The sequence below is a fragment of the Microtus pennsylvanicus genome, chromosome 3 (assembly GCF_037038515.1).
Source record: "Microtus pennsylvanicus isolate mMicPen1 chromosome 3, mMicPen1.hap1, whole genome shotgun sequence".
Taxonomy (NCBI): domain Eukaryota; kingdom Metazoa; phylum Chordata; class Mammalia; order Rodentia; family Cricetidae; genus Microtus; species Microtus pennsylvanicus.
This window is the reverse complement of record NC_134581.1, coordinates 124082491-124226669: the sequence shown is the minus strand read 5'-3', so window position 1 is coordinate 124226669 and position 144179 is coordinate 124082491. Positions and strand designations below refer to the sequence as shown.

Genomic DNA, 144179 nt, shown 5'->3' with positions numbered 1-144179 from the left:
TAAGAGCAGAAAGAAAAGCAGGAGGCCATGTTGGGCTCCGCATTGCTGGGCACTGGTGGTTTGGAAAGCTCAATAAGGTAGAAAACTGATTGAAGAAAAACTGAGACTTCTTTTCACACACGCTGTAACAACATACGAAGGATATAGCACCAAGCACTAGAGAGTGAGAAATAAGAAAACAATATGGATGGCAGCATAGCCATTCTGTTTAAAACAGATAAAATAGATTCTGAAAAGATCAGTAGATAAGTCTGTCTGAGGGGGAAATGCAAAAACTGAGCAGTGTGTAATATTTCAAGATAGAATCGGTATTTAACCACCTTCACACAGAGGAAATGCCAAACCCAGTTCATTTATGGGCTACGTTCGTTTTAATTCTGCAGAGACGTGGGCAACAGGAACACCAAGGAGCTTTCATGTTTTAATACTAAAATTACATTTGTGGCAAAAAAATATGCAAGAACAGCAGATAAAAGATAAACTCTAAGCCAGCTGACTCACGTACATAGACTCAAAACTACGTCGCTAAGTGAATCCAAGCAGATTGCACACGGTAATGCCAAGAATATCCAGTGGGAAGGAAACTCCACTACAGTGGTTCCTTCCATTGCTACTGTCTTTCAACAATCGTTGCTACAGCCGAAGATGTGTCTTTGAAGTAAATATGACTTAACAAGAGGCTTCGCAATTCAATAAGGAAAACTATCCATGGCAACAGGTTATACAGCTAACTTCAAGTGGACTGCCTTTTTGCACTAAATTGTAAACCTTGAAACTCATCTTAAAAATGAAGATTTCTATTGGTATTCAAGGTTGATCTAACATAATAAAATCATTGAAACCGTTCAGTCTGTTAATAGATTAAGAGGGTAAACATGAATGATATTCTCAAGAGATTCAGAGAAGCTATTATAATAAACTCAAATCCTATTTATAGCAAAAGAGATAAAAGAAAGCAATGTTAATCCTAACAAACCAGAAATAAAAGAGAATCTATCTGGAACCACAGTTCATAATGAAATTATAATTATCAGAGCAAGGTAATGATATCCAATATCACAGCCCTGCACGGATCAGTGGGCAACAGAGCCCCATGGCTTGAACGGCAGCCAGCTGCCCTCATGCACCTGTCTCTGATGGGATGCAAACCACAGCCTTCTGGACATGCTCAGGTCATGGGTATTTACCACAGAGTGGCTGTCGGGGAATATCTGTAGACTCATAGTGATGCAGTGACTTACAGAATCAAGGGCACTGCAACACCCCAGGATGCCCTGGTGAGAGTTGCCGAGGTGCCTGGCGCTCAGCACAGCTCACCAGGATCAGGAGCCATGCTGGAGGAGATCCGTTATCCGCCATGCATGCCAGCATCACGCTCATCAGCAGCCTTCACAGCCTCTCCACATGATCGCAGCCTGCTGTTACTCCATGATGAACTAGAACAAAGTCCTGCAAATGAGTGGCTCAGAACAACAGGAATGTGTTTTCTCTCTTGCAATTACGGAGCGCGGAAAGCTGACATCTGCTTCGCTGGGCCAGCATCCAGGTGTCGGGGGATGTGGTTCCTCTATAGAGTCTTGTCTTTCCCAGCTTTGGTGACTGCTGGTATTCCCTGGCTTATAGGCACATAAGTCTCTGCCACCATGGTCACATTGCCGACTCCTCCTGTCTGTGTTCCACCTCACTCTGTTTTTTTGATGCAGTTGGAGACCACTAGAATAAACCAGGTTAACTTCCTTGGTCAAAATCTGTCCCTTGGTCCCCTTTACTTATAATTACATTTACAGACTCCAGATAAAGAGACTGGATATCTGTCGTCATAGTTTTCTGTTGCCATGATAGACACTGTGGCCAAAAGCGACTTTGGACAAAATGGCTTATTTTAACTATCAGTGTTGTTCTTTTGCGGAACTACAGTTCCCAGCGTTCTCCTGGATACGGACATATTCCCAGAAGCCTTTGTATTCCTCGTTAAAAAGCGAGGGTCCTACGACCCCTCTCTCGCTTCTCTCTTTTCTTCTCTTCCCCTGCCTTTCCTACTGTGTTGGCACGCCCTTACCTATCTGTTACCCCTCCCCCATTAAAGTGCACCCACGTGGGACCGCTGCGTGTCTGTGTCTTTTCCTTGTGTAACGTCTTTACCCTCTAACCTGCAGCCAGCCAGCAGTTAAGAACAACAATCAGATCATAGTCTGCCATTCAGGGAAGTCAGGGCAGAAGCTCAGGGCAGGAACCTGGATGTAGGAGCTGAAACACGGGCCACAGAGGACTCCTACTTACTGGTTTGCTCCCCATGGCTTGCTCAACCTGTTTTGTTACACAATCCAAGGCTACCTAGGGATGACACTGCCCATAGTGGCTTGGGACTCTCACATCAGGCATTGAACAAGAAAATGCCCCATAAACTTGTTCATAAGCCAATCTGATGGAGATACTTTTTCAACTGAGGATCCTTCTTCCCAGATGACTTCAATGTGGGTCCAGTTGATAAAAATGAACTAACATAATATCTTGGTCATTTGTCGTGTGGCAATCTCCTCCAAATTGAACATTCCATCATAAGAGGAGATCTTGTAAGGTTCGAGAAGTAAACACAAGTCTCAGGAAGCTCCTGGAACTTTCCAGATTCCCAGGAACCCATCTTAAGGTCAACTACTGGGGAGAGGAGACACTCCAATCTCTTGAGCTGCCTGCAGGTTGTCAGGGAGCTCCGGGGAAATAGCATACATGAGCTGTCACCGGACTGGGGTGGGCTTTCTGGTGATGCCGGTACCTCTGTGGACATCTATCCTTCTACAAGTAACCTCTCACCAAAATTCCAGTAAGTAACTCCAGTAACTTTGTTGTTCTCTACCCACATTAGACTTCAATAGAATACTTTTTTTTTGGCTTGTTGCCAGTGCCTTTTGGGGATGAAAAGATTCTTATCAGTGCCTCTCCAAAACACTCCCATGACACCATTACTTAGCCTATCACACATGGTGACCAGGCATAGTCTGAGCTGCTGCCATGGTTCCACTAGCTTTTACCTTAGAAATGCCTCGTTCCATTTTCTGTTGCTCTAACAACATACTTGATGCTAGGTAAAACTCCTGAGGTTGTGCAGGAGTCTGCTTGGGCCGAGGAAAAGCTTTGGGGTCGATGGTGTCACAGCGTGAGAGAGTATAGGAAGAAGAGATCACACTGTGAGATGGAGCCTGGCTCACCAGTGAGCTGGGGAGCTCCTGCTCTCCCAAGAGCTTGAGAGTAACAGTGAGCTGCAAGAAAGACTTGCTCCTTCTTAAAGAACAAATCACTCTGGGGCCTTTTAAAGTTTCCAGCAACATTTCACATGCCACACTAGGGAACAAGCACATGAAGCTCTGGAGGCACACTGCAATCAGTCCCAAACCAACGCAAATATCTTCCCTTAAATGGAGAGCAAACCACACAATCTGCCTCTGTACATCAGCAAGCAATGGTGCCTGCGGCTGCCATTATAACCACACAATGCCACATCCATGCAGCTGCTGCCGGAAGACACTAAAGATGCTCGTGCTAATACAAGAACACATCAGCACGCTCAAAACTTTGATGCAAGCTGATGGCGTATGATGTGCATTGGTGGATAAAAGCAGGGGGAGTCAGTTTCTCGGTGTAAATACTGTGAGCCACACACTGGGGTTCACAGTAGATTGAGCTGGAGATGGTTTACCTTGCTGACTTTGCTAAAGTAAAAGCCGGAGCGTGCTCACATGAGGCTTGGTGTTCTATCAGGTTTTGTAGTTTACAATGAAGAAAAGAGTCAAGCTGAAGGTCATTGTAGGAACAACATTGCCACCGCCTTACAGCAGTCAGACCAATGTCAGTGCATTGGCTTCTGATTTTTCCCTTATGAATTTTTTTTGTCAGCTTGGCACAAGCCAGCATCATCTGGGAGGAGAGAACCGCAATTCAGAAAATGCCTCCATCAGATTGGCTTGTAGGCACTTCTGTGGGGTCATTTTCTTGATTGATGACTGATGTGGGAAGGCCAGCCCACAATGGGTAGTGTCACCACTGGGCAAGTAAGTGGTTTTGGGTTAAAGAGAAAGCAGGCTGAGCAAGCCATAGAAGCAAGCCAGAAAGCAATATTCCCACATAGTCACCACTTCAGCTTCTGCCCCCTGGGAAATCTAACAAGTCCTTTCCTCTCTAAGAGGCTTTTGGTCGTGGAATTTTCTCACAGCAATAGAAAGGAAACTATATCTATCTACACTTGAGTCTTTGTAGTTTGTGCTAACTTCAACCAGGCTGGCTGCCCAACTTGATTGTCTCTGCAGAATTTGTGGCCATTTTCTTCAATGTGCCTCACTTAAAATGACACAAACTCTGGTTGCTCCTTCTTCTTTCATACGCTGGAAGCACAGATGGATTCAGGGAGCAGTTGACCTGGGAGCACTTTCTCTCCACGGAGAGGGAAAGGGTGATATTAAATCATGGTAACCAAGCAGCAACCATAAAAACACGGATGAAGTCTAAGAGACTGGGTGAGCTGAGGAGAGCAAAGGACAAGCCTCGTATGTGAGTGCACAGGTTACAGGCACTGGCCCAATATCAGTTGCTAGCTTCTGTTTAATATCTGGATGATCAAAATTCAAATAGCTCCTCACAAATCTCATAAACCCAGCATACACGTAAAGGTTAAATATCATAAAAAAAAGCAAAAATACCATCTGGTTGGTATATTATAGGCATTTACGGAGGAACAGATTTTTAAATATAATTATGCTCAAAATATAATGTTATATTCACAGTATATGATGGCTCTCTCCCTTCATCTCTACTCCTCCTAAATAAGAAGTCTGCCTTCGGTGTTGTGTTCAGTCCCTCCACCCGCCACTCCACCTCCCTGGCTGAAAGGACACCTGGCTCTATGGGACTTGAATCCCAAAGAAAGACTCATTCATTTTTCTCAGTATGTCTAAACTGCTGTAGTCTAAAAATGAGACTGGATGTCTTACTTCCGAATTTCTGAGAAGACTCTCTTTAAACACTGAAGAAATCAGAAATAAAAATAACCATAAACTTGAAAATTGCAAACCAAACCAGTCCTAACTTGGTGTCCCGGTTAACAGCTGATAAATGTGCCATCCTTTTCAAGGAAAGATGTCCTGGAAAAGGGCACAGGTTGTCAGCATTACCCTAGTCCAACTATAAACTGATAGGGATATGAGAGAATGAGTTGGATGGTCTTTGATCGTGAAGAACTTCCCCTCAGCAATTAAAACCAGTACGGAGCAAATCACTGCCCAATAGTGCCCTTACAGACATGGGCTCTTCTCCACAGCTCAGAAGCAGTTTCTGCTTCACCAGCTGATGTCATGCTTGGCTGTGAACTGTTTGGATGTGGAAGCGTTCCCTAGGCAGCAAAGAAAGAAAAGCAGAAGTCTTGGTACAAGGAAAATTATATGTCTAGCGGTGTGGAACATAATGGCAGGAAGTTTTCGGATCCGTGGTGAGGGAAGGGGAAGGAATGAGATAAAAGGCACAGGCAGAACCTGGTGATGAGGAGCAAAAGGATCTGGGATCACTGTGGAGTTACTGGATGATGCCACAGTTTTAAAACAGAGAGGGGAGAGTCTTTAGATTTGCTGAGGATGAGAGAGTCATAGAAATGGGGGCAGTTAGCTATTGGAATATTCCTGGGCTCAGGGGGACTTGTCAGCATACAAGGGAACCTGCAATATCTGAACATTAGCTTGCTTTCTCATTGTTATCATGAAATAGCTAACAGGATTTCTTCCAATTCATGGGCTCAGATGGTTCAGTAGATCACAGTGGAGAAGGCATGAGAGCAGCAAAAGTCAGCTGGAACATGTGGAGAAAAGCTCACAGGCTTGGGTGCTGGGGAAATGGAGACTATAGACTATAGCAGGGGTGATTACAACCTTCAAAGGTAGCTGAAACAACAGCTAAGCTTCACTTTGGCAAACAGCGAGAGGCTTTGGTGGGCCCATAAGGTAGTTAAGCAACTCAGGTGACCCTTCCCAGGATGGGTGAATCATTCTCTGATTGGAGAGTAAAGCAAGCTTAGGAAGTGTGGATTCCTTGCCGTATCAGCCAATGATCCACTACAAAGTGGCAAGTTCAAATGCTCCCTCGACCTCCTCTTATTCATACTATAAGACCTGAAAGAGCCCATTGAACTGAAGGGCATGGCAATATTTCTCCCTGGGATCTTTTTCCTTTTTTCTCATTTCCCTAATGACTGTATGTTCTCCCTGCATACCCCTTGTCTGTGTTTACCTCTTATCCTCGGACCCGAGACAATGACTTCGGAAGGCACTGGCTGGGGGTGACCCTAGAGTGTTGCACTAAAAGTTGTTGGAACCTTTAAGAGGCTCCAGGGCACTTTGTTCTTTAAGAAGGAGTAAGTCTTTCTTGAAGCTCATTCTTGCTCTCAAGGTCTTTGGAGAACATGAGAATGACAGCTCACTGGTGTGCCATGCTCCCTCTCATACCAAGTGATCTCTCTCACACTGTGACGCCATCTGCCCCAAGGCTTTCCTAGGGCCAAGCAGATGCCATCATAACCTCAGGAATCTCCAAAACTGAAATTGTAATAAAAGCAACTCAACTATACATTTTCAATGGACAAGTTATATAATATAGTATGATAGATTTTTCATCTCTTAGCAAAAGTAAAATCACCTCCAAGTAGACTGAAGACTAAAATAGAAGACTCAAACTCTGACACCAATAGCAAAAGCATATAGGGAACACTTTGAATCACTGATATGAAAAAAAATTGTCTTTAAAAAGACCCCAAAAGCAACAAGAAAAGCCCTATCACAATGGTCATGATCCGTAGTTAAAGTGACAAGAATATCAAAATGCCGATTGAACCATGAATATCATAAACATGTATCACACATGAACAAGTAAAACTCTTTGACAACTCCAGTATTAAAAATCACAAGCCAAAGTGATTTCATGAATCAAGGAAAGACCAACACGAGAAAGAAGAGAACCCTGAGGGAGAGGTGGCTACCCTTGGGCTGTCCTTCTTCCCTCTCTTTCCCCCATTTCCATTTGGAAACCTTTGCTCTTCTCTAACCCCGGTTCTGTTTCTAATATTGAGTTTCCTGTTTTCTAATTCCCATCAGGAAGACCCATAACTCACTTCTATTGGAGCCCAACTTACGGTGACAGATTCTGTGAGGATTCGCCTGTGCTCCAGTTTCTCCTAAAGGGAGCTTGTGGGTGGACAGAAACAGCAATTCTTTTCTCGCTGAGCACACACAGAGTGTCAGGGAAGTTGAATGCCCTGAACCAAGGTTTATTTTGGTTTTGCTTAACTTTTAAAGTTAACAACCCTAGCGGGATATTTCAAAAGGGAGTCTTTTAATTTGATACACCAGAAACCAAAACCATACAGAAATATTAAGATAATTACAGATAAAAGTTTTTATATTACATAAATTTGTAATCCTAAGTGTTTTCATACCAATTGCAGAGTATTAATTCAAAATCGTGTCAGCATCTAATGCTCACAGGAGAAGTACTGAGAGCAGCATGTTTCTGCTTTCCTATAAGTAACAAATTGATACTCATACACACACTCACACACACATGTATGTATGTATGTATGTATGCATATATGTATCTTTTTCTTCCTCATTCTTCTTTTCTCTACCTCCATACAAAAGCACCTCACACAGGCAGCTCTCATCCCAGAAGAGGTTTCTCAGCAGAAACTGATCTGGCTCACTCTTTGATCTTAGTCCTCCAAGATCTTCACTGCCAGAAATAGGTATCTGGTATTTGTGACACTCAACCTATGATGATTTTGTCTTGGTAGCCCTAAGTGAAGCAGACTTGAGAGACTGCTCAGCCATTAAGAGCACTTCCTGCTCTTCCAAAGGTCCTGAGTTCAATTCTCAGTAACCACATGGTGGCTCACAACCATCTGTAGTGAGATCTGGTGCCCTTTTGAGGAAGAGACCTGGTCAGTTGTCCTCATCAACTTAGACCATGAAACCCAATATGAACAAGTTCAACAGAACCACCATATGTGGGCTGCCCATGCACGCTTCAGAATTGCCAGGGCATAAATTTCAACTCAATTGCAAGTGAGGCAGAGCAGAGAGGAAACTATTAACTGAGAGACGCTGATGAGATGTAGGTGAGGCTGTGCTAAGGTCAATGCCCCTGAAAATCCCTAGCTGCCCTACCTCACCTTCCATTTCCCGTGTGAGTCATCTTTCTGTATGACTCAATTGCTTACTGTTATTGCAGAGGACATTTTCTAAGTTTTAGCAAACACATTCAAGGAGTCCATAATAGATCTGGTCAAATGCTTGAAAGCATGGAAAACAACAAGACAAGACTGAAAGGAAGTTCCATTCAGATGTCACTGCTGACATTGTTCCCTGACACTATCAGGATTTTCTCCTCGTCATTTTATCCAGTACTACTTCCCATAGAGTTTGCTTTGATTAAATAAATAAGCAAATAAATACTTGAAAACTTTTAGTGTTTGTAATCTTTGAAAAAATAAAACTCCTCAGAAGTCACCATGGCACGCACACGCACACACACACAGACACACAAATAATTTTTTAATAGGACTTTTCATTTCACAGTCTAAAGAGTATCTGGTTAGCTTGGAAGTATTTGTGTAATCTCAAGAATGTGGAGTGGCTAAAACTCAAGAGAATTAAACGCAGTGGAAAAAGGAGTCAGCGTTATTGGAAATGTGTGTTATCATAAAGCACTTAAGATTTATGGCTGAGTCGTAAAGATTAGCAGTACGGTTTTCTCACTTTTCCGTGTAAATAAATCATATTAACAATAGTTTTGTAAACATCAGCAGGTATAGTATAATTTTAATCCACATAATAATAAATGGTGAGTAGAAGAAACATTGTAAGCCAATTAAGATTTATATTGAAATTTCCCTATTAAATTTCCCTATAATTATTCTAGGGTCTATGATGAAACTTTCCATCTTGTTGACCTGCATCTAATTACTGAATTTAATTTATTCACATTTTTAAATAAAAATGATTTACATAGGTCATTAATCATATGCCATATTCTCATTTGATTCAAGACATATGGAATGACATTATCAAAGAGTAAATGCTCGCTGCATGTCCTTTCATGAGATGAATTCAACAGGGAATAAACAATTTTTGTTTAGAAATCTATTCTTCCAGGGCAGGTTCTCTGAGCATAACTATGGAAAATTCATAGGGTTATAAACACCAAGCTAGCATCTGGTGACAGGGTCATTAATTAAATGTTTATTATAGAAAGTGGATCATGTGAAAAAATAATAAAAAGAACTCTATAGATATCTATCATAACTATTTTGACTATGAATTTCATATGACTTCCTTTTTCATGGTTGAGATGCTAGTGCAAGGTCAGCACCTCAGTACCCATGGCTGAGGTGTGAGAAGGTGGGTAATATGTGGGTGTCTCCATAGAGTGTTGTGTCCAGCCAAGTGCTGGAAACACATTCTGTGGGTTCTTTTTGCCTCTGAGTACATTACTCCATTTGGAGAAAACGACACAAGAGGTACAGAAATGCAATGAAAATATTAGATAATGTTCTGAATTCCCAGTCCAGGCAAGGATATACTGCAGTGGACAGAAACAGCTTATGAAGCTGGAACAAAGACCATGCTAACACCCCAGCTACAAATAATCTAGAAGGAGACTGTCCCTTACTTTTTTTTCCAATTTGATTTTCTTTTCATTATTTTTTTTGAAAATAAAAATGTTTTATACAGTATATCTTGATCATGGTTTCCCCTCCAACTCCTCCCAGATCTCCCACGATTCCTGTATTCATACTCTAGACTTTTGAATATCTTATACCTCCTCAGTTAGCATCTGTCATGAGCCGACAAGGAAGGAGAAACCACATGGGAAAACCCTTCAATTTTATGTAGCCAACAGTCCATGAAAGTTTTCACCTGGTGACTCCTTGAGAAAGCACTGAATAGTTCTCCCCTCTTGACCGTCTGTCTCAGGGAGCAGGGGTCAGCTTCATAGATGTGACAGACTGGGGCTCCGTTCTCTCTCTCTCTCTCTCTCTCTCTCTCTCTCTCTCTCTCTCTCTCTCTCCTTCTCTCTCTGTCTTTATAAGACACTGCTTCCTTACTGGCTAGCCTTCATAGTGGAGAAATGTCCTTCATGAGCTGCCGAAGCAGAGAAGTCAAGCTGTGAGAGCGACCTGGCTGTGTAGGGGAAACCAACTGTCCTGTGGTGGGGATTCGGCTCACTCTACAAGAGGGAAGTCAAGCCTTGTTCTGTAAACGTGATCGAGAGCCCATGGCTAGAAAAGTCAAAGACTGAACTTACTGCTATTGCTTCACAAAATAGTTACATTGTCAAACTGTCTTCTAAATATTCAAACACCCATAGATTGGTGCTGTGCCCAGGCTTCAATGTGGAAGCTTCCCAGGCAGGGCTGACTGCAGAAGCCTGTGACTGGCTAACATGTGACTGGCTAACATGTCAAGAATAAGTGATGGTGGAGTACTTGGCCCTAAATAGGAACCTGCATCTTCTCTGCAAGGCTCTGGGAACCTTGAGGAGCCAGAAGGAATCTAAGAGCTGCAGGATGAGAGAAGAGCGGGAAAACATGTCTTCTGGACATTACAGACGCACTGAACTCAAGATCTGGCAGCAGCTGTGTTTATCTGCACAAGAGTGTGCCCCTCAACATTTGCATCACAGAAAACAGAAGAGCCAAAATGTCCATAGGGCAATTAGTTGGCATTAGAGGAGCAGGTATCATTTGCAGAGGTGTGGCCACAGATACATCACCCTTGCTCTCAGAAATAACCCCTTACTCATGCTTAGGCAAGAAACTGCAGTAAACACAGTGGGCCACACACACACACAAAAGAAGACACAGCAGTCGGAGGGGTCTTATTGAGAAGGAGAGTTTCAGCAAGAGAGGGAGGAGGTTGAAGGAAGGGAATAGGAGGAATGAAAATGACTAAAATTCATTATATAAGTTAAGAATCTCTCGTACAAATATAATTAAAAAGGGAAAACTTAATAAAAGTAAAATAAATCTGTCCATATTTGTGGAATTAGAACAATTTTTGTTATAGTGAGAAGGAGCACAAATTTGTTTTTTAGTGGTAAACATATTGATTATTAGGAAAGGTATCAGCATATTGTATGCTCATTGTAAAATATTTTTAAAAATAATGGCCATTAAGTTCTGTGATACTGTGACTATACATGGTACAATGAAGGACTATGCTTTTCCACATGCTGAGGTCAAACCACACAACAGACAAACACTAGAGTAATTCCAGCTACAAAAATTCCTACATATTTCCAGTCTCTGCTCCGTTAGATTCATGTGAATCTCTGTCCTCTGTGGAGATAAAGAACGCTTTAAGAGTCTTAACAGAGAATTTAAAAATATTTTGGATTAGAGAAATCCCAGTAAATTTATGAAACCACTTGGAGGGTCACAATAGCAGGAAATACCTTTGATGTTTTATGAAATGAGGAGGAAAGGTTGCCATTAAGTGCATGTGTGCTACTGATGGGAGATTAAAGAATGTAAATCATTTATTTTCTAGAGAGAAAGTTTGAACTATTGTATAGAGATTGAATTAACAAAGATGAGACCTTCTAGTCATGCACTTGATATTCTTTAAAAATAAATTATATGTAATATTTTTGCGATAGTAAGTCAGAATTTGGAGGACAGACTACCAAATAAATAGGCTTGTCACAAGAGAGTTTATACATCATTCATTAATTCCCTTACTCACCCTCCTGGCATTTACAGCAGAGCTTCTTAATCTAGGCGCTGCTAAAAGCTCTAGGCCAGCAGTTCTCAACCTGTGGGTCACAACCCCTTTACGGTTAGATGACCCTTTTACAGGGGTTGCCTAAGACCATCTGCATATCAGATATTTATATTATGATTCATAACAATAGCAAAATTACAGTTATAAAGTAGCAACAAAAATAATATTATGGTTGGTGGTTACCACAACAAGAGGAACAGTATTAAAGGGTCACAACATTAGGAAGATTAAGAACCACCACTCTAGGCCACAGTAGTTTTGCTCATAAAAATTCCTGATGTGGGATGCCCTTCTGTATATGTGTTGCATTTATTGGTTGATGAATAAACCTACTTTCTCCAATGACTTAGCAGAGTAAAGTCAGATGGGAAGCCAAAACAGAGATAGATAGAAAAAGTAGGCAAAATCAAGGAGACACTATGTAGCTGCTGAAGGAAAGAGGTGCCAAGAACTTACCAGTAGGCCACAGCCTCATGCTGATACATCAATTAATAAAAATAGGTTAATTAAGATGTAAGAATTACTTAATAAGACGCCTGAGTGTGTTATAATTAATATAGTTTTGTGTGATTATTTCGGTCAGGGTGGCCAGGAAACAAATGAATAGTCTCCATTTACAACTTCCAGCTCTCATTCTGGGAGAATTAAATCCCACAACTCAGGAGGCAGAAGCAAGCAGATCTCTGTGAGTTCAAGTCCAGCTTGGTCTACTTAGTGAATTCTAGGACAGACAGGACTACATAGTGAGACCCTGGCTCAAAGCAACAACAGCAACAAAAACCAAAACAGGTAAAACTCTCCTCGTATAATATATAAATATAACTTTAAATTATTGCAAGTTAGTTTTAAATAATATGGTATTATAGAAAAGTGATTCTGATGCATGGGATTTAGTTAGGGTATGTAGTTGGGAAGTATTTTACTAGTGAGAGGCAATTTGAACTGAGGCCTCAGGAAGTGGAAGGAACTAGACAAATAAAGATGAGAACCAAGTACATACCAGGTAGAGAGAATAGTTGTCATAGAAGCCCTTTGGTAGGGCTGACTGGGTATGCAGAGGAAAAGGTCAATACACTAGACTTAGAGTCAAGGCAATCATCAACTGAGGCCGGGGAAAGAAGGCCACATAGAGAGTTTGTGTTTTATTCTATATGTAAGGATTTCCCTCCACATGTGTAGTCTGCTTTATATTTCTGTAATGTAGCCTTCCTGATGCAACAAACAATTAGGTTAGGACTACATGAGAATGGTGGCTGGGAAACCAACCAGTTTGGAAGATACATACAAAGTGTGTAGGAAATCCTACAAGCAGTAGCCCACTTGGACGTGGCCTCTTATACTATAAATGCCTATGTAAAGCACGTGTTCCCTCTCTCTTCCAGTTGCTGGATTCAGTTCCTGTTCTCCATTCATGCAGAGGACTATGATCTGTGCATCTACCCCTAAATAAATAACCCTTTATTATGCTCAATTCTGAGCTAGTGTGGGATTTCTTTTTAGTGTCCATCTTCAAAAGTGGTACAGAGAAGCAGATAAAGGCAGCTTGTAATAAACTGACAGTAACAAAAATGAATATTTAATGAATTTTTGTTGTTTTAGTTTTAATATCTCTCTCTGTGTCTCTGTCTCTGTCTTTCTCTGTGTATCTTTGTATGTGGTAGTGGAGTTGTATGTAACTCTGCATATTGGCACCAAGGGTCTTCTATGTTTTTCTACTTTTTCTTTTTTTTTTTTCTACTTTTTCTTTTGAGACAGGGTCTTTCACTGAAACTGGAGCTGAGCAAGTACCTAGACTGGCTTATCAAGATGCCCCAGGTATCCTTGAGTCTCTACTTCCAAGAACTGAGATCACAGGTTTAAGCGGAGACTGCTCTTTGTTCCCAGCCTCCCAGATATGAATAATCACACAGAAACTATACTAATTACAACACTGTTTGGCCAATAGCCTAGGTGTATTCCTACCTAGCCCTTATAGCTCAAATTAACCCATTTCTGTTAGTCTGTGTATCACCATGTATGACTTACTGGAAAGGTTTTCGTGGCATTATTTGTCTCCATTGGCAGCTACACAGCATCTCCTTGACTCCATCTTCTCTCTCTCTCTCTCTCTCTGTTTGATTTCCCACCTGACTTTGATTTATTAAGCCATTGACCTAAACAGCTTTATTTATTATTCAATAAAAGCAACACATATACAGAAAGACTTCCCACATCACACAGGAATAAGCCTCCATGTTTAGGTTCTTGTTTAGGTTCTGTGAATCTGAACTCTGGTCCTCATGCTTATACAGCAAGTATTGCCCCCATTGAGTACTTCTCCAGCTACAGGTTGCACTTCTAGGGTAGAGCTAATCAAACTGAAAATCGAACTGCATATTAGATATGGAAGAATGTACAGTGAGGGAAAACATTAGCCCCTAATAATAAATATACTAGCAATAGAAATTTCAAAATAAATGCAGCCTGAGCAGGTGCTGGCAAGAAACTCTTCTCTGTAATATTGGGCATATGGTAGAGGATGTCAAGCAGAATCCCATCCATGTAGAGGGCTGCACCACTAACTAACAGATCTGGCAGCTTCTGAAATCACTCTTCTATGAGGAGAGCACCTTTGCAAAGTACATTTTAGTGATGGTCAGCCTCATCTAGATGACCTTGAGCTGAATCAATGTCACATTGAAATGCATACTCAAAATAAATATTTATTTCTGTCTGACAAAGAGCTTTTCTGTTTCTCTTTTGTTGGTATTTACGAGTAGGTAAAGGTAACAAACTTGAAATAAGTGGAAATGGATCGCAGAAGCACTGAGAAGAGAGAAAATGTTTCAAGTTCTTAAAGGTTTGGAGCTGGAGCAAGCAGAACACTGACACAGTTATTCTCTATTTCCATGAAGGTTTGGGCATCAAGTGACATCAATTAGAAATCAAAAGCATTCTATTTTGCCCACAAGGAATAACATGGTAAATTTCTGAAGTAAAATACTTCAGTATTCCTGTGGGTCTTGTAGCCCTCTAAGACGTCAGAAAAACAATTAGTTCTGGGTAATTACGGCCATCTATCAAGCGCAAAGGACCACAGGATTCCCCAGAGCTAGAGCAGGCTTGTGTGCCCACTGAATGAATGTAAAGCTCTCCCAGCCGCCAGATGTGATTGAGTGTAGGCCAAAGGACACCAGAAATGCTGTTCACTCCATTTAGAGTCTAACAAGAATTTCATCTCGTTAACGGAAAGAGACAGATGCTATTACACAAATGTGACAGAGAGCTGGGGATGTCGCTGAGGTGTCTGCCGCCTACAAAGCTCCTGGTTCACACCCTGGCATCACACGAACTGGATGTGGTAGTACACGCCTGTGATCTATATAGGAAGGAAAAGAAAAAGACATCTCCAACCCTAGTGCCTAAAGGAAAAATACAAAGATGTACACACACTTCGTTAATGTGTGCAAAAGCTAAGCAACACCATTTTCCGTGAGCTAGCAATTTCATTTCTTTGGTATATATTCTAGAGAAATAGGCCTGCACGTGAACCAAGGGACATAGGCACACTATTTACAGGAGCCAAATGCTGACAACAAACTGATATCTCCTAACAGTAGGGTGGCAAAAGCAAGTGCGGAATATTCATTTATGCAATACTAAAGAGAGTGAAAATAAATTAGTAAACGATGCATTCAACCTCATAAACCTATCATTAAAGGAAGCCAGATTTAAAAGAATACGAACTATATGATCCCACTTACATAATGTGTCATAATAAGGAAAACTCCTCTATGGCTGAAAAAGTCAGGCTATGAGTTGTGTTTGAAGAATGCAGTGGTATTGGTGAATAGGAGGTCATGCAAAGTGGGCCTAAGAGGTGCTAGCAATGAGCAGTGATTACAGGGAGCTCACTGTATGGTCAGTCAGCAAGCATACACTTGAAAGTTGTATGTTAAGTGAGACCTAAACTGAATACGTGGTGCAATCATGAAAATCTATAAATTATGCATTAATTGGGCAGATACAAATGTAAGGTAAATGTATATGTTATCTTTTAGTTAGCATTTTACTTATATAAAGGGGAGTTAAATCACTTGAAAATTTCTAATTGTGAGCTCAGTATTACTCAGGTAATACTCACGTATTACAGGTCAAGAAATACAAAATTGTATAGAATTAACCTCAACACAAAATAAATACTAAGGAAATTTTTTGATGGGTTTTGAAAATAGACCAAATCTTCAGGGTAAAATTTCACAAGTAAAGAGACAAAACCATCCTGGAGAAATGATGAAAAAAGTAGCAATAAGGAGACAAAGTGTCTACAAAGCAGATGAAAATTGTGAGCAGGGAGGTTGACGTGGTCAACACAAGAACTCTCGGTGACCTCATTAACCTTTATCTAGACCAGCTATGAACATGCTGAAAATAGAACGAGAAGCCAAGCGCCAATCAGCTTGCTTCCAAAGTAAGACAACCCTTAGAGATGATGCTCCAGGAAGTATTTGAAAACCAGTTGGCTTGAATTAGAAGCATAGTTGCTTATCCTGCAGCTTTTTGATCAGATGAATGGAACAAAGCTAAGAGCAAAAATAAAAGCTAGGATGCAATAATTTCCCCTTCCCGTGCTGCCAACCAAAGCAGAAAGGCACAGGCTGCACATCCAGAAAACGCACAATGGCCTGCCTATTTGTTCTCTTTCTAGCTCTGAGTAAAAGCCTAGAGGCTGTGTCTAATTTCCTGAAGAGAGGGAAGGGTTGAGTGGGGAACACACAGTACACACTCCATGTCAAGGCCGTCCAGTTGTGGCCAGGCTGGCATCCCTGAATGCCATCAAAGGGACCTACCCAGGAGATAGATGAAGGCAAACTTAAGTCCATGAAATAAAACTCTGGACTTTGACAAATGCAAGGAGAGCAATGACATTAAGATATGGAAATATATAGATAGCTAAGATGAGAGAACTGTGTAGGGTGGAGTGTTCAAGACAGCTACAAGTACACACAGTCATCCTTACGTACGAAGGCTCCAGCGGCACAATGGAGCTGGGTTAGAACAGACTAGACGCTCCTGGAAGGACAAAAGTTAGTTTAACTGCTCCAAGTTTATTCTTTCCCACACCGAGCTCTATTAACAGCGACTGATGAGTTAGTGCTGTTTCCCTTTAATTCTAAATCTCCTATTTCATGTGTTTCTTGCATGCTGGATTCACACCCAGGGAAATCGGGAATTGGAACAATTTGACTACTTTTAGCCAGGCTTGAGCACAAAGCTGTGCCTCTCATTCCTGCAGAGCAGGAACCTGTTTTGCCAGAAGTCTTAATTTCCGAAGGAGTAGGATTTCCACTGAGTCTCCAACAACGAGTTCTTGAACTGGACACACAGACTGTCACATGGCCACTCTGGGGTCTTAGCAGTAAATCAGTGGGCAAAGGACACTTACTGTCTTGATTGCATGGAGGAGCTGGACCCTTAGGGGGCAGTTAAGTGACTACTGCACCTCGGGGATAAGAAGCAATATGTCTGGAATGCAGGAAGCCTCTCAGGGGCTTTTCAGGGAGTTCTGAACGTCCTGAAATAAAACTCAAAGGAAGCTGCATAAAATTGAATTCAAGCAGGAGTTATAATGTCCACACTTGAAAATTTAAAGTTTGGATGACCCAAGAGATAAGACAGCCTCACCAGCTAAAGGGCCTTCTGATGGCAAAGAGAATACAAAATACACAGTGAGATGAACCGATTATCATTAAAACTACGACTGTTTTGAGAATTTATTTCTCATTTTTAGAGACAAGTTTGTATTTATATGTTAAATAAGATTGTATTTTGTTCTCTTTCTCAATCTCCCCTATTAATATAAGATGTATTACTAAGGAAGTGTGTGCCTGTGTTTTTGTTAAAGGATATCAAATGAGGAGCAAGAATCAATAGGAGGAAGAGAAGACACTTAGACAAAAAAACATGTCTTCCTATCTACTTTGGCTAAAGTGTAGCATTTTGCTGTTTGTTTCACACTATGTGGAAACATGATTTTATTATCTTCACTTGGAAGCAAGACATGGTTTAGAGGGATGTGCAGTAATCATAAGCTGACAAGGAATGGACTGATGGGTTTTAGAACCTGAAAATTTGATCAGAATGAATTGTTTATCTCCTTGGAGCGGTCAATGTCTACATGCACATAAACATGGCCCATAGGAGATGCTCTCATGCAGAAGGAAAGATCCAGCATCTTAGTATGCACGGTTGAGAGGCTAGATAGAAGCCGTCTGCAGATTCCTCCTGTTGCTCTTAAATTGGCTTGCCTCATTGGCTCATGCAGCACCTGGCTCTGCCTATACTTCCTGCCTAGCTACCTACCAGTCAGTTCTTCATTAACCAATGAGAATAATACATATTCACAGTGTACAATGGATTATTCCACAACACTCGACCCCTCTTTTTAGTTTTTATTTTGAGACAGGTTATCCCTGAATTACTTAGGCTGGCCTTAAACTTGCTTATATACGTACTTTGACTAAGTGCTTTAGCTGCCGAGGTATCTAGGACTGCAAGCCTGCACCACCATGCACAGCTGTGTTCAATTTCAAATCCCTTGTAATTTATTAACCATGTTATGTACATACATTATAGTGCAATGTCAGGTGATAAGAAGTTGCTATAAAAAAGTCATTTTTTGAGTGTATGTTTAAATCAGTTACAAATGGCTCACCGCTGCTATTTGAGTAGACTCTTCTAGGAGAAAGCTCAGGGCATGCATTGCTCTGAAGGAAATTGGATATTAAAATTCCTAAGTCCCAAGTCAGTGGTACATTTTGCCCAAATACCCATGGATTCTGCATTCTGGGATTAAACCATCCATGAACCACAAATATCCAGAAAACAGTGTATTTGCACACATTCTCCTTTCCATCTTTCCTTAAACAATGTATCATAACAGCTATTAACAAAGGGATACAAATGACACCAAGAAGAGTACTTAAACCATAGAGGACAAGCACTAGATATTACGAATAGCTCAGAGATGAGTTCCCGTTTACAAGAGGCTATGCATTGATGATATGTAAGTACTACAGTATATGATGTATAACAAACTTGATCACCTAATGGACTTCCTGTCTATGGAGGTCATGGATCCAGTGGACACCAAGACCCAGCTGTGTTTTGAGACATGAAATTAGAAAGAAAAATCCATAGGGAGAGCATATGAAAACATGAAATCAGACTTGGGCAAAAGGCTAAAGAGGACCATGGTTTTCCCAGTGTCGGGCAGGTATTTTCAAGAAGATGCAGTGTGGAGATGCCAGAGGGAGGATCTGTAAGCACAGGGCCTCATGGTGTGCTGCGTGTGCCCCTGGAGAGTCACTTCTCACCCTTTGTGCCTTCCCATGTCCTCAGTACAGCATGCTATGCTCAAGAAGGCGGGCACAGAAAAGGATTGCACCCTTAGGACCAAATCCTATAACACCTAGCATATGTGAGCTAGAAAAGCGTACTAGGAAATTGAACCACGGGGAACCCGGCCTTACCTGATGACACAGACAAATGTCTGAAGGGCCGTCCTGTTCAGCAAAACGTTGACAATGGAAATGCTTTTTACTTAATTTGGGCCAGTCAGCGGGGCAGCCATCAGCCACATGTGGTTACTGAACACTTGAAAAAAATAGCTACTGTGGCTAAGAAAAAGTTCAAATCATCGACATTTAAAATCAAAACTCTAATTGAGTGAATCAAAATTAAACTCAAGGGATTTAGATGTGTTGAAACTTAACTCATGTATGTGCCAGTGGTCTCTTGTGGTTAGACTGCCTCGCTGGAGAGATGATTTGTGGGATCCATGAGCAAGTTTGGTTTAGAGTAAAAGATATATGGGACTATGGGTCACATGGGTCAGCCCATAAATCTTCTAAATAACTCTAACCTTAGATATGTCACTCACCATTCCTTGGCCTGAATGTCTTCACAAAATGGACATCATAATATTTATGTTTAGTGGCCTGTGTCAACTAAAAACAAAGCGTGTGACTTGCCTAACAGACTAAGTACTTAGGAGACAGCAGCTATTAGAGCTAAGCTTGGTCCTGGATGCTGTCTGCACACACCCATCTCCATCCTGAGCATCTGCAGGAGTGCAAAGTAAACTGTGAGGCTGAAGCAATGGATAAACCCGGGGCCGAGACCAACGCTGAACTGACCACCGACACAGTCTTCCCATCTCTGCTTGCTGGCCGCTGGCCTTTATCTCTTGATGTATGGCTTCTAACCCATCCCCCTACTCCTGAAATGCATTCCTCTCCTCCTGTTTGTTCTGTAACTTCAAAATAACTGTTGAAGAGAAAAGACAAATGGGGTTCGTGCAACCGATAGCTTTAATTTTACATACAATCCAAAGTTAGGGGTCTGGTCTGAGGGCCGAGGCTTTTCCATAGAAGGGAGAGCACAAGTTAACCCCAAACAACAATCACACACTCTTGAGAGAAGTCAAAAATAAGCTTTTGCATCATGCTTGTCTTCTCCTGGTTCAGGTAATTTCGAAACCAGACAGAAACCATTCTGCGATACTGTGCTCCTAGGGGAAGTTCTGGACAAACAGAGCTTGCCTGAGCCCATCCTACGTAGAACTTACTGGGCCCTGTCAATGGTGTTGGAGAACTCTACTTGTTTGGTTGAGGTTCTCCTTGGAGAATCATAAACACTCGCCCAGATACTCCTGGACTGGGCTTGCACACCCTGGCTCCTTTTGGTTGCCTGTAAGCTGCTGAGTCATGATTTCTTCCATGCCTCTCCTGCGCGAGGCACATCTGTTTACAGTACATTGGTTTTCAGCTCACGGGCCTTTATGTTTTTAAAATTTCACTAGTGATTGAAAGACCACGTTCTCACTGACGCAGGGAAACAACGAGGGCCCTGATCTCTCTTTTAGATGTCGTATTATTCTCCCACACGAAATAAATCCAGCAATCAGGCTGCGGCTGCTGCTGAGAACTGCCTCTGAAAATGCTTGTCTGAGTACTTTCAGAGACAAAAACCTTTGTGAGGCAAATGAATCCCACACAGAGGCCCATGGCCCACTTCCCTGGGACCATACTTGGGCACAGGAACATTCCTCGCTCAAACATTAGCCTTGTCAGTCCCCAGAAGAACAGAGTAGCCCCGCAGATTTGGTCTGGAAAAGACAAATCCTGGATGAGTAGACAGTGAGAACTAGTAAACGTACATCTTATTGTGCTAACTGCAAAGACAGGAAACTTACTAGGAGGTTCTGGTTATGGCATTTTTGCTTGCCTCTTGTTCTCTGGCCACACGTCTTTTTGGGTTCGCATTACGGTAAGAACAATATGGGTGCATTAATTCTACACTGAAAGTAAGATGACCATCAATGAGAACCTTAATCCTATTTAAACCCGGGAGTGTGTTTAAGTGACTTTTAGGCCTATACTTTATTAGCAAGAAATACTTTGATTTGGGCAACACCAAAGCTAGAAGTCACTAGTTATGTTTCTGATTTCCAAAGCACAGGATAATCTATTTTGTTGTTGTTGTTGTTTTGTTTGTTTGGTTTTGGTTTTTTTGAGACAGGATTTTGCTGTAGCTATCAAGCCTGTCCTGGAACTAGCTCTTGTACACCAGGTTGGCCTCGAACTCACAGGGATCCTCCTGCCTCTGCCTCCCGGATTAAAGGCGTGGGCCACCACCGCTAATCTTTTAAGATTTTGTAAGTCAACATTTTGACAAGGAGCCTATGGCAACACTTCCTGAGCAAGAAAGGCAATTCACGGTGCACATCCTTAGACACCTGTCCAGATGTCTATACCTTCAGATAGGGCTTTGCGAATTTGGTTGATATGTGGATTTCTCTGGCTTTCTTGCTTAAGGTTTTCTTCTGACTTGGCTTTGTTCTTTGGTGGGATACACTCAGCTGCTGCAGGCTTACCTGACACAGTTAGGAGAAAGAGCCATGATTCTTCCTGAGTAGATGATGTCCTCCGGCCTCCCATCTCCATGTCCGGGGGACAGGATACACACTTTCCTTGGCTATCCTGGGCACCTGAAATGGAGGTTTATGTCTCATACACAATGGGTTGAGGCAAGGAGCAAATAAAGGCCAGGAAAGAATAAGCAAAATTGTGTGTGTGTGTGTGTGTGTGTGTGTGTGTGTGTGTGTGTTGGGGGTGGCTGGGAGGGTCTGCTCTGGCCAGAAACTGCCTGCCTGCATTTGCTATGGTAATGATGAAAAAAAGCTGTCACTGGGGTTGGGGCAGGAATGGAGGCTACAGTGTAATTTGCTGACAAGGAACTCATTTTCATGCCAAAGTTCCACTCAAAGCCTAGCGTTATGTCACTTATTAACACAATACTCTTGTAAATAGGCAGAAATTTATTATGGAAATCTGACTTTTAGTTTATAATTTCTGAACTAGAAGGAATTAAGAGCTGAATAATTTAAACACATATAAATGATCTTTCTGGGAAAAACCATACAAATGTCATCACACTTCAAAGTACTAAGGGTTAAAAACTGAGACATTTTGCTTATTTTTTTTTATTTTTTTATTTTTTTTTTTGGATTTTCGAGACAGGGTTTCTCTGAAGTTTTTGGTGCCTGACCTGGAACTAGCTCTTGTAGACCAGGCTGGCCTCGAACTTACAGAGATCCGCCTGCCTCTGCCTCCTGAGTGCTTAATATTTTTGAGAGAAATATATTTTGACCCCGCAAACTCCTTTAAATTCGGTCATTTGGATAAGCATGGATTTTAACTTTTAGATTTCCTATTAGCTAAGCTCAGACTGTGCTTACTCTTACTGAATACTTCCTGCCCATGGAGAACACCCTGCTACCAACCACGTGGAGTCAGATGGGCGCCAAGATCTTCAAGAAGGCGCTATCAGGTGGGCTCATCGCATCTGCATACAGGTTCTGGGTACCAAGCACAGACTAGTCTGTACTGTCCTGTCGTGGGAGAGTCACATCCCTGGTAGCTTCTCAGGGGTGGCAGCAGTGGGGCACAGGGTGGGCGTGGGACTGATGGGAGCAGGGCGGGGTACATGTGGGCGGGGTACATGTAGGGGGGCGGGGAGGAGAGCAGGCTGCGGAGGGGGTGGGGCGGGAAGGTGGGCTGGGGGCGGGGCGCTCCTGGGGGCGTGCCGGCTGCGTGGGGACAGGAGCTCTGGGCCGCTGCGACGGGCTCCAAGTTCCCTCCCCAGCTCTCCGGTGGAGCCTGCCTGAGCCCGCCCCTCTGTGCGGAGGTGCAAACGCGGCGGCGGTCAGTCCAGCCCTCCGTTGCCGCGCGGTCTAGGCCCGTTCGGCCCCTGGGGTCCACTCGGATCCGGCGGTGAGGACCCGGCGGTCCCTTCACGTCGGCCTGCAGTGCCCCGCGGGGCCCAAGCTCCTCCTCGCGGTCTCCGGAGCCTGGTGCCGGGCCTGGCCGCCTTGCAGGGGCGGGAGCGCGGCGAAGGTAAGTTGGGGCGCTGGCGGCTGGAGAGTTCGGCTCAGGGTCCTGCTCCGACCGGGCCAGGGCGTCTGGAATCCCGGCCCCGTTGTCCGCCTTGCGCCCGGCTGCGAGCCCCGGGCTGGCGGCGAGGCCGAGGCTGGGAAGGAACGCTAGCTGCTGAGAAGAGGGTGGGTGAGGAGGCGGCGGCCCCTGCCCCTCTCCATGCTGCATCCCCACGCTGGGCATCCCGTGGGCGCGCCAGTGGGCTTCTAGTTCCTGCGGGAATGCAGATCCCAGGGCTTTGAAAGTTTGTTTGCACCCTCCCCCACCTCCCCAAGCACACCACACACACCCTCCAGTCCTCCCACAGCTCGGTTGCCTCTTCTTTCTTTGAAAGCATGCAGGTTGGGAATAGATAAAATTGGTCCTGGCTCACTCGTGCCCCTGTCACCTAGCGCCACTCAGTACTTGGCGACAATGCCAGGCTGTGGGCAGCTGGGTGTCTGCGCTGCCCTCCTTTTGTTAGAGCCTGACGGTGTAAGCGGCAGTGGCCAGTCTCTGCATCCTGGCTAGTGGAGAAGGAAGAGGAGATAACTTTGCTTTATTACTTCCCAAAGTGGGAATAAAACCACCTGACGCCAGCCTTTTTTTTTTTAACCCTTTCAAGCTGCTATTCGGATTTATTGAACGCCACCCTCTCTCCAAGAAAGACCAGGCGTTCTTTCCTGCCTAAGATTCAGACAAACTCCGGGTTTCCCCACAGCCAAGTTATGTCCTGTGCAAATCTGGCGCACATCTGTGACAACAGTGCCTGGCTGGCTTGTGAGGACCGCCGAGTCTATTTTTACAGAGAAGAGTATGATAGCCGAATCAGCATTTTTTCAGTATGAATAATACGACTTCCATTTTCATTTCCTCTGTTGGTGCTAAAGAGTTATTTAGCACCCACTATGCTAAGTCATGTGACCGTACTGGGTAGTTGCTGTTGTTATTGTTTGTGTTCATTTTATGCTATTGAGACCTGCTCATTCAAATGAGGTATTTATTACGCATCGCTATTTAAAGATAAGGGTAGGCTGATGGTAACACGCCATTGATCTGCCCCATTACATTTAATCTGTAACAGTTCTTGGATCGTTCACCTTAAAATCATGAATTAAACACAGGGATGGCATTGCTTCTTGAGCCCGAAAATCTGCAAAGGCCTTAATATAGGCCGTGGAAGCAGAGCTAGGAAAATACCAGCTATATTTATTTTTGTTTTTATTTTCAGTTCATGTTCTTGGTGCTCAGAAAAAAAAAATGTTTCTTTTGTTTGTTTCCACCCCAGATCTTTTACAGCATGCTCTATTTTGAGTCTGTGATTTAATTTTAGATCAGAATTGAGATTGGGTTGTTTGTAGCAGACTGACAAGCTCCTGGCTGTGTCTCCTCAGTGTCTGGGAAGAGAGGATTTGTTACTGGTTGGGTCTCTGAGACTGAATCCAGTCACGGCCTAGTGGGTTTCATGATGAGAACTGGTTGTCTCTAAGGAGCCTCGTAGTCTGTGAAGGGCTTACATGGAAGGGAAAACCTCTGTTTTGAACCTCATCCCCAGATCACCCCTTCTCAAGGTATAGCATGGTGATTTCAATTTCTAGTTAAAATACCCACGTTGTCATAGTGTTAGTTAACCCTCTTCATTCCTATCATTAATGAAAGATGAATGTATTTGCTGTGTGACCACCTTCTCGGAGAATGTCTTGACTCTAGCTTTAAGACCTTAGGATCAAGATCTAAAGCCTAAACAGTTGAGAAAAAGAAAACTACCCACTTGCCGTTCGCAGTAACCAGAAGATGGTGCTTACAACTTGGATAGCTGATGTGTTCGTCAGCTAGCTATCAGTCCACCCTCTGGCTCCATCATTGACTTTGAAGTGGCAGTCTTTTTCATTTTTCAATGTTTTCAAGTCTTGCGGTCCTCCCAGAAGTGGCGCTGCTGTAGGTACAGCCCAGGACCAGTAGGTGGTGCTGTGGGGAGCTCTGGGAGCCCAGTCACAGCACAGGTATGCTTCAAGAAAACCAGGGATTGATTAATCTGCACCAGTGTTTGTCTCTCTGTGAGAAACCTACAATGCAGACACCGGCCTGCACCCGTCTCCTCTTCTGTTTTCAAATCTTTTGGGCATTTTCCCGGAGAATGTTTTCTCTTTGAGAGCCCTGTAATGTTCTGGATGTAAACATTGCTTATGAAAATCATTTCTGTACTCTGCCCTTTTGTCTCTCCACCTTAAACTTAGGTGGAATCACCTAAGCCAAGAGCCTCTCCAGCTCCCCTCGACTTTTTGTTTTTCTGATATGCACCTTCAACAGAGAAAAATAAATGGCGAGGTGCCTATTAACAGTTTGAATTAATCCAGGGAAGCCTGTCTTAGGGTCTGTGCCCCCCCCCCCGCACGCTCTTTTTTTCTTTTTATTGTTATTGCTTATCTTTTTTTTTTTTTGGATCCTGGCATGTTGTAATGAGAGTTGATGTCAAGGTGATGACTGAATTTATTCTGTCCTGCTGGGTTCCAGGCTGTGTGAGCACCCAGGCTAGGAAGTAGTAAGTGCTCACAGGAGAGGGTTCTCTGGCCCCTCATTGGTTATCTCTGAAGGCCAGTTCCACGAGCAGCTTATCTCTCGACTTTCTCCTACTCCTCTAACAGCCAATAGCTTTCCTGTCATCTGCTTTCTGTGAGCGAATCGCATGCCTCATCCGACTCATAGCTAATAAACAGCGAGATGTATTTAAGTACCAGAGCCCAGGGAGCTAAAGCCTTTGCTCCCCTTTGGCGGCTGGAGCTGCCTGCTCCTTTCTCCCCGGCTTTGGTATCAAGAAATCTCATCACTCAGTGATGGGGTCTGGGTTTTCTGGTTAGTGCTTGGTCATCAAACAGTCCAAAACTAGGAGAAATTCAGCTTTTTTTTTCTCTTTAGCCCCAGAGGAATGTCATAATGCATGACAAAGGTGACCTGCTTTAGGAGGTGAGGATGCAGCTGAGTGTCTTTGAATTAGATAAAAGGCTAATAAAGATGGCTGAGCCATTGGGTCTGTTTGGGGTGTCTGCTCATGATAGCCCCCGCTCTCCATTTAGCCTTATGACGTCCCCTCCCTCCGTGAGCTTGTTTATGAGGATCGCTTTCATCTGCTAGATAGGACGGTGAAGGTCGAAGCAAATCTCTGCTCTGTTTTACAGTCCCTGCATATTTTGTTCGACAGTTGAGGCAGACTAACTTAATGGTTTTTTTTGTTTGTTTGTTTTTGTTTTTGATGGTTGGTGTTTCTGAGTCGACCACCCTACAGGAACACAAATAGTAATATAAACAAGCAGTACTCAGGGACTCTTGAAAAGAGCGGGTGACCCAGTGTTGGCCTGCTGTCCCCAAAACTTGAATGCAGCTGTGACTCTGGGCCATGAAAGGTCTCACATGGGATGATGGACATGGAGAAACTGAACGATAGCTGTGGGAATGTATCTTCTCATCGTCCATACCGATACGAGCCAACCTTTTCTCCTCTGCCAACGTCCTTTCTCATCTTGTTTGTAGACGACTTGGGCAGGTTTCTTAATGAAGCTCTTGCGATATGAAATTAATAAATATACACAACCCATCTGCCTCTTTTGACATCTTTGGCTTCTTCCTGTGCATGAGAAGGGACTATGGAGGACCTTAATCTTTTTCACGTGATGCAGTTTCTCTCATGAGTAGACATATCTCCTGTGTATAAGACATATCTCTTTTGAGCTTTGACCTCCCTCCCCTCGTCTCGTGAGGGGGCTACATAAGGACTTATACTTATGAGCCTTGATTACCCCGCCCCCTCCTTTTAAAGCTTAGTAGCCAAACAAATTGCTTCCTTTTTTCTCCCTCCCAGCATTGTCGGGGGTGGGGGGGGCACAATAACACAATTTTCAGTTGCTGCTAGAGTGAGAATTTTAAAATTGTAAACGTTTTGGATACAGACTCAAAGAACACCTCAGCTGCAGGAAACTGTCATTTAGCAGACTGGTTTCTGGAAGAGTCGTAAGAATTCTATGGTGGGGTTTGTGCACCAGGCCAAGATCAGTGTGGTTTGAAATTGTCCAGTTCCAGATAAGGACTTTGAAAACACAATCCTAAGCCATCGGGATTTTCGGGTGTTTGTGTTGTAACGAAAAGAAGGTTTGTTTTTTTTTTCCCTCCTCCTGACATTACATGGTTTTTTCATCTTTTTAGATGTCTTCTTAAAGAAGAATCATGGGTAGTACTTCAAAATAACCCTTCTTGCCAATGGTGCTTTGGTTCCATAAACTTAGTAATAAAAAAGAAATAATTATACAAAAGAATATAGTTAATATTTTCTCTTATTATGGTTACTATATTAAAAATTATTTACAGAGATTTATTGTGTGCCAGGAATTTTTTTTTATAAACACTAGCCAGGAAAGACGTAGTTAGTCCCTGCCTGTTCCTGGCTTGTATTATGAATTGCTTTTCCTTTAACTCTGAGTCCTGTAGCTATGATTCAGTATCTGACAAAGGCAATTTAGAGGAGAAAGATTTATTTGGCTCAGAATTCCAGGGAAGTCGGAGAGGCACAGCCTGAGGCAGCCGGTCACATTGCAACTACAGCTGGGAAGCAGGAGGTGGGAGCTTCTGCTTCTCTGGCTTTCTCCATCAAAGCAGTCAGGAATGGGAAGCCCGGGGAATGGTGCTGCCCTCATGTGCGGTTGGTCTCCCCGCCTCATCTGACTGTAGATCAAGTGCCTACTTCACAGTCACGCTCAGAAGCCAACCTATCCTCAACAAGCCCTGTTGGTGTGATTGAAGCGCTTTGCCTTGGCTATTCCAGACCCTGTCAATCAAAACTAACCTCCGGAGGCTTTAGAAGGCAAACTGAGGAGACAGACAATAAATTAAATCAGTGGCGTTTCAAAGCTGTGACCCTGCAATGCTATTCCTCAGGTTGTGGTGACCCCCAATCCTAAAACTATTTTCATTGCTGCTTCATAATTGTAATGTTGCTACTTCTACGAATTGTACTGTAAGTGTCTGATATGTAGGATATCTGCTATGTGACCCTGAAAGAGGTCTCGGTCTGTGGGTTGAGAACCACTGAGTTAAGTGAATATACAAAAACCCAACTTAAAGGAATAACAAGTATGGCTGGGAATGGTGAGGGCTTATCACCTGGGCTGTGTGGCTTTCGAGAGTCTCATTGAGAACTCTAGTGAGTGTGATCATTAAAAGTAAATCAACAAGGCAACATTTGAAGGATGCTTGATCATAGGGATGGCTTATGCAAAGGCCCTGTGATAGCCAGAACTCCTTCTACCCTTGTAATAAGAAACAAAGGAATCAGGTCACCTGGTGGCCTTGTAGACCACAGTCTCTCTCTGTCTCTCTGTCTGTGTGTGTGTGTGTGTGTGTGTGCTCACATGTGTGCGTTCCATTTACTCTGTATGTAAGGAACTGGTGGATTGATCCTGAGGGGACCTGGCTTTAATGTCCCCATTTGGAAACTCAGTTGTGGGGAAGGGGACACACAGTGGTGGAAGCATCAAGCCATTACTAAGGAATTGGGGTGGGGTGCCTGGTGTCGTGGACTTCTCCTCCTCACCTGACATACCTCTGACTTTGAGACAGAATGTCCCTTTCCATGGCTGCCGCTGGGATAGAACTATTGTGTCACATGGACTGGAACACGACACGAGTTGTGATGAGGGTCCTGATTTCAGGTCACGAGACAGGAAAGCATGTATGCATTGCAATCAGAGACATGCAGCCTGTTCTGCAGATTGAACTGTGGGGACTTGCTGGCCTGTACTTACAGTGTGTCGCTGACTGAAGTGAACGAAGCCCTGTGTTTGGGAGGTCAACGAGCAAGGTCAGGCCTTGAGGAAGCACCTGCCTGCCACTCAGAAACTGCCGCAAAAAACGACACTGGGCTTGAAGACTGCAGTGCGCTTCCCATACACATGAGAGATGCGCATGGCATTTAAGTCGAGATGGTTGCTATCACGGAGACCAGGAATCTGGCAATGCCAGATTTGCCGTGTTTCAGGGAGTTTCTCACTCTCTGTGTGTCTGGGTTCTAGGCAGTGCCTGTGACTGGCCCTGAGTAGAGACAGACCCGGAAGATTCACACTGTTGCTGTTAAGTCACCGGGCAGGCTGAGGCCCTGGCAATCCCAGGTCAGAAGTGTAAAGTGTACTTGTAGCCAGCAAACAGCAAGTAGGTTCCTTGAGAAGAGGGAGAGTCTCCCAGTCCAGTCAGTGTTAGGTACAGCTGGCTCTGGGAAGTCCAGCTAGTCCCCCGAGCCTGCAAGACCTCTGTTCCTTGTCTTTACCATGGGGATGACTGCCCTACCTACTTCCAAAACCATTGTGGAAGTTAGATGAGAAGCTTACCGAGTTCAGAACTCCTGTCTTTCTCTCTTATGGATTCCGTGCCTTAGTCCTTCCCAGTCATATGATCTCATCATATGGGCCACAGGACAGAACTTACAGTATTCTGTTGGCCATGATTGCCATAGTTGGGGTAGCAGCCCCATCTCAGCTGCTTTGGTGGATTTCACAGATTCCTCTTCTCCCTAACCCAGACTTCACATGCATTTTGTTGGTGTGTTGAGTGAGCCTTGGCCAGAGCTGCTCACCTTTGAGCTGCAGGTTGTGAAGGGCCTGGTACTGTGGTTGGCCAAATAGTGCCTGCTGCACTGCCCTGCTGCTGGCAAGGAGGCCCTCATCCTCTGGGATCCTGGTAACACAGCCCAAAAGCTCAATGTCAAGTGGTGATCTCTGTCACAGCTGCGAAGTGACTGACTTCTCAGATGAGGTATGCATACATGTTCTTCACAGTCTGGGAACAGAGAGGCTGGAGGGAAGAAGAGGTTGTGCTTAGGAGCAAGGGCCTTTTGGGGGGCAGCAAATTTGACATGGCTTATAAGAAACTAAGGATTGTTTGTTCTCTGAGCTGAATGTTGCCACAGGTCACCTGAGGCCGGTGTTTCTGCTTACAGATACCCAATTGTTAGATAATAAAATCCCAGGAGGGGGATGGTGAAGATCTCTTCCAGAGGATCTAAGCTGGGCTCCGAGCACACATGTCAGGGGACCTGTAACTCCAACTCCAGGAAATGTGACGGCCTCTTCTGGCCTCCAGGGGCACGCATACACATATACAACTACCCATAAATAACAGTAATAAAAAGGTTGAAAAGCAGCAGGAGTCAAGGTGGGGGGAAGTGTCACCTGTGTGAAAGTGGCCTGCCCAAGGCAGTGGAGCATTCCTGTCAGCTGCTACTCCGGACTGGGGTTTTCTTCCCCAGTTCCTGCTTTCTAGTTTCCTATCACTTTTAGGGACTGTCTCTCATTGCTGTTACCAGCTGGTGCTTTGTTTGAAATGCTCTCATAGCTTTGAAAAGGAAATATTTCTTTTAGAAATAACGACGTTTGTGTCATCTTTAACCCTTTAGTCTTTCGAAGGGTTTACCGGTTGCTTGTTGCATACTTTCTTCTAATGGGAAGTTTGGTGAGTAAAACACAAAGTTCAGACCCCCGTGCAGACACCCCATAATCACGGATGTGCATACATGTACACACTGAGTCACCACACACATGCAGCCACATTCATCACCTTTCTCTCCGTGCCTTACCAAGGGCCACCATTCCCATTCTTGTTAGAAACAGCTTGAGTTGGAGACACATGCTTAGTCTGCAGAGGCCCCTGGTGCTTCCCGCACACAGCACTGCAAAACAATGAATAATAAACTTCGGAAGCCGGGCACATGGTAAGTGGGGACTAGTGGCAGATGATGAGTGTGTATGTGTATGTGTGTGTGTGTGTGTGTGTGTGTATTTTCATTGGTAAAGAAACACTGTTGAACTGGGAGGCTCTTTGTAGATTTGCTTGTGCTTTTGTGCATTTAAAAACCCTTTTAACCTCTCACTACCCTGTGTTCTTTCAAATGATCAATAATTGAAACGCTGTGTTTCTGTTGGGTTTTTTGTTTATTTGTTTTTTGTTTTTGTTTTTTTGAGACAGGGTTTCTCTGTCGCTTTGGAGCCTGTCCTGGAACTGGCTCTTGTTGACCAGGCTGGCCTCGAACTCACAGAGATCCAACCTACCTTTGACTCCCAGTGCTGGGATTAATGGCCTGTGTCATCACCTCCTGGTGGGACTTTGTTCTTGTGTGGTGGCCATGGGTGACTGGCTGTTGATGCCCTGCAGTGCCTGGGGCTCCACTATGGCTGCATGCCTGGCTGTGGGACCCAGCCGAACCATTATGTGTGGCTGTTGTTCCTTTTGCAAATTACAGCACCCGATCTCGTCTGATCTCAGAAGCTAAGCAGGGTCGAGCCTGGTTAGTACTTGGATGGGAGACCGCCTGGGAATACCGGGTGCTGTAATTTGCAAAAGGAACAACAGTGGCCAAGGTGGCTTTCAGGTTTCAGGGAACCGGCTGACTGTACAGAAACTTAGTTCTTTGATTTATTAAAGATTTTATTAATTTATTTTTATAGCTCGTAGTAGGGGAGAATATTATCACTATAAAATATATATTTTGCAGGTACTTGAAATATTCTTAAATAGTACCAAGAAAGATTTGTGGGCTATTGGAATTGCTTGAATTTAAAAAAAACAACAAAACTAAATAAACAAATAAAAACACCCATTTCTTTAGAGGTGGTGAGAGTCCACTCCTGCCAGATTGGGGGCGAGGGAGGAAAGAAGAGAGAGGTATGTGTGTTGGGGGGAGAGATTGCTCTGTGTTCAATGTGAGCATCCATGCTTCATTTTTTCTCTTTTTCTTTTCTTTTTTTCCCCCCAGCAGAACTGGCTCTGCCTTCCCATCAGTGTGATGTGTTTCAGCTCACGTGACTTTTCCTGCCTTGCTTATCTGCTTTCTCCTGCAGTTGCTCTCCTTTCAACATTCTCTAGCACTGGACTGGGCTGTTTTCCTTGCTAATCCCCAACCGCTCTTTCCCCTGAGGGTTTTCTGGAGCCATTTCTCCACATGAAGCCTTCTGATTCTTAGGTACTGAGAGTCGGCGATAAAGAAACCACATCACAGGAACTTTTAATTAACGCACCACACAGGAACAAATCGTTGTGGGTTGTGTGTCTGAAATACTTAGGTATCTTCGCCTTACTTCCAGTTTCGCATTTTAACTACCTGACAGCCTTAATGCCCGGCTTTACAGGACAGCAGAGCCAGTGGCGAATACAATATGAGGAAGAAGCTCCTGAGACTAGGGAGGCTGACATGTCCCACAGGCTGCTGTCTACACACCGGGGAAACAAGGGCCACCAGAAGTGTGGGTACCAGACCAAGGTCAGGCTAACAGATGGCTCAGCTCCAGCAGCCAGGCAGAGAGTGAACTGGGGAAGAATGTGAGTGAGTTCAATCTTCTTGCACCCTATTGTTCTGTGTGGTCGGCCAACTGCTGTACCTAAGTCCCCCAGTTCAGTGATACCCTCTTCTGAAAACACTAATGCAGAGCTGAAGTTTCTGGGTACCCTGAGGGTCATTCCGATCGCCTTCTAACCATTGCTCTCGAGTACCTCCGGTGTGATCAGTGTGCCTCACTAATTAGGTGAATGTTTTAAAATCATCCTGGGAAGATGTAGTTTTCCCAGTCTGTTAAAATGGGCCAACTAGGTCCCCTAAGTCTCGGTCCTCTGGAGACCTTCTGGGCTGTCGTGCTGCAGCTCTTCCTTTCCTCCAGCACATCTGCTGTGAACTCAGCTGATGGCTGCATCTTAGAGCTGCTCTCTGCTGATGGCTGCATCTTAGAGCTGCTCTCATCCGATGGCTGCATCTTAGAGCTGCTCTCTGCTGATGGCTGCATCTTAGAGCTGCTCTCTGCTGATGGCTGCATCTTAGAGCTGCTCTCATCTGATGGCTGCATCTTAGAGCTGCTCTCCGCTGATGGCTGCATCTTAGAGCTGCTCTCTGCTGATGGCTGCATCTTAGAGCTGCTCTCCGCTGATGGCTGCATCTTAGAGCTGCTCTCTGCTGATGGCTGCATCTTAGAGCTGCTCTCTGCTGATGGCTGCATCTTAGAGCTGCTCTCCGCTGATGGCTGCATCTTAGAGCTGCTCTCCGCTGAGGGCTGCATCTTAGAGCTGCTCTCTGCTGATGGCTGCATCTTAGAGCTGCTCTCTGCTGATGGCTGCATCTTAGAGCTGCTCTCTGCTGATGGCTGCATCTTAGAGCTGCTCTCTGCTGATGGCTGCATCTTAGAGCTGCTCTCCGCTGAGGGCTGCATCTTAGAGCTGCTCTCCGCTGATGGCTGCATCTTAGAGCTGCTCTCATCTGATGGCTGCATCTTAGAGCTGCTCTCCGCTGATGGCTGCATCTTAGAGCTGCTCTCCGCTGATGGCTGCATCTTAGAGCTGCTCTCCGCTGATGGCTGCATCTTAGAGCTGCTCTCTGCTGATGGCTGCATCTTAGAGCTGCTCTCCGCTGATGGCTGCATCTTAGAGCTGCTCTCCGCTGATGGCTGCATCTTAGAGCTGCTCTCTGCTGATGGCTGCATCTTAGAGCTGCTCTCCGCTGATGGCTGCATCTTAGAGCTGCTCTCCGCTGATGGCTGCATCTTAGAGCTGCTCTCCGCTGATGGCTGCATCTTAGAGCTGCTCTCCGCTGATGGCTGCATCTTAGAGCTGCTCTCTGCTGATGGCTGCATCTTAGAGCTGCTCTCATCTGATGGCAGCATCTTAGAGCTGCTCTCATCCGATGGCTGCATCTTAGAGCTGCTCTCATCCAATGGCTGCATCTTAGAGCTGCTCTCATCTGATGGCAGCATCTTAGAGCTGCTCTCCGCTGAGGGCTGCATCTTAGAGCTGCTCTCTGCTGATGGCTGCATCTTAGAGCTGCTCTCCGCTGATGGCTGCATCTTAGAGCTGCTCTCTGCTGATGGCTGCATCTTAGAGCTGCTCTCATCCGATGGCTGCATCTTAGAGCTGCTCTCATTTGATGGCTGCATCTTAGAGCTGCTCTCTGCTGATGGCTGCATCTTAGAGCTGCTCTCATTTGATGGCTGCATCTTAGAGCTGCTCTCATCCAATGGCTGCATCTTAGAGCTGCTCTCCGCTGATGGCTGCATCTTAGAGCTGCTCTCCGCTGATGGCTGCATCTTAGAGCTGCTCTCTGCTGATGGCTGCATCTTAGAGCTGCTCTCTGCTGATGGCTGCATCTTAGAGCTGCTCTCATCCGATGGCTGCATCTTAGAGCTGCTCTCTGCTGATGGCTGCATCTTAGAGCTGCTCTCCGCTGATGGCTGCATCTTAGAGCTGCTCTCATCCGATGGCTGCATCTTAGAGCTGCTCTCTGCTGATGGCTGCATCTTAGAGCTGCTCTCTGCTGATGGCTGCATCTTAGAGCTGCTCTCTGCTGATGGCTGCATCTTAGAGCTGCTCTCTGCTGATGGCTGCATCTTAGAGCTGCTCTCATCTGATGGCTGCATCTTAGAGCTGCTCTCTGCTGATGGCTGCATCTTAGAGCTGCTCTCTGCTGATGGCTGCATCTTAGAGCTGCTCTCTGCTGATGGCTGCATCTTAGAGCTGCTCTCTGCTGATGGCTGCATCTTACAGAGTTTCTCTGGTTTTGTGTATCTCTTCTGTGAAACAGAAGTTTATCAAGGTGCACATGTTTTTGTCTGGTATAGATTGTCTGGCAAAGGAAAATGATCATGTGTTAATCATAATGATGTATTGATGATCATGAACCAGGTGTCCGTCCAGTTCATGGTTAATGTCTGGTATCCTGGTATTGCTACCAGCAAGTTTCAGGTATAAAAACAGTTTTTCATAATTATTCTTTATGTATCATTTTCATTCTTCTTTGTTTTTGAAATTTAAAACAGGGAGGGAAGTGTTTTAAAGCTTGTACATATATACTACCTGGTTTCAACATCAATTAGGTTTGATCTAATAGCGGGAAACATTTTTACTCTAACCTGGGAGGTTCCACAAAGGAAGAAGGTGCTTCAGTTTTTTTTTTTCAGTAACTAAATTAAAAGCATTCGATTGTTTATGGCTGATTTATTCTTCCTTAAGTCCATCTAAAAAAAGTCTTAAAATATACAAAAATGAGGCAGACCTTTAAAATTGTGTTATGTTCCTGGCTCTGTTTTTAACACAGTGCATCATGTTATAGGTGATGCACTTGATATATTTTTGCTTTTAATCCCCAAGTGCTAGGATTGGGGTGCTCTGGGGTGTGATTAGGTTAGGAGGGAAAAGGACTCCACAGATGGCATTAGCGACATCGTAAAAGAGCCAGAGAGCTATCCCATATCTTCCTGATCTTGAGGACACAGTGATAAGCTACAATATGTGACCCAGGAAGTGGACACTTACCACAGCAAATCTGTGGGCCCCTTGGCCTTGTGCTTCTTATCTACAGACCGTGAGAAGTTTCTGTGTGGAAGCCACTATGTCTAGGGTATTTTATGAAATGCCACCTGCTATAGTAGCAGCAGAGGTGGTTTAAGGTCCCCCCCCAAAAAAAAGTACGCCACATGGAATATTGTGTCAGAATGCATGTTTCCCCTGCGTTTGGACCTGTGAAACAGCAGAAAGCTCATGAGAGACTTCGTTCTGCATACAAGAGCGATGTTCCTGCAGCCTCCTGCAGCCTCCAGCAGCTAACACGTCACAGTGCTTTGTGCTCAGAGGTTTCAGTGGCTCAGCTGATTCTCCGTGGAAACCTGGGAAACCTCATGTCTGGCTTTTGTCGACCTGAAACAACCCTCGATAACACCTGGGAAGAAGAGATCTCATTTGAGGAATTGCCTCCATTAGGTTGGCCTATGAAGATGTCTGTGGGACATGATCTTGACTACTGAGTAATACAGGAGGCCACACCCCACTATAGGTGGTGCGCCACCCCTGGGCAGGTGGTCCTGGGCTGTGCTGGAAACCTGCCTGAGCAAGCCTGGAGCACTGCTCCCCATCAGTCCCTGTTTCAGGTCTTGCTTTAGCTTCACTTGAGGGTGAATTGTAACTTGTAAGCCTTTTGTTCCCCAGGTTGCTTTTGATGATAGTGTTTATCGCAGCAACAAAAAAAACCCAAGACGCTTTCCCTAGAAAGGGTGAGTTCTTTCCCATGACTGAGTCAGCTTCCCAACGGGCATGCCTCTGTGAGCCGGGGCCTGCACTGTGCAGGCTGAGGACTGGTCAGACTCAGGTGGTTCTCGTCATGCTTGGCAGCTTACTGGAAACTGAGAACCCTTTGGATCCTTCAGCCATGCCCCCTCTCAATGCCCCAACCCCGACATTTCTGCCCTGCCCAGGTCTTGCTGCATTCTTGGGGTACCTCTATCTTAGTTTCTACCTTGGAAATCTTTCCTTTTCTCATCTCCTTGCCTCTGATATACTCACTTCTGCGTCAGCTGAGAGATCAGCTGGTCACATTTCCAGGCTGCTCAAAGCTCTGACTGTTGTGCTTAAAAGAAAGTATCATAGGCTTTTCTGGGTCTTCCCTGGCATGGCCACAGCATCTGCAATCCTCTTTGTTACCATCTCAAGCTCCACCCCTGTTCTTTCATTAGCCTGAAGTTCTTTTTGTGTATTTTCTGGTTTGTGCTCCCTGGTCATTCTAAAAGCCTTCTGTTATGATGTCTTCTCTTGAATTTTCTTCAGCCCTGTGCATTCTGAATAAAAAGAACAAAGGAAGCAGTCATAGCTTCATGATGCCTGAGTGATCTGGATGCAGAGATGTGAAGTCCACTTCTTCCCGGCAATAAACAGAGAATGTCGGTTGTAATGGAGCCGGTTGAGTCTGCTGGCCATCTGGTTCAGACTTAAGTCTGTGCTGTGGTGTATGTGGTCCTTATCTATAGGTCAGGGTGAGTCATCAGTCCCTCACATGCTGATGGAGTTCACAGTGGCAATGAGGAACTGCATCTTGAGGGATTTTGGAGCATGGGAGGTGTGTTGTAATCGTGCACATGCTGAAGGAGTTCGCAGTGGCAATGAGGAACGGCATCCTGAAAGATTTGAGAACACGGGAGGTGTCTGGCATCGGAGGTGAATGCCTTGGTCTTTTCGGGAAGCACTGGCAACCCCCACTTGTGCTGGCTGCTGTGGGGAGGACCACTGGCTGCTATGGTGGACCACTGGCTGCTGTGGGGGACCACTGGCCGCTGTGGGGGACCACTGGCCGCTGTGGGGGACCACTGGCCGCTTGCTCACCTGGCATTGAAAATGGAGCCATCCTGAACTGAGACGTTCTGCCATTGTAAAACTGTACTCGGGTTTGAAGATTTAATTTGAAAAGGGAATACAAAATAGTAACCCTATCACTTTTTATACTAAATACTGGCTGGAATGATATTTTTTTCTAGATTTATTAGGCTAAAGTCGGAATACTGCCCATTACTTATTTCCATTTTCCTTTTTTCTTATGGCTGTAGGAGAAAACGGAAGGCAGGGTGTGCTTCATGGCTGTGGCTGCTATTTCCCCTGAGTACTGCCATGCAAGACTCTGCAATTCCTTGACTCCATGTTCTTGGCAACGCTCTGCTAAGCAGATGGCCGTGTACTCACAGAAGGCAAAGTAGTAGTAACTGAAAGCCAGAACGGGCTCCCTAAGCACAAATCGCATGACGCTTGCTTCATGCCTCTTGTCTTTCATGAGGTTCCTGGCCTAGAAGATGAGAAGGCCTTGATAGGTTTGCATTTGAGTTTCTATAGTTCACTGGGTTTTCTTGGAGTTGTGGTCACACATTCAACGTTTCCTGATCCCCTCCAAAATCCAAATATATTGAAAACTGAACATTTTAGAAGTCTGTCCTTTCAAACAGTTTGGGATTTTGAAGCGTTCTACACCGAGATGCTTCTCGGTCAAGTTGTGCAAGTATTCCAAAATCTGAAAACGAAGATATCACTTCCCAACATCTGAAGTACTTCTAGGTATTGTGAAAGCTAGGTCCCAAGAGTTTCCAGTCACAGGTACTCAGCTGGTCCTATGCTGATAACACAGGCATTGGTGCAGAGATAAGACAGTCTTTAGGTTGTTTGGGAGAGGTCATGTGCCGGGGGTGGTGTCGTCCCTTTTCTGGTGTCTGAGGGCTCATGCACTTGAGTTTGGTGTGATGGAGTAGCTCTCACAGGCCCTGACTTTGGGTCTACCTGGACTGTCCCCTCCCTACTTACCCCAACCTGTCTGGTGAAGGTGCTCACATTGGTGTCTCCACAGGACCCACCTTCCTAGAGGCTGTATTTAGGATGAAACTAGTCCACTGGCCCTGGGTATGAGGCTGGCTGAGCTACACTTGCAGCAGAGATTTCTTTCCTTCAAATGCTTGTCGTTGTGGTATCTTCACCCTGTGTAGGTGAAGAGGATCATAGCAGGAAGTACCCAAACCATCGTAGTAGCACAAAAGTGTGTGTGTGTGTGTGTGTGTGTGTGTGTACGCTCGCACGCGCGCGTGCATGTTCACATGTGTGTGTTCATAGCTGTCCTCAGGCCCACGAGGGGGCTTATGGTGCAGGATGGGTGCTGGGTACTGTGTCATCTCTCCTTGGGCACTGCCCCAGCCTGGCACTTCCTAGGCTGAGTCAATAGCAGTGTGCTATCTCAGAAAGCCCATTTAGGAATTAGTGAAGTGTATGTTCTCTACATCACTGAAGCAGAATCTATGGAGGAGAATGGCGGGAAGGCAGGTTTCAGCCTAGTATGATGTCAGAGGCCTCCAGTCCAGACTGAACTGCTGTACAGGGGGCAGGGAGGGTCCATGAAAGCTTGAGATCCATGTAGTCATCTCTCTGGCCTGTAGTCCTAGGCTCATACTGCAGCATCTTGAGACCTGTTGGCTTTGCCCATTCCTTATTGTGACCGCTTTGTTTCTCACACATCTTTTCTGCCTCTCTTTGTGGGATGATTGTATCAGGCCCTGGAGGCTCTGTGCCTGTTCTGTGATAGAATTAGTGGAGGAGTCTATTCAGAGCGCTCTCGGGGGCTTGTCGTTGTGAAATAAGGTCGCTTCACCCTTTAGCACCACTGCCAACTGATAAACACTTGGAAGCAAAGCGCCGGAGGGGTGAAGCTGCTACCTTCAGTCCCAGAACAGCCCTTCCTGTTCTGTGACTGTGGCTGGACCTTGGGCCTCCTGTGGAGGGGAACTGACCGAGTGTGCATTAGGTCCTGGTGCCTGCAGGGAAGTGTTAGAGCTTTGCCGCCTGTTCTCTGGCTTGGAAGAGACCCAAGCAAAACTAGAGCTATCAGAGCCACAGTGGCAGGACAGATACCAGTGCTCTGTCCAAAGGCTGTTCGAGATCAGCTGCCTTGTGATCCAGATGATCAGCGCATCACATGATTTTGTGTAGTGACCTCCTTTTTGGAGTAGGGATGATGGGATCTCCGAGCATCCTCCCTGGCACACACTGGGAAACCTTGGGCCGGCAAGTGCTTTGCAATGTAGTTAGTGTCATCAAGCACCTACTGGACAGTCCGTCCTTGTTCCTGACTCTTGGAATTTCCCACACCTTTGCTGGTGATTCTAAACTGGTGATGAAGTCTTACTTGTGAAGAGTCAGTGCTAAAACTGGGACAACAAAGCCGGGTGGTGATGGCACTCGCCTTTGTTCCCAGAACTTGGGAGGCAGAGGCAGGTGGATTTCAGTGAGTTTGAGTCCAGCCCAGTCTACAGAGAGCCAAGACTGTTACACAGAGAAACCCTGTCTTAAAAAAAACAAACAAAAAACCCAAAAATTGGGATAGCAAGTACATTTCGTTGGAGATCTCAGGCTGGAAGGAGGGGTCATTGCCTGGATGAAAGCATTGCTGAGGACCTGTGGGATAGTAAGAGCCCCTGTCAGCACTGGAGCCCCACAATGAATGCTTTAGCCTTTCCATCAAGAGCCTCCGAAGGCAGCCCATATTCCTTAGAAGGCATGCATGCATATGTGTATGTCTGTATGCGTATGCATGTGTATAACTTTTTGAAACAGAGCCTTGCCCAGTACCTCAGGCTTGAATGAAATTGCCTATTTAGTCCAAGATGAGCTCTCAAGTTGTGATCCTCTTGCCTCCACTTCCCTGGTGCTGGGATAACAGTCTGTCTCAGCACACTGTGTACCAATGTTCCTCATCTTTAGCAGAATCAGTCTTCTTCGTAAATCATGTGATTTTGCTGAAGTCCTTTGTACTTGCCTTTAGGCTGTGTAGATTTTCACAGTTAAAATCCTGGGTCAGCTGTGACTTGCTTTTGGGGGTGTCATTTGCTGAGCATTTTAGATACCCAGAAGTAAACCAGTTATCTTCATTTTTCATCTTAAAGGAAAAATGTATCCTGTACATTATATGTAACCCAAGAAAATCAAGACATTACACTGAAACTCTAGTCTTTCTTTTTCTCAGAATTTTAATTTTTTTTAATTTTTAAGCTGATATTTTATTTTCAAAATAAAATTTTACTTTATTTTACTTTAAGATAGATGTTAAATTTACATATTGAAATTCTTTTTTATTCCAGCAAAAGTTGATTTATATACTATTGAATTAATTAAATATGTGGAAATATGTAACTCTTTCTGAACTCTGTCTCAGTTCCTTGAGTCAAAAAGCCCCCATAGATCAAATAAGAACTTTTGCAAAATTATCAGGACTTCAATTAGAAATCTAATGGGATGTGTATTCTACAGTGAAAACTAGTTTTATTTGGAAACCAATTTAACACCCAATATTGAACTATTTATTATTGCAGTATTAAACCCATTCTATTTTTATGGTTTAATTATGTAGTTGACCCCTTTAATCTGACTGTCACACTCAACAGAACCAAGCGGAGGATCTTTTTATCACTGCCAGCATTTGAGAAGGCTGACTTCTCTTCGGCGTGTGTGGCTGAGAGAAAGTAGAACGGTGCCAATGGCATTGTGATGAAGTTTAGTTATTTTTGTAGCCTGTGAAATAGATACTTTCAGGTAAAAGATTTTACTGGGAAGAAAGAAAGCTAGAAGTTGAAGTAAATCTTTGTTATCTCTTGTTGCATAGTGATGTCCAGTGTCCTCAAAGCTTAGCTGCAGAAATGGCCTCTATTCCCCTTCGCATGTCAGTGGGAACTCTGGAACTCTGCTCTGGGATTTAGACTCTTTGTTCTTTACCTGCCTTCAGTCGAGGTGTTTCTGAGGTTGCTGGCATGCTCTACAGGTGGAGTGACCCAGAAAGATGGCTAGAAAGCTGACGTACATCGTGGTGAGGAATAAGCTCAAGCCTTTCCCCCGTTCCTGGCACTGTTTGATCTTTCTGGATTATAGGTCAAATTTTTGACCACGAATGAGCCAGTAGGTGTGGCTTTCATTATGTCCCAACGTAGTTAAACTCCTTGAATTTGGCTATTCATCAAGCTTCTCCTAAGGGGATGCCTTGTACGAGGAAGAGCTCCAGAGAGCCTCTGTAGAGTTTAGAGAGGAGTCCCAGCTTAGGAAGTGCTCCAGCGAGCCTCCATAGAGTCTAGAGAGGATTCACGGCTCAGGGCATGAAGATGATGTGGTTAGGAGGGTTGGCCTGGAGACCAAATGAGAGCCCAGATCAGCTACTTACTAACACAAGATGATTGGCAGCTAAGTGAGCAGACAGAACAGATCAAATCCAAGGTCTTACATAGTGTGACACCTGGGATCTTGAGAAGTTCAGTTTTGTAGTGTTAGTCAGGGAAGAAGCAAGGAACAGAAAAAGTGGTTTTTGTGTGGTACACAGGGAATTAGAAAACCTGCAAGTTGAAGGTTCTTAGATAGAACTAATTTATAGCATTGCTACCACTAGGAACTAAAAGATAATTATTACTTACTATTTTAAATATTCTGTTGGTGATAGTAAATATATTGCTATTTGATACAGAGGAAAACTCTGAAAAGAAGTAAGATTCCATTTTGGGGTTGTTTGATGGCAAATAATCTGTAAGCACTAATCTTTTTAAACCAGGTAGTTACTGACTAACCAGCAGTACGTGTTCCTAAGACCTGTGCTGATCTGAGAGTGCAGCTTGATGGGCATGAGTGAATTCAAAGGTTAACTTTCGGAAACATTTTAAGTAAGACATAGAGTAAGTTTTGTGTTTGAGCTTGGTGTCCACACCTAAGAAGATTCCTTTTCTGTATGAAAATCTGAAATCTGAAACACTTGTGGTTTCAGTCATGTGGGTATGAGACTCCTTACCCATGTCACTATTAAGATAGTGAAGTTAACATCAATCAACTTTGAAGTATATGTTGTGGAGGCGTTAGTTTGGATAGTCTCAGTTTTCCTGCCATGTCGTTTTTCCTGACATTGATTTCTTTGGAGACCTGAGACATAATGAAGCAAACATTAAGTATCAAAAGTCAAACCAGAGTGAAACCTCCTATCTTATTTTATAGCCAGGCCATGCGGCTGAGCTAACACACTCCTTGCAGACCTTTGTTGCAAGGCACTGGCCCGTGCCAGTAAATAGCATTCTGAGGCTGGAGAGCTGTCTCTAGATCCCGGCCATGCAGGGAGGCCCTTGCTTTCGTCCACATGCTAGTCTTCCGCTAGTACTTTGCCCATCTACTCACAAGGGTTTGCTGCTGAGACGTATCTGGCCTTCTGTTTCAGTGATGATGGCTGAATGTTCCAGCACCAGAAGTGAGAAATGTCCCATGTAACACACTGCAGTGTGGCGGAACCATGGGGAAAACATAAAAGAAGCTAACTATGAGGTGACAGTATTACATGTTCCTCTTTGTACCAAGTATTAAGCGTGGTCAGTCAAGAAGGAAAATAGATGTGGTCCAGGGTGAGAAGGAAAGAATGCAGAATTGCTTGATGAGCAGAACATTTAGGTTTTTAAGAGCAAAACAGTTCTCAAAATGGATGCTGGTAATGATGTATTTCATCACCCAGTGGTATGATTAATATGGTTAAGGTGATAAACTTCATGTTATGCGTATTTTATCCAATTTAAAAAATATATAATATAAAAACATGTTTCAACAAAACCTGCCAAAGCCTTTTAAAAAAAAGTCATCCAACAGATTACATTACATTTTACTAATGCTGTACTTAATTTTGTAGGATAGCAGAACATACCAGTGTTGATATTGGCATCTTTTTTACACTTGCTTCTGAAGAAGATGAATGGATCTTAGGATCTGCGGGAAAGCCAAGAGTAGATTTTTTTGGCTTGGAATTAGTGCCACCTGCTCAGAAAAGCACTTGAGGAGGGCTCCAATTATATATGTAGCATAGAGGAGAGAGCCAAGTTGGAGGGTTGCTAGTGATTATCTCCCAAAAAGCAGAAGTATGCAGTTAAGCAGCGTTCTTAGATGATCACATCGGAGCTATCTTTCAGCGAGCTAAGACGTTGTGTGCTAAACCCTATGATAAATATATAGTAGAAACTTTTTTTTTGGAGTATCTGGATGGAACAAAGGGCCTAATTCGTGCTATACCAACGTTCTGCCACTGAGCTGTATCTCCAGTTTAAAATTGTGTGTGTGTGTGTGTGTGTGTGTGTGTGTGTGTGTGTGTGTGAGAGAGAGAGAGAGAGAGAGAGAGAGAGAGAGAGAGAGACTCTCACATGCATGAACATGCTTGCTGTCTTTTGAGACATGTCCTCTTACCTGAAGCTCACTAATTTGGCTAATGTAGCTTAGCCTGAACTATTTAAGTGAAAAAGAAAGACTTGCATTTTGTTGAAGTTACCTCTTGGAATTTGGAGATGCTTACAAAGGGTGGGAAACTGCCAGAATATAATAATAGGAAGCAGAAACTTGTTGACACAGTTTCTTGGCATTGTATCCGAGGGTGACTTAAATAACATTCTGTAATTTTTATTTTTCAAGAAACACAGTGACTAATTTAATAGCTAGTTATTTAAAAATAATACTTTAACAGTCACCCTCAAGGTAAGATCAATTCTTTCTGCCTTAGGTGGTTGGGGGTTCATTACCCCTGTGTTTTTCTTTTTTTTTTCTTTTTTTTTTTTTTTTGTTTTTCGAGACAGGGTTTCTCTGTGGCTTTGGAGCCTGTCCTGGAACTAGCTCTGTAGACCAGGCTGGATTCGAACTCACAGAGATCCGCCTGCCTCTGCCTCCCGAGTGCTGGGATTAAAGGCGTGCACCACCATCGCCCGGCTCCCTGTGTTTTTCTTTAAAGAAATATTTTCCATCAGTTAATAAGGGATTTTACACAGGAGACTTTAACAAATGCGAAGCACAGTGTCTACTGGGCAGGTGAGGGTAGAGACTGCGGAAGGACTAGCCTGACCATAACAATTCCTCTTAACGAATGTTGGACTTAGAGAATACCAGAGCCTCACAAATGAAAACATTGAAAGTAAGGAGGCTTCACTCCCCTCTTGCTGGTCTGTCTCCACTGCCCTAAGACACTTTCAGAGACTCTTGCTTCTATTCATGAATCTAGAATAAATACTAGACCCTCCTACCTACTTCCAGCCATTTGGTTGGGAACTTAATAAAGTCTAGATTTGGTTCATAATTATAGGAATCATGATATATAGATATAGGAATATAATCTTTTCTGTGTGAGTTTCTTCACTGGAGCCCTGGAGAATGACATGATTATTGATTAAATAATACTCAGCTAATAATGTGCTAGGCTGAAGATCTTGTGTTAGTGTGCTACGCTGTGTGGCTACATACCATGGATAGGAGTGTGGGAGTGAACTCTTGGGAGAGGCCATGTGCTTTTTGGAAAGGTGTGTTCCTTACAACTGGGCGCATCTAGTCTTAATTTGCAGCTGAGTACATATTTATCCTCAAAAGATCATGATGCTGGCCCTGCAGCTAGTTTCATAGATTTTTCCATCAAGTTGTTCTCTAAACATTTTTAACATGGATAACATTTTCTCAACTGTGGTTTGCTAAGTGCTGTTTTTAGAGAATCCATGAATATAAATGATGGGTTGGGTGAATTTAATTTGAGTGTATTTAATGAACTTGTAGTGTGCCTTTTTTCCCCTATAAATTTATTTATTTATGGGACTCACTTTCAGCTTAGTCCAGATAAATTAATTCCCAGGAAGCAAATGGCTTTAAGGCACCTATCCCATGAAAAAACATTGGTGTGTGATGTGTTCAGTTTGTTTTTTTTTTGGTTTGTTGGGGGTTGGGGGTTTCTCAATGTAGCCCTTGGTGTCCTGAAACTTGCTCTTTAGACCAAACTTAAATCTCCTTGCTTCTGTCTCCCAAGTGCTGGGATTAAAGGTGTATACCACCACCTTTTAGTCTTTTTGGTTTGATTTTCTAACTATTGTTAATTGTGTAGTCTTTTTTGCAACATGATGGAAAATTTGCAGGTTGCCCATAAATCAGGATCCATAACCCAAGGAGATGGGGAGAATTAGAAAAAAAGAAAACAACAAACAACACCAAACATGTTGGGGACTGTGCACCGCCAGACCCTGAATTTCTTGTAAACAACTCAGCTGCTCTGAGCAGGAGACCTTGGTGGCAGGGGGGTTGGTTCTGAGGAGTCTGTAGCTGAAAGATCCCGAGAGCTGGGTCGTGGCCAGAGCCCTATATAAGCTGACCCTGAGCACAATAAAAGGGACATTCTTTGCATTTTTGTCTCAAGGATGTCCCTGTCTGTATATCTCTGTGTGTATGTTTTTAAGTTTTCAGCTGCGCTCCTGTGGCATGCAGCGAGTAGAGCGTGGAATAGAACTGGTGTGGTTTTACACAAACACCCTCTGGTTACATGCCTCCTGTACGCCCAGCGTTTTTACATATTTTGTCAGAATACTTCATTTACCTGTGTGTATCAGTTCACACTCATTAGAGAAATCATCAGTGGATTTGCTAAGCCACCCTACCCTTATACACACACTCATCCCAATGGAACCTCCAGGCCACAGAGAACGCCACTCTGCAGCCATGTGTTCATCCATCTGAAGTAAGGTGGTCATTGCCTCAGGTTTTCGGGATCACAAGTACCCAGTACCCACCTATGTAAACAGTGGGAATCAACAGATAGCTGCTGGTCTGAGCAAACTGAGCAGTCCTGGAGTTTCAGAGAATACAGAATCTTAATGGTGGGTCTGATGCTGAATAGTTCTCAGATTCTTACTTTACACATTGCTTGTGGACACTTTGAGCTCCCTTGATAGATGGCTATAAAATCACTTGAAACTGTATTTTAGCAAACCCTGTTATTATGAGCTGACTAAGAACAAGAGAGAAATTGTAGTTTTAGATTACCCAAGCCTAGAATATCCCACATTTTACTTTAGTTTCCCATGGATCCTCAGCACATCAGCCAGTATGAACAGTGGAACAAAATGTGGATTATGCTCTGGTGGTTAAGTTGCCTTATGAAGTAGTATTAATATTTTACATTAATTATCTTATATTAATGCCATGGAATATTTTTATTTTACACTGGAATAGATACAACTGTTAGCTCTTCAGAGACTTGTGGAAATTAAGGATGGACTGTGATGTAACAGAGAATTGATTTGGCGTGTGGGAAATCTGAACGCTCAGGTGTGCTGTGGGACTTTGGAGCAGTCGTTTGAGCACTCTGGGATTCCTCTCCTTAGTGAAAATGGGACAACTGTATACATACCCATACGGCCTGTAAGTGTCAGTCATGGATGACGTTAGCTATTTTAGCAGGAGGACTTTGATGTCACGTGACAACTCTGAAGATAATCCGACACTGGATTTCTTTCCGCGTGCCGTTCCATTTCAGCTGTAATTGTGTGACTCTAATTTCTCTGAAGCTTAATGGAGTTTAGCTCTTCATTTTCCTCTCTTCAAAAGTATGAAAGTAGGCAAGAATAATCATAAAGCTGAAAATGAAATTTTGAGCCAAAATAAAAAAATATCCACTAGTTGCAAAATTGCGTAGTATAAAACCATTTATTTTATTCTGAGTCACAATTAAATTGGGCTCAAATATTTTGTACATTAAAAGTACACCCAGATAATTCTAAAAGTATATGATTTTGTTGATTTGAATCCCTGGAATCCCGTATAAAATAGTGTCATTAAAATTCATGCACCAAAGGAACCAAAGAGAAACATGGAAGCTGAGTCTTCATTTTCGTTCAGGCTTGTGCTAAGTTCTACTTCATATGTGGCAGAGCATCGCTGAGTGATCCTGGAGCAGCAGACTATATGGAAAGGTTTCTAGGTGACAGTGTGGGGGTGGATCCCTCTTAGCTGTTATTAAAGTAGACATTTTTGGGCTTTCTTTTAGTATTTAAAGCCATATAAAATCTGGGTCAACGTGTACAGGCCAACTAATAAGCCTCATGTACATCATTCGTCATGCATCCCCCCAGAAAGGGGCGTCTGATGGTTGTGGATCTGGCAGAGACCCCAAGTGACATGGTCCTTAGCCATCATCTGTTGCAATCGCAAGCTGTTCCAAAGTTACCAATTGTTCTTCTATCCGTGCTTAGATAGTGTGTTCAATGAAGAAGACACCTATGAAGATCCTTCCTTGCTGGGCCCTCCCACTTTCAAGCAAAGATGAGGTCTATTTTTTTGCTGCTGTGGTATCGGACAAAACCAGATGTGGGAGGAAGAGAGAGTTAAAATTTGCAGCCCTGAATCTTCTTGTGAGTTGCCAGATGTCTGCATAAACATTGCTTTGATGATTCATCCAGCTATCCCCAAGTACAGTGAAAGCAGTCACACACACACACACAAGAGACATGCAGAGCCACTTCCCTCAGGGAGCCTTGGTTTCTCGTCATCGTTTTAAAATGCAGCCTGTTGGTTAGGGCCAGTTTAAGATAATCTTTTCCTTCCTGAAGATGAGGTATGGTATGCCCCAACTCTGACATGGCCTACCCCACAGTCTGGCCATCCATGACATGTAGGGGCGCTCTTGTCTTGAATCCAGCTCACTGTTGCATTTGGGACGTACACTGCTCACTTCCTTTATAACAAGAACTGAGTTCTAGAAGTCCAAGCTCCATTTCCCTTGCCCTGTTCTGCTGTGGTGTGTTAGCCTCCCCGTCCTGCTGCTACTGGCCCTCTGAGCTAGAGCCTGGTGGTAGCTACAAGGGAGGCTGCATTTCGGGGTGTGAAACCCAGGGTGGCTGTTGAGTGCCCAGAGCAAACCCGTTCAGTTGTTGATTTTTGTTGTTTTCTCAAACCAATGTAAAGCCTGCTACATTAGGTCAGAATAGGCCTCCACCCATCTTTCCCTGCAGCGTTTTAGGAAATGCTTTGCTTTATGTTATTCAGCGAAAACTGGTTTCATCTTTATGCTCTTTGAAATCCCTTTTCTTGTCTATCAGAACGTTTAGTCTATGTCCATTTCCTTTCAGAAATCCCCGAGCTAGACACTGAGAATATCATCCCTGCTTTTCAGAGTCTTGAATTGAAAGCTGCCAGGACTCCATGGCCTAGAAGGGAAATAAAAGGTAATTATGTTTTAAGATGTATTATTAAACTCACATGTAAATCTACGAGTAGTGAATGTGTTTCTCTTGTGTGCTGTGCAGAGTCTTGGTTTCCCTTCTTCATTTTCCCAGTTTCCTTTACTTGCCCTCCTGTTTGCTTCTGCCTTTCTCTGACTTCATTCAGCACACAGGCACGGAGTTCTTTTAGGGTCAACCAGTGACTGAGGCACACACACCGTCACCTTTCCTCTGGCAGTCTGGGTGGCATGGGAGGGGTGGTGAAATGACATCTAAAAGTGGCAGCCCCTGACTCTTTCCCAGTGCTTCTTCTGGTGATGGTCTGAGCATGGGGCTGCAGCTGGCCCGGTACCCACTGTCCTTCCTTCATTGTCGCTGTTGGCCCTGAAACAAATGCTCTCCTGCCCTCTGCATACTGACTTGGGCATTTGCTTACAGTAAGCTTTTTTGAGTTACCTGAACCTACTTTCTGTTTATATTGAATCTTCATGGTTAGGACTGGTAGAATCCGAATTATGCATGGTAAACACAGCAGCAACAGTACCGCTCCACAGCCAATGAATATGTGGACATTTCCACTGGACCTGAGACCTGACATGACAGTTGCAAGACGAACATTGTCTCCATCCTTGTCCTGTGTCACAGTTAAAATACGGGTGCACCAAAGTGCCCTATACAATGACTTTCTGACCATTCTACAAGGTATGTGTGAAACATGAATGCATTTCACATGTAGACACAGTCTAGATGTGTGCACAGTTCTTGATAGTCTCCTGTTCTGCAGGATGCGGGTAGTGACACTTCATTCTCGGAGCTCTGCCTGTACTGAATTAGCTGGTGTATACAGAAGGCAGTGTCCCAGGCACCCCGTGCATACCTCATGAGGGGGAGCCCTCAGTGATAGTGATAAAACAGGAATGGAGTTATCATGTTGTGTGTGAGGCAGGACTCTGAAGGCTGATGAGAGCCTATCAGTAGGAGGGAAGAAGGGCAACAAGTTCAGTGATCCCATTGTTCGTTCATTAAATAATTGCCTCCGCTCGGCTCACAGAGGTTCATTCATAAAAGCTTTGGCTGTGATTGGCAAGTGGACTGAATAGTTATGTTCTGTAGTCCTAAATCCTTCTGTTCTTACCGTACTGCCTAACAGGGCTATAAAAGGGCAGTTAGTCTTGCGTTTTTATAAGTTTAAACACAATTAAATATGCATAATTATTCCTTTATTAGATACTTTCTTTTTAAGCATGAAATGTTCTGAAATATTATCGCCTTTATTATATGTTCTTTTCCCAGACTTTAAGGAGCCAACCACCTGAAATTGAACAACACATACACAGCGCATGAATTAAATGCAGCTTGCTTAAATTTTGGCTTTCTTTTCTTTGTCCTTTGAAGTGAAAACATAGTCGAGTCTATCGTATTAGAGAATTTTCTAAGCACTCATTGCATAGCATTTGCTTTGTGTGCAGTTGAAATGAATGACATTTCCAGGTAGACAAATTGTATAGAGCCCGGGTGGAGCTCAGAAGTAGAATTTGTGCCCAGCATGTGCAAGCCACTGAGCTCCGTTCCTAGCAACACACACACACGACAGACACAGACACATGCATGCATGCACACACACATACACACACACACACGACACAGACACACGCATGCATGCACACACACATGCACACACACATGACAGACACATACGACAGACACAGACACACGCATGCATACACGCACACATACAGACACACGCATGCATGCACACACACATGCACACAGACACATGACACAGACACATGCATGTATGCACACACCCATACACACACAAGACAGACACACGCACGTGCACACACACAGACACACACAGAGCCATGCACAGAGACCCACATGAGGCATAAAGAAAAGAATATATAATTATATCCTTCGCTATGTGTCTCATAGATTAGCAGCAGCTCCATCTGAGGCCTTTCTTTGTCTCTGTGCCGGTGTTGCGTATGCACAGCGCAAATGAGAATTGTATTGAAGATGCTCCAAGGGGACTCAGTGAATGGAGAACCCATTGCTAAGATCCCGAGGGCATGATGACTTTCAGAGGTGCTTCTGCTAGCCCTGTGAACGGGAACTGTGAAGGAAGTCATGCCCCTGGGAGGATGTGTGCATTTGAACGCAGCAGTGTCGGTTCTGTCTGACGTTTGCGATGCTGCTGGCTGAAGTCTGCTTGCTTTCCTTCTGCCATCTAGTCTCCCTGCTGCCCTCTCCCCCCCTTTATCTCCGCTTACCTGCTCTCCATCCTTCTAGGCCTTGCTCTGAGAACCCAGCTGTCCCAGCACTCCTTGTCTCTTAAGAGGACAGGCTGATGAGAGTCCTACCCAAGTGTGATAGCTAACCTGAGCAATGATACCCTTTGCTGCCATGTCCGCTGCCGTGGCCACTGCTCCAGTAGGCCTGCCTCGCCTGTGCCTGGGGAAGGGGCTCCTGGCTCTGTGGGGATCCCTGACGGTGCCTCTCAGACTCAACTCTCTGAGGAGGTTTCAATGGTGCCCTTGGCTCCACCTTTTCTCAGCTGGCTTTGAAAAAAAAAGCGTTCCGCCTCTATTCATATTGGTGTTTTACAGCAGAGAGCGGTATTATGGTTGCATTTTTACAAATCTCTCTGTATTTTGCCAGGAAGGACCAGGCTCTGGCAGGAGTTGTATGTTCTGTTTGAAATGAAGACTCACTAACCTTAAGGGATCTCATGAGCCCCTGCGATAGGAATCTAAACCTGGACTTGCAAACTGCTCTTCTCAGTGTTAGACACCAGCCTCTTTTCATGAGGATTTTTAAAGGAAATTTGCATTTATTGCTTCATTATTATTAGAACGCAGTCCAGAGATGGAGGAAGTTGTGTGAGGAGAATTCTGAGTGCTTGTGAGAACACTCCAAGAAAACAAGAGTCTTGTGACCTCAGTTTCTTCAAAACACGGAGTTGTTCTTGGAACATGACCCGTTCTTGGAATGGGTCCTCCCAGATTGTAGCAGACAGGGGTGAGTTCATTCAGATTGCTCATTGCTGTTTGCTGTTATTACCCAACTAAATCTTTAAAATATCCTTTACAGGCCTCTATGGAAAACATTTTGGCACATGTGGCTTGTCCTTGTGAGGCTGTGCAGCTTGGACTCATGGGAACGTCACTCATCTGACCTTTCCTAAGCCTCAGAGTATAAACTGTCTTTGAATAAAGCTGGCCATTGCATGAGGCTTTGGTCCACCTCATTTATCGATGGGCTCCATCCTCCCAGGTCCCTCACCTCTAGAGTGACGAAACATACATGGTTGCATGTGATAGGTTCTGGTGTGTCCTATGAGTAAGCAAGTGAGGAAAATGTAAGTTCTTAGCATTTGGAGTAAACAAAGTGAAAGTTTCTGAAAAGGGGGAAATTACAGTGCCATTCTGTGGGTAGTAAAGACAGCCCCCTTCCCCTAACACCTAAATGGACCCTGCCCAGACAGTATAATGTTTTTATGAAATATCCCCAGGGCCTAGTCCCTGGCTGATGATGCTGTTAAGGGGAGGTTAGATCATGAGGTGCTAACTTCATCAATCCACGAGTTCATACCCAGTGGATTACTGGAAGGAAGAGTCTCGTGGGATGGACAGGATGAGCTGGTGTTTGTGAGCACTCACAGCTTTCCCAGGGGACCCAAGCTTGGTTCCCAGGACCTATATCAGGCGTCTCACAACAGCTTGTAATTCCAGTTCCAGAGGTTCTGACATCTTCTGGCCTCTGCAGGTACCCACACATATAACATGCATTTAAAAAGACAGGCACACATAGACAGAAGTCTTGAAAAAATTCTAAAAAAAAGAAAAAAAGAGAAGATAAGAAGGTAGAGCCTGGTTGGAGGAAGTGAGCCACTGGGGTCAAAGACTTCAATGGACATACTTTTTCCATAGCCCTTCCTTGCTCTCAGATCTCTTGTTGTACCACTGTGATATTTTTGCCTTGTCACAGGCCTTAGAACAGTTGGCCTGCTAAGCAAACACTGAGTAAACACAATGCCTTCTACGCTGTTTTTATGAGGCATTCTGTCACAAGGAGGAAATGCTCCAAGGGACCTTAAATTTCACTTCTCATATCAATCTAACCTGTGTATCGTCAGATCAAACTGAGCATGGCTACATTTTACTATCAAGTTTCTTGAACTTTGCAACTGGTAAGGGTTTGCGTTCTCTTCTCTGAGTGTGCTCGTGTCTTTAAACTTCTAGAATACAACCCTAGATTGTCCTGAAAGAAATTTTGGGATTGGTGTCTGATTATCATGGTTCCCTTTAGCGAGCGGATGTTGGTTCAAGAGCCCCTAGTGGACTGCTTGAGGTGGTAGATGGTAAGGAACCCTGCATTCACAGTTCTGTCCTACGCATATATCCCTCTGGCAAAGCATTAACTTATAAAATAGTTACAGCAAGAGATCACTGACGTAGCTGATACTGTGATAAGAACAGCTATAACAATATCACAGTACATGTTTTCACTTTGAAGTCATTATTAAGTAAAATAAAGATTTGTTAGAGCATAGGCACTGAGCTACCTGGGCAGCCGCCTGGTAGCCAAGAGGCCCCGGTTAGTAAGTGACTAACAGATGTTCTGACTATGCCACGGAGATAGCTCAAAGGCCGATCAGTTCCTGGTGAAATGACAGCATAGGAATTCATGACCCTCTTCAGAGTCATGTGTGATCTAAACAATTGAGGCAGATGAATGTCTGAACTTTCCCACTTAATATTTTTTTTTTTTTTGCAATGACTGACTACCTGCCACTGAAATTGTGGGAAATGAAACGTAGTCATGGCTGGGGCACTACGGTCTGCCTTTATTATGTTTGGTAGGATGCAATAACCTGAAGGTTTGTTTTGATTTTCCTGCCCCCCTCCTTTTTTTTTTTTTTTGGAGGCCTTGATTTCTTCATCAGTCTTTTAAATATTAGTGCCATAAAGCCATGGTGTGTTACATTTTTTTTCAACATAGTCTGTGATGTAGGTTGACTAACCATCAGCAGTTCTCAGATTCTTCCTGTTATATAGGACTCCCTTTTTAAACAAAACAACAAAAAATGCACCTTTCGTTTTCCTCAGCCGTTCGTACTCAGATGTATGCTTCTGGCTCCCTTCTTGCTTATATTGCAGATTTAAACCTTTTTTGATATATAGGCTCATGCCAGGCATAAATGGTACATGTGCTTTTATATGGAATGTTACGTGCAAGCTGTTTATGGTCTTAGTGGAGTCTCTTTCCGGTGAGCACTGTTGCAAGCAGTGTCCTGACTTGATTCCTCAGTTCTTCGGAATTGGAAAGCTGCCATTTCTTCCCATTGTTGCCAAGGCCACCAAGCCTGGGCGTCTTCATTGTCCCTCCGTTCTCTGCCCAATGCAGAGTACCTCTGATTTCAGAGGGCTTTAGTTTCTTTAGTGTTTGTCACTAGACAGATAGGCATCGCTACAGCACAGCCCAGGCAGGGACTGTCCGGGCTGCAATTCAGGGTATATTAGATCAAATGAACTCTCGATTCTTCTGCTCAGTAGCCCATCCAATGTATGTGTACTATCAGAAGATAACCATACCCGTTAAGAGACACGTCGGCCTTCTCTCACTGAAAGAGGGTTGGTGATGTGGAAATGTACCTTGGCCCCTTTTGGCTTAAGCACTAAGTCTCGGTTGATACTCATTGTGGACCTGGTGACGGTTGCCATCATCTCTGGTCGACAGCCTCGGGGGCATTGTTCTTGACTGCTTTCTGCTCAGAACTGTGTCTATAAAAGTCTTGAAATGTTTAAGGCGGAGAGGTACTGTTTTTAACACCAAGTGAGAAGATTGCCATCGTTTTGCTGTTGCCTGCCTTCAGTGTATTTATAAGAGTGTAGTGGGGATGTCGTTTTCTAGGTTTTTCTTCTTAGCATAGGTACTCTTAGGGTAAGTACTCTTCACTTAATTTTTTTTTTTTTGGATTTTTCGAGACAGGGTTTCTCCGTAGCTTTTTGGTTCCTGTCCTGGAACTAGCTCTTGTAGACCAGGCTGGCCTCGAACTCACAGAGATCCGCCTATCACCTAATTTAAACAGTTATGGAAGTGACTGGTGCATCGAGTCACATATGAAAGGAATCAGCCCCTGCCCCCGCCCCCGCCCCACACCTGTCAGAGTGGGAGGAGCTTCATGCTTAGCTTTTAGGAGTTCCTGAGTGGAACTCCCTACAGGTGTGTGCCCAGCAGCCATAGCAGCCTGGTGAAAACCCTTGACTTTACATTTAAGAAGCCCATAACTAATCTGCTGGAGTTGTTCTCCTGTGCTGTCTGTAACTCTGCATTGAATGCCCACAACCTGTTTACACATTGTTTCTGAGAGACTCACATGAGTACGCTTGACAAAGAGCCCCTGTTGGCCCTTCTGAGTATTTCCCATCCACAGTGTCATATGCTTAGATTCAGGCAGGGGTTGAGGTGACCTGGACTGACAGTTGGTACACGCACACACACACACATACACACACACGCGCGCGGCGTGCGCGCATACACCTCTCCGGCTGCCCCTTATCCTGATCGTCCCTTCCAGAGCTGCCTGGGCTGAGTCCTGCTGACCACACAGTTGTCTGTGAGCTGGAATGTGGTGCCCATGGAGTCGGGTTCCGCATGTGAACCTACCATGCCCAGTCATTGTGTGAATGTTGCCTGGAGAGGCAGCACAGAGGTGGGCCTGAAGTTTGTGGGGTCTGTGCTGAGGGCCACAAAAGCCTTGTCTCTGGTTTGGTTTCCTGTTCTTTCTATCTCAATTTCATATGCCACACGCATGTGACATGTCTTACGGTTGTAAATTCTCCTAGATTTACCTGGCCTTGAAATTCAATCTCTTGCTTTCTCGTAGGGTTAAGCCTTAGGGGGCGTGTTCGCCTCGGGGTAAAGTTGTGGGAGTGATTTCTTTCTAATCTGTTGCTTTCATTGGTTAATTAATAAAGAAACTGCCTAGGCCCATTTGATAGGCCAACCCTTAGGTGAATGGAGTAAACAAAACAGAATGCTGGGAGAAAGAAGCTGAGTCAAGGAGTCGCCATGGTTCTCCCACTCCAGACAGACGCAGGTTAAGATCTTTCCTGGTAAGCGCACCTCATGGTGCTACATAGATTATTAAAAATGGGTTAAGAGGCTAAAACTAATGGGCCAGGCAATGTTTAAAAGAATACAGTTTCAGTGTAATTGTTTCGGGCATAAGCTAGCCATGTGGGCGGCCGGCCCGCCACTCATACTACAACGATGTCACCAACGTGCTACACTATTTTGTGTGACATTGACTGGCAGAGGAGGCTTTGAGGTCAACAGCATTTTGTGGCATTAGTCACCTAGTAAATAAGGACTTTGCCTAAACCAGTGTGCCTGTATCCTCTCCTCTCTCTCTTTCAGCTGTAGGATTTGGTACTGCCATCTGCTAGGAAGAGCGCTCAGCACTGAAAGTCGGCTGCTCTGTTTTCTATGTGATGTGCAGTGGCCAGGCTCCCCAACTCCTCTGGCCCCACCTTCTTCCTGCCTTCCTGCTAAGAGGACAGCTAGGGCAGGACCACTGGACCAAGCTCTCCTTTCCCCTCTTTCTGACTTCCACACACCCTGTACAGTGAATTGCACTGACTGGGTTTACGATGAACAAGTTCTACACTTGTAGATGTTAACTAACTTGAAACACGGCATGCAGCTTTTCAGGAAGCTGCTGCAGTAACGAGGGCTGCACACACAGCAGTGCCATCCACGGGGGCCCATTTGTTCTGCACTTGATCCTTGTTCAGATGGCTTTCCACAGTGTGACCCTTAGTTTCCCTGGACTCCTTTATATGCTTGTTTTAATTTTGCCCAGTGGGATCCTCTTATCAGACTGCTTAGAAGTGGGGAGCTAGAGCTGGTAGTTAGTTAGCTCAGTGACTAAAGGCACTTACGTCCAAGCCTGGCAACCTGAGTTCAACTCCCAGGATCCCCACATGGTGGAAGGAGAGAACCAGTTTTCCCCAATGTCTCCTTTGATATCCACATATGGATCTACAAAACACACATACACACACACATGCTCAAACACACACACACACTCTCTAAATAGAAAGAAGGATGAGTGATAGATATACAGACACATAAACGTGTAATAATATCTTTTTAACAGAGCGTGGCGCTAACTAGGCAGTCTGGTCAGCCATTCTGGTGCCACATGCACCACCCACAGGCCGGCATTTCTTACCTAGGATTACATATGTATAGCGTAGTAGGTATCGGCTTGCCTGGTGCTGGAAATGCTTCATATCTATATTTCACTACTGTGTCCAAAGTGTATGGTGTCTTCTGCAATGGGGACTTGCCTTAGCAACCATGGACAACAGCAACAGCCTATATTGTTGTGAGAGTCTCTTGGACCCCCCTGACTAACATCTTCAAAGGCTGTTTCTTATGCCTGATACTGATGTCTTTGTTAGGGAGTCAGTGGTTCTTGTGGGAACTGTAAGTTATCATAAATGGGCTAACTTCATTTAAACTATGCATGAATATGTATGCGTATATACTTATATGTAATAAATGTAATTTAAGTAAATAAAAATACTCTTTCTGACTGTTTTTGACATCCTTAGTGTTATTTTTCTTCCCCCCTCCTCTCCCTGTCCTGACCTCCCTCCTTCCCTTTTTTCAGTTAAAGCCCTCCCTAACTTTCCCATGTTCCCCTTCATATCCCTTAGCCACCACTCCCTAGTGATACTAACCCTCACCCTCACACTTTTGCATAGTGCTTACTATTCTCAGGAGCCTTTCTAGCTACTCTCTGCCTTCGGTTTGCCTCCTTAGACCTCTGAGAGCTAAGTTTAGATATTGTATCTTCATATTTTATAGATTGAGAAACCAGCATATTGAGAAGTGAAGTCCTTTGTCGTGAGATGCAGACATTAAGAGAAGACAGAGGACTTAAGCCCCATGGGGTTGTTCTAGAACTCTGTTCTCTCACCTGCTATACTATATGGTCACGGAGAATTGTTATTGAGTGGAGAACCAGTAGAGAGCCCTGATCCCCTCACATGTGATTTGAATCATTGACTATATTCGCCCTTTTGTGGGACATGTGATCACTAAAGCTTTCATGAAACTCTGTCTCTGTGATATTGGAGAATTCATGCCTACAGCATTGTGAGTTCACTTGTAGTCATGTGTGTTGTTCAGAGCCATCAAAACATTTGTGCACATGAACAGTAGCATTCATACAGTCTACCACAGCCTGGTACTCTGATATGGTACTGTATCCCCAAACAGCTCTGAGTGAAGCCCTTCATAGCTGACTGCCTCCCCTGCAGAATGTTCATGAACAAGTAGGAAAATGAATATATTGTCCCTGTGATGACTCATGCTTTGTAAGCTTGCTTCAGTGCACCAAAAATATGCTTTAGTTAAGAATATGAGAGAAAAACAAATAGATTACAAAACAGATTTATCTGTACTAAAATGTCCTTATTCAAACAGCAATTACTACATACAGAAAAGGGTGTTAAGGTTGCAACAGGACAGTCAAGTACGTATCTGTTGTGATTTGAAATTTAGATGGGTATTAGTCAGCTAGCTTGGATATTATACTTAACAAGTAATCAGCATTGTAATTTTCTGAGACTAGTCATACTTCATAGAATCGCAGAATAAAGGTCAGCTTGAAATCCTTGAGCTGTGATTGCCTTCAGTGTTCAGTGACATCATACTTCAGGGATGCATGAAAATGCTTTCACAAAATGCTGGTTGTGGTTAAAGTCCTGGCACTGGCAGAAGACTTTATGATGGAAATGGAGCCCCCAAGCTTTTCATCATTTAAACATGATCTGTAGTAATAGGTGATGGAGACTTTATCCTACTTTGTTTTAGAAAATAGTGAGCTAACTTGCTAAAATTAAAACTCTCAAAGGAGAATTAATTTGTTAAAAGTCAAAGCTTAATAGTTTGCTAATGAAATATTTTATTAATGGAGTGAAACTAGCTAATCTTACACGATGGTAGGGGGCAGGTCTGTGCAGTTAGAAAAGTGAACCCCACCCTCAGGATGCGTATGACCAGATAGATGGTGGGTGCAGGTCTGTGCACTTAGACTGGTAACCCCTACACTCAGGATGCGTGTGACCAGATGGTAGCTGCAGGTCTCTGCAGTTAGCCTGGTGAAGCCCACAGTCAGGATGTGTGAGTTTGTAGCCTGTGATGTGGCATCCGAACCCACATTCAAGCAATGTGATATGCCGATGGAAGTCAGCATGCTGGGGTAAGAGTCATATATCCCAAAGCATCACCAGTCTCCCTTGCTACTGTGTCTCTCCTCAGAATGAAGCTGAGATGCCTGGCATGGTGGCACACACTTGTAATCTCAGCATTTAAAAGGTGGAGGCAGGATCAGGAGTTCAAGGTTATCCTTGACTTCTTAGGGTGTTTGAGCTTACACCATGCCTCAAAACAACAATAACAAACAAACCCATAAAATCCAGCTAACAAAGAAACCAAATGAGTGTGGTGAGGGAGAGGGCAACGAAGCCTCTTGAGGGCAGGGGTTTTGCCTACTTGGTGACTCTGCTGTCTGGAGAGCATGGCATCCATTGGGAGTTCAGTAAATGTTCACAAAGTGAAGGAGGTAAATAGTTCATCAGTCAGACTGTGTTCTCTACGTGCTTGATACTTAGGGATCTTTCCTGTGTCCACACACTCCTTTATATACAATGCCATTTTATGAGTCAGACACATTTTATTCTATGCCTTGAAACCACAGAGTTCCAAGTTCCATCCTATGGTTGGGTTCTTTTGTTGTCTGTATCCGTTCAGATCTTGTCTAAAATTCAAGGACCTCTGGACATCTGTGAAAGCCGCAACAATATGAAATGCAAACCAAGGAGTGTTTTTGTTAGGAAGCAGTATTCATATTATAGTACCAGATAGGGGGCAGACACGCTTTTAAAAAGTCTGTCTAAGATGGCTCAGTGGTTAGAAGCAATGGTTGCTCTTCCAGAGGACATAGGTCCAATTCCCATCAAGCACATGGTGGCTTATACCCATCTGTAATTCCAGTACCAAAGGATCTAATGCCCTCTGCTGACTTCTATAGTCTACATGGATGTGGTGTGTAAGCATACATGCAGGCAAAATACCTACCCATATTTTAAAAAGGGAAAAAAATTAAAATTAATATGTAATCTGTCCAAGCTGCTATATTAAAGTACATTAGACCAAGCAAATTAAAATTAATGGGAGTTTATTCCTTAAGAGTTTTGGAAGGTAGAGAGATAGTAGGAAGTCCCCAGTAGTCTCTGGACCAGCAAGGGCTTCTTCTGCAAGCATGGAGCTTCTGTGATCTCACATGGCAGAATGGGAAAGGAAGCTGGGTCACTAAGGATCACCCCACCCTTAGGATTGGGGACATAAGAACCACTCAGAAGCCTTACTAGTCTCACCGCCTTGCTCATTGGATTTAATATATGTATTTTAGGGGAAACAAACAATCAAATACTAGCAGAGAAGTTTTTATTCAACTAAGGATATTTTAACGTAAGAAAATTAAATGTGATACAACTGTAATTGAATTTCTATGTTTTATGTAATTAAATTACCAGAACAAGCCTGGCCTGATGGCTCTCACTTATAATCTAAGTATTTAGGAAGCTGAGGCATAAGGATAGCAAATTGAAGGCCACCTGAGGTTATATAGTGAAATATTGCTTTTAAATGAATTAGTAACTTAATAAAAGTTGTCAAAACATCCTTTTCTAGATATTAATATATAACTACAGAAATATAAAATCATCATAATCCATTCAGAAAAACTTTGTATAACTTGGGTCATTCTGAAAAGTGCCCATTTTACAGTTGAGGATAAAGAGATACAAAGTCATAACATGATATCCAGACATACACATCAAAAAATGAATATCTTGAGTACTGGTTCCATGTACTGTGTGTTTTTCTGGGTGTACGGTGTTTATTGAGAGTTCTCAGTACGGCTGCCTATTAGTATACCTGAAATGACTACAAAGCCTTTGCCCACACCTGTGTACCCTCTTTGTATATGGTTTTCTTGCCCACTTAGCGCAGGGGTCCAAAGAAGGAAATCTCTGTCCGTATCTCACCCCAGGAAAGGAAGCATTCCATTCTCTTTCTTCCCCTTTCTTGTGTTGTTGCAGGGTATGGACCCAGGTCCTGCGCTCGGCAGCTGCTCTGTTGTTGAGCTGTACCCTACACCCATCCCAGCCCTATCAGTGTCAGCCTGCACCCCTGCTCACACTAATTTCCTAGGAAAAGTGATTCCGAGTCAGGCAGACGCCAGAGGCTAGGTTTAACTACTGTGTCTGTCTTCTGTCCTCTGTACTTTTCGGGTGGACAGTGGTTGTAGGGTCATGATCTACTGTGACTGTCATGGTTAGCTGCCAGTGTTAGTTTTACGGACATTGGATAGTTTTGTATATAGTATATAGACTTTGAAGAACTTAAATATGGAAGTCAGGAGGCTTAGGTATATAACAGGTTTCTATAATGGCCATAGACTTTGAAACAGAAGAAAATCAGATAGAAGAGTTATGTAGAGAAAATATTGGTGATGGTAGGGATGTTTCCCAACAATACTGAAATTGGTATTTTAGTGCTGAATCTAATTAAGCAGGATTATGGAAAATGGAAAACCAGTGCTTTTCTTGGCTGTTCAAACACTGGAGACAGTAGAAGGAGAATGAAAGCCTCTTCAGCTTTTCCAAGCAGTGACACAGTGCACTGCAGAATCTCAGCTTATCCCACATGCCTGCAAACCCACCCCAGGAGTCCAGCCTGACCAAGGGAAAGGTAGTTATCACACAGCTGAAGCTATGTGGTCTATGTTTGGAGAGGATGTGATAACAGGCTTGAAGATTGTTGAGTAGCTTCATTCACTGCGATATTTGTTAGCTGTATCTGGAATCTACCATTTTTGTTTCTTTGGAAGGTGGAAGGGCGCATCGCAATCTCCTGTTTAACCATCATTCCTCGTGCAGCTTCCTGGGGGCCACCAGAACAAGCTGTGGTTTGCTAATCCACAGCTCCTGACCAGAGGCTATTTGTTGATCAGACTATAATTATGTTTTCTCAGTCTCTCTGTCTGTGTCTCTGTGTGTTTCTGTCTCTCTCATTTCTTACTCTGTGTCTTCTCTCTCTGTTTCTGTCTCTCTCGTAATGTCTCACTCTGTCTCTGTGTCTCTGTCTCTCCTCCTCTCCCTCTCTTGTCTCTCTCTCTCTCTCATTCTTTCTCTCTCTGTGTCCTCTCCATATCCCTCTTTATAGACCAAATCATACGTTTTATCTCATGGTAATAGAGGAATCCTATCTTCATATATTTTTGTTTGTTTTGATGAATAACTAATTATAGAACAAGAAGGATTTTGTGGCCTTTTAATGCCCATAATAAATAATGAGATTTTGGAATTTGAGAAACTATCTTCTTTGTGTAGAAGTTGGTGTTCTCAGTGACCAATTTGAGAATTAAAAGACAAATGTGATGTTAAAGTAAGGCTTAATTTAAGCATTGACTTCTGTTTTGAATCTTCCGGCTCCTTAGAACAGTTGTTGGCATGAGAGCTCCGTGATTCTCAGTGGCTTTCTGTGAGCCGGAAATCGGGGCTAGGAAGCCTTACTGCTTCTGACGTCAGGCTGCTTGCATGCAGTTCAGCATTAGGAAACCTTGGTTGGCGGCGAGATGTCCAGCCCTCAGTGCTTTGCAGTGCATTTGTCTAATCAGACCCTTCCAAAAGCATCTACAAACTTATTATGTTAGGAGAATCACCTGCTCATGTCATGAGGATAAAACTAGGAGGCTCAAGTTTCCTCAAGGAGAGGTTTTGTGAGGTTGTTGGGGGATGCTAGTTACATTAGGGAAAAAGAATTGTCATTGTCTGCATCATGCCATCGCTTATGAGATGGAAATGGTGAGGTACTGTGTAGTCACGTGGCCTTGTAATGTAGCAAGTGACACAGTCAGCAGACGTGGGAGGCTACTGCTAGTGTAAGCCATCAGACTGTGTAGCGGTTTCCCTGTGAAGCTATATGTTGAGTATTTGATATCTGTAGGAGTGGACCCTACTAGCATATTATACCCTTGAGTAAAGAGTATTAAGGCAGAGGTGATTGCTGCTTGGAGATCAGCCTGGGTAAGTTAACCAGACCTTGTCTCTAAAGTAAAATGGTTAAAGGTTATTTTTAAGGTCTGAAATATGGTTCGGTATTAGAGAAATCGCCTCACATGTGGCAGCCCCTAGGTTTAATCCCTAGAACTGGTGAGGAAAGTCCATATGCCAGCAGCAATCATTGCTCATCAGGATTAGTGCTCATCCCAGCACCGTCTGCATTGTGTTTTCATGACTGGCAGTGAGATCCAAACACATCACTCTACTGTGCTCCCACGCAGCGGTGGCTTCAGGGGTCCTAGGTGTTGGGTCCCTGTTGAGTTGTGTAGTCATCATTGACTGAACCATCATAACTGTAACCCTTCAAACATGTTGGAGGCTACTTTCCTTGGGCATTCTTTCTTCCTCAGCTCACCATGTTTCGATGGGAAAGAAAAGTAGGCCTTCTTGTATATGTCATTCTTGTTATTAACAGAACCGAGGGGCTTGAGCTTATGATTTTCATTCATGATCTATATATTTTAGTCGGTCGCCCCTGGGTGAGCAGTGGCCAGTTGAGGTCTCGAGTTTCTCACGCAGCCATGCAGTTAGCATCAAATCCAAACTGGACCAGATGAGAGGTTTAGCCTAGGTTCATTGTTCACAGGCAGAACCCATTCCAGGGAGAGCAGTGTGCTGGACAAGATGGATTCCAGAGAGCTACGGTGAGTTGGTGATCAAAGACAGACTTGCCAAACATCGATTGGTGTGGGAACTAATAAAGGTACGTGGGAAAAGGCCAGGAGCAGAAACAGCTGGACATTTAGAAGTGAGCAAGCTTACATCACTAGCAAGGGCAATTTAGAATGTATTGTAATGACAGTGTCCTTAATAGTGCTAATTAAAAGACAATAATTATTTACTGGTAAGAGAAGCTCTGGCTGCTTTCTGGAAACCCTGCTCATGTGGGTAGTCTCTGAGTTACTCGCAAGAGAACACAGGCAAGGTTTCAGGGTGCCTTGTCAGGCAACGGTGAGTGAACGCACTGTGGCGCTCCTTGTGGGCTCCTGGGTATCGCTTTACTCATACAGATTTTGAAATTCCCTCAAAGAAATTGCCAGCCAGAAATGTATGGGTCTATAGATGCCAAATGTGTATTTACAAGGAGCTGTATCTCACGCTTCCGGCATTCGGCCTTACTTTCCTTCCAACCTTTTTGCAGAGAAGTGACTCTGCTTTAGCTGAGGTGACCAGTGTTTCCCTAGTGCCCGTTACTCCAGTGACACACTCTGCACGGCTTGTAACACCCATGCATCTCTGTTGAAGTCACACACCTAATCATATTCTTGAGATCTATTTTCTTTTCAAATTTGTATGCAAAGGAAGTTTGGATTTTACCCCCTATTCTTTCTACTGTTTAAATAATTTTTTAATTAAAAAAATATAGCAAAAATTATCTCAAGCCTGAGAACCCGAGAGTAGAGACATCTGTTTCTTGCAGGAGTGAAATGCTAGCTTTCAAACTCTTGGTGTAGAAGTCTCACCTCACAGTTGGCTCAAGTGTTCCACGTTCAGAGTGTAGCTTGAAGTGAAGATAAAACTCCCGCTCTGTTGCCCTGGGAAGGCCACCATTTAATGTCGTCTTTTGTACAAAACAAAGCTCAGTGACAGTAAAAAGTGGGCACAGAATTCCACCACCCAGAAGAATGAGAAACGTTAGGTTCCAAAACCGTGTGGAAAAGATGCCTATCGGATGGTAAGCACTGGCTCCGTTGGCATTTATTGAGAAGTTGCCCTTCCCAGCATGGTTCTGAAGGCCAGGTGTGCAACAGGAAGGAAGAGACAGGGTTCCGTCCTCATGAGCATTTATGACTATGAAAGGAACATATATAAAAGGTTTGGAATTTCTAATGATGCGGCTAAAACAAACTTGGGATAGATGTGTGTATTGTGGTACGTGGGGGGCAGTAGTCTAAAGACCCATGGGAAAGCTCTAAGGGACCTTTGCTTTGGGGAATTGGGCCAGTTAGTGTGGTGGTATTGTGTATGGCAGCTGCTGTTCCTCTTATAAAGATTATGCTTTAATTATTTTTTTCTTATGCTTGTAAGCATGCCTCCCTTTGTGCCATTTGGGAAAGACATGCCCTGCTTTTCCTCTGCTCCCCTTATTCCTGTGTGTGTTCTTCAAAGTATAATATTTTCAGTGTTCTGAAGTTTAGTGGCTGGGACTTGTAAGAGATAGATCTGAATTTGTTTTTTTCTTCAGTGTGCTTTGTGCCTGTTGAATGCTGATCCCAGGCAGATGAGCCATCCTCTTGCAAGTGGAATACTTTCTGTAGCCTTCTTGAGACACGTGCAGGCTATGACGGTCTCCAGCTGTGATCCATGCACCTGTTCACATGCTGTCTGTGGGACAAGGCACACACTATGGATCTCCTTATGCATGGCGAAAGTTAGCAACTGCCATAAGCTTCCTTGCATCAGGTCTTATGTTTTAATTATTTTTCCTGTAGTTTCAGTTTCAGTATGTACCCAAGGCTGAATTCAACACAATATTTTAGTCTCATCTAGATTAGTGCTTGGCAAGCTAGGGTTCTTGGGCAGATTCAGTCTTCGTTTATACAGGTAAATTTTTACCAACATGCTTATATAACCATTTATTTAGGCCATGAATGGAACTTTTATCATACTATAATGACCTGAAAAAATAAATTACTGTTTGTTTGTTCATGAAAAGTGTTCCAACCCATGGCCCACAATACATAACTTTTTAAAAGCCAAAACTGTGAGAGTTATAAAATAATTTTAGAATAATTCATGTTTTAACTTTTAAAATTCTCAGGATGAGTTCTAAAATAAAACTTCCTCCCTACTTGGATTGCTAATAATATTTCAATTTCTGCAGTTTTTTTTTAAATTTAAATAAGATGGTGAAACCTAAGAAAGAAGACATCAGGTCAGATTAAGGATACACTGATACTCTGTTAGGTCTGATGGAGTAGGTCTGTGATCTCACCTCCTGGTAAGGTGGACACAGGAGAAGTTAGGGCAGCTTGGATTACAGAATGAGTTCAAGGGCAGCCTAGGCAACCTCGTCTCAAATAAAAAGTAAGAAGCGGGTTGGGGATATAGTGTAGGGGTGGAGTCATGGACATGGCCCTAGGTTGAAAAACCAGAACCTCAGAAGAGTTTAAAAAAATAGATTTCAGTTCACAGAACTCGATAACATTTAAAACTAAAATCTTCATGAGGGTGTGTTTCATTTATGTGCTAAAGCCTCCTGTATGAATTGTCCAAGAAGACACACTTATGTCCTAAAGTAAAGGTTGGATTTGCTTTGACCAAACTCATTTGATTGTTTTTTTTTCTCTGCTTCCTCTGTGTGTGTTTGTATATGTGTTGTCTGTCTGTCTGATTGTGTGTGTGTCTCTGTGTCTGTATGTCTGTGTCTATGTGTCTGTGTGTATATGTCTCTGTGTGTGTGTGCCTGTGTGTTGTTATGTTTTATGTTTGCATTTGTAGAGATTGCCAGATTTCTTCTATAAACTAATAGCTTTCCAACCACTGTAGTTTTTAACTGATGTGATTCTTTGTTGTCAGGTTATATTCCAATGTGATCATTTCAGATCCCCACTGACCCAACCCTCTTTTCATCCCATCCACACTGTATTGCCACACAGTCTGGATCCTAGACTGTGAGCCCTATGGCACCTCTCACTAGCCCTGGCACCTTAGAACTAAGGTTGGACCCAAGGCTCAATACAAAGAAGCTTGTACTTTTAGTGAAAATGGGCTGCTTGTCATCTGCTTTATGATCCGCAGAGGAGGGTGACAGACAAACTAATTGCTACTTGATTTATGTACACCAGTGCTAAAAGCAAATTCACTACCATGACAACACTTAGCTGGAGTTCCTGCCTTGCAGTCATTGTGGGTACCCTACAGGGCTCTACTCCAGTCTTTAGGCCTCAGGGTAGTGAACACATAGGTCCTTCAGGCATCTCTTTTCCACTACAACCTGAAATACAAGCTGTGGGCATGAATAAAAAATGGTGAGGAGGGGGGATCATTGATAAGAGGACCCAGAGACCTGCAGGACATTTGAATACATGCATGCGCACATGAACATACACACACATGTTTTTGGCAGCTGAGTGCAAAGTTATTTGCAGGACTACTTTTCTCATTCTTGGATACTGAGAAATTCTGACTATAATTTGCTTTCTTAGCACTTAGTTTATGTCCTGGTGAGTTCTTGCTGTCAACTTAATATAACCTGGGAAGAGGGAATCTCAATTGAGGAACTGCCTTGATCATATTGGCCTGTGGCTTATCTGTGACAGACTGTTCTGATTTTGGCCCACCGTGAACAGCATCATCCCTTAGGCAGGTGGGCCTAAACTGTGTAAGAAAGCTGGTTAGACATCTACCAGGAGCTAGTCAGTGAGCAACAGCGTCCCTGGCTGGGTCCCCTTTACTTCCTGCTGGAGCTCCTGCCCTAACTTCCCTTGACTGCTACTCAAAGTAAAGCCAAAGAAGCCCTTTATCTTCCTAAGTTGCTCGTGGTTGGTTTTGTCATAAGCTATCTATAAACACCAGAAATGCCAACTGGAACAACTTTTTTTTTCTACTTTTCGGTTTTAATTTTCTCTTCATTACTGTGTGCCAACCTTTAGAATTCAAATTTCTACCCAAGTATTTAAAATCATTATTCTCTGAGCCGGGCGGTAATGGTGCACGCCTTTGATCCCAGTACTTGGGAGGCAGAGGCAGGTGGATCTGTGTGAGTTTGAGGCCAGCCTGGTCTACAAGAGCTAGTTCCAGGACAGGCTCCAAAGCTACAGAGAAACCCCTGTCTCAAAAAATCAAGAAAAAAAAAACTGACTACCTTTAAACACATAAAGGAAACCACACAGCAAATCATCTCTGGGATAGGTCTGTCTTTGAGTGACATCTTTCATATCTAGTTCCTAGTCATTCCCCGTTGACAGTAGTTTTCCACTGTGTGCACACACCACAATTTGTGTGTCTCTGCCTCTATTAATGCTGTTCTGATTGTTTTCTCTTGAGCATTTGAAGAATGCCACTGTAAATATGTTTTCATATGTGTTGAGTAATAACTGTGAGGACAGTTTTCAGGTTGGGTCTTTCTTGGGGCCATTTCTGGTGTGAAGTTGTTGTTGAGAAGGTCACTTGTTCATCCTGGCTGCTTAGCCCCAAAATGATCACACAGAAACTATATTATATAAAACACCGCTTGGCCCATTAGCTCTAACTTCTTATTGGCTAACTCTTACATCTTAATTTAGCCCATCTCCATTAATCTGTGCATCACCACAAGGTCGTGGCCTACCAGCAAAGTTTCAGCATGGCTGTCTCCAGTGGCAGTTTCATGGCTTCTCTCTGACTCTGCCTCCTTTCTCCCAGCATTCAGTTTTGTTTTCCCCACCTATCTAAGCTCTACCCTGCTATAGGTCCAAAACAGTCCTTTATTAACCAATGGCATTCACAGCATACAGAGGGGAATCCCACATCATGAAGTAGGCGTCAGAGTTGACTGTTTCTCTGAATGGATATCGAGATGTTCTCTTGCTGTGTATTGAATATGCCTGTGACTTGTCTGGGTGTGTGTTTCAGAGTCAACTGTACATGTATCTGCTGCATTTCCAGACTCATGTCTTCTCTTAGCACTACAGTGCTAGGATGACTGTGCCTTTGGGTGACAGCTCGGTTATCCTCCCCAGGTGGGAGGATCCTTTCTTAGCAATGTGAACACCTGTACCACCCATCTGGGCTCACCCTACTGTCACGTGGCACTTATCACTAACGCTTAATTGTAACATTGAGTTTGGCGTGTTTTACTTTTGGATGACTTTAGTTTTTACAGTTATGAAAAATGTGGCGCAGTGCGTTCCATTCACTCGGATGTAGGTCAGAGAGAGCTATACTGAGAGGAGATGCCTGTGGAGGCTTGAGGGAACACAGATTACAGAGCAGCCAACACCACTTAATCAAAGAGGAAGCTGTAGTAGTAGATACATTTGCAGAAATTCTGGCTAATTTAGGAAGGCTGAAACCAGCCAGCATTGTCAACATTGCTTTAGTGTGACTTTTGTTCAGCTATGAATGGAGATTTTTTTTTCCCCTGCAAAATACCTCCTCCCCAAAGGTACAGACAACATACTTTGGGAGTACATAAATGATTTTGCAAAAAGAACAAGGAGAAATTGTATGTAGCAACTGCTGAAAATGAGGACATTCTTAAGAAAATGACAATTGCAAATCAAAATAAGATTTCCTTCCCTGTCTCTCTCCAAGTAGGGAGACCTTTGAGAACCCAGGCTCTCTGATGTCAGGCATCTGAGTATAAAAATTGAAACACTTATTCCCAGACCAAATTCCTGTGCTGGAGACACAAGACCCTTCAGGTCTCTCACATCCCCTGCAGTGGTCAGAATCCATGCTGATGGATCTGACCACTGCAGATAAGATGAATGAACCAGCATTCCTGTTTAGGGCTGCCATGTTCCCTATAGGCACTTGTGTTAAGATCTAGCCCTTACCTTAATGCTGCTAGACAGTAGCTGAAGCCTGAAAGGCATAGTGGGAAATCTCAGGTCCTTTGGTGGCATGCTGCAAAGGAATGGCTGGCATCCTAACTGTCCCGCTTCTCCACTTTGTACCCTGTCAAGGTGTCATGTGCTGCCATGAGACCCAAGCCATAGGAGTAGTCCTGGGATGAAACCCCAAACCTGTGAGCTGTATTAATCCTCGAATACTAAGTGGATTATCTCCAATATTTGCTACAGAAATCCAAAACTAATCCAACCAGCGTCCCCAGCCTACTGTCTTCAGTTTAGAGGACACCAGGGCCCTTCCCTGTGCACTCATTCATGGATTTCACACCACATGGCTTCTATTGTAAAAGCAGAAGTAAACTTGAAGCTCCTGCTTACCCATTTGGGGACGATGTCCAAAGGCACAAAAATCCCTCTGGTCTCTAACATGTGGGATGTCCTTGGGGTACGGCTTGGACAGCTCTTGTCACTGCCCTCTGTACCCTGAGTCAGTCCTCTGTTCTCGTAGGTATTTGGCCACTTGCCCATTAAGGAATGTTTCTGGGTCATTAATTTGAAGCCTCTCTGTGATTAGTACAGTGTCACTTCTGTGAACCGGAGTCAGACTTTTTGATGAAAACCATTCATCGTCTTCTCATCCATGTAAGAGAAACGGAAAGCCTCCCCTCTGAGGGAACCTGTCTGCTGTGGAATTAACCTAGCTCTCTGAACAGGGCCTTGGCCAGCAAAGACCTTGAGCAGTCATTTGAGAGGGATGTAATCAAATACTTTGAAGTCACTTGCAATCTGACTTTGAATATAAAGTAAAAGAGAAGCCCAAGAAAGTTTACTTTAAAGGACATAGTGTCCTTCAAGTCACCTGTTTCAAAGCTAGTATCACACACGTGCGAAAAGTAACACAGCAGTAATACTCATCTTTCACACGTGCTTACTCTGCTGGGGACTCTGTGCTTAGCAAAGGTGCCTACCTATGCATCGACAACCCACAGCTCAAACTATGACTTTCAGATACCGCCAGAGACGCACAGACTGTCCCTACAATGTTGGAAGGAATTGCTCTTTTATTATGTCCATAATGTATATATTGTTAACCTAAGAAAGATCCTGAAATACGTGACACAGATTTTCATCTTTATTTAGAAACTAGTCTATGGTTCGTACTTTCAAAAGATTACTTCTTTTTATGTAATTTCATCATTTTTGAAGGACACAATACTTTTCTTGTTCACGTCACTGAGTGAAAAGGGCTGCCAAAGACTAGCACTCCTGAAATGAAAGAAGGCACTGTAATTACTGCCGCTGCTTTTCAACAGGATTATGTAAGTAATAAAATTTTTTCCTTATTATAAAGGAGCTTGGAACAGGGCATGGACCTGTATTATTTTGTATAAATGGGGGAGACATAGGGGACCCAGATATAGTTCATGAGACACACAACATTCCAAAATGAAACTGTGGGTGGTAAATTTGCAGTAGAAAAAGAAATGGCTTCATAGGTTATTATATACTTAGCCATTGTACTGGCTAGTTTTATGTCAACTTGACACAGGCTAGAGTCACCGGAGAGGAACTTCAGTTGAGAGGAGAAAATGCCTCCATGAAATCAGGCTATAGGCAAGCCTGTAGGGCATTCTTAATTGGTGCTTGTTGTAGGAAGGCCCAGCCCATCAATCATCCCTGGGCTGGTGGTCCTGGGTATTATAAGAAAGCAGGCTGAGCAAGTCATGAGGAACAAGCCAGTAAGCAGCACCCTCCACGGTCTCTGCCTCAGCTCCTGCTTCCAGGTTCCTGCCTGCGTGGTTCCTGCCCTCACTGCTTCTGATGACGAGGTGTTTTATGGAACTGTGAGAGAAATAACCCATCTCCTCCCATAACTAGTATTGGTCATGGTGTTTCCATCCCAGCAACACTCTCCCTGACTAAGATGGCCACATAGATGGAATACACTTCAATTTGATTAAAGGCAAATTTCTGTCAAGAAAATCCCACTCTCTCATTTCTTCTGTAGAACTTAAAAAAAAAGTCCCTGGGAACAGTGAAATTAGCCATAAACATGCATAAATGAAATAGCTTTATGATATTTGAGACATAGAGAACTGTTACCTGCTAATGTGACTGAGCTCTGATAAACTATGAAAGTAAAAATGCAGTCAGTGTAAGCTGACCCAGTAATGCTGTTGTCTGTCCTTCCACCATTCTACATGCAGTTCCTGGGCTAGCAGTGCCGAACCATAGTGCCTCGGAGACATGCTGATTCCAGTCCACCTCAACTCATGCTAACATTCCTGACTTTATATACAGATAAATTCTTTTCCTTTTTCCCTGTCACCTAGACTTGTCAGCTTCTTCTCAGACACCGTGGGCTATGCTCCAGGTATATGCAGATCTCTTTAGGTGAAAGGAGAGAGTGTGGAGAGAGCTGAGGGATGGAATACCGGAGGCGGCTGTGGCAGTGAGGACACAGCAGTGCCAGCAGGCCGTTGTCACGGTGCCTGTGATACCCACCTTGACTGACAGCTCTGAGCCAAGCACCTGCTTCCTATCTTAGTTGTTTGAATGGTAGTTGGGAACAGTTAACCCAACACAATCCTGCCCCTAAGGGCATCCTTACACATTGTTCAGAAGAGCCAGGCTCCACTTGGTAAACTGGTAATGGGCCAGGTCAGACCAACAAGGCATGAGGCAGCAAACATTCTCAGCCTGAGGTGGCACGGGCTACTCATTGAAACTGGCCTCCTGGGGGCTGCTGGTATAGTACAGTGCTGGAGCTCAGGCTTGGCATGTAGAAGGGCCTGTGTTCGATCATTCTCGAAGATGCCATGTACTGTTTTATTTCTTTCTTGATTCTAAATGAGAGGATACTATTGTATAAATCATGTATGCTTAATGTTATTAATAACGTAGGACAAAATGAAGCAATTCAGACACATCCATCCTTGCAACTATGTAGACTGTAGACGTGAAAGCTGCTCGCAGGCTGCATTTTTGCTAGATCTTCATGTATACAGTCCTTGTGGTTTGATAGAAAATGGCCCCCAAAGGGAGTGGCACTATTAGAAGCTGTGGCCTTTTTTGGAGGAAGTGTGTCACTGTGGGGGGTGGGCTTTGAGGTCTCTTTTCTCAAGCATCACTCAGTGTGCTAGTTAGTCAACTGCCTGTTGCCTCTGAGTCAAGATGGAGCATTCTCAGCTCCAGCACCACGTCTGCCTGCATGCTGCCATACTCTCCGCCATGATGATAAATGGACTGAACCTCTGAAACTGTAAGCAAGCAACCCCTCCCAATTAAATATTTTTTTATAAGAATTGCCTTGGTAATGGTGTCTCTTCACAGCAATAAAAAAAACCTAATTAAGACATTCATAGAGATACATGTCTATATATAATGTTGGTAAAAATGTCCTAGTGAAAGAGGGGGTGGAAAGAGTGTAAGCTGGGTGTGGGGGCCATGAAGTGTACAGTCACTGCACACATGAACTCAGTCCAGGGGATTGCCTGCACAGAGCTGCACATCATGGGGGACGTGAGTGTTCAGTCATGGGTGGGGTAGGTGCCCGAGCGCCCCTGCTCCCTGCCCAGGAAGATGTGAGCAGCCAGGGAGCTGCTGTGGGACAGGGAGTAGTCTCCAGAAGCAAAGACCCAGGGTCACAGGCTCCAGTGCATAGGTGCACACCCATGCCCATGATCTCCATGACTTTAACTCAGTGGGCCACAAAACAAACAAAAACAGCAGCCAGAATTGCCTGAAAGAGGGAGATGTGCTTGTTTGGAACAAGGTGGAGCTGACAGGAGGGTAAGCAGGGGTTGCCGGGGTGTGATCAGAAGGCCTTATATACGTGTAGGAAATTGTCAAAGAATCAGTGTTTAGACTAGAATCTTAGTCTTCAACTTCTCCTAAGGGGGCTCCCGCACGGGGCTCCCTTCCAGACCCCAGATTAGGCACAAACCACACCCAAACATCTGTTTTCACAGAGAGATCTTTTATTAAGAAGGGGAGAAACGTTAAAGTGACTGCTTTCTGACTCAGGCAGAAAAACAGCAGCAATGACCTTGCAGGGGTCATTCTTAAGAGGAGAAAAAGGGAAGGTCTGGGTTAGAGTGGATCAGGATGTGGGGGCAAAGAAGATAGGAGGATAGGGGACAAGGAAAAGGGGCAGGGATTATTTGTCTTCGAGGGACAAAGTTCTATCTCTGGATATAGAGACATGGTATATAGACAAATGGCAGTTTACAAAGGTAAAGGGAAAAATCCATGTTAGGATGAGGTGTTTAATTTTAATTGGACATGTTAGTTAGAAGAACCAAAGGAGGCTTTTGATTGCTGGGCTTTGGTAGTCAGCCTCAGGAGGGAAAAGTGGCCAAATAAGGGAAAGACCTTGGTGCTAGCTTCAGGAATATGATCTAGTGGTTTTCAGCAAGGCAGAAAGGATGGGAGAGAAGGGCAAAAGCTTGCCAGAGCCATATGTGCCAGCGGGCCAGTGTCCCCTCACCACCCTGCTACTGACAGCACCTGGGAAGGATGTGCTTTTGTGGTTACCATGCCATCTTTTAGTTGGTCAGCTGGCTTTTGCTAAGATCTTCAGGGTGTTATGGCGTCTCAAATGATCCTATGAAAAATACATCTGTCCCTTTGTGGGGTAAACACAGATCAGTTTATCTTTAGACAGAATTTTCCACCATGGAATTGTTGGAGTTAAAAATATACACATTTGTAAACCTTTTGGGACTACTCCTTGATTGACCTGTGTAGACAGAGTGTGTGTGTGTGTGTGTGTGTGTGTGTGTGTGTGTGTGTGTGTGTGTGTGAAAGAGAGAAAGAGAGAGAGAGAGAGAGGAGAGAGCATGCACGTGCACACACATGCTTTTCTGAGCATTGGAATTTTAAGACCCATCAAATTCTTTACAGCATAACAGTTCTGCTGAGGGGGAAAAGGGGAAAGATACTCATATTAGACAGATCATTTTCTAACAATATTGTATCATTTGTTATGGATGCTTTAATTTTGTCATCAGCTGAAAGTTAAGGACTCTACAGAAGTTATTAACTAGAAAAGAAATTGGGGAGATATACAATGATACTCTAGTCTAGCAGTCGAGTGTCTCCCAAAGCACTGAGCATATAACTTCCAAATTCTTGACATGGCCCTATTCAGATAGTGATCTTTTGCCTTTCCCATTCCCTGTAGCTTTGGGGGAAGTTCTCAAGTGAACAATGAATGATGTTCCACTGTGACGGATTTGTTTTGACGACAGCCCAATCTTTGACACTCCCTATGTGGAAATGTGAGTTTTCAGGCCCCGGAGTTCCCATGAAGTAGCATCTGAAAGTAGTGGTGTGCATTACTCATGCCTCAACAATGAATAAGACTCCTAGAGATGCGATAACAAACTGATTGGTGCTGATGCTGCACAGGGCTAAGATCAGAGACGCCTTCATGGAGCTGAGATGCATGGGTCTCAGACCCAGCTAAACTTTGTGTGTGTGTTGTTTGTTTGCTTGTTTAATTGGTTCCTTGTTGAGACAGAGTTTTGCTCTGTGTCTGAGACAGACCTTGAACTCTCTTTGTTGTCCAGGGTGGCCTCAAACTTCCCATAACTTGTTTCTGCCTCCCAAGTGCTAGGATTGTAGTGTGCACAGAATGCTCAGCCATTGGCCCATCTAGGAATGTTTCCAGCCTAGGAGGAGCCCACTCCTAGATCCTTTGTGGCACACAGAGGTTGGTGAAGATGCTGAGAACATCAAAGCGTTCTGTGACCTCTGGACAGAGTGACAGTGAGTGCTTGGGTGACACCCACAACCCTTTATAGCATGTACTAAATACTGCTGTTTCTAAGAATTATAATGCCTTGTTGCTACTAGGTTATTACGAATAATTTTTAGGATTCTGTGATAGATCATCTAATAGTATCTGATTATTGTGCCCATGGGTGGAGCAATTGCCCAGCATACTCAAAGAAGCCCTAGAGGAGGAAAGAAGAAGGACTTCAGGGACCAGCCACTCAGCCACCCAACTTCACAGGAAGATACAAAATAAGAAATAAAGAATAGTGTACAGAAATAGAGAAAGATAAAAGTCCAGAGACAAAAGATAGACAGGATAATGTTTAAAAAAAAAAGCTAGAAGTTAGCCAAACAACGGCTGGCCATTCCATAAGTAAGAGGTCTCTGTGTATGTGATTTATTTGGGAGCTGAGTGGCGGGCCCCCAAAAGAGCTAAGAGTAAAGAGAAAACCAAACAGGTTAATTTGCCTTATTTACTTATCTTGGCCGCAGCATTGAGGAAAGCCAAGGTAGGATAGCTAGGAGGAACGGAAGCAGGAGCTCTGGAAGACCACTGCTTACTGGCTTTCTCTTGATGGTTTCCTCAGCCTGTGTCCTTATACACCCCAGGACCACCTGCCCAGGAGTGGCCCATCCACCATAGCCTGGGCCCTCCCACATCAATCACTAATTAAGAAAATACTCCACAAACTGCCCAACAGGCCAGTCTTAGGGATGCATTCTTTTCAATCGTTGTCCCCTCGTTGACTTAACTCTAGCTTGTGTCGAGTGAATGCAGAACAGCAATGAAAACAGGACAAGGGTCATGGGACTGTTAAGAAGGGAAGATCTAACATGAATGAATCCAGTTATCATCCACACTTCCTGAGGGCTTCTGCCACTCACTCTTTTCCTGCTTCAGTTTCTTCTTGGTTCTCTTCCTGATGCCTCTTGCAGACTTTGCAGCCTCCCAGGGCCTTCCCAGCTCCCAAGTTGTCACCCCGGCGGCAGCAGAGAAATGGTCCCCAGTACCAGCTGGCTCTTTAGCTACCCAGATTCCCTCAGACTCCTGCATCACACTGCAGTTTACTGAGTGTTCATTTGTTCATCATCACTCAGTAGCCGCCTCCCTCATCCGGGTGGACATCATGTCAGAATCAGGACACCGCTTCCTCTGGTACTGGTGCTTCAAAATAATCGCAGTGAATGAATGCTGTTTCTAAATCAAAGATACATTGATTCAAATCAACACAGCTGCTTATCCCCGTGTGTGTGTGTGTGTGTGTGTGTGTGTGTGTGTGTGTGTGTGTGCATACATAGATGTTCAGATTACCCCAGCTCCCGTCACAGAGTATGAAAGAATACCAATGAATTGTTACTCTGGTTCAAACAAATATCCAGTCTGAATGTGCTGGAGGTTACCATCCAAGAAAGGACAGTTGCTTCTTTTTCTTGGAATGTATCTTTTTAATGTCTTCAACAAAATAAGTGTGGAACAAATTAATCAAACAGCTTTTCCGTGCCTATTTTGAGCGGGCAGTCTGTTAACTGAAGAGGAAGGCGGAAACTGCGAGATGTTTCCTAGATAGATGCCTACAAGTGCTACTAGTCTGTAGCCCACAGCCGACGAGGAGCTGTGCTTCAATCCAAGGCTCCAGCCTAGAACTCCTTCTAGAGTTCGCCCAGTGATGGCTGTGATGGGCTCTGATCGCCACTCATGGGGATGCCTCACCAAAGTACACGTGGCAGCCACTTTCTCTGGCACATTTCTCCATCCTGTAGTTCCAGCTCGTTGTGATGTCTCCATCCTGTCTGAGTCTCACTCACTCAGGAGCGTATGGACCTGAGTTTCTGGGCTTTTCCTGGTGGAGCATGGGCCAAGCCATTCCTTGCACTGGTTTATTTTTTTCAAAGAACCTTGTGTTCTTCGTCAGTATTTGTTTCCTATTTCTCTTGACAATTTCTCAGGAATATCCGAGCAAATTGCAATGCCTGTGGACCATGACAGCTTTCTGTAACAATTTTTAGCTAAAAGAATGAAATGTGTGCAGTAAGAGATTGTCACTGCATCCTTGGAGTGGAACATGACTTTGTAGCGCATACTCTTGTCAAGGAATTAAAGATGAGCAAGCCTGCTTAGCTGTTAACCTATAGAACCTGTCAAGAAGAAGGAACCTGGTGCTGAGGGAAAGCACAGGTGAATGGATCTCAGAACTAACAGTGCATCTACTAGCTGAGTTTTCTCCCCTCCTTCATGTCAATTTGTCATCCGAAATTTAATTTTTCATTATTAACCTAAACATTTCTGTGATGACTGTCTTATAATCTGTGCTGTAAATCCTTGCTGAAATACAGTTATGTTTATAATGTCCTAAAGATGCCTTTTAGTTTCATTCATGCACAACCAAGAATGCTCCGTATCCACACAAGAGTGGGAGAATGACTTCCAGTTCCGGGGAGTGCCTGGGATAGCTCTGTGAAGCCTGCCTGAGCTTCAATTATCGCTGGACAGGGGTAGGAACTTGATACAGGGAGGGAGGGATGGAAGGAAGGAGGGAGGGAGGGGGGAGGGAGAGAGGGAGGGACGGAGGGAGGAACGGAGGAAGAAAAAAAGAAGGCAAAGGAAAGAAGAAAGGGAGGGAGAAAGACCAAATAGATCCATAAAGATTACTTAATTTTGACCTCATGTGCTAAGTGCTTAGAATTCACTGGTAATATTTTTTTGAGTCGATACCTTGATTATTTCTGGGACACAAAGACATCTAAATATTTGCAAAAGATCATATAACTTGGAAATGAAAGATCTAGAACTTAAGCCCAGGGAGCCTGCTGCTATGTTACAGGGTGTGATTTTTGTCCTGTACCAAGCTGCTTCTCACAGGTCTTGGCTCCAAGTAAATTGTGTGATGAACAAATTCATCTAGTTTGTTTCTTTTGCAATGACTTGAGATCACTTTTTCTCTTTGAACTGTGAATTATTAATCATTATAGTCAGGAGGGCGGTCTTTGATGCCTCAATTGGCGTGTTTCCACCATGGATGGAAATCTGCATGGCATTTTAAATATATTGAGGAGAAATTGATTAACAAATTACTAATCGTAGTAAATAAGGGGAGCCATGGAATTTCTAGCTGTCTTGCTAATATGTCTGTGTCTTCAAATTGATCATTGTTCTTCAGTGCTAGGGTCTAAGTATAAGTCAGCAGGTAGCACTATGTATTGATCTAAACACTCTTTGTTTCTCAGATCGGGAGTAAATAAGGATGCACTTTAAAAATCACTTACGGTTTAGGAGGTGATACCATTAATCCTTGAAATGACAGCAAATCAAGATGATTGTGTCTGTAGGGTTTAATTTATTAAAATTTAATTTGCTCCTGTGCCTTGCTCCAGTAGCTCCTGTGCTAGCAAACTAGCTATAATTAGATTAGCAGCCTGCTCAGTGCTGGCGACAGCCTGTGCCTCAGAGAGCATGTGCTGGACTCGGCCTGTGCCTCCTCCTTATTGGCTGGCGTTGCTGCTCACCCGCTTGATAGGTTTCCACAGAATCAGTATGCTGCATTGGAGCTGTAGATCCAGAGGCACTGTGCTGTGTTCTTGCCGAGCAGAGGCAAGGCGCTTGGGTGGTTGTATTAAAGAAGCCATACGACCCAGCAGAGCAGGTGTTCTTTGTTGCAGAGACTCGTGGATCAGGACCTTGCAGCTAGCTGCAGGGGGAGGTCAGTGAAGGAGTCTCAGTTCACGGTAATTGCTTGAGTCTTTCTCTCTCTTATGAGAACACAGCCATGCATGAAATGAAGCGTGCTCGCTCATAGTGTCGTGTGTCTCATCTGCTTGGGCTTTGTGGACGCTGTGTCTGCCCCTGGGTTCCATACTGACACACATTCTCACGGGCTGCTTGCCTGGTAGACAGCTCGCCTGCCCAGGAAGGAGCTTTGTTTTCACCTGAATGCAAGGGTGCATGTGCCTGGGAGCGATTCTTATTGGTTCTCTTCTGTCCGGGAAAGCCGATGCGGCTTCCATGTAGGTGTCTTTGTTGGTGCATGTCAGGACTGTTGCCTTCACTTTGAGTCCTGACTCCTGAATAATTTGAAATTAAGGAGAATTTTGCTGGTCATACTTTACTTAGCAGAAGGCAAAAGGCTCCTGATTTGTCGTCTGGCTTTTAGCCGGGAAGTACTGTGCTATTGTTTCTTCACAGATGTGTGCAGCCTTCATTTTGGATGGCTTTCTTTGTCTTACCTTCTGTAGTTTTACTGAAGCATCTTTAGTACAGGGAGTGTTAGCAGAACACCTTCTGCGAAATAGACGTACGCAGGTGTTTCCCAGCCACGCCTGAGGAAGTGTTTGACCCCAGGCTTTGTTTAAAGGATGCCACTCTTGCTGTTGAAACCTCACAGTAGAGAGATGGGGTCTTACCACTCTGACCGCTGCTCAACGTTTTTGCTTCACTTCAGGACTACCTGGTTTATTTTCCAGACAAGGCAATAAAGAATCTTAAATTCTGTGATAAAGGTAACCTACTATAAAGGAAAAAAGAGTTAGCAAGAACAAGGGTCCAAAATCCTCAAAACCAGCCGGCCCTGTCATGGGTTCAGAACCCCTGCTTCCGTTTGAGTCCTTTAACTTGAAACCTGATGTCCTTCCCTATCGGACTGCAGACTGTACAGAAACTTGTGTCCTGAGTCACCAGTCACAGGGCTGGCTGGCAGCCACCATGCGTCTGCTATCAGCAGATAGACAGGCAGATTCTGAAAACTGTCCGGGACTGTCTCCTGCTCCTGAAAAGCCGAGGCTGTAGTTTATATAGTCTGTACCATAACTGCCGTCCTCCAGATCTGTGTCCTGCTTCCAGCAGGTCGGCATGGAATCATTAGCAGCCCCCTAACTCTGCCTCAGCCCAAGCCCTCACTCCCAGGTCTGCCTGGGAGAGAAAAATTATCCAGTGTCAGCATTCACGCAGGAACGCAGGAGCCCTGTGGAAGTTCAGTGGGTGGTAATGCAATGTTGAAGGCTGAGAACCTTTGAGTAGTGATATACCTACAGTCTCTGTGCCCTGAGGCGGTGGGGCAATGTTTTCAGCTTTGAGACACCCTGCATGGTGAAAGGAACACACAGCCATTCTACTTCATGTGACACCCCGGTGCAAACCCCATCAATTTTATGTGGACAGTGCCCACCCTGGTTCACTCCTGGCCACTTCAGGGAGGGCAGTGTCAGTCAGGATGGTTTGGTTTTTTTTTCTCAAAAGTCCAGGTACCCCTTCTGTCTCTTCATCATTTTTGGCCTGACATTCCCCCTATTGCAGACATAGACAGAATCTTTCTGCCTTTTAAAACTTAGGTTTGGACGCTCATCTAAGGAGGAATAAATTGATACAGTTCTGTAATTGCCTCATTTAGATATGCAGGGATGGGATCAAACCCAAGGCCTAGCACATGCTAGGCAAGGGTCTATCTCTAAGCTGTGCCCACCCCCTTCCCTCCTAGTCTCCTGGAATACTCGCTACCTTTCTGAGGAGGCCGCCTTAAAAATAGATTGCGGATGTCTTCCCCTTGTTTACTGCTGAAGCTCTGTCCCCTGTAAACTGCGGAGTGCCTCCTGTGAGCCGCACCCAGTCCTGCATTACCTGAAAAGCTAGGGAGTAGCAGGGTCTGTTCTGGGGGAGTGGCGCTGAGCCTGGCTCTTCAAGAATCACCATATCTTAAAGAATTTCTTAAATCCTTAAGTGTAAATGTGTAAACATTGATTGTTGCCTGCTGATGGCCAATGATGCCAGTTAACCTGAACTAGGAGATATTTTTAATAGCAGGACGGAAAGAATTTCATGTTCTTGCAGTAACACAGCATGCACTTTTACCTTCTGTTTTGTCCTTTTTTTTGTTAATACATTAGAGAGAATCTATCCCTGAGAAAGAAAATGAAAAGGGATTTGTTTTGGGGGGAAGGGGGAGGACACATTAAAAGTTTGTTCAGTCTCCATCGAATTCTCTAGCTCTTGAAAGGAAAGTAATAATTCTGACCAATCAATGTCAGTCAATGTGAGCATGAAATACAGTGTTTTAAGGATTAAAGCATTTTTAGAACGCTGAGGTCGAGTTTATGAGAGAGGCCCTGGGTCCAATTCCTAGTTTCTCAAAACCAAAGACAGATAAAACAGTTCCCATATTTGATACTTTCTCTTTTTCTTCTGGAGGCTTACAGTGACAGGTAAGGGAGCTAGCTTGGGATGCAGAAAGCATAGATAACACAAGACAGCAGGGCTGAGCAAGTTCTGAAAAACTAACGGTCAAAGAGAAAAGCAATGGGAAGTGCAGGCTGCTGGATGCCGGGTTCCAGGGCAGGACTGTCAGTGGCTTGTGACTGGCCACTCGGGTCCCTGTGAGACCAAAAGAACAGGAGAGATGCCTTTGGCGGTTGATGACTATTTCAGGGTTCACCCTTTTGAAGCTGCCTGGATCTGATAAGACTCCGAATAGATTTATTCTTCTTTCGTTATTTTACTCAGCAGTAAAAGGCATTTACCATGAGCTTGGCCCGGTTAGCTGTTTTTGAGAAGATGAAAACCCTCGTCCCCTGCTGCAAGAAGTGTTTTCTGAGGAGCAGAACCTATATACCTACGAGCAGGAGCGCAGGAGCAGACCTGTGCTCAGTCTGGTGATGCCAGTGTGGCCGGCCGGGTCCCTGGGAGGAAGGGAAGAGGGCCTTGGAGACAGGAGAGAGGCAGCTTCCTCCTCTGTAGAGCGCGTCTGCTCCCCATGCCAGGGAGGCATGTGTGTAGCCTCCTGTGTGTAGTCAGTTGTGGATTTGGAAGCATCACCGTGTCTTATTTTAGACGCTTAACAAATGTAAACTATCGTTTACTACTCTGTGAAGTCTCGGAATCTACGTGCGATTGCTGCCTGGAAAAAGTGTTATCGTTAATGCCTCTGTATCACGGTAGACGTGAAATTTTTAAGAGTGTATCTGCTAATCTGAAAATGACGTAGGAAACATCACAAAGACACTGTTATGACTGCTGTATTCTGAGTCATTCAGGGATGAGTTTGGGGTTTGTTCACAGTGCCACAAAGTACCCTCTCTGCTCTCGGATGCCAGTAGACTCTTAGTTTGTCTCTTATTCTCTAAAGACGCAGTAAAGACCAGCCTCTAAAACCTGGTCATGGACTGTAGCACTCTGTTGTGCCTGTGACTATGGCACCTGCTTCTCTGGCACTCATAAAAATTAATTTCTGAAAATGCCATGTGCTTTAACTTTAGATGTCCTTTAAGTCTTGATGAATTGGTAAGGGAGGGTCACTTTAGAGGTCAAGTATTTTTGCTACTTGTATTATCTTACTATGTGTAAAATTTATACATGAAAGTGGGTATCATGTTTACCTTCCCTGTGGCCTCCAGTCTGGGAGCCTCGTCAGCACTGGCCTGGGCAGCCAGCAGTGCTCTGGGAGGATGACCTGGGCAAGCCCCTCTCTTCTTAGGCCTGGTGTGTCTCATTGCTCCTTCCCAGCCTGCCTTCTCAGTAGATATTCTCCAAGGTTCTACCTGTCATCAGCTTCCTGTCCCTGCCCAGTACTTAGTGCTTATACACTGGTCACTCACCTGCCATCTCATGTCCCCTCTCCCTTTGATCTTTTGGATTCCTGGCTCACCAAGGCTGGGTGGCCCCTGGGCCTTCCTTGGCTTTTTTTCCCCCTCTGCTGAGAACCTGCTTTCCCAGGGTCTTTGATTAGTTAGTGGCCACAGCTCAGCAGGACTTTCTGAGGTGGTATCTGCTTTTTGTTTTGTTTTTCCTCCCCAGTCACTCCTCTTTGGGTTGTAAATTCCATCAGGTCAGATTTTTGTCTTAAACCCCCAGAGCCTTGAACAGCATTTGACTCCTAGAAAATGTTCAGTCAGGACCTGCTGAAGGAGTTAATACATGAATGAGAAAATGAACAAGGAAATTAGCTGTAGTGGGAAAGTCCTGTGGCAACCGGGATCTCTGATCCAGCCTGCTGAGGGCTTCTTACCCAGACTCTCCCCTGAATGTGCCTGGGTCTCCTGCTCTGTGCATGGTGAGCACCAGCCAGCACTGAGGTTGTGTTTCTGCGATTTCTCTAACTTCACTTTGCCTGGTACTTTCTGTACGATTGTTCTTGTGGTTAAATTATCTTCTAAAAACAAAATAAAAGCAGGAGTTGAAGTGTAGATGTGCCTTATAAATAAAATACAAAAAAAAAATAATGCATTTGTGTTACTTCCATGTCTACTGTCTAGTATTTAAATATCTATTGTCGAAGATCTCCTGAGTAAATTGGGAGCATGGGGACCATGGGAGAGGATTGAAGGGGAGAGGTAAGGAAGGGAGGGGAGCAGAGAAAAATGTATAGCTCAAAAAAATCAATATATATATATATATATATATATATATATATATATAGTCGGATTTTTAATGGATTACCATTTTACGGTGCTAAATATGTTTAATAATCTCCCTATTATTGCCAAATAAAAAACACTAATAGCCCTCTCTTCCTGTGTTTTCCAGATATTTCCTGCTGCAGAGCGCACTTTAAGCAAGGAAGGCTTTTCTTGGCTTCTGCCTACATTCCATAAAATACTCATTGCCTTTTCGGTAAGTGTATGACTTTGCTTTGATCCTTTCTAAGTAGAAGATATTGATTGTCTCTGAAACCTGTGTCACTGTTCTATTAAGACAAAGAGCCTGGGGTTTCAGGTATTTTTGCTCTCAGTCACTAAATAAACAAATAAGCCCATCAGGACCAAGATACCACCACCCAGGTTTCTCACACTTGCCTGCATATGTGCTAATAATTACAATTGTTATGTGCAATAGTGCTCATCACTAACCTCCCAGGTATTCAGAAGACTCCATTTATTGCCTGGATTTGGAGACAGTCTACAAAGTGAGCATCTTTGTCCCTTAGTGAGAAGTGGACTGTCTGAGATGGGGCATGAGGTGAGGAGTGGACCCTTGGAGCTGGTGTGGGAGCTCTGAAGGCCATCCTGAGAACTGGAGTGCCTAGACAGAGTCTGAATTCCATCCCAGGCACTGAGATAGAGAGGACCAGATAGATGGCACAGATCAATCAAACCGCAGCCCTGGCCTATTCTTGCTTTCTCAGGGTAGCAGCAGTCAGTTACCTTCCCGGCCCAGGCCATTATGCAGCCCGTTATCAGAGCAACTCAACTCAATTCTGTGTTCAACTGTGTGGCACATCGCATATCAGCTGGGCTATAGGCACCAGATCTTAGCCCTGCCTCTGGTCAATTCCGAGAGGGTCAGATCAGTGTGTAACAATTACTTAGAGTTCTTTTTCATAACCATTTGCAGTTTTCTCATAAATGGCACACTATCTTATTTTTTCTTAAGTGCTGCAAGATATATAAGAAGCATAAGTTTTCTCTTACCCTTGACTTTTACCTACCTATTCTTTATTGCGCCTCTGTATCACTGACCTTCGTTCCTGCCTGAGCACATGCACTGTGGGTTAGCAGCATAACGGGTACATAGGTAGCCATGGCACTAGTGTTTGCCATTGTTCTCAATGGTGCGTTTAGGGTGACATTGTTTTACAGTGCTCACTGGGTGTTTGAAATGACTCCTTGTTCGTAGAAACTAAAACGGTGGGGGGGGGGGTGGAGTCATGAAATAATAGGATATAAAATGATCTTATTAAGCTCTTTTCTTCATTTTTTTTTAGTTTAATTATTTCAGAACATGAGAACCCCTGAACATGCGACCTAAGACATTTTAAAAGTGATGAGGGTACCAGTTACCGAGAGGCCCTCCTGAGGCCACTTTCAGGAAGCAGGATTAAAGGCCCCTTTGTGTTTAGTTTCTTGCTATCTTAGTCATATTTGAGTAACTGATAAAGTCAATTTTTCCTTGAAAAGTTAACTTTTTAAAAACTTCTGTGGGGTAGATTGTAATCCTTTCATATCGTGCCTACTAAAAGCTTGATAAGTCACCGGGAGTGAACACAGCCCTTGCACACTTCGGTATTAAGTTCCCCTGACTCGAAAGTCATGCTAGTCCCCCCCCCCCCCAACCCCGCAAACACCTTTATTTTTCTGGATCCTCCATAAAGAGCCCTGTGTCCCCTGCCGTGACTCAACTTCCTTTCACATCGGCACCGCACTGGCACCACTGGCTTTTCTCTTCCCAGAACAGCTCTTTGCCAAGAGAATGACTCAGAGCTCAGGTCCCCTAGCAAAGTCAGGTGGGGCTCCCCTTGGGCCCTCTCAGCTGACCTTGAGCAAGGTCTCCTCAAGAACTAGGGCAGGTCAGCAACTGTAATGAGACTCTGTGCCTTTGGGCCAGCCAGAGCTGTTTAACAGGAGGGAACAGATAGGCCATTCTCTTGGAAAAGCAGTTGGGGTTTTAGATGTTTGTTCTGGAGAGGTTTCTGTAAGAGATGACGGCAGATAGTCTGTGCCTTAAAAGAAAACTCGCCTGCCCAGAACAGAAAATGTAACTCTAATTTTAAGGATTTAACATACATTTCTTGTGAAGTTTAAGGATAGTTGATTATAATTACTAAGTTATTAATTAAGATATTTGGCACATTTAAAATGCCCTTTAAATCAAGTAAAAGACTAATTTTATTGCCTTGTATGCGTAGTTGTTAGTCATTCAGGGGCTGTCTCCATAGAGACAGATTGTGATCACTGTCATGATCAGTGTAGTCACTAGATCCTTCGCAGGAGTCTACAGCAAGGAAGGCCAGGCTACATTTGAGCACTGTGCTGGAGGTGACTCATACCACATCTGTCCATCACACAGGCCCTGAAAAGAAAGTCCTAGGAGGGGTATGGTGGCGCACACCTGTAATCCCAGCACGTCAGAGGCAGAGGCAGGTGGATCTCTGAGTTTGAGGCCAGCCTGGTCTACAGAGCTAGTTCTAGGACAGCCAGTACTGTTATACAAAGAATCAAAACAAAACAACAACAACAAAAAAAAAATTAAGAAGAAGAAAGCCGAAGAATATTAGTGTGTAGATGAGGGAGGTAGGGCTATGTTCACTACCTTCTCGACAATATAGTAAAATACCTGGAGTAATTAATATACAGAGAAAAGGTTTACTTTGGCTCACAGTTTGGCGGTTCTGGTCTGTGATTGGCAGACCCATTATTTTAGGTGAGAGCACATTTGGTAATGAAGAGGAGCACATGACACAGCAGTATGGGCCCCTTATGACTAAGAAGCACAAGAGGAAGAAGAGGGTGGCTTCCTGCAGTCCCCTGAAAGTCACTCATCTAATGCCTTCACCGGGCAGATCACTGCCCAGTGCCGTCCCCTGGGAATCAGGCCTTTGACACGCAGGCCTATGGAGAGCATCAAACATCCAATTCATGCTGTAGCAGGGATCAAAGAGGTTAAACCTCAGACCAAAGGGCAACCTTGTGATTAAACCCAGGGCTCCAATGTCAAACCTCCGTGACCTTGACACCAGTTGATCTCTCTACAGCAAAGGAGTGATTAATTCCGCTGACAAGTTGGTTGTGGCGATTTGTGCAATGAAGAGAACAGGACGAGAAGGTTCCAGAGAAATAGGACTATTCAGTTTGCTATTAGAATGATTCCACGTGTTTATGAAAGAGAAGGAAGAGACTATAGACTTAAGAACTGGTGGGTGAGACTCTGAAGAGGGCAGGTATGGTGGCTGCAGTGGTCCAAAAGAATGCAATGCTTCTTGTTTTTTCCAAAACTCTGAGGTGTCTATTGGCGTTTCTCAGTGTGGAGTAAAAGAATGTTCTGTATACTGAGATGTGCAGAGGACCACGTGGTTGGCAAGTATCCTCCCCACTCTGGTCTTTCTCTTTCCATGACAACATAAGATGAAAATATATTAAAAATTCAGTTTTTTTTAAAAAATAAAAAAGTTGCTTTAAAAATAAACAAATCCATTCTTGAAGGTGTGACAGAAAACCTGAAAGTAGTTCTCGCTGTATTTTGTTGTCTCTGGGAAAGCCTTCCTCTGGGTCGGTGGAGGAGACTCCGCCGTTCCTATGCCTGCTCTTTATACTCTTTATACACGGTCTTGAAATGCTTAGCTCTTCCTTGCCAGCATCAGAATCACCTGGCAGGTGGGGTGTGCACGTCTGGAAGGGATTTTCTTCGTGAGGATGATTGATGTGAGACGAGCCATTGTAGCTGTCAGACCGTCCGCTAGGCAGGGGACGCAGGCAGATGTAAACTAGAGAAGGTACACTGAGCAGTGGCGTGCATTCATAGCCGTCTGCTCGAGAGTGCGGGTGCTGTATGACAAGCTATTTCCAGCCCCAGTCCCCCCACTCTGAGGCAGAATCAATCCTCTCTCCTTAACTGGCTTTTGTCAGGGTAATTTCATCAGAACAACAGTAAAAGAAGCGAAGATAGTGGCTCTGCCTCTGGAGGACATATCCAAAGCCACATTCTCATTCCATCCTTGACCAGACAGGCAACTTTTCCTTGTCAGTCAGTGGGGAAGCCCCCTCTCGAGAAGAAAGAGGTTCATTCTGATCTTCACACAATGTCCCTTCAGCCATCAGGTCCTGCTGACCCTCCTCCGAGGCAGCCTGTGCTGTGACCATCTTCCTTCCCAGAAAGCACTGTCACTGACTTAGCCCTGTGCCTGTATTCTCAGACCAGCTCAATAATCGATTGGAAATTTTTATCATCTTTTTTCTCTGTTCCTAACTTATTCAGCAGAGTTACCTATGCATTGATAAATTGAAATTACAGAGCCAGTGCTTATCTAACATCTCCAGTCTTATCCCAAGTCACTGTCTGCAATTTCTCTGTTCTCTGCATGCCTGGCTCAGGGAAGTTTAGGGTTGGCTTCGTGTGTGTGTGTGTGTGTGTGTGTGTGTGTGTGTGTGCACGCGCGCATGTGTATATGCATGCATGTGTGTGTGTGTGTAAACATGTGCCAGCACATGTACTTGTTCCTGTGTGTTATCAGAATCTACGAATACTTGACCATCCAGAAAGTCTGTAATTCATATAACGAATGTCTTTGCAACTTATCATAAAACGTGCTTATTGGGCGGCTTTCTGCTTATAGCAGCCCCTGAGACAGGCTACTTATAAAGTATGGAAAAGTCTATTTAGCTCATGGCTTTCGAAGACTAAAGGCATGGCACCTGTATCACATTCAAGCTGTAGAACTGTCTGTAAAGGTGACGCTGAAATCAGTACTTTCTTCAAGCATCTGTGTGTTTCTTCTCAAATTCCATGATAAAATCCTCTCAAAACTTTCCATTAAAACTATAGACATTGACTCAAAAACCTGAGAGAACGCAGTGGGGCAATCGTGACTTTCTTCTCACCCTGTGGGTTTGACTAAAAGCCCTAGCATCTTTTGAATTCTCCAGCATCACAGAGTCCTATGGACGTATCAGCCTGCTGAAGTGGGTGGAAGCAGTTTGCATTTGCAGCTCACAAGTTCTTCTGGAAATGGAAACTTTATACAGTAGTGCAGAAGGAGAGTTGATGTCACTTCGTAAATGGCCATACTAGAGTGGCATCTTAATGGACCTGATACAGCAAGCGCAACTGGTGGTAGCAACATTATTTCCTCTGGAAGTCACAGAGACCCCTGACAGCAGAGAAAGCTGCAAGTATACCTGAGCCTGAGTCAGGCCCTCTGAGGAAAGTTCCACTTCAGATTTCCCTCCTGAGGACATTCGGACCTTCTCAAGGCAGCATTCTGCTCACTCAGACCTAGTCCGCTAGTCCGTGAGTTCCTAACAGGTACTGATCAAGACCCCTCTGACAGTGTAGCTCATTTTCTCTGCAGCGTTCTGGTAGCTGATAAACACATTACAAGTAACAAGCTGGTTTTTACTCTGGATCTGCACATCTGGCTCAGTAGAGAGGATTTCAGATGTTTGGGACTGCAGTAGGACTTACACAGGAAGAGGGGCTGGTGTTTCTCAGCTGCCTCTCTTTATCTCTCTGACAGCAGCAGCTTGAGTCAAATTCAGCAGCTGGGGCTCACATGCCAGCCCTGAGATGTCAGTGAAAGGGGGTCACCCAGTCCATGGGTGCAGCAAGAAAGGGAAACAGTGAGGTCAGAAATAAAAAAGAAAAACAAAAGACATCAGAAAGCTCATGTTATTTATAGATTGTTATCCAAATGTTCGTTATAGTATATCATCCAAGAATTTACCTAACTTAAGTCTGTTTTAGGTACCCTACCCACAGGAAGAAAAAAATAAAAAACTAGTAACTGTAAGATGATGGATTGGTCTATTTGGTCCTGGACAGTCACCGTCTTATAACCTCATGTTGTATACTCCAAATGCATACAACCAAATTGATTTTAAAATAAAATTTATTTGTAGGACTTGAGGTTAAACTTTGGATGAGTCAAATGCCACAGCAACCAAAGCCCAAGTGTCGGTGGCAATGTTCTCTGCAAGGCTTGGGACTGCCTGTCTAGTATTTTCAGGACTCCGGGATGGATCTCAGCACTGAAAGGAGGAGACGGTGGGCAGATCTTAGGATCCAGACTCAACTGAATTCTATACTTTTGTTTGGAGTCCAGCTCTTTTAGAGTTGAGATTTTTAGCTCCAATTGGCTATTTCCTTTGGGTACAAAGGTCTCACCATTCAGACTGGATTCTTTATGAGTTGCCTTCTAACTGCAGACTGGGAGAGGTCTATCTCAAAAGTACACACATCAAAGCTCAAATATGGCCTTCCCCACTGTTCACACCTCCTCTTGGCTTCCAGTTGCATGTAAACTCACACTTCATGTGTCCAGTGCTGGCTACACCGCTCGTTAAATGGAGATTCTTAAAACAGGCATGAGAGATACGCTTCTAGTTCAACCATTGATGGTGTATTTCTTTAATTTAAAAATGTACTTTTATTTGGGAAGAGAGAGTGGTGGCCCTTCACTTAAACAATGAGAATTTTAGAAAACTGATATGTGACTTTAATAATCATCTTACAATCCAGGAAAATGTGTAAGTTTTCCTCAGGACCAAGGGGGGCTGCACATTTGATTTTAGGAGGTTTGAGGAACTGTCCGGGCACATTTCTCTATCTATTAACTATTTGAAGACTCTTCTACCCCTCCAGTAGCCATGTCCATGATGCGGCCTGCTGCTGGGTTCTCCAGCAATGGCTTATCCCAGCTGCTGTCCCTGGGCACTGGCCACTCAAATTCAGTAGCACCCACTCCAGTGTACCTACCTCATCTGTCTATAGCATTATTTTTATAATGGGATCGCTGGCCCTTTTAAAGGGCAGCCAACAAGAGTGTCAGGCCAAAGTGTCCTGCCTCAGTTATAGCCTTTGAGAGCATTCTTATTTTTAGCAGCCTTTGGTTACTAAGCATTTGAGTAAAAGATATGATTTGAGCATGCCACTTTAAATCTGCTTCAACCAATGGGAAATTAAGATATCACTTGAAGACATTTTTACCAAATTTCCCATTGCACCTTGGAATGATACTTGTTGTGTGTGTTTGCTATGCACCTTATTAATTTAAATGCACAGTTGTGTTTTTGAGTACTCTGTGGTGATTGACACTTGCACCTAGTTGGTACCGTTATTTTTAAGACTGTTGAAACCTGGCTTTGAAGTATTGTATTAGTCAGGGTTCTCTGGAGTAACAGAACTTATACAATAAATCTCTCTCATCCAGTAGGTATTCAGTCCATGAGGCTGGATCTCTCAGCTGGTCTCCAGTATATATCAGAATCCCCCCAAAAGTGGGTCCTAGTGCCAGTGAGGGAATGGACTTGCTAGTGAGGGTGGGAAGAAGTAGGCGGGGGGGGGGGTGGAGGAGAGAAACAGAGAGAGACAAAGAGAGAGATACTCCTCCATGTCCTTTATATAGGCTTCTAGCAGTAGGTGTGACCCAGGTTAAAAGAGAATCTTCTCAGCTCAAAAGATCTGGATTAAAGGTGTTTCTTCCCACCACAAAGATCAGAATTAGAAGTGGATCTTCCCACTTCAAATGATTCAGTTGAGGAAAAATAAATCCTCAGAGGCCTCCCCAGTCATTTTTCAGGTTTTAGTTAATTCCAGATGTAGTCAAGTTGACAACCAAAAATAGCGATCACAAGTGTTGTTACAGTTCAGACGAATAAGTCACCTCTTCATTGGCATTTGGCCTCATAGATCAGCAGGACCACTGTGCACTTAAGAAATCCCATAGAGGATGTCACAGTTGTTAGGAACTTGTGTGGCACTCCCAGGGTGAGTGGCATACTTTACAGCTACCACCTCTGGTCTTTAGCCCCGCATTTGCCATGGTGGACTGGGGTTCCTTAAGAGAATATGTCAGGACTTGTGTGTTTCCCAGTATGGAGAAAGGGATGTTACTAGATGAATTACTCAGGTGTCAGTGGCTTACAGGGTATGTCAGGAACAATTATAGAGTTTGTTTTGCTTTGCCTCCATTGGCAGTTCCCAGGGGCTGGTCACGGTCGAGAGCTGGTAATGTGTACTTTCTCACTTAATTCTGACAATAGCCATCCGTAACTGGGTAATCAACAGGCAGAATTTAAGGTTTCAGCACACCTCATTTGGTGCCAGACCTGTCTCTCTTGTCACCTTGTCACCAAGCAGCAGAGCAATGGTTCCTGATCTCTGCAGCTTCCCAGCTCCTGGAGGTAAGCATTTTCCTCTGGTTTGGAACCCATAATTGTTCAGTAAGATTAGATTTCAGGAAGGTTTTTCTGAATCAAGAAAGTTGTTGCAGATATCCACTGCCATAGTTTGGATATGAAATACTCTGATTTAAATTTTAAGAACTCACAGACTGAAGTTGTGCTCCCCAGGCTGTGATGGGCTGGAGGCTGATGGAGCCTTTAGGAAGGAGAGCCCAGTGTAAGGGGGCTAGGCCATTAAGGGCTGTACCATTGCCATGGGACCCAGATACTTTGGTAAACTGTGTCATCGATGCTTAAAACACTGTGGGAATTGCTCATGAACTGAACCTTTGATACTGTATGCCAAGACAGGACAGAAACAAAAGCCAGTGTGCCGATCATCACTCCCACTTTAGGCATGGTTGTCATATGTTCTCAGAGAGATCGTGTTCATGTCCTCAAGGTCCATGGCAGAGCTGTCTAGCTTTCTGAAGTCCAGCTGACTGGTCTGAGACTGCCAGTACTGCAGCCACTGCTGCAATGTGCTTTGTTCGTAGGCTTGTACACTTACAGAGCCCTCTCAATAGCCTTGAGTGGCAAGGTATGGGTAATTGTCACCTCAGCCTTGCAGATGAGGCAGTGCACACACAGGGAAAGGTCTCCTCTAGAGTGGTGTGTGTCATAGGAGGAAACCCGAGATGCAAGTCCATCTTTCTCCCTGCTCATCACAGTTCCAGAACTGGACACCTGGAGCCAGGGTTACACCTGCTTCTCGATAGTACAGGTGAATGACATGCTACTGACGGTTTAAGACCCAGATGCCTGGAGTGGAGTCTTAGGGGATTCCAGGAAAGAATTCAGGATTCTCCAGCTCTGCATCAATCTGTCTTACATGCTGCCTTTCCATGTCATTTATGCTCTAGAGCAGTAATTCTCAGCCTTCCCAGTGCTGAGACCTTTATAATATAGTTCCTCGCATGGTGGTGACCCCAACCCTAAAATGATTTCATTGCTACTTCATAACCTTAACTTTCTTACCATTACTAATTGTAATATAAGTATTGGATATGCAGGAGATCTGATATGTGAGCCCCAAAGGGGTTGGGATTCACAGGATGAGAGCTGCTGTTCTAGAGAAGCCTTATACAGAAAACAAAACAGAAAAACCACAGCATCATCAACAACAAAACCACTTTGAAGTCACTGAGCACTAAGTCATTACGTCCTAAGCGCTCGAGGGGCCAACAAAAAGGAAAAAAATTAGTGAAACTAATGCAGGCATGAGACAATTGTCATTATGATCTGGTTTATAAAATTAATTTGCAGTTTCCCAAAAATTATAATAATTGACTAAGGTCAAAAAACTTGTCGAGAGGTAACATTTCCTAACGTCTAGTACTCAGTCCCCAGTACCTTGGGTGGCTTAGAGGGATGTCAAATAAATGCTGATAAAACAGAATTAAAGGAAGTTTTATATATTTTAAATAATGCACAGGTTATATCAAAATTTACCCCATTCTAATATCCTCAGATTATAAATAAATTTAAGGAATGATCATAGTTTAGTTAATCCATTAAATATCACTTTATTGTGTGTATGTGTGCACCCAGTCTATATAAAACATCTTGTTTCTACCCAGCACTCCTCAACTGTCAACATTATTTGATGAATTTGATAAACTGCCCATTCTGAATGGTGTTTTAAGTCATATACCTAGCTTATAATCCAATAAAATAATATTTCTAGACGAGATAGTTCATCTTTCATAGTAAAATTCTGAACTGTGAATTCCATTTTCTTACTATAAAAGGTTATCTATGTTCCCTTCATTTCTGGGAGAGGTATGAATTCAGAGATTGTATATGTTTCTTGTTGCAGGATGCTGTCAGTATGGATGCTTAGTGTGATAAACCCTCTGATAGTTCTCTCACTTCCAAACTTTAAGAAGGTTTATGATTGCTGGCTGAGAGTGTGCCCTGGAAACTGTGTGCAACTGTACATCATCTTGAAGAATGCCTTCATGCTTGGTGGCAGTAAGGGGAAGGAGCATCAGGGTGAAGCTGAAGCAGTATTTTGTTCTAAAATTATTGAGGTCAGTTTTCTTCTAACCCTGGCCTTTGGGTTAGAGGGCTTGCAAGGACTGTGCTCATCAGCTGCCTTGTAACCAAGATCCCTTGTAAATCTGCAGGGTTTTGCTGTTACAGCAGTTTTATACTCTCGTGTGCATAAATACTTCCTCTGACAGCAGGAGAAACCAGTGTCATGCATATTCCACTGACAGCAGTAAAAACTCTCGGCGTGGCTCTGAAGTTTTAGGATGACAATCAAATGATCCCACAAAGGACAGGAGAAGAGGAAATAAAAACCTTTATAGCTGAGTGGTTTTATCTCACATCTACTGTGGGGTCTGAATCTTGCCCGTCACAGGCACCTCCTTGCATCATCCTCTGGAGCCGGTGGATGTTAGTATAGGGTCATAAAGTATTTGGTCACTTGAAGGTTGGCTGTGTGTAGGCTTTTATTACCACAGTACTGAGGAAGTAGGGGTGCTTCCTAAACTCGTCATTTGCATTGGGGATCTAAAGGTAGATGGCTGACATTTTTATCTGATGACTGATTTCCGTTGTGCTTCTGAAATAGTGTCTTCATGTCGCACTAACTCAGTCTTATGACTAGATTTACTTATGAGGGCTTGGGTGCACTTCCCTCTCAGTGGAATCTGAACTCACAGGCATGGCCTTCTGCTAAATAATGAAAGGCATTTCTTTCCTTTTTCACTCTTTCCTATTAGATATTATGATTTTGCTTTAGAATTCAGTTTCCTGTAATAAACAGACCACAAACAAAAAGAAGACTCAAATTAATAACAACTTAAAACAATACTTGCATAGACTAGGTATGGCCCCCGTAGACTCATGTATGTGAATTATTGGCCTATAGGGACTGGCACTTTGAGAGATATTGTTGGAGTGGGTGCGGGCTTATTGGAGGAAGTGTGTCACTGTAGGTGTGGGCTTTGAGGTCTCATATATGCTCAAGTCACACCCAGTGTGACAGTTCACTTCCTGTGCCTGCCTATCAAGATGTAGTACTCTCAGCTACCTCTTCAGCATCCTGTCTGCCTCCATCCTACCTTGCCTCCTGCCATGGTGATAATCCACCCAGTTAAATCTTTTTCTTTATAAGATATGTGGTGGTCATGGTGTCTCTTCACAGCAATAGTAACCCTAACTAAGACAGAAGTTGGTATTGAGACTTGGGTATTGTGATAGGGCTGACCATGTTTTTGTTTGGAGGAATTTGGACTTTGGTGCTTTGGGTAAGGAAAACAGCTTTAATCACTGCTTCATGGGCCATGCCAGTAGGAGCATGGAAGACAGTGTTGCCCAGGGTGATTTGAACTGCAGGGGCCTGGCTCAAGAGGTTTCAGAGAAGAAGAATTTTACTATGTTGCCTAGAGATCATTTTTGTGATATTTTGATGAAGAATGTGGCAAATTTTTGTCCTTGTCCAAAGAGTCTGCCTGAGACTAAAGGGAAGAGATTTGATTAATTTCATTGGCAAAGGAAATCTCCAAGTAGACTTGTATGCATTCTGGTATGAGGTTATTAGTGGTAACTCTAGTGAAGATTTATAATGAAAAGGAGCAAGCTGAGGAAGGAAAAATAGGAAATGTACAATTTGAGGAGAAAGGAGCACCAGGAAATAGAATGGAGCTAAATCCTGTGTTTAAGGAGATAAACAGATTAAGAAATGGATTAAAGGAGTGGTGACCTTAGGGCAAGAGCCTACTCAGCTAAATCTCCAATCTGTGAAAAGGAATTAAAGGAAAGTTTGGAGCGGGGTATGGTGGTGCCTACCTTTAATCCCAGAACTCAGAAGGTAGAGACAGGTGGATCCCTGAGTTTGAGGCCAGCCTAGGGAAGGAAATTATTGAAATCAGAAAGTATAGTTGAGCAAGGATGCCATGTACCAGCCCCAACAAGCAGCAGAACTTGGCAGCTTTAACCGTATGATTCTTTGCTTTAAAGACAATGATAGAAGAAAGGGTTATAGAATCTCCCTCTACAACTAAGGAAAGCCACTAAGGCCAGACGTGCAGCTGGGGCATCCCTGTGCAGAGGCCCAAAGAGGCTATTGCATGAAGCTGTGAAGATGAAGCCTAGATTTCCTTGGAGACCCCAAGATGTTGGAGATGCCAGAGCTGTGGGATACCTGCTGAGGAGAGCTGCTAACAGGGAGTAGAACCAGTCCAAAAGAAAGAAGTGTGTTGCAGTCAACAAAGCTGAAAGGAGCTGGAGATCTGGAGAACATTTTGACATCAGACATAAAGATGCAGAATTTGGAGTTTGCCCACCTGGTTTTCAGTCTTGTTTTGGTCCAGCATTTCCTCATTATCATCAGCTTCCTCTCCTTTGGAATGGCAATGTATGTCCTGTGCCATCATATGTTGGAAGTATGTGATCTGTGTTTTGATTTTGATTTTATAGGGGATTACAGTTAAAGGATTCTGTGACTCTCTGAAGTGAGTTTGAACTTTATACTTTTAAAGATTGTTGAGACTGTGATAGACTATGGGTACTTTTGAAGTTAGATTCAATGAATTTTGCATTATGTTATGACAACAGACATTTGGGGGCCAGGGGATGGCCTGTGGTAGTTCAAATAGGTATAGTCTCCATAGCCTCATTTGTTTGGGTGCTTGTCCCATAGGGGGTGGCACTAGTAGGGTGTGTGACCTTGTCGGGGGAAGTGTGCCACTGTGGAGGTGGGTTTTGGGGTCTCATACATGCTCAGGCTACACCCAGTGCTACAGTTCACTTCCTTTTGACTGTGGTTCAAGATGTAGAACTCGCAGCTCTCCAGGTACCCAGTACCCTGTCTGCCTCCACCCTGCCTTGCTTCCCATTATAGTGATAATAAACCAAACCTCTGAAACAGTAAGCCAGTCAGTCCCAATTAAATGTTTTTGTCAACAAAACATGCAGTAATCATGGTGTCATTTCACAACAAGAGAAACCTTAACTAATCCGAATGACCCTGGTCTCTCTGTGTCTTCTTTTCAATCTCCAGGCCCTTGCCCGACTCGCGTTCGGTACAGAGGCGCGCGAACTGTACCGAGGGTGTAACACCAAATCGGGTGTTACAATTGGAGGCACCGCTGGGATTCGAACCCAGGATCTCCTGTTTCCAATTGTAACACCCGATTTGGTGTTACACCCTCGGTACAGTTTGCGCGCCTCTGTACCGAACGCGAGTCGGGCAAGGGCCTGGAGATTGAAAAGAAGACACAGAGAGACCAGGGTCATTCGAAAAGAGATCAGCCGAATGCCACTTTATTCAGCGTTGGGGGAGTTTTTATCTACCTGACTGCAGCACAAGGATCTCAGCCCAGGCAGGTGGGAAATTACCATATTATCAATGGAGTGAATGCCCTGCAGCTAACCACCAGGCAGGGCAGGCGTAGCACAGAAACACACAGGAAGCTTAGTAGTTGATCATAAACTGTCCTCATGAATGCACCACAGGAATAAGAGAGACCAGGGCCCTACAAACTAAGACAACATTCTTTGGGGGAAAACTAAATATTATGCATAGCCTATACATAGGCTTTGAGAAATATTATAGAGATTGAATTATTTATTATAATAGTTTAAATAATTCTTTTTACTCTAGACCATAGGTAACTTTTAAAGGAAAGTATTTCCAAGACCAGGATACATCTCAGTGCTAGAGTTGGCCCAACATCTACAAAGTGCTTGGATTGATTCTCCACAGGGAAAAATAGAGGCAAAGAGATGGAGACCTGGTGTTTGCCATTCTGATCCTGCTTAGAAAAGTTTGCCTTTTATGCGTGTGGGATGTGGTTTCCATCCCTCTTGTGTGTCAACAAAGTGGGGTAGCACACCTCCAGGTGGCTAGCTTGATTCTAAACAAAGCTCAAGGTGTATATGCTATTTAAAACACTCCTCAGTGATCTCATTTCATCATTTGTAAAGATAGATGTGAGTCATCCCCCCATGCAGTACACACACACACACATACACACACACACACAAGCACACACAGCCTAGAATGGGATACTGTCCAAACTTTAATATTAATAATACTGATTAATAGCATCAGTAATTATGATGTGTAACCTTGCCCTTCGTAAAATATTACCAAAATGTTCTTATTAATCCTCACTGTGGTCCCACTGGACAGATCAGAAAGGTAGGCTGGGTTCATCCCTGTGGTGTTGTCTTCTCCTAAGACGGGTTGGCTTTGTAGGCCGACCTCCCCTCTGAGTGAGACCACGTGCTAATCCTGCTCATTGTCTTCTCATATCCTGGCCAAATGTCAGTGTTGCTCCAAAAGGTGACATGGGAGACAAGGATGCCATTGTGTGTGTCCCCAGTAGGAATGGTGTCTGAAGCACAGCAGAATTGACTAATTTCTTTGAAGAAGGATGCCCAATGAAGACTGCTGCCCACTTCAGGATGCATATGGCAGTCTCCCTCTGCTTCCAGCTGTGTATAACCCCTGCATGATGTGAATGGAGGGTGTGCATGTCACCACTAGACGTTAATCACTCATCTCTCTGCATATCAGAAGTTTCTGGGGGACCATAGCCACTCATTGCACACGTGGGGTTGCAAAGGCCCTATCTTTGCCCCAAGAGTTCCTCAGCAACAGAAGTTTGCAATCAGGTTGTCTGTAAGTCATAGCATGACTTGAAGTGAATTTTGGGCATTGCTTTAGCACCAGTGTACCCCAAAGAATGCATTGCTGGCTTCCTGATGGTCTTAGGCAGACCAGAGAATAAGGAAACATTTAAGATTAAGTAACTTTCAAATATTAATGCCAACTTCCCATCTGACATTCTTATAAGAATAGAAACCCTACCCCAAATTATTATTGGTACTGACCCTGAAAATCCAAAATTCAGCTACCTCTTTTCCCTTTGTGTGGTCTCTGGGATACAAGAAATATGTGAACAATCTCTCCACTGCAAGACAACCAGTTCCCATGGAAACAGCTCAGTACTTTATAAACCTTCTGGCTAGTTCCTGGAATATGAACTCTATACTAGTTCTAAAAAACATGAAAATTCATCCAGAATCAGACTCTGATTTTATTTCTTTCAGAAGCATCCATATAAAATTGCAAATATCAGGATGATATTAAGTGTGCTGTAACTAAGGCAGACCTGCTATCACCAGGCGGGCTCAACTGCTCTTGCACCTGACTGAGGCTAGCATCTCACAGCACTGCTTTAGGCTTGGTGGGAGAACATCTGGAAGAATGTGATTGTATTTAGTCAAACTTTACTGTCTTTGCATTATTTTGCGCTTTGGAGACATGCTGTATTTATCATGCCTGTCTCAGTTCCAGGAAAGTATGTATAATTTCACTTTCCCCATTGGCAGTAGGTTTGGTTTGCAGTGTTCCTATTCTAGTTCATTTCTTCTTCTTCTTCTTCTTCTTCTTCTTCTTCTTCTTCTTCTTCTTCTTCTTCTTCTTCTTCTTCTTCTTCTTCTTCGTCGTCGTCGTCGTCGTCGTCGTCGTAGTCGTCGTCGTCATCATTGTCGTCATTGGTTTGGTTTGACTTAAATTTGGTTTTTTGAGACAGGATTTCTCTGTGTTGCTCTGGCTGTCCTGAAATTCTCTCTGCAGACCAGCCTGGTCTCCAACTCACAGAGATCTGCCTGTCTCAGCCTCCCAGTGCTGTATTAAAGATGTGTGCCACACTGTGTGACTCAAGCTCATTTCTGAAGTGAAAGGTGGGAGAAATATCTCAGGAGATAAACAGTGTGTGATGCAGTGGTGTAATAAATTGTGATGCACTTAAATATTTAAATGTAGTTTTAAAAATTGTACTAATGCAGATAAAAATTACTTAAATTTAGAATGAATGACAGCATTTAATGTCTTTGAAACTTAGGAAAGGAAGTTTGTTTACTCAGTCTGCTCCTTTCTTCCTTAATACATAATTCAGCTCTGATCTCTGTCCCTTCTGGGCATGTTTAGTACCACATTAATAGGCAGAGAGTTATTATTTAATATACCCATTGTTAAAATTTATTTCTTGATAGTTCTCTACTACACTGTAATTTGATTAGGATGGACTGCTGCTTCCAGCCAACAACGCAACCATGATTCTAGACGGGACAGCACCTCTTGGCTCTCAGCGCTGCTCATGCCTCTTGCTGCCTGGTTCCTTTAAGCTGCAGGCTGCACCTGGAGCCAGGAGGCAGTAACAACCCTCTCGCTGAGAATCCCAGAATGTAGGCTCCTCTGAGTCCCAGGGGAGACAGTGGAGCCATAATTGGAGCTGCAGCAGTGACCAACTGGTATTTCTGATATTTTCCAAGTCCACAGATGACATTTGAAACTTCAAATCTCCAATGTGGATGCTGTTGATTAGTCATTTTCAAGACCACTGCATGTTGTTTACCTTTTATTCAGTAGTCCTAGCATCTTCACCAACTCTGTTTAAGGATGTGTTTACAAGAAAGCAGAATGAAGATGCAAAAAGGCCCAGATGGCAAATAAACCCGCCACTGTGCTGATGTAGCTCAACCACACACCCTGCACCAGGTGAGGAAACAGCAGGTGCAGTTGTCAGAACATGGAAAATTTAACCTAAAATTAGGCTTGAGAGCACAAACATTGGGAGATAACAAGGTTGTCTACGAACTTCAAATAAAAAAATGATCTACACACTGGATTGATATGGAATTTGAGTGCACTGCTGGAGGAGTTACTCATTTTTCTATAAATTGATTTTCAAAAATGTTACATGTTCCTCATGTATGGCTGTTGCTTCAGATTATATCCCAATTAACTGATTAAAAATATGCCTTTAAACCTGGCAAATAACTATATACTCAATGATAAGATTCCTTACTGTGGGAAGAAATGCACTGCCAATTACATTAATAATTTAATGCCTATTATTGAATGCCCTGGCTTTCATGTGAGTTAGTGGTGTGGCTCACGACATGCAACCAGTAGCTGCGCCTGTCCCCTCCATCACCTTCTCCTCTTCCTTTCTTTGCCCACTGGCACAGTCTGCTGGCATCCCCTTTCTGTTGACTTTCGGTGCTAGCGTCCCCTTTCTGTTGACTTCCGGTGCTAGTGTCCCCATGCTCTCAGCGTCTGTCTTTCCTTTCCAGGGACTGCACATCTCCACCTCCGTATAACACAGAAAGCCACAGCTATGGTAGGTGTGCGAGAAACCAGGGTGGACATGTAGCCATGACTCAGGCGAGGAACTTGGAAACCTTGAGAAAGGCTCACAACCTGAAACAGAATCAGATTTGTACCATTGAAGAGATTCGTGTGTCACCATCTGCGCTGTAGGACACAGTGTGATACTTACTATTTAAAAACCATTGAATTAAAAACAGTTTTGCGTAGCATGGAGAAATTCTTGTTTCAGTTAAGGAAATATCGGATTCTCATGATCAGTGTGCCTTAGGATGAACAGAGAAACTTCAGTAGTTTGTTCAATAAATGGAGTGCTTGTGGGAGTGGTATCTATTTCTTTAGTAGACACCCTGGACCTCTGCTAAACCAATCAACTTTGACAGCGAATCCCTAGATAATAACGTTTAACTTCTTGAAGCTATAAAGGTTCAAAAACTAGTCATAATGGTTCATGTTCTCATCACATCCTGTTTGTCATCCTGGCCTTCTATACACTGTATGTGAGGGTGGATGCGGGGGTTCAGGTGAAGCACAAGTCCTTGGAAGGCCATTGCTAGCATCATTCCTTTCTACGGCCCCTGCGCCAACTCTTCCAGCCCTGTACCGTTCCTTCAGTGCTTGCTCTCTCTTCCTCTCCCCAAGCTTCTCTCTCTCCTTCTCCTCCCCATCCCCTCTCATTCTCTAGTTATCTGAGCAAGGACTCAGTGAGAACTCCATCACGTTAGAAGCTGAAGCCATCTTCTGTTCACTTTTCCTGCCATGAACTGCGTGTTTGCTAAGTAAATGACTTAGATGGGAGACTAGTTGCTTTGGGACAGTATGTCTTTAAGGTGCGGTGTGTGGCAGTTTATGAGACTTCTGCTCTTTTCCTAAAAGTGTTTTGAGCTTCAGGTTACCTAAGACTGGGGACAAAGCCCTGCCCCTGCATTTTGGAATAGCTCTGCCACCTGATAATGGACTGGACTGCTGGGTAAGGTACTTTACTTTAGTGTTCCTCAGTTTCCTGGGGGTAGTATAGTTCAGGGGAGATGGTGACTATGGAAGACTTAATATCTACCATAATTATTTTTTTTACCAATTGTGATTGAATATGAAAGAATGAGTTAATTTTCAGATGATTTTATTTCCTTTTGCTTATACCCAGATATTCTCAGTTTCAAACGTTTGGCAAAGCTTGGGAAGCTGGTGGTTTCTTTCTCTGCATATCTAAATTAACAGTACTTTTTGCAGCTTGTTGGATTCGAACAATGTGTCTAGTGGATGTAAACTGTTCCTAATCATTACTTTTTGCTTACATCATTCCAATCTGTGCAATTTCCAGTTACTGTGTTCTAGTTCAATAAACCAGTTTGCCAACACCATATTTCAAGCTTAATTAATGATAACTATGTTTATACAGAATATAAGCCTCCGAGTTAGCGCTTCCTTCAACAAATTAGTGTGTAGACAGTGGGTGCCCATCCTCAGAGTGGGTGGTGATGGAAGTTCTTTCGGGGCTTGCATCCCCATCAGTCATGGGACTTTGGTCTTTTGAGGTTCAGTATCCATGGATGACAGTGATTTGGCTGTGTTGCCTACTTGTCTCTCAGTGTTGACTCACATGAACTTGAACAGGAAGACACTTACAAGTGAAGACTGGCCAGCAATCAGGTCAGTGAGGGGAGGTGATGGCAAGAGAATAAGAAAAAGTGGTTCTTCTGAGGGTGAAAGCTGAACCACAAGTTTATTGCCAGTGTTCTAGATCTTATCCTAGAGAGTCTTGGCCAACAAGAGTGACTCAGGGAAAATCAAATTAGCTGCTTTTGAATGGGGAATGTTGTAACTTGTCTCAGTTAGGGTTTCTGTTACTGTGATATAACCACCCTGACCTAAAATCAAGTTGGAGAGGATAAGGTTTACTTGGCTTATCCTTCTGTATCACTGTTCATCACTGAAGGAAGTCGGGACAGGAACTCAAACAGGGCAGGAATCTGGAAACAGGAGCTGATACAGAGGCCATGGAGGGATGATGCTTACTGACTTACTCATGACTTTTTCTCAACTTGCTTTTCTATAGCACCCAGGACCACCAGCTCAGGAATAACACCACCCACAATGGGCAGGACCCTCCCCCATCCATCACTAATTAAGAAAATTCCTTACAGCCAGATCTAATGGAGGCATTGTCTCACTGAGCTTCCCTCCTTTCAGATAACTATTGCTTGTGTCAAGTTAACATAAACCAGTCAGCACATGACACAAAGCATCAGATATTACCAAAACAAATAAACTAAAAAATGGTGCAATCACCGAGCTTACCACCAAAGGAGTCCTCAGAGATGGACTTGGAAGTTATTGAAACTATCAAACGAAAGCTGACAGGACAGTAAACCAAGTGCAGAATGGATACTCACCATATTGTATACCTTGTGATAGGATGGAGAAGGTAGGCCCAATTCCAACCAGTCCTGACAAGAAACACACACACACAGGCATATGCACGTTAGCACAAAAATTCTCAGTAGGCTTGTCATTTATAGTGTTTTAAGTTACATTCGTTATGTGTTCATTATAATGGTAAAATGTATTTAAGAGTCACAGAAGGACCATAATTTTTCCATTAAGTACAAATTACCCACCTTTTATTTGTATGGTTATTTTTATACTTAGAACTTTGCAAAGCGAAAACTGTACTGAAAGACAGATGCTACCCTTGCCGTTGGGGTTTTCTTTGGATAATACACTAATTCATACATTGCCATTGCTATTTGTAAGTAAAATGTTTTTCTTTTTTGTATTCCTTTTTAATATAATTGTTGTTATTGAGCATTGAACATTTTCTCCATTTCCCTGCTTCCCTCCCTTCTCCCCTTCTACCTTCTCCCATGACCTCCGTGCTCCCAATTTTCTCAGGAGAACTTGTCTTTTTCTCCTTCCTGTGTAGATCCATGTATGTCTCTCTTAGGGTCCTCTTTGTTGTCTAGGTTCTCTTTGATTGTAGACTGTAGGTTGGTTTTTCTTTGCTTTATGTCTTAAAGCCACTTATGAGTGAGTACATATGATAATTGTCTTTCTGGGTCTGGGTTACCTCATTCAATATGGTTTTTTCTAGATTTTTCCATTTGCCTGCAAACTTCAAGATGTCGTTTTTTACCACTGTATAGTACTACATTGTGTAAATGTACCACATTTTCCTTATCCATTCTTCAATCGAGGGGCATTTAGGTTGTTTCCAGGTTCTGGCTATGACAAACAAAGCTGCTATGAACATAGTTGAGCACATGTCCTTGAGCATCCTTTGGATATATACCCCAAAGTGGTATTACTGGGTCTTGAGGTAGGCTGTTTCCTAATTTTCTAAAAAATCACCATACTTATTCACTAATTGGCTTTAGAAGTTTGCACTCCCACCAGCAATGGAAGAGTGTAAGTGAAGGCTGTGCTTACATTTTCTGATTTTGTGGGTCTAGAAGCCTTCTTTTTTTCTTCAGCTTTTTTTTTTTTTTTGTATTTTTTACATCTTATGTGAATCCATGCCCCAGATAATAGGCGCCATTGTGTAATGAAGACTGATCATTCATTTTTCAGTCACCCAGACCCAAATAATCACACAGAAACTATATTAATTACAACACTGCTTGACCGATGACTCAGGTGTATTTCTAGCTAGCTCTTACATCTTGAATTAACCTACTTCTAGTAATCTGTGTATCTCCTATCTCCATGAGGTTGAGGCCTACCAGTAAGGTTCTGGCATCTGTCTCCTTCGGCAGCTACTTGGCATGTCCCTGACTCCACCTACTCTTTCTATATATCTTTTTCACCCTGGCTGTATTCTACCATGTCATAGGCCAAAACAGCTTTATTCATTTACCAATAAAAGCAACACATATACAGAAGGACATCCCACATCAGAGGAGTGTTCCTCTTACCCCACATCCTCTTTAGCATAAACTGTCAATGTTTTTGATCTTGGCCATTCTGATAGGCGTAAAATGTAATCTCAGAGTTGTTTTCATTTGCATTTCTCTGATGGCTAAGAATGTTGAGCATTTCAGACAATCCTGTACAATAAAGGAACTTCTGAAGCATCACAATCCCTGGATTCAAACTCTACTATGGAGAATTAGTAATAAAAACAACCTGGTGTTGGCATAAAAACAGAAGGACCAATGGAATAGAAACAAAGACCTGGATATCAGTTCACAAACCTATGAACACCTGATTTTTGACAAAGAAGCTAAAAATATCAAATGAAAAAAAAAGGAAGCATCTTAACAAATGGTGCTGGCATAACTGGATATCAACATATAGAAAAATGAAAATAGATTCATATCTATCACCATGCACAAAACTCAAGTCCAAATGGATCAAAGACCTCAACATAAAGCCAACCATGTTGAACCTCATAGAAGAGAAAGTGGGAAGTACACTTGAACTCATTGGTGCAGGAGACCATTTCCTAAATATAACCGCAGTAGCACAGACACTGAAAGCAACAATTAATAAATGGGATCTCCTAAAACTGAGAAGCTTCTGTAAAGCAAAGGACATAGTCAACAAGACAAAACAACAGCCTACAGAATGGGAAAAGATCTTCACCAACCCCACATCGGACAGAGGACTGATCTCCAAAATATACAAAGAACTCAAGAAGCTTGACATCAAAAGAACATTGTTTTTCTTTTAAAGACAATCTACTGCCTGTTGTGGATAATGTATGTGACTACTTCAGCCACCCATACCAAATCTTCAGATGGTCAAGTCACTCTAAGTAAAATAGAAGTGTTTGCACGTGCCCTGAATATCCTTTCTCATTTGTTTCGAATCATTTCTGCCCGACTTTCGATATTTATTGCAGTGTGAATGCTTGGAAAACTCTTCTGCTTGCAGAGTAGTGACTCAAAGAACATCCATACATGTTTAGTACAGGGTTTTCCCTCAAGTTCATGATTTGTGGTTGTGTGGAGCCCTGAATGCAGGGTGCAAGTAGATGAGCATAGTCACTGTAGCCTTCTGCTTACGGAATATTGGACCTTCTTGTATTTGTTAAAGAAAAGGGTCAGAAGTCAAAAACTTGGATATTTAAAGACTCATGTTTCTTCGGTACATTTCAGTGAAATGTTTTACAGTCTAAAGCTTAGTTTGTTCTTTCTCATTCAAAAAGAGGCACAGGCATATGGCCACATGAGGTGTTTGTTATACAGCCCAAGTTCTAATGACAGTTTCAGTCTCATGAGGGTTGTGAACCCAGTTTCATTTGCCAGTATAAATCATTGAGATAGAGAATTCATGATCTCTTTTTTAATGTGCATGCAAATTGTTTTATTTTTAAATGTCTAAAATAATTAGAACTTGTTTCATTCAGTCTTATAATACATACCTATAATCTAAAACATCAAAATTGGTTGATTTTGGAAGATGTTTCCATAAAGAATAATACAAAGAACTTCAAATGTTTTTAGTCTGTCCAATCGTGTGATATGATCTGTGAGAAAGGAAGCTTGATTACAGGTGGGGAGATAGATTCCAGCAGCCCCTGCATGGCCACAGTAATACCACCTCATTTTACTGTGCTCCAGGGAGACCCCTACCAATAGCATGCTTGACTATATACAGTAACGCACAGCCTTGGTTGGGTAATGTCTGCCCTCTTATAGGTTAAATCTCAGTAGTGGCGCACACCTTTAATCCCAGCTCTTGGGAGGCAGAGGCGGGTGGATCTGTGAGTTTGAGGCAGACCTGATCTAGAGATCGAGTTTCAGGACAGCCAAGGTTGTTATACAGTGAAACTCTAACTCGAAAAATAAACAGACAAACAGAAATATTGGTTAAATCATATTAAGGAATGCAGTTCAGTGTCCATCTAGGTAAGATCTCTCCGCACAGCCTTTCTAGTGCTTCACCACCGTGACTTCTCACACAGACAGGAAGCAAGGCGGTTGGTTCACTGGATTTGGTCTTTCGGGTATCAGCCCTCTTGCAAACATAAACATACAGCTAGTTTTTTGTAATATATTGTATATTCACCAACTTTACCCTCTCCCCCAACCAAATAAAACTCTCAAAGGTTTTCCAAATTTTTCTCTGAGTCTGGAGTGAAGATTCCTGTAAGGAATGGTTGATCTGTAAGGAAGCTCAGAAAGGAGGATAGACAGAAGACATGGCTGGGAGATCCTCTCCAGCACCATGAGGGAAGCAGACATGGAGGCTACAGGACGCTCTGCAACACTGTAAGCAAGGCCAGACATGATGGCTAGAGCATCCACTCCAACAGGGCACAGAGGTGGTGACTGCTCACGGTGGAGGAGGCGGATAAGATGAGCAGATGACTCCCTAGAACTTTTCAAAATCTGCTTGTCCACACTTCTTTAACCAAGAGCAACTTGGGGACTAGTAAAAGTGGGGTGCTGGGAGCTGCAGGGGCAGATGTGAGAGACTTTCAGGATACTGCTATGTGCACAGAAAGCTAATGCCACCTCAGACAACTGTAACCACAGACTTGACTCAAATGAACTTGAAACCCAGCCTAACTTTGAATCAATCACACATGGTGCTTTCTGGAATATTGGGGACAATGGCTGTCCTGGAATTCCTGATGCTCTTACCCCAAAATAGCCAGGGTGTGAGGGTTTCAGTCCCACTGTTCTCTCCCCTTCCATCATTCGTGATTTCCCCACCTTCCCTGATGTGACGTGGATCCTGACATTGTTCAGAAGTTCCCCACACCCGGAGTGCCTGCCCCGCCTCCCACTTCACCATTTAGTAAGCTGCAGCTAAAATGAGGAGTTGTTTTCCACTCACTTCAGGACTTCTTCAGGTGGGCTGTGCTTTATAACAGAATACCTAGGCATGGGTGTGTGACAGCATGCTGGCAGCCCACTTAACCCTTTCGGTTCCTAGTAAAGACTCATGGGGGTGGAATCAGTTGTTGAGGACCTAGCTAAACACCTAAACAGCAGGTCTTCAGTGGAGAGCTTTGCTCATTCACCTGTGCAGGTACCATCTCTAGGCAGCCTGTTTTACTTACTTCCTTGTCTACTAGACTTTGACCTCTGTGTCATAAATGTGTATCATTCCATACCACTCCTAACATGAAGTCTGAAGCTGGGTCTGCTTTAAAAATACCTGTTTGTCAAAGTACCAAATAAATGGGTAGAAGCTTAGATCAGTTACCAAGTACTTAACAGTACAGGCACCAAGGAAGACTGAACTCCAATTTGGCAAATTTAACATAATATTTGCAAGAATAATTTTTGCTGAACAAATTTGGTCATGGCCAGAGTCTGTGAACTAGAACTATGGAAGCCCCAGGGCTTAATTTGCTTATTAGTCTTAAAGAAAGACACAGTAGCGGTGGTTCCTAACAATGACCCTGAAAATGGCAGTTTCCTTTTCCACAGTATTAATCCTGCCCAGAGGCTGCACTGGCTTGAACAGGAGGGCAGTTTGGGGGCTGGGGTGGCTCACACTCTTCTCCACCCCAGCTCCACTGCCACAGTTGTAGGAGGGCTGTCCAGAAAGGGGGTTAGGAATCCTGGACAGTGGCAAGATGCCCAGGACACCGACAGACCAGCAGGCGTCCTCAGTGCCGCCAGAGACACAAAGTTGTAGCACTGCCAACGCTGGCAGGGCAGCCTGCCCTGGTTTCTAACTCTCAGACTAAATAACATCCTACAGTCTTCATGCCATCAACCTGCCTTCAATGCAGCCAGCCCATTCTGGGAGTGAGCGGAGCCTGCAGCAAACACTTAACTGTGATTTATTCAGAAGCCCAGGGATAAGTAAGACCCAAGGAAGCTGCAGACACCACACCCTCCCTCTGTGCCCATGCCTCTCTTCCAGTGCTGCCTGCAGAGCAACACAGGGAAACAGAATGCCCTCAAGAGTGGCTGCACGGCTTCCACAAAAGGCCTGGAGCTTCTATTCACAGGAATAATTTACGATTTGAAACTAATGGAAATTTGTTCTGCTTTCGGTCATCTTTAAAAAAAAATAAAAATGAATTGGTCAGAATTATTTATTTAGGAAACCCTCCAAGGTAGATGGTTCTCCATCACCCCTGGCGTTTTGATGAGAGTAGGAAGTAGTGTTGTGTGTTTATGGTTTAACACACTCTAAGATGGAAGACTTTTATGTCCTGTGATTAGAAAAGGGAGAGGGAATCTGTTTATAGAGAGACTTTGGATGTTGTTATACATTTGAAATTGTAGAGAAAAAGATGGTTAAGATTTTTAAAACTTTAAGTCTTCAGAGCATCAGCAGTGGATGTGAGTCACATGGAAGATGGAAGTGTGCTGATTCATGATTTAATTGGGATGTAAGCAAAAGCATCTGTACTTCAATGATATCTTACCTGCTAATATTTTTACAATTTCTGTTATCATATATTGACAATTTATGATTTCCTAAATGTCTGTAGTACAAAATGACATTATTTACAAATATAGTGCAATAACTAAATCAAGTCAGCTAATGGACCCATTGCCTCAAATACCTAACTTGTGTGTGTGTGTGACTAGAACATTTGAAACTTATTATTAGTAATTTTGAAATCTGTAACACATTATCTATATTCACACTGTGGGATATAATATTAAAAACAAGTTTCTCCTTGAGATTTGAAAACGGGTAAATTTGCTTCTTACTCTGAAAATTTCAAAACGTGATTTCAACTTCATTGTTTTTTAAATATTATGTTTCCTTTTTCCTTCAGATGCAGATTAACAGAATAGAAAATCATATTTATTGGGAGAACTATTTTCTATTTTCATTCTTTGAGAAAATTTTCCACAGAATGATGACGTAGTGGTTGGGATAAGAATCAGACGTGGGAACACTTGGTTCCCAGTTGGTGGCACTGTTTGGAGAGACTTAGGAGGGGTGGCCTTCTTGGGGAAAGTATGTCACTGGAGTGGGCTCTGAGAGTATGTGGTCTTACTCTCCATCCAGTTTGCCATGTGCTGCAAGCCTGTAACTGGCGTGTGAGCACTCAGCTTCCTGCTGCTGTGCCTGCTGCTATGTCTCCTGAGACTCAGCGCTCTGGAACCATAAGCCAAAATGAACTGCCTCTTCCTGAAATTTGCCCATGGCGTTTATCACAGCAGTAGGAAAATAAATAACACAATACACGTATTAATATACAAATCATTAAGATTATTAAAGCAGCAGTGTTAGTTGTGCCCAGTTTTTATAGAAGAGACACAGAATGGGAAACAAAAAATGCAGCACGAGGGACCATCAGGGAGAACAGAGTCCAAAGCGCGGCAGCCCGGCATGCGGCTACCTCAGGCTCTGCTTAGAATTTTAGTGTCCTCAGTGTGGCGTCATTTACAATTCCATAAACTGATTGGTGGGACATTGCTACCTAATTATAACAATCCTTAAACTTCTTGTTAGGAAAATACTGCTTTTGAATAATTTGAATATGTTCATCTTAATAAGCCTAATTTTACTTTATAGATTATTTACCAGTCTGGGTGTTCCTTCTTGCAATCAGAAAGCAATCATCTAGATGCTCATATAATATGTGCAGTGCCAGCCACAGCTCTCACGTGCCATTCTGAGCTTCGAGCCAGCTTCCTCCCTGGGACAGCATGTAACTGTGATCTTCATTCCTTAGCTATTCAGGTTTCATTCAGCATGTTATTATTTATCTTTAATGTGAGTTTGCACACTTTCACTACCCGCTTCTTTAACTCCGTAGATGAGAATCAGTAACACTGCAGTGGACAGATAGAAGCCAAGGAGATTATAGAGGTGACGGGAACCTCTGGACATGAGAGTAATGACTAGGAATGCACTAGGAATCTAAGTCATAGACATGAAAATGCTCGTGTTGTAATGATGATACGGGTACAAGTCACCGGTAAGCAGAGATGTGCAGTGAGCTCCACTGAGATCTGGTTCCAGGACCCCTCAGATGCCAGAACCTAAAGGTGCTCACGTCCCTTGTATGAAATTCTCTATTTGCATCTAACCCCTGCACATCCTTCTATGGAGTGTGTATCAGCCGCAGACACAGACTGTCTAACACGGTGAAAATGTCATGGCAGTGGCTGGTGAACTCCGCTATTCACCAGAACACAGTGAGAAAAGGTTTTCCTTGGAGGTTTTATTTGTGTTCTTGGTAGTTAGTGAGATCTACATATACACATACATAATTGCTTTTCTGTGATGCCATCAGAAAGACTGATGTGGACAAATTGTTTCATCTTGTAAATAAGAAGAACTGGTTAGCTAAAGCTTGTTTGAATTTCCCATAGTGGCCAACCAGTTCCTCTCTCCAACATATAGGAACAGAAGGAGGTGTGCTGTGTTCTCTCGCGCATTCATTTAACACCTAGCTTGTGTTGGGCATTGTATTGGGCACATGCCACGTCTTACTTAGCTGATATATGCTAAATAAGTTTGCCTGTGAATGCTTACAGTTTGGTTACACTTCAAGCCCAAGTCATTGGTAACAAAATGAAATTTTGTTACGTAGCTCTTAGTACAGTTTAGAATTAGAATGTTCTTTTTTTTTTTTTGGAAGCTACCATCTTATAAAAAATATGGATCGCACTAGCAGTCACCTGCATTCATCCCCTGGGAGGTGGCGTAGCTTCTACATGGTGCAGGATAGTGCTGAAGATCCGCTGGACTGGGCCCCTGAGCTCCCCCAGCGAGCTTCACCTTGTTAGCATGTGTCCGTGGCTTCATCCTGACATAGTCCCTCCGAATATTTACTCCCACAAACCTGGAAGCAGTTTCTAGCAATGTGTTCCCAAATGCGCCCTCAGGTGAAACATTCATCTTTGTGATTCCAAGGTGTTCTCGAAGGTTTCTGTTCAGTGCAGTGACAGTTCATCTGGGCTGCTATAACCGAAGACCTTAATCTGAGTGACTCCAACAGCTGGCCGGAGTTTATTTCTCAAAATTCAGTGAGGCAAAATGCACATGGCCGGAGATCGGTATCTGTTGAGGGCTCACTTCCTGGTTCACGATGGACAGTGTTGCTGGGTCCTCACCATGTGTAGAGAAAGAACTCAGTTCTCCTCAACCCTTTCCCAGGATGCTCATCGGGTTCTTCCTTCCTAGGCTGCTGGCCTTCTGTGGTCCAGGCCTGCGAACACTGTTGCAGCAATGATTAGGTTTCAGCCTGGAAATGCTAGCAGGTCACATTCAGGCCACCGTGATAAAGGAGCAGATCTGCACATAGGAACGAGTGGATGATAAAGAATGCATCCTGGCTGTTTATCCCGACTGTCATTGTGTGGGATCTCCTAGTTGTCACTGTTTCAGGTCACATTGCAGCTAACATGTCAGGACGCAGTGAAGTCACCTCCTGTTGGAGAAGCCTGTGCCCCTTTAGAGTCCCTGTCACTTTATTTGGAGACTCTGTGCTTGAGAGTATCTGTGGGTACCCTGCCATTAGTGCCATCTACACACTTGATAATGACTTAGTCTGGCCTGACCTCTGGGTCACTAATGAGGATGGCCTGTCACTTAAGAAGAGGAAAACTCACTAATAACTCAAAGGCCAATATTTGTGCAGGGAGACTGTGTTTTCCTGTGGTGTGGGGCATACATGGACATCCCAGTAGAGTCCGTCTGCCGGAAGGGACGTTATTAATCCAAAAGCCTTGTTCTCAGACTGTATCCTTGCTGTTACTTAAGCACCAAATAGATCTGTACTGGATAACTACTTATAGGAAAGATACAAGAACAGATTACATATTTTCACAAAGCTAGAACTTCCTTTCAATATTGTGGTTTATCTGTAATGTAATTGGTATTCTCAAATACGCTCACCCTTGGCCCCATAGCCTCCGGCACCACAGCCGAACTCAGTACCTTCAGAAACTTTGTGTTCTCCACGCTCAGCCATGGCTGATGCCCATCCTATAATACTGCTTTTATCTATGAATAAATGCCTGTGATAAATATGATTTATTTATCAGCCATGGTAAGAGCTCAATAACAACATGTTAAAGTAGGATAATTATGACAATACAGAATGCCAAAAATTATCTAAAGATTACAGGTTGCTTATTACTATAATTTCTTACTTAATCTTCTTTAGTAGATTAGGGCACTCCTATATTTGCAGACTAGGAGCAGAAGAGAAACACACATCAGTGGTTTCATGTAGGATATTCAACAGGGTAAGCTAGCCGTGTAAGTGAGGGGCTGTTCTCGACTATCCCCATGTGTTCATTCACTTCCCAATCCGAGGAGATGAGCAATACTCTCTGTCTTGTGAGATGAGAGAAACTGAGTCACAGCGAACCGAGCAGCTGCTGAAGTAGTGGAGTGTGACCTGAGAGCTGCACAGTGAAAAAAATCCCTCTGCTCCCCAGCTTGCCTGTTGGCCGTGATGTTTTATCACAGCAGTAGAAATCCCAACTAAGACAGTTTTGTTTTAATCTGTAATGGCATCCCTATAAATTCTAGACTAATCTACTTGCTCAAAAATCTGTGACTCATTTGGTAAAGGAAGTGTTCTGAATAGTCCATAGCCCATTGGGGTGTGCAGCCCTGTCTGGTTTCTCGGAGGTGAAGAAATAACCTTCCTGGCTCATTTTCCATTTTCGTTAGAACTAAAGAAATGAATTCTCTTTGTGTGCATTTTGCCCAGTAAAAAAAATACTGCTCATTTACTGCTTTTGTAGACAATGACTTCTGAGCATGAGCACACAAACGTGTACACACCGAGAGACAGTAGCCGGAAGCAGAATCCTAAGACCTGTAGCCGACTCACCTCTCAGCTTCGTGTTCCATGCTCATATTTGTCACTAGTTGTTGCAGAGCACCTTAAAAAATGCATTTCAGCAGTATACCGTAGAGCAGAGACAACTCCATTCCTGACTCTGCCCCACACCACTCCCACTCTCCTCCCCCAATAAAAGGGTGTAAAAGGAGGCAAAATGCTACAGCCATCGTGAGCTATGCCTCCAGAGGCATAATGACCCAAATTGAAATGCTAGCTCAGCCATTTGGCAGCGTTTTGAATTGGAGCCAGTTCATGTTTACCAGATACTTGTAAACGCAGCACCGTGTACTGTGTTATACTCTGGACATGCAGAGATAGAACAGAGCGACTGAGCTGTGCAAAGCAGGAGAGATTATAAATGCATAAAAATTTCTACCTGCCTGTCTCCAGAAAATGACCAATTGTCCCCACCTGTGTGGTTTAGTTGTTTGTCTTGTTGCTTCTTGTCAACTCAGCACAAGCTAGGGCCACCTGGGAAAGGGGGGACTTCAATTGAGGGACTGCTTCCATCAAATTGCCTGTGGGCTTTTTCTTTTTTCTTTCCCTTCCTTCCTTCCTTCCTTCCTTCCTTCCTTCCTTCCTTCCTCCCTTCTTTCCTTCCTTCCTTCCTTTTATTTTTATGTGATTGGTGTTTTGTTTACAAGTATGTCTGTGAAAAGTCAGAGCCACTGGAACTTGACTGTTGACAGTTGTGAGCAGCAGCCATGTTGGTGCTAGGAATTACGCCGAGGTCTTCTGGAGGAGCATCCAGTGCTCTTAACCACTGAGCCATCTTTTAATGATTGATACGGACAGAACCCATCCTGGGAAGCTGGCCCTGTGTGAAGTAAGAGAACAGGCTAAGCAAGCTATGGGGAGAAAGCCAGGAAGCAGCTTCGCCTTCCTTCCTCCTGGACGCAGAAGTTGAGTTGTCATGGTAGTAAACCAGAAGTTATCAATACAGTTAAACAACTTTGTATCTTCTTATCCTGAGACTGAAAGACTGAACAAGACAGAATATTAGGGACAATTCATACCCAAAAACAGCCTCAAGCTTCTCTGTCCTGGGAGGCTCACAGCAATGAGGATGTGGGGATGTGGGGATTGCAAGTCTGTGTGCTTCTCTGTCAGTCCTGACCAAGCACAGTTCAGAAGACCTGAGAGTGCTCGCTCAAGACCTCCTGGGGCAGCCAGAGGCTAAGAGCCTCCTTCTCCACAGTTCTATTTTAGAGCATTTTAAGTGCCTTGTGTTCAGAATCGTTTAAGCGGTGTGTTTGTGGGGTTGAGGGATCAATAGCAGGCAAGCCCATTAGAAAATCTAGTGAAATTGTTTCTCAAAGTCTGATAAAGCAGAAGGCAAGCTGGTAAGAGTCTGCGTGGCACTTTCTGGTGAGCTGCAAATACAGAACAAAGAGGACTTGATTCAAATGCAGTCCCCAGTGAGATGGTGTGAAAGTTCACATTTAAGAACAGACCTGAGCAAACTCAGAATGGGAAAGCTGAGGCGTGCTCAGGTCAGTTGCTGTGTGGAGCTCAGAGCCGGGGAACAACAGCCCAGGAGGAAGGGTGGCTCCTACTCTCAGTGCTTCAGTTCCTTCTTTGCTGACCAGGAGAGGCATCTGAACTGTAGCAGAGGGAGAAGAAGCATTGATTATCCTGACACCTTGGGACCTCAGTATCTTTATGTATAAAATTTGTCATCCGTGCCTCCTAGACCTCCTAAGTAGGAATTACTATGTTAATGTCCATGGGTAGTTCTGATTCAAGTGTTATCTCTGTAATGGTTGTGTAATGTGTATCTCATAGATATGCATACTAGTAAATATAAACTGTATTCATAACCTGAAGGCAGTTTTTGCAGTTTCCTTAATCATTCTGCATTAAACTTAATAGATGTAGTTTGTCTGTTAATGTCATTCCAAAAACGGAAATTTTCGATATATTTTATGTATTTAAAACTTAGAAACATGTAAAATAACATTTTTAAACTTTGATGCCAAAAGGCTTTTGTCTTTATAATTAATTGCATAGTGCTACAAATCTCAGCTTCCAAAACCATCTAAAAGACTGTAAGCGTCAAAGCTTTGCCTGTGGCTAGATTCCAGGTCTACGCAGGCCGTTAGCTTTAAGTTTTGGAAACATTTACCTTTCCCCACTAACGTGTTTATGGATGATAACACAGTTTCCATAACCGCTAAAGATTTAGTTCACCCCATTGCCTTTCTGCTTTCCACCACGAGCGTGGCTCTGCCATGTGGCTTTCATACTTGTGGTTGGTACACTAGCATGTTTTGTCCTGGAAGCACCAGTTGCCACTCGTGATCAGGACAGCCGACTTCATGCGAGCCTCGGGAGACAGAGAGCCATGACCTCATCTTTTTTATCTTGCACCTGGATCACTCTGAGGTAGCAATATCCTTTGCTACTTCAGTTAAGAGATTCGCCACCCCTTATGTATGACCATCATCGAATTTCTCCTTATTTGGTGTCTCTTTGTACCCCAACCGGCTTGTCTTCAGTAAAAATCATAGAAGGTCCACTGAACCAGAGGCCCTGCATCCCTCATGTTTCCACTTAGTAATTTTGATTCATTGGCCCCGGCTCTCCTCCCTGCTGTCAGTCTCCTGTACTGAACCGTGACTTATCTGGAGTAGAATCCAGCTCTGTTCTGGTCTCTTTTTCCCTATTGCGCTTCCAACTCACATCACTGAGACAGTTGTTTATTGCCCAAGTGCTGTATTTTAAAGATACTTTCATTTTGAGTACATGCCTCTGAGATCCTTGAAATTCCCAAGGTGAAAAGAAAAGGATGGCTGTGACTGGTTTCATCTAAAACCTAGAGAACAGTTATTGCAAAGCCCAGAAGGGGAGCTAGCGTCTGAATCCACAGAGACCTGGCCCTCCCTGGCACACAGCACCTGAGGTGATGCTTTGCTGGTTAGTGGCCCAGGAGGTGAAGGACTGCGCTGCCCGTGTTCCTCGTCTATCCAGGGCTCTGTTCATAGTAAATGCTTCCCTGTCTGTCCTTCCCCTTGTTTTCTGACCTGGAGTCACACCCACACGGCTCTCTGACAGGACTCCTGACTTTCCGCACGTGCCTCTGGGTAAACCTCGTGCGTTCCATCTCATCCTCTCTGCACCTCTGCTCTGTGACTCGTTTCTCTGCAGCTGCTATGTTTCAACGTCACGAACCTACTGCCGTACCTGCCTGTGGCCATCCCGGGTCTGGAAAAGGCTCCCTCTTTGCCTAGATGTTGTCTTTTTCTTCCTAGGCTTATTCTGTCACCGTACTGAGGAGCACGGTCAAGCATTCTGAGTAAAAGGACCTGAGTGGTCGATTCCTGAGTCTTTCTGTCAGCAAGACTCTATTCTATCCTCCCGTTTGAAGGATTGTCTGAGCCAAAAAAAAAAAAAAAAATGTAAGTAAATCATCATTTTCCATTAAAAAAATCATTTCCTGCAATTCTGAAGTCACATCAAGTGCTGATTTTAAATAGCAATGCTGCTGTGTGTCCTGGTGGGGCTGTTTTCTCCCGAAGCTGAGGTTCTGCCCCTGATATTCTGAAGTTGCACAGTGGCATGCTTCACTGTGGGACCTGTGATAATCTGGATCTACATTCCCAAGCCTCTCTACGTTCCTCGAAGTTGTTCTGAAATGGTTGCTCCAGGTCAGTCTTGTTTCTTCTGAACAGTTGTTTTCTTCCTCGAGTGCTGGGCTAGCTAGATGGCCTTCGTCCTTGACATCATCTCCTCCCTGTATTCTGTCTTCAGGTATTTTGTTGTTCCAGAAAAAACTCTTGATTTTCTCCAAACCTTATTTTGAATCTTTTTATTTGAAGGATACATTTAATTTCTTAAGTCGGTTTTTGAATTTTTATGTTTTTAAGACCATTTGACTTTATTTGGGGACTGTAGTTACTCTACAGACGTCTCTGGATAGTTTTCCAGGTCTTTTGAAGTTATCATCAAATGTCCTTTGAATGCCTTATCTTCTGTAGGTCTCTTTTCGTCTGTGCGATTATCTGGGCTCTGGCTTTCATGCCAGGCTCAGATTAGCAGTCCCATACCACTTTAAAGAAGTTCCTGAGAATCGAATCCAGCAGGAATCTCTGTGTATGAAGGTGAGAGCTATCGATGGCCATACGCAGGTACTGAATGAAGTCGTATGTTGAGTCAACATTCTACAAATTGGGATCTCTAGCTTCATCAAGGACAAAATTCCTTCCTGTTGTGTCTCATGCCCCTCTCTCTTGGCCTTAGGCATACTCAGCAATGAGCAAATACGGACCCACAGCTGTGTTGATGATCTTGTCCTATTGCCTTCAGTGTAGGCCTTCACCCAGAATGCCCTGGGTACTGACGGGGAGGCTTCACTTACAGCTGTGGTAGGACTGGTTCCTGGCTCACCGTGGCTGCGTTTGGAGCCTCACAGATTCCACGTTCTCTGCTTTGTTTCTAGCCCTCTCTGTCCCTTTCTTGTTTCCAAGTCCTGCATTTTTGGGGACACGGTGCCAAGAAAATGCTCTCATTTTTCACCAGGACCTCATCCAGACACCTATTTTGCTAGGTCAGTTACAGTACACTCACACATTGTGACAATATTGTCAGATTGACAGGAGCTGGAATCCTCTAGAAAATAAACCTCTGGGTCTGTCTGTGGGGCGGTTTCTGAGTTGGGTTAACAGAGGTGGAAAGAGCCACCTTAATATTCGTGGCACCACTCCATGGCTGTGTCCTTGGAGTCTGGGGATTCCATGGCTGTGTCCTGGGGTCTGGGGATTCCTTGGTTGTATTTTTTCTGGGGATTCCATGGCTTGTGTCCTTGGGGTCTGGGGATTCCATGGCCTGTGTCCTTGGGTCTGGGGATTCCTTGGCTTGTGTTCTTGGGGTCTGGGGATTCCATGGCCTGTATCCTTGGGATCTGGACATTGAGAGAGGAGAGCATGTGGGGGACAGCAGTGTTCATCGGTGTCCTGAGTGCAGGATGACCAACTGTGGTGGTTACAACTGTGAGCCAAATGAACCCTTCTCCTCTTCTTCTGCTAGGTCCTGGTCATCAGGGGTTTAGTCACAGCAACAAGGACAGATGACTAAAATACCTCTGTGTCTTCCTGCTCTTTCTGTACTTTTTATTATTAAATCCTTATTTTAGGGGATTAGAGAATTGAATGATAAACCAAAAAAAAATCATGCTGTCATTTTGAACCAAAAGTAACATTTGGGTCATTATGGAAAATACTTTTTATGTGTGTTATTCAAGTCATGGCAGGGAAGTTCCTTAACTGTATTCTGTGTATGACCTTCAGAGCCCAGTGTGCAGAGAAGGCTGGATTCTGTCTCAAGCCAGCATGATCCGCTGACTGCTTTATTACAAAAAGTCATCAGGCATCATTGGACCTATCACAGCTTCTGCTTTATAAATAGGAATTGAGAACAAATCTGTCGTGTTGTGCCAGACTTATTCTCCCGGCTGTTGTGATTGTAGCTTCTGAAATACCGTTCTCACCCCGCAGTTGCTTCAGAAGGCAGAATGAAAGCAGAAAGTTAATTAAGAGTGTTTGTGACACGGGGTTCAGTTTTGTTCTATTTATGAGGAAGCCGTGTTTCTTATTCTAGAAAGAGGAGGCCGAGATGTGTGAAGGAAGCTTCTCTGCCTGCATCTCCACCTGCCCATCTACTCTATATCACTTCCTTTCCCTCTATTTCCATCTTTATTTTGGGGACAGTCTGGTTATTTCTGTCAAGCTAGTGGAGGAACAAAGGGGAAGAACAAGTTTGTCTTACTGTTCACTCGCTTGTTGGGATGACCCCAGTTCTTCCGAGTAGCTGCTGTGTGTGTTGGCAGAAACCTTCCTATTCTTCGCCCTGCAGTAAGCTGGGCTTGTGAGCATGGGTGTCTAAGGCCCTGGTTTCTCTGAGTTCATGAGACCCTCCTAGGTCGTGGTTACAGTAAGGTCTGGGTTCCACTCTCTCAGCCAGCACTCCTCACCAGGAATACTTTAGTCTCAAAGGCAAACACATAACAGGCCAGGAAGATACGACTATGGTCTGTGCTACATTGTGTATGTATTTTCATTGGACATTTTTGTTATCTTTGTTTATAGCCCTTAAACCCCACATTCTAGGTATGTGTGTGAGGAGAGGTGAAATATAGTAAAGATGTTCCCTAAACCTACAGGGAGCATTGGGGGTGGGAGGTATAAGGAAGAATAGAAGTCTTTTGTTATTTTTAGCAAAAGAAAAAAAAATGCCTGTCACTGTTACTAGAGCAGACTTTCACATGTCAACTGAGCCTGAGCTTTCAGGGTATTCCTTCTTTTTACATCTATTTCTATTAAAATGATAACTTAATAAAAATTCAGAAACTAGTGTGTGTTGTTCCAGCAGTTAGGAAACAGAGGCAGGAGGATTTTAAGTTTGAAACCAGTATGGGCTACAGAGCCGGTTCTAGGAAGTTCAGGCTAGACAGTGAGGCCCTGACTCAAAAAGCCAAAGTTCTGGATAAATAAATACATAAATATTAGGGTACCAAACGAATGAAGAAATTTAGGAAATCTTAAGTATACTGTCACCGACTCTTATTCTATGTGGATTAGAAAAATACTAGGAAATTTAATCAGAAAAGTGGTTTGTTCTTCTAGGTTTGCTAGACAAGAGATCAGTTCTAAGCAAATTCTCGTTTCCTTGATTTGTTTAACCTCTTATCACCACATTCTTAGGGAGCAAGCAAGGCAATCTGCTGTGAGAACTGGCTGCCTGTTTCTCCTTTTATTTTTAATTATTTTTAAATAGGACACAAATGAGCTTCATTGTGCTGTCTTCATACACCATTGCCCTTTGTGTTTGCCTCCCAGTACCTGCCCTTGTCAGCCTCCTCCCCCTTCCTTCCTGCACAGAACTCCCTCCTACTTCTACGTAGAGGTAAATAGATGGAGGTAGGTAGGTAAGTAGATAGATATGGTTATATAGATGTATTGCTTGGTAAATGTCTCAGTCAGTAAAGTGCTAACCATGCAAGCATGGAAACTAAGTTTTTCTGTATGGCTAAACTAAAATTCCTATGTGTACATACCCCATATTTTCTCCCCCCTCCCCCACATTTTCTTTATCCATTCATCTGCTGGTGGGAATCTAGACTGATTCCATATCACTAGCCCACTTCCTCGCTGTTTAGCTTGTCTAACAAGACTGTATACATAGAAACCTTGGAGGAATCTATAAAACTTCATGCAAGTCCCAACAGATTACAAGTGGTTTCAGCAGGTGTAGGAAGATGGACATTAAAAGCATAATTACATTTATGATGCTTTAAAAATAAACTCCCTAAATGCCTGTATAATGAAATATGGAGGGCATACTGCAAAAAAGCAAACACTGAGAGAGAAGGAAGCACAGTAGGGTCTGGAAGGCAGCGTAGCACACGTGAGCATTCTCTTTAAGCAGGTAACAAATTTAATGTCATACCCCTGAGCTAGGAAGATTCACTTATACATAATGGATTTCATTTTGGCATGTATCATCTTACAAGAAAACCTTAAGATCACATGTTTGGTTTCTTTGTTTTGTTTTGTTTTTTGCAACTCTTGAGTTGACCAGGGGCATAATTTTCCCACAAGGTACTTTAAATTTCTTTCCATTAAAAATAACGTCTCTGCTGTAATAATTCCTAGAACAACTTCTGTGTGTCAGTTTACATGCTGAGTGCTTCCAGCCCGTCTGTTACCTCCCCAGCCACCTTAGAGGGCTGTGCTCCTGTTCTCCTGTGGCAGCTGACAAATGCCAACACCCAGAGGATTTCTGAATCCTTTCAGGAATGGTCAATGAAGGCCACTGCCTTCTGTGGTTCATTGCTCCACGACCTTGCACGGGCACAAGAGGATTCTGGAGCACAGATATGGTCAGTGAAGGCCAGCATCTGCTGTGATTAATTGTCCCATGACCTTCCACACATCACGAGAGGATACTGGGCGCAGACATAATCAGTGAAGGCCAGCATCTGCTGTGGTTCATTGTTCTATGACCTTCTGCAGTCACAGGAGAATAATGGTCCCCAGATATGGTCGGCGAAGGCCAACATCTGCTCTGGTCCATTGTACCATGACCTTCCATACATCACTAGAGCATCTTGGGCCATTATACTTCCGTATAAGTTATTTGACCAGAGAAAACTAGTCTCTGAAAAACCATTGCAATCTTCATATTCCCTTCATTCCCCACTGCCCTGCCAGACTCTGTTTGGCACACTCACAGTCTGGCTGAGAACTGAACCAAGGATATAAAATGGTCCTGCCATAAAGGAACGTTTGATAAATGCTTTTCAGGGAAGAAAATTGCGCAAACACACACACAGAGAGACATACACATACTTTATTTTTTTAGAGTTTTGCTTAAAGGAGCCCTTCCCATCAGTCAGAGAGGAAGGACAGGAGAAGTGTCTGTCTTTTTCCCTGTGCGTAGAGAGACAGACTTTGGGAAGGATGACACATGACTTTCTTAGCTGGGAAGTAGGTCCCTCTCTGCTGTCTGTCATACTGTTTTAAAAAGCTGGCGTGGAAAAATGAGCAGCTAGGTATTGATAGTTCTTTGTCCACAGACTGTGCTCACTGAGAAACTTGTGGACACGGACAATGATATCTATAGATATTGTTCTTTTCTTTGTCTCCTGGGATAAATTTCATTTTGGTGGTGAGCTGTGGAGAAATTTACTCTATAGGTGCACCGGCTTCATTTACTAAAATCTTTCTCCCATTATACTTGTAACCACAGGAAGGCTCAGCCTCTTTGCTGTTTACACATAACCCTCAAAGTGATGCAGAATGCGGTAGTAAGTCAAACAGATAAATGTACGCAAGCCACCACCTATCATCAAAGATTTTACACAAAAAGGAAAAATCCAATACCTTCCCGCCAGTTGTCAATAAAGGAAGAAGAATTTCACAGCAGAGTGAGAACCTCAAAGCTGATGCAGGGATACTGTGCTGCCCAGAGCATTCCCTTGGAGACAAGATGTGTCTCTGTGGCACACCTCAGTTCTGAGCCTGGGGCCTTCTTCCTCAGTGCACTAGGCCCTGACTGGAGGTTTTAGTGGCTTGGTTTCTGGCCTGCAGTTTTGGCCAAATGTTTTCTAATCCATTGCAAGCTGACGTGTTACAGGTAGATGTAACACATCATTAACACACTGTTAAGCAGGCGAACATCAGCTCTTAATGTTATTAGAGGCTGTCACAGACCTCCAGACTACAGCCGCCTGCTTCAAAGCCCCAGCAGAGCATCCCCAAGGAGTTCTTCCTTGAGGGTCTCCTTGGTGAGCCATAAACTCCCATCAAGTAGTTTCAGCGACCACCAGGAACAACACACGTGTACATACCTAAAAAGTTTCTGCTTCTGTGCCTGAGGTCTGGGTCCATATAAGATTTCGGATGTCAGCCAGCACAGGGAGCCAGCTAGGGAGGACAAGCCAGCCTCCTACTTAGTTAGCTTTGTTACTCTTTCACCCAGCCCACTTCTCTTGTACCCTTGGCTGTAGTGTCTGTTTCTTCATAGACAGAATATCTCACACACATTTTCATACCATATGCTTAATACATTGTACAACAATTAAGATTTTCATGCTTATTATTTGGTTTCGTTTATCTTTAAATTTGTTTTATGTTTTCCTTTCCTTTTTTAACTCTGGAAATAGTAAATTCAGCTTTGGCAGTGAGAAGTTTCAGAATCCTAGAGCATACTTGAACATAATTTAACATTCTTCTTCTACCTAATATAGGACTCCTGTCTAAGTTTTCAGGCTGGACTGTAAACCAGCTTCTTCTATACTGTCCTTTGTCTGGTTAAAACGTTCATTTCATTGCAGACAATTCATTCTGGATCTTGATTGTTTTACCTGTTCAAATGTTTGTATTCTTCAAGTCTGGAAGCAGCCTTTACCTGATAAGACTTTCCACAGCACATTAACTACATGTGGGGGTCTGTGCAGCCACCACAGCCAGCAGAGTCATGATCCATGAGAGGCAAGAAGGTGATTAGGTCAGCGCATCTCAGTAGCTGGTGTTGGTTCAACTTTGGGAGTCTGACCTCAAGTGGTCTATTTTTGACAAATTTGAATGCAGTGCAATTTGCTGAAAGTTTTCTTGGTGATGGACTCAATCCCCATTAAAGCTCAGTGTGTGACTACATCAAAACTCTTCCTACATGTGGCTCCTCCCTAAAGATGGATTCTATAGAGGGACGAGCCTTGTGTCTTCCTACATGTGGCTCCTCCCTAAAGATGGGTTCTATAGAGGGACGGGCCTTGTGGTCTTCCTACATGTGGCTCCTCCCTAAAGATGGGTTCTATAGAGGGACGGGCCTTGTGTCTTCCTACATGTGGCTCCTCCCTAAAGATGGGTTCTATAGAGGGACGAGCCTTGTGGCCTCAGCCATACAGATAGCACAAGGGTCACGAGGCTAATAATCCCCATCCTCTCCAAGCCTTCTGAGTGGAAAAAAAAAGCAGTTTATTTACCCCTCCCTTTGAAGAGACAACCCTAAGTGCTTACCTGTGAACTGAAGAACCACTGTACCTCCCACCACAGCAGAAGCCAATATGTGCACCCCAGCACCACCCCTCCTTGAGAGTAAAAAGCCTGAAGTGTTCACGGATGGGTACGAGGGTCACGTAGCAGTCCGTGGTGTAGTCCGTGTCAAACACTCCACATCCTCACGCACAAGGCCATCTCGGCCATTTCACCTTATGGGCACAGGCCACACTTCTATGAGAATCCAGCCAGGAACTCTCACCTAGTGAACTTTCAATTGTACACTCTGCTCCCTAAGATGTGTGAGGATGCCCCAGGATTCCATGGAGCCTATCACGTAGGACCGCTTGATCAGATCACAACTCAATCTCTATTGGAGTTCAGCTCTTTTTGCTAAGGGTTTCAGATTCCCCATTGGTAGACTGAGAATCCTCAAAAGTGACACTCCCCTTCCCGGTTCTGTAAGTAGACTTTTCATTCAGACCATTCGCTTTTGGCAGGAGTCTTGGAGCAGATGGGGAACTCCAGCTTCCAGCGCCTATGAGGCTCTGCCTCTGTGGTAGCTCACCGTCTGCCCTATGTAACTGCTGACTCGCCCGCATCTAGGAAGCTCCCTGCAGCTTTCCGTTGAGCCTGTAGCCTCCGCACACCCCTTCCCTGTGCCGCCTCAGTGCTCTGAGGAGCGGCACACACCTACACCACTCTTCCTGCGAACTCCTTCAGAACCCTTATGTCACAGGCAATAGTAGATGTCCGATTCCATCTCCTGACACCTGTGACTCACTGTCCCTGCATGTTCACTTTGAAGTTGATTCTTTTAGTCCCCCCACTTTCAGTGTGCAGGTCTCTCCTGCAGCCTGGGCACTCTTCTTTCTACCGTATCGTTCCCATCAGCACAGGATACCCCACTTCTGCCACCTTGAAATAAATACCTTCACCTGACTCTCCTTACCCTCCGCGAGCTGTCCTTTATCTCCAAACCCAAGAAACAAGCCTTCTCTATTCCACTGACTCCTGGAGGCCCCTCTCTTCCTCGTTTCTTTATCTTTTTCTTCCTGTGAGCATTGACAGCACTGTCTACCATGCTAACTCTCTGCTCTCTTTTTCCACTCAACAGCCTTTCTACCCTGCCGCATGCAATGTTTATTTGTGCCATACATGTACGCTCCACATGTCATTCATTTTTCCCCTACCCGCCATGTGCCAGAGGGTCAGTCAAGTTTTCTGAGTCGACATCCCCCCCGCCGGGTTCTCATGCCTTCTAGCTCCTCTGTTTGTTGTCTTGACTAATGTGCCCCTCCTGGGAGCACATCTCAGAGGACAGAACATGGTCTGTACGACCCCAGGCTGCTCAAGGCGCAGCCCCGAGAAGATGGAGCTTCTCGGATCAGTCTGATTCTATCTCTCGGGTCGTGACTCCGTTATTGTTTCCATTGCTCCCAAGATATTTTCATTTCCTTAGCTAGACACTAGAATGTTTATTTTCCACGAAGGAGGATGCTGTGACATTTAGGGAGCCCGTTTAGGGAGAATCTCATCAAGCAAAGAGATTGTATTGTCTTCACCTCGTATTGTATTCTTTGGGCTTGTTTTTACATTTTATGAATGGCTCTGGTCACCAAGTTTTCGGGGCACCTCGCTGTCTCATCTCCCTACTTTATCCTGTGATATAAGCGGTAGTACTAGTTAGGGCTTCCTCCTTGCCGTCTGGCCAGACCAGGCTAGGCCTGGTGAACAGTCTGCAGGCCACATTGTCCTCCTCTCCGTGCTTGCAGTCGATGTCAACTCCAGTGTTCCCGTGGCAGCCCAGAGCAGCACAGGATGCAGGCTTGAGTCTCGTCAGAGCTAAGGTATGCAGAAAGCATAGCAGTGCAGCGATTTCAAGCATGGTACCCAAACTTCGGTGCTTTTATTTCCTCATCCAAGTGAGACCGAAGATGCATACTGAGCAGGACTGGTGGTAAAGAGCCTGTGTCCTACCTGGCAAGGCACTGGCAGGTGAGAGGCAGCTGCTGATCGGCTGCTAGCGGATTCAGAAGCTGGGGAGATGGAGAGGCGCTGAACTTCAGTTCTGACCTCTTGCCCCGAACAAAGATATGCTTTTCTGTTAAAACACAGCAGAAAACTCCCTCTCAGTACACAATAAAACAAAAGCCAGTCTACAAACTGCAGGCAGAGGGTAGCATTCCCAAAGCAAACAGCAGCCCTTCTCCACTTCATAAAATAGTTTATCTTGAGTAAATAGGAATTTGAAGCATCACAGTGAACTGGCCTCTGTTTTCAGGTCTAGTGCAAGCTCTTCCCAGAGGGGTCTGTAGTTTTTTACTTTAAATATTTATCTGATTACTTTTAATTCAGAGTCTAGGTGATCAGGATCCTCAGGAAGCCTCAAGTGAGCTTGCTTCCCCCCCCCCCATTGTCTTTTCTTTTTCTCTCTGCAGCAGAGTAGGGACGAGATAAGGGCTCAAAGCAACCGAAACTGACGAAGAAGACATCACGTAGATTTTTACTCATTTGCCTTAAGGGTATTGAACATATCGGAAAATAATCCATGCAAAAGGCTCCAAACTCTGCTCACACCAGCCTTGGGTGCTGTGCTGTGGTCCCTTGAGCCAGGCCACGGCTTGGGAGAGGAGTTGAGACCACTGCTCCATAATAGGAGCAAAAGAGATGGCCTGGGCCAAAGGACAGCAGCTGTGACAGGATTCCCAAGGTTTGGTGGCTTGTCAGCTTACAGAAGTTCAAAGAACATCCGTGAGGTGTTGGAGAAAGGAGCAGAATGGGGAGGGAGGAGCAGAATGGAGAGGAAGACAGCACATCAGGCCACAGAGGGGAGAGCGCCTGCGATCATAGACCTCATTCCAATGCCCTATACAAAGCCTCTGCCAGTCCCTTGAAGGCCATGCTTTTATGTCCACACAACAACGGACCGGCACAGCAGCCCCCTATTTGGTACCTTCTGTCTGCATTCCAGGGCTCTCAGAAGCGGAGCTGGAGGGGGGCTGGGCAAGCTGAAATGAACTTGGTAGTCATTCCGTGCACCTCGCTACTTGAACCCCCAAATAGTTCTAAGTGGAAGTCATGGTGGATGTTCCCTCTGCACCATTCTAAGCAAAGATTATTTTATATAAGATGTGTTAGGTGCTAAGAGATGAAAGTAATACGTTCTGAAAATATGTCTGTCATCTCATGTGTCTTATTTTAAGATTATTTTTATCCCACCACTGAGGAAGAATCCTTAGAAATGAAAAAAAGGAAATTTTAACTGTTTGTTTCCAGATGACACTCAAGGCAGAAGATTAAGTGGTCCAACAGCCACTCTCCCGAAAGCCCTTCGGGAGATGGAGAATAGTTCTAGTGTCCATTAACAAACACACACAGTAGTCAGTATGGTTGTAGATGCACCCAGTGGCTCCGCCATACAGCCTTTCTCCCATCTGTGCATCATCTGAAGCACAGTGCGATGCTGGTGTTCGCTAGGTTGTGAGTGGTTTCTTTGAACTTGTGTGCCAGTGGACTGTGATCCTGTACCAGAAGGCTGTATCTCAAGCATCATTCCAAATTGGTAAATATTCCTGTCTTCCAAGGTTTCTATTCCATGTATCCATTGAGCCCTTAAAATATAAAGTGGTCCGCTTGGTATTGATTTTACCCAGTATTTATCGTCTTATGTCATCTTGGTGAGCATTTTAGTGAGCACCTACTACTAGGAAGAGGAAGGCTTTAGTAGACATACATTTTTAGGCACATAGTAACGAAATGGCATTGTCAGGCAGAGTAGAGTGCCCCCGTTCTGACATCTGGGTCAAGTTCCTGCCACTGGGGCATAGGTCACTTCTGTGGCGTCGTCAGACATTTGAAGTTAGTAATGCCTGCTTCAGAAACACAGGCCTGCTTAGCCCGGGCTTTCACTTACTGGTTTTGACTGCGGTGATGCAAAAGAGGTACACATGCAGTCGTCTTCGAGTGTGGAAAGTGGTTCTGCTCCCCTAAGGACTAGCAAAGTGCCATGGCGACCCTACCTGTGGTTCTGGGTAACTAGAAGCAAGCCACAGCTCACAGACAGGCTTGAGGTCACAGTGGCAAGCAGCTGGCGTGCTGCGGTGCCGTGTTGCTAAGAAAGACAACTCCGTGTAGCACGTGGATGAATGCCTTTTCCCTGTCTGGTATTTGCAGTGTGTGATGGGTTTATCAGGCTGCAATCCTGTGTGAGATGAGGAGCATCCATAAAGGATGAACCTTAAGGCACCTGAACGGCATCAGTACAATTACAGGATGCCACGTGTGTCTGGGAAGAAGCGGTCATTGTATTAGTAGGTAATTTTTAAAGATCATTTATACAGAAAGTGCCCGATGTATTCATGAAGGACTGGGCCCCTCCCCTGAGGAAATGCTGCCTTATTTTGTGTCCTTCATTGTAAATGTTTCACATATCCGTATAACACCAATTTTAATATTTATTTCAGAGCAAATGTTACCTTTTGCCCAAAGGCTGTGCATCAGAAATGAGAACTTTTTGCAGAAGTATTCTGTTTATGTGTGTTGCTACAGAGATATTTTTTATGTTATGAGCCTTGGGCTACAAATCTATACAGTGAAAGGGAAAAGCAATGATATACAAAATATAGATAGAGAAGGTTAATGTGGGAGAGAGAGCTGGACGAAATCTTCCAGGTCCGAGCAGCTCAGAAGCCTCTTTTCCTGCAAGGGGATCCACATGCCACTTCAGAAGGCAGAACAAAGCCTTAGCACTGGCATTCTCCACTTTCTGGAGCATGCACCAAGATGCTGCTGCTGGCAGCTCTTCCTGGATCAGGTCATGAAGGCAGCCGGCTCATTCTCAGACCCACAATACCTGAGGGACTGGTGTGTCCGGAGGGCAGAGGCCCTGGACCCTTGTCCCACATGGGCCCACAATACCTGAGGGACTGATGTGTCTGGAGGGCAGAGGCCCTGGACCCTTGTCCCACATGGACTCCCAGTGTTAGCAGTGAAGGCGGAGCTGCAGAAAGGGTGCATGAGAGAACAACGCTGGTCTGCAACGGCATCGTCCTGTGTTTATTTGTCGTAGGGTAGCTGTGCTATTGGTTGTTCACTAGGAATTCGGATAACCTTACTTTTTAGTTAAGAATTTTGCCATGATATTTCCCCAGCGCCTTTGGCACCAGCTACACATAGCATCAACTTCTATAATCCCAGGTAAAAGGCTGAGCTCCTGAATAGAGGTCGGTGGCCTCAGAACCACCTCTTCCTTGCTGAAACCAAGAACGTTAAAGCAGAAATGTGATTTTTGTTTGCTTCTCATTCTGTTTCATTTCTTTGTCCGTTTAAAGAGAAGCACATTGCGGTTTAATGATGATTCATTTCCATGTGAAAATGATGCTGTGCTCAGGTCCTCTAAAGGACCTTGGGGAAGGACAGGAGCATAAAAATCCACCAAGCGTGAGATCGCCCTGCTCTGCCCCCCCACACACACCCGGATTGGGCTGGATTTCATTTATAATAATGGCTCTATTTTTTGCTTTGGCCCATTTTGCTCACATAACTGTTTGCTTTGAAATCTGAAAACATATTTTCTTTGCACCTCAAATAACAAAATGGGGACATGCAAGTGACCTGTTGGGCAGAAACTGCAGGCGATCCAGTTTGGCAGAGGTGGTACTAACTCCATTGTGTGAAAGCAATGGAATCGTTTTAAGAAAGAAGAACGGGGGAAAAAAAGATTGTTAGGTGGCTGTAAAGCTGAAACAGAATGAAGGTGATTCTCAATGCCGAGTTGTGGACAGGGAAGCCACAGTCAATACAAGCTTGCATTGGCTGGACGGATGGGGTGCCCGGCCATGAACTGTCACTACTGAATCTGAGCGGCAGCCTTTGATCTTGGCCATCCTGCTTAGCACTGTTGCCTGCTTAGCTAGTAGCCAGGCCTGGCATTGGAGTTAGTGAGTGCGGCTGGATCCAGACCTCAGGCTGCTTTCTGTGAGGACCACAGCAGGGGCTGCAACTGTAGGCAGTTCTCAAAGTTCATCAAGTCAAACATGTAGGAAAGCCTAGTAGTGTTTTCTGGCTCGATCTCTAGAGAGGTGAAAGAAAGATGTCTTTTTTCCCCTTGCTCCTCTGAATTCCCCTTCCTTCCCCTGAACAGTATCTCAGATAGGACCCAGGGCCTCTGCAGTCTTTCAATAATTTAAAGTCTTCACCTTAGTTTCAGACGAGCGCTCTTACCTTACTATCACAGTGGAAGCTCCATCTTCATGGCCAGTTAGTTTGCCTCTGCTCCTCCTAGCTCTACCCTGAATGGTTCTAGAACCTTTGGGGGAAAGGAGACTTGATGAGAATTCCCCCTGCCCCACCCATGAGTCCCTCTCTCTGCATCATCAGGGTCACTCTAACCTCCAGATCAGGTCCTGTGGAGGTGTGTCAAATGCACAAAGGGGAAAAGCCTGCCTGAGGGACGGTGACATGGTTTCCCTGGGCTCTTGCTGCTGGAATCTGGTGTCCCTGGCCATGGCACATTTCCGAGGGTTCTCTCTGGGGGCTTCCGACTTTCTGGATGGAGGCAGCTGGATTTCAGCAGCGGCTAATGGGTGCTCAGCGTTTCCTCATTTGGGGATCACAGCAGTGTTTTTGCAGGCTTCTGATGGCCAGCTTGCACCTCTCCCCTAGTACACAGCCACCTTTCCCCTGGTGCTTATGGAAAGGCAGCTTCCTCTTGCTGCCTGTTGGTTTTAGAGTCTACCACTTTGACCTCCCGCATTCTAGTTACAAGCTGATTCCCAGTCTTCAGAGCCCCAGCAGACCTGCCAGGCTCCCTGTGTGACCCCACCGCTGCACACCCCAGCTCTGGACAGAGAACTTCAGGCTTCTCTTCCTGGTCTCCAGAGGCACTCTCCCCAGCCCCACCCCCAGTTCAGGAATCTTGCTTTCTTTGCCTGCCTGATGTCATGGGAAAACTTCGTGGGTAGCAAACTCCCTCCAGACAATCTCAGTTCAAAGCACTACTCAGAGGCAATAGCAACAAAAATGGTTAATACAGTTATCCCTTATTTCAGCTGCTTGGTACTAAAAGTCCGTAAGATTTCTGCTGCTTAGGGAGGTGAGGGAATATGTGCCTGTATGTAATGAGAGAGCTTGAGGGTAAGATCTACTGAGAACAGGAGACTCGCCGATGTTTTGTGTAGGGTTTATACCCACAGCCTGGAGGGAATTTTATGCTGTACTACAGCTAATCATACGTTGGGTGTAGGATTTCCCACGTGTAGCTTTTAAGAAACCTTCAGGTGTTTAGACTAAGGATATGGCCCCTATGTGTACACTCCACATCCAGACACTTCCCCCACACTGATCACACAGCCATTGGGTAAGTTTTAGGGCACATCTTGGTGTCCCTCGGCTTACCCTATATGAGCCATCAGAATATATATTTCATTCCTTGATCCATATTTATAAAACTATTGCCAGGTGAATGCTGGCTTCTCTGGCATCTACACTAGCCTCCACAATGACTTTCCCTCTTCTAGTTATATAAAATTCATATGTCAAAAACAGCCAGGTGTGAAGGGTGGCAACAGAAATTCTAATGTAAAAAAGCTACTTGCCCTTGTTATGAAAAGATATAACTAAAGCAAACAACTAGATATGTAAGCCCAGGGAATGGGGGGGGGGGTATGGTGTGTATGCAGATGTCCATGTGGCTATGTGAACATGTATGTGTGCATATGTATATGTACACTTGTGGAGGCTAAGCATCTTTTTGACTGGGCTGGCTGACCAAGAAGTTCTAAAGACTCTCCTGCCACACCCCAGTGCTGAGGTTATAGACAGCACCTACATCTTGGCTGTCTGCTTTTTTGTTGGTTTGGTTTGGTTTGGTTTGATTTGGTTGATTTGGTTTGGTTTGGTTTGGTTTGGTTTGGTTTGGTTTTACCAAAGTTCTACAGATGGAGCAGCTTCATGTCTGTATACTTATGTGGCAGTCAGTTTACTGACTAATCTGTTTCCCCAGAGAAGACTGACTATAATCAATAATAATAATAGTAATAATGATGATGATGACAGTAATAATAAGCTAAACATGGCTATCCTCAAAGGTTTCGATGTGATTCGGAAGTGTATGGGATTTCAAAGAAGATACAAAGTGACAGTGGCACTGAAGAAGGGGATCTCATTTTCTGTATAGCCTGAAGCTGCTGACTGATAGCGGCACCCAGAGAGAGAGCTGCTGGAACTCTAGATGCCTAGGGATCTCACTGTAGTAAGAAAGGAGGAAACCCATCATTCTCTAGCGTGAAAGGTGCAGGTCCTGAAGAGGTTCATTTGACCCAGTTTTTCTACCTAGTTGAACTTGCTGTGGACCTAGGCACAAAGAATCTTGATCTTCCTTGGTCCTCCTTCCTCTACCTCCCAAGTGCTGGAATTACAAGCATGTGTTACCACACCCATCTTATATTTGCATTACTTGAAAGTTACTGCCTTGGGGATAAAAAGTACATTTGCGCTAGGAAGGGAAAGGAAAGGAAGGCGTGAAAACGTGGCTAGTCTTATCATTGAAATGAATACCTGCTTTCCGCAATGGCTAACAATACTGGCTCCTTCTTAGTAGTTGTGAGAGCCACGGTGCAGTTAACTGTGTCGGTGTCCATGGGCATTTGGCTGTAAGCCTGTTGAGGGAGAAGCTGTTGAGGGTAGTGTGTGACAAGCCCCGTGTGCAGAGAAAGAGGGTAGAGGGGGTTAAAATTCAGTGAGTGTGTTTCTTACAAACCAGCCTGGAATCCACAGCTGTCCACATCTGCCTTGAGGTTTCCTCTAATGAACGTCATAAACACCTTTGAGCACTACCGTCTTCTATCCCAGATCTAACTGGAACAGAAAGGATCTGTGTGCTCGTATAAATCCTATCAAAAACCCAGCTAGCTATCCATCTGTCCATCCCTCCATCTATCTATCCATTCCTCCTCCATCCCTTTCCTCCCCTCTCTAGGTTTCCATAGTGGAGCTGCTTTGGCGTGCCCCTCACATACCACAATTTATGGATGCTCCAGTCCTGTATGTTACTTGCATGGAATTTACACTCATCCTTCTGTTAGCCATGTCTAACCTGACTTTGTGGCACAACATTATTGTCTACAAGTTAAACGAAAATCACACACAATCAGTATGTTTTAAGTAAATTTATGATTTTGTATTGTGCCATATAAACAGCCACTCTGGGGTACGTGCAGCCAGCAAGTCACAGGGGGGCATACTTCAGTCACCCCTGGATTATGCCCAGTATCTCTGTTGGGTTTGGAATCTCACGTGTCCCACACAGGATTAGATTTTAAATACATGTTTGAAAAGTTTCTGCACCCCGGTAAGCCTCTCGGCTGATGTAATAATCCAGCAATACAAATCAGACTAAATCAAACTGAATTAGAAAAGGCCCAGGTTTAATGGATAAAACACACCTGGATGATTTTCCAGCCCCCCCCCCCCCCAGAGAGGAGACGGAAAAAAGAGACTAAGAAAAAAAATACATGTGTATGTTTTCTGGGGGTGGGGGGTTAAGTACCCTGTGGGTGAGTGGTCTTGAGCATCTCTGGAGGAGAGCTCATAATTTGATGGGCTTTCTGAGATGCTACAGGATTTGGAGAGAGGTGGGGTAGAGCTTCCGCCAGAACATCTCAGACTCTATGGGTATATGGATGCCAGGGGCCTGGGGTGGAGCTCCACCAGCACAGGATCCTCAGCTGGAATGCTATTTGGTGAAGCTGTAGGACCTTTAAGAGGTGAGGCCTGTTAAAATAAAACAAAACCCACAAATAAGCAGATTTTAAAACAGCTAAACCTTACTATTAATAGGAAAATGAGAGATATGCTTTTGTGAGTTGCTTTAAAAGCTATATGTCTTGTTTCTTCAACGGTAGTATCTTTTATAAATATTAACAAATAGAAGCATATCAATAAAAATTTAATATATAGAAAAAAAAGAGGTGAGGCCTGACAACAGAAATAGAACACTAGGGACAGGCCTTTAAAGGTTGTTCCCATTCCCGGTTTTAGCATCTTTTCTGCTTCTTGGTCTGTTTCCAAATGAACAACCTCTGTCATATTCTTCTGCCATCACAAATCAGACTATTCTGCATTGCTTACCCCTCCATGATGGGCTGAAAGCCCCAGGAGCTGTTAGGGAAAGTAAACCTTTCCCCCCTCAGTTTGTTTCTGTCCAGTCTTTTGTCACAAGTAATCCAGACAAATAGAAGGTAAACTGTATGTAAATAGTTACACTGTGTCCTTGGGGGGATGCTAACAGGAAAGCAGGTTAGTGCGTTCTGTTCACAGCCTTGGTGGAATCAGCTGCATGGGACCGGAGAAGCTGTAACACCGGCTGCTTTACCTCTCCACAGCTGCTTCAGCAGAGTGTCAGCATGGAAAACGTTCCAGGGGTAGTTTGGGGAACTTGGAGAAAGCTGATGTTTTCCATCCGCCAGTGGCAGAATCTCTGGATATAGAATCAACAGATATGGAGAGCTAGCTGTTTTAGTATCCCCATTTTCCAGATGGGAAGGCCAGAACACAGGAAGAAGAGACCACTCAGCTACCACTAAGCATTCAAGCCAGTGTTATGCCAGAACTCTCACAGCCTGGTGGCCATTCTCCCTCCCCCACGGCTCTGTCTTCTGCAGTTGTATTTGATACCATTATTGGCCAGGGCATTAAGAAAACAAACATAACCGTGTATGATAACTTCACTTCTCTTCAGTACCCTCTCGTGACTATCTGGAGAGCCTAACTCCCTCCTGTCCCTCCTACCACACCCACCAGCAGTCCTGTCGCTCCCCTGCTCCCCTCACCCCCCACCCCCGCCCTGGCCCTGTCACTCTCATTGGTCATCAGTGTCTTTCAAGCTTCTTGAACGCGTCATGAGCTCAGTTTGTTGCTCCCCTGGTGACATTTCCACCACATGATTTAATTGATCTTCAATTAGATGCATCTGAATCTTCCTACAATGGTGGCTTTTCTGTGTGACATCATATACATAACTGCTCAGGCAACAAACATGATTCATTTGAAGAGTGCCGACTTCAGTGAGGAGTAACACTTTGAGCGCATTCATTCCTTCTGCTGGAAAAGAATTCAGAAGGTCACACAAAACTGATATGGCTGTGTTTTTCAGTGAGGACAGTCCAGGTTATAGATATAGGGAGTGCGCCCCAGACATGTTGGAATTTTATGCTTAAAATGTCAAAATTTAAAGAAAAAAGTTGCGAGAAAAGAAACTTTGCCAGAACCAACATGCAAAATAAAGGCAGAGATACCAGACCAGGAGCTGTATAACAGACACAGTCACACATGCTCTGGGCAGCGTGGGATCAGGGGACGCAGTCACACATGCTCTGGGCAGCGTGGGATCAGGGGACGCAGTCACACATGCTCCGGACAGTGTGGGGTCAGGGGACGCAGTCACACATGCTCCGGACAGTGTGGGGTCAGGGGACGCAGTCACACATGCTCCGGACAGTGTGGGGTCAGGGGACGCAGTCACACATGCTCCCGACAGTGTGGGGTCAGGGGACGCAGTCACACTTGCTCCCGACAGTGTGGGGTCAGGGGACGCAGTCACACTTGCTCCAGACAGTGTGGGAGCAGACCCAGGAGAGCCCGAGGGCATCAGATAGATCTACACTCTTCAATTCAGAGGCCCAGCAGCCACTTTTGCCACGTACTCCCTGAATGAACAGGACATGTCCAGCTCACAAGCACATGTTTGCCGCTATACATAGAGCATTCAAGAGGACTAGCCAGGCATGCGCTGTACAGCAGAGCCCCCAGCCCCCTGCTGCAGCGCCCAGGAGGAGAGGAGTGACCCACTTTCACCCTTGGCAACCTCTGTGGCTGCGTTCAGTTCCCACAGTTCAGTTCCCTGGGCTCTAACTCTGGTGGCCTTCTTTCCTGCTTATAATTTAGAGGGTATTTCTCTTTTATTTACCAGACGTACCAAATAAAGGAGAAGAAACCACTGAGCTGAGCAGGCTTGGCTTACAGTGCTTCACGGGACAGAATGCTATCCAGAATTCTGGATTTGTTCCTAAGCAACAGAGAGTCATGTTCCTGGGCAGCCCTGGACTGGGGGTCGTTGTTTCGACCAGGCACTCTTACCTCAGCAGCATGGCCTGCTGGGAACAGAGGCATGCCAACCTGAGTCAGCTTTGCTCGTTTCCTGTGATGGAACATACATATGAACATACACATACATGTTCTGTAACACACACATGAACGTACACATACATGTTCTGTGACACACACATGAAACCAGATGTGGGCCTTCTCTGCCTCCTCCTTGCTACTCTAAGGCAATAGTGTCTCTTGAGCCAGACTTGGCATTCTTGCTCAGTATCCTGGAGAGTAGCACGGAGCCAGCAGCCAGGATTCTCACTCCTCATCATCAGGGTCCTCCAGCACAGAGGTACCAGAGGCCTCCCACTAAGAGCAGAACTCCCATCATCCATCACAACCCACTGTATCCACAATAGCTTTGGAGCTCACATCTGCCGTGATGTGGCCAGCTGTTTTACTAGTGACTCACCCATGTCTCTATCCTGGTCTTTTTACCCTTCACGTTGTTCAAGGCTTATTCCCTAGGGTAGAATGCAGACAACACGGTCTTCAATGGAAGTGTCTCCCTCTGTGGGGTTTCTGTTATGCATCCTTGGCCTTGTGCCAGGAGCCTGAGAGTATACAGGGACAGGGGTCTAGCCAGTGATGAAGGATGTGCTTCTCTATGCCCATGCCTGGGATTCTACCCCACCACCACAGCGGAAAACAAATCATAGTTACTTTTATGTGTGGACCATTATGAGACTGATACCAGATTTTCCCTTCCCTGCTCCCAGCCCAGCCATTGGCCTCACTGCTGTGATTTGTCCCCAGCCGCACTAGAGAACGCATGCCAGATGTCAGGGTCTTGTCCCCCACTACATTCCCTGAAGGACTTTATGGTTGCTCTGTCGAGACACTGAGGTGTAGCTCCAGGGTACCTGCTGCGTCATGTCCGATTGACTGGTCAGAGTATCTCCCCAGGCCTGTACAGCTGTGTCCCTACAGCAGCTCCCCCTTTAAAGTAGCAGAGCAGATGGTAAGGAGGCAGTGAGAGCAACCTAAACCGCCCTGTGACTTCCAGCTGTTGGCCCGCCCAGGTAGCAGACATCAAGTCTGCCGATTATTATCCTCAGCTACAGCATTTCTGTAGCTGTTCCCTTTGCTGGGAGTCTTCCCACAAGACCTTCTGCTTGCTCTGATTTTCTCCCATTACTATTTAAAAAAATATTATGGAAATTGGGAATGACCAAGAACAAAGGGAAGACGTGGAAATGGAAAGAAAATGAAATATGAAGTGGTTACAAATGACTACTTTTTAATGTAATCCTTCTATACTGGCTTTAGAAATGTCTAGCAATTTCTAGAAAGCCCAAGGAGCCTTCCTATGGGAGGGTGCCAGTCTCAGGCATGAAGGAAGTAATAGAAAAAGAAGAGAGATTTTTTTCCTAGGGAAGGATCCTAGAAGATGCATTGGTATTCCCCAGTCTTGTGAATTCAGAGCAATGATGCTTATTCAGAGCTTCAGAGGAGACCAAAGCCTGCTCTCTCAGGTAGTCCAGCATGCGGGAAATCCGGGTCATGATGTCAACATTTTGTACCTTTGATTATAATACAGTAAAACCAGAGGCGATGATAGCAAAGAAAAGCATAGGTCAGCAAGAACCTTAGCGCCAGCCGGTGTTACCTGATCACCTCATCTCACCTCTCACCTCAGAGAAAGGTTTCCCTAAGAACAGTAAAGGCAAGAGGCATAGGAAAGTTAAGGCAGTCACCAAGGTTCGACTAAACCATTTTGAAATTGAAAATGAGTCCCTGTCTTTTTTCCTTAAGCTGCGTGGTTTTTGAGCAGGAATGGATTGTAACTCATGCCCACGAAAGGGCCCTGTGATCCGTCTTTGGGTGCCGTGGGAAGGCTCTCTTGATCCTTAGGCATGACTCTCCGTCCACTCTTCACTCTCACCTCACATTCTGGCATTTTCCCGACACGGGCATTGTGAACATTTTCAAGGTAATCAGCGGGGCTGGTGCTAAGGAGAAGACTCCTTTCTTGTCTGTCACACTAGGTCACAGGTGGCAAAAGGATGACCAAATGCTGGGTCACAGGTTTACATTATGCTGGAGCCTTTGGATTAAAGTCAGACCCAAGGTGAACTGCCTGGGTTTTGACTTAGCCCATTAAAAAGTCTGACTGAACTAAAGACATGTGTCCTAATGGCAGCAGGCTGAGGGAAGTCCAGCATGCCTCTCTAAGTTCCCTCCTTCCTCCTGGCTGTGAGCTCCGCCTTTCTGAAATGAGTGCTGTCTCATAACCTATAGTCAAGCAAAGTAGATCAGAGACTTTTATTTTGGGCCACTCTTGCCCAGAATACCTCTCAGAGGAGTTAAGAGTCTGGGAATATTGTGGCGCCGTCAGGGGAAATGGGTTGTGGGTTTATCATCCACTTTTCAAGGAAGAGTTTGGCTTCTTTGGCTAAGCAATAAAAGTTAAGAGAGAAGACGGTCACAGAGAGACATATTGTAAGGCCCACAGTGACAGCACTCAGGGTATCTGGGACATTCCTCCCTCCCATGGTCCACATTGATGGCTGAGGCTGCCTCCCAGCCCAATCTTGCTATTGCTATGCAATCCATTCCACATCCAGTAAGATGCTGCCTTTTCTCCAAGATAGCCCCTGTGTCCTTGGCCAGTGAGATGGCTCCTAAGTAGTAGATTAACCAACCTAGAGTCTCAAGGAATTGGGAGTCCTTCAGGCAATTGCATTCAAATCGCATTCAAAGAAAGACTGTCATTTAATTTTCATTGGAGGTGGTTGGTTATTGTGTTTTGTTTTATTTTTTAACCAAGTCGAGGCATCAAAATAGAACAGCACAATTAAAGAAAATCATTATGTAGTCGTCGCCTTGGGGTTTCTCAAATATTGCATAGGAACACATTTTTATTAGAACAAATCCCTTTGCAGATTACCAAAATTGGCTCCAATAAAGTAGAATGGATTTTATTTAGAGATGAAGCATTTGAGAAGATTAGCAAGAGAAAGACCGCTGATTTATTTCCTATCATCACCTTGTATCTCGGGCACGTTTGTGTGTCGACATGTTAGTTAGATAGATTGCACTCCTAATATTCCTAACGATAATGAGAGTGCTGACGAGGTCATTCTCTGTGTTCTGAAACGCTGGTGGTTGGTGAGCAGGCTCTCCTTCTAGCAAAAGGAAACAAGAGATGTTTCTCACTTGTCAAGTCAGAGAAATGATGGCTCATTTCATAATTCATAATCCACTCCTAGGGTTCCCCTCCAAGTGTTTCTATAATAGTTATTTTTAACTCAAAAAAAGAAGTAAATTTTAATGAGAGAAACATGGCATGCGTTAGTTTCCAGGACAGTGCTGCTTGCTGACAGTAAGCAGACTGAGGCAGGTTGTATTTCTTACTAGTTTTTGTTTGTTTGTTTCCTGCCATTCTCGTTTCTCACCTCCTTTCCTCTTATTGAGTCATTAAAGAAATGATTGTTTCTAGCTTTACTGACAAATTGGTCATAAGCAGTCACAAGTTTTACTTCACTGCAAAAGGGACCCAGCAGCGCAAATCGCCCACGTTGCCGCTAAAGCAGATGGAGGTCTTAGGAAGCCCCTAGCATTTAATGTGCTACAGAACGGAACAGAACTTGGCTGAACCCTCCGTTCTTCATTCACGAGTATTTCCTGGGTCTCACTCTAAGTGATGCCAGCCAGGCGTGTTCAGGATTCGGTTCGCACCAATGGGGAGGCAGCTGGAAGAGTTCCATGGGAAGCCTCAGCCCCTTTCTTTCTGGCAAACGCCCACATTTGACTGCTGCCGGAGGCGGCGCGCAGGCTCCGGAGAGGTCCCTGTTGCCCTCCTGGCACGGTTAACCGGGAATTGCCAGTCCCGGCTTCACTGACCTTGAGGGGCTCTGGGCGGGCAGGGGTGCCACGGAGGTGGGATCACTGCGGGGTTCCTCTGTTGCTACAGCGGTGATGTCACCCGCCCCTCCTAACCCGCGGTTGGTTGTTTTGTGTTTCAGCTCTGCCTGCAGTTAAGCACAAAGACCTGAAGGAGACTCCCACAGCCTTCAGGGAGAAGAAAGGAGGCAGCCACGCCGATTAAAAGGAACTTGTGGCTTGTGGCCTTTTTGTGCAGGGGCCGCCTGGAGGGAGAGAAAAGTGCGCTGAAGCCAGGGCGGCAGTTAGTGAGCTGTGAGATGAGGAGCAGCTGCGGCTGACACCGCTTCCAGTATCCTTCGTCTGCCCTTTGTGCTTCGTGTACATGTGTCTGTTCAGGCCGGCCGGAGGCGCCCAGAAGAGCATCCACCACGGCTGCCGGGGAAAGACCGCCCACCATGCCCACGGAGACGCTACAGACAGGTAGCATGGTGAAGCCGGTCAGCCCCGCGGGCACCTTCACGTCCGCGGTGCCCCTGCGCATCCTGAACAAAGGACCCGACTACTTCCGCAGGCAGGCCGAGCCCAACCCCAAGAGACTCAGTGCAGTGGAGCGGCTGGAGGCTGACAAGGCCAAGTACGTCAAGAGCCAGGAGGTGATCAACGCCAAGCAGGAGCCGGTGAAGCCGGCTGTGCTGGCCAAGCCCCCGGTGTGCCCAGGAGCCAAGCGCACCCTGGGCAGCCCCACTCTCAAGGTGTTTGGCAACCATGCCAAGACCGAGAGCGGTGTGCAACGTGAGACCCTCAAACTCGAGATCCTCAAGAACATCATCAATAGCTCCGAGGGCTCCAGCTCTGGCTCTGGCCACAAGCACAGCTCTCGAAACTGGCCTCCTCACAGGGATGCCACTGACCTGCACCGGCACTCCTTTGCTGAGTCGCTGAAGGTATACCCTACACCTGGGCGAGGTAGCCCACAGGAGAGCAGCTCCCACGTGAGCAGGAGACTGCTGGAGCAGTCGGCAGACTCTTTCCTGCATGTCTCACACAGTTCCTCAGACATCCGCAAAGTGACCAGCGTGAAGCCCCTTAAAGCCATTCCCTGCAGCAGTTCTGCCCCTCCCTTGCCTCCCAAGCCCAAGGTGGCAGCCACGAAGTCCCCTGAGGCTGACCAGGTGGAACCAGCCTGTGGGGTCAGCCGGAGACCTTCCCTTCAGCGATCCAAGTCAGACTTGAGTGACAGGTATTTCCGAGTAGACGCGGACGTGGAGAGGTTCTTCAACTACTGCGGACTGGACCCGGAAGAGCTGGAGAACCTTGGCATGGAGAACTTTGCAAGGGCTAACTCTGACATCATATCCCTCAACTTCCGCAGCGCAAGCATGATCAGCTCAGACTGTGAACAGTCTCAGGACAGTAACAGTGACCTTAGAAATGATGACAGTGCCAATGACCGGGTGCCATATGGCATTTCTGCCATCGAGAGAAATGCTAGAATCATCAAGTGGCTGTATAGCATCAAACAGGCTAGGGAGTCGCAGAAGGTGTCCCATGTGTAAGGGGCTTTAGTGGTGGAAAGGAGGGAGGGGTGGGTCTGTCTGTGCATACACAGTTGTGAAGGTTGTGAGGTCTCCTTGAAGTGTCGTGAGCTTCTCCACTCTTTGTGTTGCTTGTTGTGCAATGTTCTCAAGTTGCATGCCTGTCAACATGGCGCCTGGCCTGGCTTCCTCCTCACCTCTCTGCAGAGTCTTGCTGAATACTCATCTGCCAAAAGTTTTCCAGCCAGAATCTGACTGCCTAGGGCTTTGCTCTTAAGCAAAACTGTTTACAGGAGGGGAAAAAAAGTTTTCAATTTCTTCAATATTTATGTGGTTCTTGTGTTTTTATACCCCGCACTGTTGTGTCTTAATTAAAAGTTTTATCAACTGGCTTTTAAGTTGAACACAGAATCTTTTTGAAATAAAAAGCCACTTTGCCTAAATGGGAGATCATAACACTGGGAAATGGATGAGACACTCTGCTCCTGGAGAAGACGGACAGAACAGAGAACCAGGCTAGAGTTTGTTTCTGTGGGATCCAGCGGTGGGCCTTGCCCACGTTTTGCCATTCTCCTGCCACTTAGTGGAGCGTTGTGGGGCAACAGTGTGGTCTTGCGTCCAATTTAGTGTATATGTCAGTGGTATTTTTGTAGTGGAAGACAATCAAACAAAACCCACGATAAGCAAATGCAGGAGGTTCAATACTGGGAGGGGGAGGGGAGACTGTTAATGCTGTTCAAACGGGGATAATTCCCAAGTATCTAGGATTAACCTGACAGGAAGACCCACCCTAAAGCTGGTTAAAGCAGATACTGAATGTTTTTTTTTACAAAGTTACTTTGTGGGATTTTATTTGTTTTTTGTTGTGCTGTTAGCCAAGAACTACTAACACATGTTGGTTTTTTTCTCTTGCTCCCTTTGTAGTTGTTCTGTTTGGCGAGGGTGAGTTGGGGCTCCGCAGGTTTGCACTGAGGACAGGAAGGGAAGTGAGATTACCATCCCTCAGTACAGTCTCCCGTTCCACAGTGCTTCCGTCCATCGGGACTGTCTCTGTGGAAGCAGAGTCGCATCTCATTCTCTTACCTTGCGCTTCTCTCAGGCTGTGGGTATTTGTTACAGCTTTAGAAAACTGTGGAAACACTGTAGCTTTCCACCTGGTCTCCTGTTGCCTCTTCCCCAATAACCTGCCCTCTGGGTGAGTTCAGGAGCTGTGAGCCAGGCGGCCCAGAGGGCACCAGGCAGTGTGTGCTGCAAGGCTCTGGCAGCCCGCAGGTTCTCGGCAGAGCCACCTTCGTCTTCCTCAGCTACTAGGAGCCTTTAAATGGTGTGAATGCTGTAAGACTCTGTACATACTTCAGTTGTTCTGGAACCTAAGAAGAAAAGATATGCTAATAAATAGCTCTGTAGGCTCTACCTGTGCTGGTTCCTTTGTCCTTTTCTTTTTCCTTCATGAAAAGCTAACTTTGGGCTGTGGGCCAGAAGCACATTTTTTATAGCCTTCTAGGAACATTCCATTAAATTGGTCTCACCCGAGCTCAATGATTCTGAGCAGCACTCTTCTTGGTTTGCTAAAATACTTCCTACATGCTCCCTAAAGTATGCTGCCTCTTCACTTAGTTACACTTCTTTTATTTTTGCCTTTCCCAAACGTCGGGGTTTTTCATATTTTCCAGGAGACTCTTTGGTTGAAATATTTGAGTTCTTACTACAGAGCGTTTCTTTGAAATGACTAGCCTGTTTTCATTTGTTCAGGCTCAACATCAGTACCACTGTGTGTGGTCGTGTATTTGCCCACTTGTCTTTCAAGTGGCACCCAGTGAACCCCCATGGTCAACAGCCTCTGCCTCAAAGAACTTAACTGTCACAGCTGTGTTAGAGAAGTACTACTTCTTAGGGGCTGTGTCCTTTCTCCTGTTACTTGAACACTGAATATGCAATGAGTATTTATTGTATCAAGTTATTTGAAGAGAATTCCTTCTAAGGTTAAGGTCATACTTAATATGCAAATTTAAGGAAGCATTCATTATAAAATGTAATTTCAAAAACAATAATGATTGTCAAACTGTTTTATTGATAAATATTTTTCTCCTGAAAGGCAGATTTGGTTCTTTGACTCTTCCTACTGGTCTTGAATTCTTCCTGCTTCTCTCATTGATGTTCCCTGAAACTAGAACCCTGCTTTTCCAAAAGAAACATTTGGGAATGCAGCTGTGAATGGCGATGATACTTATTCAAATTAATATAATGAGAAATTTTCTAAGGAAACAAAAAAGGTGTGTGTGTGTGTGTGTATATATATATATATATATATATATATATATATATATATATATGGCCTATGCTGGTTTAGTTGTAGATTGTGTGTGCAACCTCCAGTACCTACCTCTCCTCGCTAACAGCCAGTCCAGTCCTCCAGCTTTGGAGGCTTTCTGTTCCTATAAAACGGGAGAACTCAATTTCTGTAATGCAAAGTTTATATAAAGGACTGCTTCACATGCTTAATATGAAGGTCCGGGAGAGCTACTTCCCAGTTGTGAGGCGCTCTACAAAGCCTGCTCTCTTCCAGCTCCTGGAAGTC

The 144179-nt window shown here is 44.3% G+C and overlaps 1 protein-coding gene across 5 annotated transcripts; it reads left to right on the top strand.

The window, feature by feature from the left end:
* Nucleotides 1-22914: 22914 nt before the first annotated feature.
* Nucleotides 22915-143014, top strand: Fam110b (family with sequence similarity 110 member B). 5 transcript variants are annotated; one of them, XM_075967026.1, is made up of 4 exons: nt 22915-23251; nt 48508-48603; nt 83595-83681; nt 140207-143014. In XM_075967026.1, the coding sequence occupies exon 4, from the start codon at nt 140522-140524 to the stop codon at nt 141620-141622; it is 1101 nt and encodes a 366-aa protein (XP_075823141.1). In that variant the 5' UTR covers nt 22915-23251; nt 48508-48603; nt 83595-83681; nt 140207-140521; the 3' UTR covers nt 141623-143014. The 5 variants fall into 5 exon arrangements, with proteins under 5 accessions (XP_075823141.1, XP_075823142.1, XP_075823143.1 ...); XM_075967027.1 differs by lacking the exon at nt 48508-48603 and having other exon boundaries at nt 22947-23251; XM_075967028.1 differs by lacking the exons at nt 22915-23251; nt 48508-48603 and adding an exon at nt 78558-78786.
* Nucleotides 143015-144179: the final 1165 nt, after the last annotated feature.

Coding starts and splice junctions, on each gene's coding strand:
- Fam110b (XM_075967026.1), top strand. CDS start 140,522: ATGCCCACGGAGACGCTACAGACAGGTAGCATGGTGAAGCCGGTCAGC.